Source organism: Semicossyphus pulcher, unplaced genomic scaffold (assembly GCF_022749685.1).
Source record: "Semicossyphus pulcher isolate SPU_LCO1_2020_fin unplaced genomic scaffold, fSemPul1.0.p SCAF_2, whole genome shotgun sequence".
Taxonomy (NCBI): domain Eukaryota; kingdom Metazoa; phylum Chordata; class Actinopteri; order Labriformes; family Labridae; genus Semicossyphus; species Semicossyphus pulcher.
In genome coordinates this window covers 12705265-12847810 of record NW_027211693.1, presented here as the reverse complement: position 1 = coordinate 12847810, position 142546 = coordinate 12705265, and the positions used below count along the sequence as shown (strand labels likewise).

The 142546-nt window shown below is 41.3% G+C and overlaps 11 protein-coding genes and 2 gene segments (V, D, J or C); all 13 read right to left on the bottom strand.

The window, feature by feature from the left end:
• Positions 1–6591: 6591 nt before the first annotated feature.
• Positions 6592–9869, bottom strand: LOC138598524 (uncharacterized). The gene is made up of 4 exons (XM_069670319.1): positions 9827–9869; positions 9416–9736; positions 8653–8753; positions 6592–6729 (listed from the first exon to the last, which is right to left on the bottom strand). The coding sequence occupies exons 1-4, from the start codon at positions 9867–9869 to the stop codon at positions 6592–6594; spliced, it is 603 nt and encodes a 200-aa protein (XP_069526420.1).
• Positions 9870–21186: 11317 nt separating this feature from the next.
• On the bottom strand, positions 21187–23136 carry LOC138597900 (uncharacterized). Its single transcript, XM_069669456.1, has 6 exons — positions 23094–23136; positions 22683–23003; positions 22044–22400; positions 21834–21959; positions 21418–21479; positions 21187–21315 (listed from the first exon to the last, which is right to left on the bottom strand). Exons 1-6 carry the CDS (start codon positions 23134–23136, stop codon positions 21187–21189), a joined length of 1038 nt encoding a protein of 345 aa, XP_069525557.1.
• A 10517-nt stretch (positions 23137–33653) lies between these two features.
• On the bottom strand, positions 33654–35603 carry LOC138597789 (uncharacterized). Its single transcript, XM_069669301.1, has 6 exons — positions 35561–35603; positions 35150–35470; positions 34511–34867; positions 34301–34426; positions 33885–33946; positions 33654–33782 (listed from the first exon to the last, which is right to left on the bottom strand). Exons 1-6 carry the CDS (start codon positions 35601–35603, stop codon positions 33654–33656), a joined length of 1038 nt encoding a protein of 345 aa, XP_069525402.1.
• A 4005-nt stretch (positions 35604–39608) lies between these two features.
• Positions 39609–41558, bottom strand: LOC138597781 (uncharacterized). The gene is made up of 6 exons (XM_069669293.1): positions 41516–41558; positions 41105–41425; positions 40466–40822; positions 40256–40381; positions 39840–39901; positions 39609–39737 (listed from the first exon to the last, which is right to left on the bottom strand). The coding sequence occupies exons 1-6, from the start codon at positions 41556–41558 to the stop codon at positions 39609–39611; spliced, it is 1038 nt and encodes a 345-aa protein (XP_069525394.1).
• Positions 41559–51629: 10071 nt separating this feature from the next.
• On the bottom strand, positions 51630–53579 carry LOC138597724 (uncharacterized). The gene is made up of 6 exons (XM_069669200.1): positions 53537–53579; positions 53126–53446; positions 52488–52844; positions 52278–52403; positions 51861–51922; positions 51630–51758 (listed from the first exon to the last, which is right to left on the bottom strand). Exons 1-6 carry the CDS (start codon positions 53577–53579, stop codon positions 51630–51632), a joined length of 1038 nt encoding a protein of 345 aa, XP_069525301.1.
• An 11286-nt stretch (positions 53580–64865) lies between these two features.
• On the bottom strand, positions 64866–68034 carry LOC138598522 (uncharacterized). The gene is made up of 5 exons (XM_069670317.1): positions 67992–68034; positions 67581–67901; positions 66867–66992; positions 65085–65128; positions 64866–65003 (listed from the first exon to the last, which is right to left on the bottom strand). The coding sequence occupies exons 1-5, from the start codon at positions 68032–68034 to the stop codon at positions 64866–64868; spliced, it is 672 nt and encodes a 223-aa protein (XP_069526418.1).
• A 12747-nt stretch (positions 68035–80781) lies between these two features.
• LOC138597901 (uncharacterized) lies at positions 80782–82618 on the bottom strand. The gene is made up of 6 exons (XM_069669457.1): positions 82576–82618; positions 82165–82485; positions 81660–82016; positions 81427–81552; positions 81013–81074; positions 80782–80910 (listed from the first exon to the last, which is right to left on the bottom strand). Exons 1-6 carry the CDS (start codon positions 82616–82618, stop codon positions 80782–80784), a joined length of 1038 nt encoding a protein of 345 aa, XP_069525558.1.
• Positions 82619–88163: 5545 nt separating this feature from the next.
• LOC138597902 (uncharacterized) lies at positions 88164–90114 on the bottom strand. Its single transcript, XM_069669459.1, has 6 exons — positions 90072–90114; positions 89661–89981; positions 89022–89378; positions 88812–88937; positions 88395–88456; positions 88164–88292 (listed from the first exon to the last, which is right to left on the bottom strand). The coding sequence occupies exons 1-6, from the start codon at positions 90112–90114 to the stop codon at positions 88164–88166; spliced, it is 1038 nt and encodes a 345-aa protein (XP_069525560.1).
• A 6192-nt stretch (positions 90115–96306) lies between these two features.
• LOC138597733 (uncharacterized) lies at positions 96307–98258 on the bottom strand. The gene is made up of 6 exons (XM_069669213.1): positions 98216–98258; positions 97805–98125; positions 97166–97522; positions 96955–97080; positions 96538–96599; positions 96307–96435 (listed from the first exon to the last, which is right to left on the bottom strand). Exons 1-6 carry the CDS (start codon positions 98256–98258, stop codon positions 96307–96309), a joined length of 1038 nt encoding a protein of 345 aa, XP_069525314.1.
• Positions 98259–107635: 9377 nt separating this feature from the next.
• On the bottom strand, positions 107636–110804 carry LOC138598521 (T cell receptor beta variable 7-2-like). The segment is given in 4 exon segments: positions 107636–107773; positions 109662–109762; positions 110351–110671; positions 110762–110804. Coding segments are annotated over 4 exon segments (603 nt in total).
• Positions 110805–115565: 4761 nt separating this feature from the next.
• Positions 115566–116847, bottom strand: LOC138597908 (immunoglobulin lambda variable 3-9-like; the record flags this gene model as incomplete). The annotated part of the segment is given in 3 exon segments: positions 115566–115666; positions 116394–116714; positions 116805–116847. Coding segments are annotated over 3 exon segments (465 nt in total), but the record flags the coding sequence as incomplete, so codon positions are not given.
• A 4425-nt stretch (positions 116848–121272) lies between these two features.
• Positions 121273–123161, bottom strand: LOC138597758 (uncharacterized). The gene is made up of 6 exons (XM_069669238.1): positions 123119–123161; positions 122708–123028; positions 122130–122486; positions 121920–122045; positions 121504–121565; positions 121273–121401 (listed from the first exon to the last, which is right to left on the bottom strand). Exons 1-6 carry the CDS (start codon positions 123159–123161, stop codon positions 121273–121275), a joined length of 1038 nt encoding a protein of 345 aa, XP_069525339.1.
• A 15186-nt stretch (positions 123162–138347) lies between these two features.
• LOC138597903 (uncharacterized) lies at positions 138348–140320 on the bottom strand. Its single transcript, XM_069669460.1, has 6 exons — positions 140278–140320; positions 139867–140187; positions 139228–139584; positions 138995–139120; positions 138579–138640; positions 138348–138476 (listed from the first exon to the last, which is right to left on the bottom strand). The coding sequence occupies exons 1-6, from the start codon at positions 140318–140320 to the stop codon at positions 138348–138350; spliced, it is 1038 nt and encodes a 345-aa protein (XP_069525561.1).
• Between the last annotated feature and the right edge of the window lie 2226 nt (positions 140321–142546).

Here is a 142546-nt window from a genome sequence, read left to right as displayed (position 1 = left end):
AGCGACAGATTAGCCAGAGAAAGCTAGCATCATGGCTAGCTTGGTTAGCAGTAAACTGATCACAGATAAGAAAAACTAAACAACAAATCAAAGATCACCTTAAGCTGTTAGCTGTTATTAGACCAAGCTGTAAAACAGTCTAATAAGGATATTTGGGGTTTCGGTAGATGAGGCCTGTCAATATTTTATTGCTATCATCAGTGAGCTAATTATCACTCAACACATTCACAGACGGTGGGTAAGGGTTACCCCCTACCCTAACCTTAACCCCCCCATCTTCCTTTCTCTCTCCTCTCTTCCGTCATGAAAATGAGAGAGTAGGCGGAGGTAGAGCGTACAGCCCGGTCTGGCAGGGGTGCTCGCCCTGGACAGGGCACCTCACCCTGGCTCTGCCTTCCCTGTCTTCTTTCTAACACACCTCCCTCCATAAAACCTTTCTCGCTATATTTTTCTCTTTTGTGTTTAATTCAAAAACGTTAGTTGCATCAGCGTTGTCAATACCTGGAGCCTGCATGGCGGAGCCTGGGTCTGTTGAAAATGGCAAGGCTGCTTGGGTTGCGGTGATCACCAAGGGTCATGTATTAGGATGAGGATGAGGTTTCTTCACTGAGTGCTTCTCCTTATCATCCCGGCACAAGTATCTTGTGTTTAATTTAATTTAGTAAAGTAACATTACAGCACCTGAGCAGTTATTACTCATGAAGTTGTTCTCTTCTGTGTAGCTGTCATTCATTCATTCACTGACACAGGAAAACTCAGGAAAGGTTGAAACGTTAATCTTTTTTTTTTCGATGCTGGTTTGGAATCTCTTCTCATAACATATTTATTCATTCAGCAGGGAAAAACATCTACACAGCCATCAACTGTATTTAGTACATACTTTTTAACAGCATTGACACATATAGGTAGACGTAAGCCGAGAAGGAAGTAACGACTTTGATTACAGCTCACAATGAAACCAACATTTACATACAATACATGTTACATACATATAATGTTTTTAAGTTAACAAAGAAAAATATTGACATATAAGACATTAAGCTACAGGGCTACTTAAGCCGAATATTCCTCGTACCAAGTGCGTACAAAAGTGACACCACCATTAAGTCCAGTGTTAAGACATTTCTTTCACCTGAACAGCCCTGACATGAGCGTAGATACTCTCTTCCTCCTGTGCTTTGACGTCCCTGGCCCCTGCTTTGCCAGATTTCCTACCAGTGAAGGTTGGTGCAGAATAAATCAATGAGTCCTCATCTGCCTGACAAAATACACAGAGGATTACAGAACAATTACAATGAAGCTGAGGAAAATGCTGATAACTTCATGTCACTTTACATTCCTCACCTGCTGACTTTGCGGATCACCACTGGCTGTTTCCTCATTTCTTTGCAGAAGAACATCAGCTGCATTATCATATAAAAACACAGAATCAATCTGCAGCGAGTTTTGCAAATTAATGTTTGACAGGGCGACATTTAGTCGACTTTTCTTACCGTTGCAACAGCCACAAGATCTTTTCTGGAGTTTCCTGACTGAATAAATAAGAGTGGCTATAACAATGAGGCTTACAGCCAGAGCAGCACATAACAGAGAGAGAAATGTGTTGTCCGTCTGCAAATCCATGTTGACTGCTGATTTAAAAGAAGCAAATAATGAAAGTTAACAAGTCAAAGTGTATTTGAGACTATACACTACTATTGTTCCTAATCAAAGATAAATATGTGACCTTTCTCATTGTGTACAAAGAGGATGAAGTTACCTTCTTTGTCTGTGTTTGATTCTCTTCCAGAAATGTTGTCCTCACATGTGGCCTCAGCACAGTGATAAGTCCCAGAATCCAAACAGCTGATGTTTTTGAAGAAACTGTCAATACATTTCTTTGCTGAGAGTCCCATAAGGCTCCTTTCTTCATCAACACTGATTCCTCGAGTGAAGTTAGGAAGAGATTGGTTTAATCCAGTTTTAAAACAGCACACGCTGTGTTCTCCTGGACAGGCTGTCTTCTCAGAGTCTCCTGGACGGACAGGAGCGGGTGGAGGGACAGAAGGGGAAAGAGGTGCTGGGGGATTGAAAACACATTTTTTATTCTATTTTATTAAATCTTGACTTAAGTTTGTCTTTTAGATGAATTATGTAAAAGTGCCAACTTCACATCTTTAAGTTCGGAAATAGAGGAAAAAAATGTGGCGCACTTACCTTCAACTGTCAGATTTATTCCTTTCAAAAACATCAAGTGTTGGTGAATTGTTTTCATACAGTAATAAAATCCTGGATCCTGTAAATTTGCTTTTTTAATTCCTAGAACAAATGTTCCATGCTCTTCTTTGGTTGTAATGCGACTACCTCGTCCATATAAGCTGTATGTTTTCCCAAAGAACTCAGGAAAGTTTCCAGAACCCATCCTGATCCAAAACAAGCTTCCTGTAGTTTCGCGTTTACATGACATTTTCACATCAGCTCCAACACGAACAGTCTTTTGCTCTAAGTTCTGATCATCTGAGCATCCTGAAAACACATTATATGACATTAGTAACAGGATAATATTACTGCATGCACTCTTCTAAACCAGTGTAACGAGGATGACAATAATTTAAATGTATATTTGAAGTAAAGCTGACATTTATGTACTTACGCCCTGCTCTGAGCATCAGCAGTAAATAAAAAACAAGCAGCATTTTCTGGTTATTCCACTTGAGACGGCTGTTATGTAGAGTGCATTATCAAATGATTCACTTCAATGTAATCATAGCAGGTGGGAGGGAACAGTTACAGAGCGATCTGATTGGCTTCTGGCTATGTCGGGGTTTAACACAACAGTGGAAATATCGACCATCTTTCCAACCCAAACACATGAAACAAAACCAGAGCAAGCTTTCGTTTCATGTGCCACGGTGGGTTTCTGACACTCACACATCTTGTCTGATCTTAATGTGAAGAGCAATGTTGTTCATCATGTTCCTTTGTGTTTTTATGATACTTGGAAAAAATGTTGAGCTCATACTCACCATGATACAACGACACAATGTTTCTTCTCATTGGGGTCATAAATCAAGATAATTTCCCTGAACACAAGAGGAAGGAGAAAGAGGCAACTTGGTACAACAGAGCACATGTCTGTGATGTTTTCATTCACTGTGTATTTACACAGCATGGTAGGCATGATGAATCGGATGGCTTGCGTGTGCTCATTAGTTTGAATGTTAGCTGTTAAACATAAAATGATAAAATTCAATGCTGTTGAGTTTCTGTCTAACTATCAAGTATGTACGCAGCGAGTGGAATCTGGTGCTGTGTCATCGTGGACCGTGCCTCCACACATGCGGCGCATGCCTCAACCGCTGAGGTGAACCTACACGCTATGCCCAAGGTTGACTACTTACTTACACATGTGCAGAGCAAGATCAGCAAAGTGATTAACGTAGAAGACTTACCGCGTTGTCCACAGGGGTCGTCGAGGTTGAAACAAAAAGAAACTTCCTCACAGCAGCTAAGCAACTCAAACCACTTGTTTTGGATTACAAGGTAATTGTAGAAACGGTAGAGAGATAGTAAAAAAAGAAAAAATGATTGCTTTAACCCGAACCAGACTCTGTATGGACATCTGTGTAAAGGCCAGATTTCTTGAGCCCATAAACAACAGAGCTCCCTGTCTGCTTTTGGGAGGTCACCATCATGTTTAGTACTGTGCATTAGGTGGGGGACAAAATATCGGTATGGCAATTTATCATCGTCCTGACTCATGCTTGCAATATATCAATTATCGCAGAATCGCTGTATCGTGATCTTGTCGTTAACGTGGGCCACATATCGCGTATCGAATCAAGAGTTACCCCGTGATTCCTATTCCTTGTGAGCATGTGTGGAAAATGTTTTTATCTGCAGACAGGTGAGTTTTAATTGTAAAGATGTGTCAGGTGTTGTTTCTCTGTGGATTGGATAAGCATCCCACTGCCTTGTTAGCAGGTAATAGTGAGATTGAGAGTTGTGAAAATATTGATCCTAACAGCTTTGAATTGGAATTTTTTGTTTGCCTGTATTTAAAATTGGATCCAGATATTTGTAATTCAGCAAGTAAGGAAAAAGCTTTTCACAGACACAAGTCACAACGGCCTTATATGAAGATAACGCAACATGAGACATGCACACAATAAATATTCACAGCTGCTTAACATGGCAGTCAAATGATAACAGTAATACAGGAAGCTAAATTAATAAAATTGGAGCCAGCCAAGAAATGTTACACATCATAAATAATGCCCTGCCCACTCTACCATCCACCTGTAGCAAAGCACATTAGAAGGAAGGAAGAACTCCAGGTACACTTCTTGTCGGGGGGGAAGAAGAAAAGAAAGAGCAGAACATCGCTATCATAGAAACACAATCACCTATGAGAAGCGTACACAATAGCTTCTGATTCCTCTGACCTGCAGCTTTAGATCTGAAGGAATAATTCATGTGAATCTGAGCACAAACCACAAAAAAATGATGATAGATAAGAACCCAAGATATAGCAGTGCAGTTTAACACCACAATCACCTCGGAGATAAGCTAGCTATATATAGGGTCAAATCTGCATGTAAAACATTCAGACCAATGCATTGTGGTTTGTGGCCTTAAGCTCCATCATGATATTGACGACTAGCAAAAAAGATCTGGTTTGACCATAAAGTCCTTGCAAATGCGACATATGCACTCTTGCATGCGCCTGGCACATACACAAGAAACAAACACGTATTCACAGCCAGCGCTGACAAACAAGTGATGCATGGAAACTGAAGCACTGCTGTGGTTTGGCTTCAAACTGAGGTGTGAACACCGAGGGGCTTTTCTTGCTTCCTCTCTCTCTGTTAGAGGTCCATGATGCTCGGCCTGCACTGCCGCTTATACTGATCTTAAATAGGCAGGTGGAGTGTCATAACAACTTACACGAGTAAATAAAGGGTACAGTTTCACTTTGTAATGACTGTTTTTATCGTACTTTTCTGTGGTTTGGTGCTTTTCACATCCAAGAGGGTGAAAGCGCTAGAAGTTCACTGGTCCCAGCTCGGTCTTTTTGACCAGAAGCTTGTTAGACTGATCTTGAGTTACTTTTCGCTCTTTATATGTTGTTTCATATCCTTCCTAAAGTCTCTTCTAATTTGAACTTGGAGCACTGTTTTAATGCCAGCCTGTCCATATTAACAGTGATCAATGAAGTTACATTTAAATGAAATAACATGCATCTGCAATAAATCACAAATGCGTGTCGGTGTAGCTGTCTTTGGTTGCAAGCACAGAAAAGCCACATTAACACAAAAGAAAATTAAAACAATCCTTTCGCTTTTATCAACTCAAACTAGCCTGCAGAAACCTCACGCAGCCCGTCCCTCATTACACATCCTGTTCAAGGTCACAGTCATATACGCTCTGAGTAAACAGCCTTGAAGGTTGGTCAAAGCGCACAGAGAAACAGTCAACCGCAGCCTGTGTGTCAGTGAAGCTGTTGCATGTGGCTTTGCTTGTTGTTCTCACGGCAGACATATAAAAGGCCTTTACAAAGCTCTGTGACACAAGCAGGCAGAGGAGTTAACTTATTTAAGGTAGTTTTCCTGCAACTTTTTTATGCTGCATGACTTATTTTTTAACACAGGACACAAGATAAGATCTCTGTATATCTTTGTTAGCTGTGCTTTGCTCTACAGTTGTGGAAACTTGTGGCAGACAGATACACAAAACCACTGATCATCTACTCTCTCTCTCTCTCTCTCTCTCGCACTCTTCTTTTGTTCTCTGTAAATTTGTGTCTCAATGCACACATGGCTGAAATTTAGAGTGTCACCAAAGATGATAAGATGTTTTGCAAAGAAAAGGCCTGTAACAAAACAAGCAGGCTCATGCTAGATTCATTTACACAGAAGAAACAAACATCAGGATGTCAGATGTGTCATATATCTTAGCGCTACTTCCTCTGAATGTCCCTGCAATTCTGCCATTAACAACACAAAACATGTAAGCCCCCCTGATAGCATCCTCTGGAAACACGTATTTACAATATTTCACAGTAATCCATCCAAGTTTGGTCTGATATTTCAGTCGTAATCAAAGTGGTGGTGGACTTACAGAGAGACAACATTAGAGTCCTGGTAACACATATTTTACAGTCCTTTAATTTGACAAGATTTGACAAAGTAAATGTATTGTGAATTAAAGAATATTGTTTGGTAATCAAAACTAGTAAATTAAAACTTAGATAAACACAGAGACAACAGCTGAACATTTTGATAAAAACACAATCAATCAAACTGATTTTAAACATGAATCTTAGATTGTTGCGGCCTAAGCTGCTTGATTCTGTGGTAGCTTATTAAAAAAACTGCAATGCAAGTTGTGCTGGTTTTTTTTCTGTTAAACGCATCACAAATCCGCTGTGAGCGACTGGGAAAAACACGCTGGGGGACCACGATGATTCGCCATGCAACACCACAACTTCCTGGAAAGACTGAAATGGTCTGCTGTACTACTTAACATCCACAAACTCACTAAACATTCTGTAGCTCTAAACCAACCAATGTCATCATCATCGAGCTCACACAGAACCTACTAATGATTCACTCACTGGTCCAACCTAAAGGCCTTCACAGCGGCGTAGATCCTCTCTCTCTCCACTGCTGTTGCATCCTTCACTGCCCCGCTGTCAGCTCTCATCATGGTGAAGATGACAGCGGAGTAAACCAGTGTGTCCTTATTGCTCTGACAAAATACAGACATGAGAAGATTAAAATAATTAAATGTTGGTTTTGTTTAAGTTAATCGTGCCTTTAAATACTTTACCTGTTGTATGCTTTGAAGGTTGCTGTTCTTTTGCAGAGCAACGGCTGCAGGATCACGAAACAGAAAAAACATCAATAGTTATAATTAAGGATGAAGTAGTTTGAATATATTTTGCATGTATGATGAAGTCCTATTACTTATGGCGACAACCACAACTGAGAAAGATTCGGACATTATTATTTAGTAGCAGCAGCAGTAGTGCACATGCCTGTGCAGAATATACAGCTCATTCTTAAACCAAATATATATTGTACATGTTTTTTATAATCCTCTTTAATATGTATATGTTATTCTTTTTAAAGGGGCCATATCTTTTAAATGCATATTCTCATATTGTGCATGGGTTTCACATGTTTGGGTGTTTATTGTTCATAGAGAAAAAGTGAATTCCGTGTTTTTCCAGAGTTACATGTTTACAAAGGTCGCATCTGAAACGGGCCGCTCAGAACAGCTGCAGGTTTCTAGGAGAACCTTGCTTTCGCTGAAATCGACCAATCGTCATTCACCTCAGGCTGCCTTCTTGCACTAGCTTGAAGTCAAGTCGTTGTCAAGATTTCAACTTACCATTCTGATACCTCCCGGCGATTCTGGCTCGTACATATAGGGCCGAATAACTGATCCCAGAGCAGCCATGTTTTCTACAACTTTGGAGTGAGAGTGCGGTGCAGCCGCTCTGGGGCTATCACTCCAAATACTCAGCCAATCGCGACTAAGGTCTGACCTTTGAATGGCAAAATGGCTTGTAAGTGCTTGTTTGTTTCAGGAGGAAGGCGAGGCTCCGAAACTTAATTAAATTAAAATATGTGTACAGTTTTTGAAATGAAACAAACTTTAACCAACGTGATTCAAAAACACATTTGAATAATAGAAAACAAAGTAAGATAGAACTTTATTAATCCCAAAGGAAATTATAGTGCCAAATTGATTGCATAGCTAAATTCTGTTATATATATATATATATTCTATTTTTATTTTTACCACAATCTCAAGACCCATCGACCATCATCTGAAGCCGATATAACCTCTTTTCGGGCATTCAGGCGTGACCCACAGTTAGTGATAAACAACTTCCACCCAGCACTTCATTTACCGTGCGTTGCATGGTTTACAGTCCAATTCGCAACTCGAGAAGCGACTGTGCGTTCAGATCAAACGTGAAGCAAAATTCGCCCCTTCAGATATGTCAACAAAATGCTGTCATTTCATGGTTCATTAAATCCCCTAGAAGAACGCCTGTTCATCTGTTTCTGGTGAGCCTCAGTTTACTATAGAGGCATGAACCCAAAAAATAAACCGATTTTCTTGTAATTTACTTTAATTAACGAGTTTGTGGACATAACAACATCATAGTGCAGATTTGTGAAAAGTAAAAATGATCATATCTGATGCATTCGTGGAAGTCGGGAAATCTAAATGCTGATCGGCTTTCGCAACACAGTGTCAAGCGAATTTGTCTCAAGTTGAATTTTTGATCAAGAGCAGATTGTTAGCTGTCTGTCTCTAGAGATTAATAGGAAGCTAACTTATTGTCAGATGACCACCGACGGGAGCTGGGATGTCATAACGAAACATTGTGTTCTGCCTGCTTTTGCTCTGCATACAGACGGTTTTTCGTGATAGGTGATTGGTCAGTATTATAAATGTAGTACAAACAGAAACCAGAACAATTCTCATACCAAAGTCCTGTGTGTTCAGATTCTACATTCTTATTAAGAATCTGTAAATAGAGTTACACTTACGCAAACTCCTTGTATGTGGAAACCTACTTGGCAATAAACCCCTGAAATGTCATTTTTAAACCAGTAAACAACTCTTACCTTTACATTGTCCACATGCTGCTCTCGGAGATCGGTGACAGATGAAAACTATATTTCCAATCACAGAAATGACCAGGCAGACTATCGCTATCACCAGAGCAACACATTCAGAGCTTGTTGTTTGCTCTAGAGAACAAAGAAGAAAGTTTCATTCATGATGTTAATGAAATATTATGAAGATCACCTCCAGTGCTGAACTTATAATCATACCAAGCTCTAGTTTTGTTCCGTCTCCAAACAGTATCTCTCCACATGTGGCCACAGCACAGTAGTAAGTCCCAGCATCAGAGGAGCTGACGTTCTTCGAGAAGCGATAAACACAGCTTCTCTGAGTGTCAGATCTCTCGTCACATCCACCACGTCTGTTTCCATCAGTGTAGATGATGTCTGGATGAGATTTATTTGATCCGGCTCTGAACCAGTACACACTGTGACCTCCTGGACACGTTTGACTCTCAGAGTCAGAGAGGACTGAACACTGCAGAGTCATCAAGTCTCCTGGACGGACTGGATCAGAAACTGTCGGCCGCTGAACAACAGTGTAGTTTGATGTCCTCTGAGTGTTTCCTGTGTATTTGAAGACGTTCAAAAGTAAAATAAACACAATATAAAATGCTTTGACATGATGAAATGTAGCAGTAAGAACCTATTGTTCAGATGTAAAATCAAATCATGGGTCAAATCTCAACATTGCCAACATGGAGTAATATTTCTAATTTGACATATTAGGATATAATGTATATGAATTGGAAATCCTTTCAACAACAACAAAAAAATCACATAATTACCTTTTATTGACAAATATGTCATGAACGAAGTTATCTTATTCCAGTCCAGGACTACACAGTGATACATTCCCTCGTCTTCTTGAACTGTCCTCAAAATGGTCAGATTGTTCATATTCTGATGAACTTTTAAATCAAATCTAGAAGCTGAAAACTCTGCTCCAAACACTTTGTGTGTATTTTTCCATCGTCTCACAATTAATTTCAGATCATCACCAGCACTCTGCTTGAACCAGAAGGCTTCATTGTTTAAAATATAAGGTGAATCACATGTGAAGGTTGCAGGTTCACCAAGTTGAACTTGGATCACTGGAGCCAGCGTATCTAGATACAAGTATAAAGGAAGAATAAATTAAACAGTAAATAATCATTCAGCCAGACATCTGGACACAGTCATTATTGCGTATCACTTACAGGCCTGATGAAGGAGAAGCAGTGTGAGCCATAACGCAATCATCTTTACACTGTCTCTACTCAGGAGACCTCTTAGTTACTTTGTAAGTGAAGATGGTGACGTGGTCATCAAAGCCACACCTTCAAATCTGATTGGATATCTAAATATACATCTAAGTTCACTTCCTCCCACAGTGGTTTTGTCCGTGTGATGTGAAGCATCTCACGTTTCTCACAAACTGTTTGTAAAGCTTATTAAATGTTTCATCAGCATTTAACTCTGAAGGGCTCATTTCTTTTTCTGGGTTTAGTGTTTAAATGTGGTGTTCTTTATGTGGCTCTCACTTACTACACAAACATGGTGGCTATCGCAAGTTAATTTTAATCATCACATCCTTTATCTCCAAACCCTTCCGTAAGTATGATCCAGGGATGCCCCGATCAGGATTTTACTCGATACCAATTACTGATTCTTTTAATCGTGAGATCTGCCGACCATCGATCTGATCACCGATTTAAATGCATTTTTCTAACCTTCCAAAGAATATAAAAATCATTACACAAAGAGAGGAATTAATACATTATGAGTTGGGAAGGTTGTGTGAGAGGAGATGGAGAGGAGAGTTTAGCGATCTTTTATTCTCTCTATTCTAATCTATGGTAAAGGTAAGCATGTTTCTGTCATGTTGGTCACAGTTTATGTGAAGGCAGAGTCAAAGGGGTAAGGAATGAATAAGGTGTGCTTAAACACAAACATGGCTGAAATGGGATGTGTTTGAGGTGTGGTCTTTGCTCCCGGACCTAGTTTAAAACTACACCTATGAGGTTATAACCTCTTTTCATTAAATGTTAGGAATGGAAAGCAGTCTCTCACATCACAAACAAGCACATGTTGTTGAAAGTGATGGTGCCAAGTACCAAGTGGCTACTGCTTGAGTTCTTGCCCAAGCAGATAATGGAGGCTGTTGACTAAGCTCTGGCTTTCTGTGGGGTTTTGGGGGATGGTGGAGATTGCAGATAGGCTGTGAATTGGGATCCAGTAACAGGTGTCAGACATTTTTTGTGCTAGTGCAACAACAAGCCAAAGCAGTACTTGATAGTTTGGAATGTCCCTGACCTTGAAACTCCCTTAGTCTGGCTGAAAAGTGTTTTGATGTCCAGTGCAGATGTTACAACCCAGTTTCTGAATGTTGCACTGTCTGGGCCTGGCACCAATCAGGCTTCTCAGGCCAGCAGCACAGGTGGGCAGGAATATTCAGGAAAAAATACACACTCAGCCGTACTCTTATACGTGCATATACACCATAGCATAACATTACATTATATTATCATTTAAGTCCTGTAAGTCGCGAGGTGGGGCCTCCATTCATTGGACTTGTTTGCCAGCACATCCCACAGATGCTCGACTGGATTGAGGTCTGGGGAATTTGGAGGCCAAGTCAACACCTTGAACTTGTTGTGTTCAAACCTCAAACCATTTCTTAAGGATTTTTGCAGTCTGCTGAAAGAGGCCACACCATTAGGAGATACTGCTTCTATGAAGGGGTGTACTTGGTCTGCAACAATCTTTAGGTAGTTGGTACGTGTCAAAGTAGCATCCACATGAATGGCAGGACCCAAGGTTTCCCAGCAGAACATTGCCCAAAGCATCACACTGCCTCCGCCGGCTCGCCTTCTTCTCATAGTGCATCCTGGTGCCATGTCTTCCCCAGGTAAACGACGCACATGGACCCAGCCATCCCCATGATGAAAACGAAAACGTGATTCCTGAGACCAGGCCATCTTCTTCCATTGCTCTGTGGTCCAGTTCTGATGCTCATGCGCCCATTGTTGGAACTTTTAGTGGTGGATGAGGATCAGGATGGGCACCCTGACTGGTCTGCAGCAAGGCAAGCCCATACGCATCAAACTGTGACGTACTGTGTGTTCTGACACCTTTCTATCAGAACCAGCATTAACCTTTTCAGCAATTTGAGCTTCAGTAGCTCTTCTGTTGGATTGGACCACACAGGCCAGCCTTCACTCCAAATAATCCGCATCAATAATCCTTGGCCACCCATGACCATGTCGTTGGTTTTCCTTCCAATGACTGCTTTTGGTAGATACTGACCATTGCAGACCAGGAACACCCCACAAGAGCTGCAGTTTTGGAGATGCTCTGACCCAGTTGTTTAGTTGTCAAAGTCACAAACCTCCTGAAACTTACGCATTTTTCCTGCTTCCAACACATCAACTTCAAGGACAAAACATTCACTTGCTGCCGAACGTATCCCACCCACTGACAGAGGCCATTGTAACAAGATAATCAATGTTATTCACTCGACTTGTCAGTGGTCATGATGTTATGGCTGATTGGTGCACAAGGAGGTGTAGGCGGTGGCTGTAACAGCAGAGTACATTGCAAACAAACGGGTGGGAGGCGTCTCAGACATTGTGGTGAGATCACACGTCTCAGAACCACATCTGTTTTTTTCTTTAGAGGTTGTATGTTTCACATAAACCAGGACAAGACCAGTGTAGCAGGAAATGCTCTTTCATTGTATATTGTGTGATAACCAATGAGATGCAACTGAAGGTTTGACCTATCATGACCATGTCACCATGTTCAGTCACATCATAACTAACAGTTCTCCTAACAAGACACAGTATCAAGATGATCGTGTTAGGTGTCACACTGCTTCTACTTCATTCAGCATGTAGGGGATGATATTGAATAAATACTTTCTCATTTATCCTCAGTCGACATGACCTCTGGGCCTGCAGGATCACCATCACCCCCGAGGAGTTTATAGCAGAAGGAACTCTCCACTAACTGGCCTCGTCCCTAAATCTCATACCAGGTGAGGAAGACCTGCAGAGACCCCACAGACCTTTGGGCAGACACAGTTATACTGAATACAGAGAACGTCAAGCACTTTAAACATGGGAGCAGTGAACAAGTAAGGACCTCTTTCAAATCCTTAGAAAGGACAATAAGTATATCTTAGATAAAAGAAGTGAAGATCACACCCAACATGCCCCCATGACCCCTGTTTCCTTCAGACAATACAGAAACAAATCAAAAAAGTCTCTTTTATTCTCATATGCCTTGGACTTTCTAACTGGAGATGCCCTGCACCCATAAAGTGAGCTGAAACTCAAGCAGCACCAGTTGTCCTGAAAGGTTGGCACTGTTTACAAGAAAAAACATCCGAGAGAAGCCTGCAACAGTTTGACTGCCAAAGATGAGACTTCAACCTGCGCATGGGATCGTGTGACGAGGTTTGTGCTGCACCAACAAATGCAGGATATAGGCAAGAGGCCTCGAAAGAATCTTTAAAAAAAGTATTTGCTGAAAGCCAAAACCTGTGGCTTTACTCACCCTAGAGAACTAACGTGCATTAAGCTGCTTCCTGGTGGTCCCTCGTGTTTCAAGCACCGTCAGATGTGACATTTATCAGTCACTAAAATTTGAGCTGTTTCAGTTTCTTTACAGTCCAAATCTTTAAATAAACTTTAACAAAGACAACAAACATTTAAAACTTATATGATGAAAAAGTGCATTTCTTTCCTTTTCCTTACTATGTGTTCTGTTGTCTGTTTAACCTCTTTGTTTAATTGTGTCTTAAATGCTGTAAGTGAATGCACCTAATATCACTGAGGAAAAGCAGAGACGCACGTGTAAGAAAGACAAAAAGATATTTATGCTTTAATAAGACATGACAAGGTTTTACTAAAGATTTCAGATTATTTAAAAAGACATTAAAACACAACAACAGGATGTGAAACATAAAAAGATGGAAGGATCAACTCACAGTAACATAAAGGGTCATTTTATGCATTCAGAAGTAGATGCAGAAACAGTAGTGTCTGCTTCCTCTCAACAATCATGTTAGACACTTTAAGGTCAGTCGTATAAAACCCCCCACATGTTTTCATAGACATTTACATCGAGCGTTTCACTTGAGAATAGACACCGTCTTCAGTCTTTAACTCTTTAGTCTTCCTCCCTCTTGTAGATTTCGGGCCGTGAAAATGCAACGCAGCATAGTTCAGATCATGTCCACCTTCAGTCTGTGCAGCAAATAAAGTTCTCATTACATGATGGTGTTCGTATACAGCAAGTTAGGAGTTATGTTAAAGTTATACAGTATGCAACTTTCTTTGATCACTTACAATATCATCTATTCTTGGGTTGGAGTTGTCACGTCTTGCTGGCAAAGAGGCGCTTTCTATTCCTTGAATTGAGTGAAGACAGAAACATTATGTACTTTTCTCACTTTTAAATCCAGATCCTCAGCTGTTTCAGCACATTTTACTTTAAAATATAACATTAAAAACATCATTTTTGGACAGTGTCCTTAATAACTTGTGCATCCTGTTCAGGTTTATTGAGGCACACATGGAATAAACAGCAATGTGGAGGCTCAAAATAGTGCGAAATATCAGTGACGTGCTGATATGGATATCTTCTATTTCATTTAAGAACAGGAGGTGAAGGTTTGTCCTCTCCTGTTTGATGTTACACTTCCTGTAGTCAATAAACGTTTCAAGTAAAACTACCAAATGTTTGAGTCAGTAAACAACTCTTACCTTTACATTGTCCACATGCTGCTCTCGGAGATCGGTGACAGATGAAAACAATATTTCCAATCACAGAAATGACCAGGCAGACTATCGCTATCACCAGAGCAACAAATTCAGAGCTTGTTGTTTGCTCTAGAGAACAAAGAAGAAAGTTTCATTCATGATGTTAATAAAATATTATGAAGATCACCTCCAGTGCTGAACTTATAATCATACCAAGCTCTAGTTTTGTTCCGTCTCCAAACAGTATCTCTCCACATGTGGCCACAGCACAGTAGTAAGTCCCAGCATCAGAGGAGCTGATGTTCTTAGAGAAGCGATAAACACAGCTTCTCTGAGTGTCAGATCTCTCGTCACATCCACCACGTCTGTTTCCATCAGTGTAGATGATGTGTGGATGAGATTTATCTGATCCGGCTCTGAACCAGTACACACTGTGACCTCCTGGACACGTTTGACTCTCAGAGTCAGAGAGGACTGAACACTGCAGAGTCATCAAGTCTCCTGGACGGACTGGATCAGAAACTGTCGGCCGCTGAACAACAGTGTAGTTTGATGTCCTCTGAGTGTTTCCTGTGTATTTGAAGACGTTCAAAAGTAAAATAAACACAATATAAAATGCTTTGACATGATGAAATGTAGCAGTAAGAACCTATTGTTCAGATGTAAAATTAAGTCATGGATCAAATCTCAACATTGCCAACATGGAGTAATATTTCTAATTTGACATATTAGGATATAATGTATATGAATTGGAAATCCTTTCAACAACAACAAAAAAATCACATAATTACCTTTTATTGACAAATATGTCATGAACGAAGTTATCTCATACCACTCCAGGACTACACAGTGATATATTCCCTCGTCTTCTTGAAGTGTCCTCAAAATGGTCAGATTGCTCATATTCTGATGAATTTTTAAATCAAATCTAGAAGCTGAAAACTCTGCTCCAAACACATTGTTCGTATTTTTCCATCGTCTCACAATTAATTTCAGATCATCACCAGCACTCTGCTTGAACCAGAAGGCTTCATTGTTTAAAATATCAGGTGAATCACATGTGAAGGTTGCAGGTTCACCAAGTTGAACTCGAATCACTGTAGCCAGCGTATCTAGATACAGGTATAAAGGAAGAATAAATTAAACATTAAATAATCATTCAGCCAGACATCTGGACACAGTCATTATTGCGTATTACTTACAGGCCTGATGAAGGAGAAGCAGTGTGAGCCATAACGCGATCATCTTGACACTGTCTCTTGTTCGGAGACCTCTTAGTTACTTTAAGTAGACAATGACGTGGTCATCAAAGCAACACCTTCAAATCTGATTGGTTGTCTAAATATAAAGCAAGATCATTTCCTGCCACAGTGGTTTTGTTTGTGTGATGTGAGGCATCTCAGTTTTTTTCACTCTAATTTTTAATTCAGACAAGATTCATGGTTCTCAGTGATTGAGGAACTCTGAAACATTTACTGTAAACATGGACAGGTTCTCTTTCTTGTCAGGCTTATTCAACGTTCCCACAACATTTGGGGAATTATGAGACGTGTTCATTGACCGGTATCATGTTGACCTGCATCATATTTTCCAAAATCAACACTGTTTGTCATAACACCTCAGTTAATATCATGTCAGGTAGCAAAGTTATTTGTCATGCTAGACTGACAACACTGACATTCACACTCGGATAATATTTTAGTTGTCATAACGTTAGTGAGCATGCTAAGGTTAGCCAACTAGCTCCAACATAACTACACTGAGTAATTTGCCATTTGGTTACAAAGCACAATGCCAGATCCATGCAATTACCAGCCAGATCAGCCCAGAGAGTCTGTGCGAGTTGGCTGATGTTATCTACTCAACGGTGTTTTGCTACGTTGCCGAACTGGCAAATCGTCTGCGATAGCAGACAAGCTTACAGCTGGCTGGCTAACCTTAGCCTGGGCAGGTAATGCAATGATATTGGCTAATAGAAAACAATCGGTAGTTATGCACATTTGCTTTGTTCTGCTACATAATTTACAAAATCAACACTGTTTGTCATGTTAGCTGGCGAAGTTATTTGTCAAGCTAGATAACTGACACATACACTCGGATAGTATTTTGTTAGTTATAACGTTAGCGAGCATGCTAAGGTTAGCCAACTAGCTCTAACATAAATACACTGCATGACTCTGGCATTGTGTTTCGTGACCAAACGTCAAATTACACCGGCGAACCAGCAAATCATCACAAGCATTAGCTCACATTACTCATGCAGGGCAGGGCGGCTGGAGAGAGCTGGGATGAAGCACTTCTGCTGTGAGAGAAAAAACACTGCACCCGGTGAGAGAACGCTGCACGTGGGTTTTGTTTCTATGACAACAATAAGTTGTGGGTCTGTTTTGATCCCCAAAAGCAATCGAAGGTCTCCATGATTCGCATGCCCTGCCGATGTTGACTCAAGTTTTCCCCCTGATGTCGATCACATTCCTGTTTGGCCATAGGGTTGCCACCTTCCATGCAGAAAAATAAAGGACGCCATCCACAGCGGGGGCCTGTTCCTCGGGGCCACGACCACCACAGGTCCAGTGATGCGCCAGTGGTGTTAAATCATAACTTAAAACATGGTTTGAAGAAAGTATTAAGATTCATACTTCACGTTTGATGTGCTTTATTACCAGTGGACATTAGAAATAAGCTGAACAGATAGGGGAGGAGTAGGATAAGAAATTGTTAATGAAATTGAATCATTGTATAGGGTGGTGTGAACACGGGTTTTGGCTCAAATATTTCATCGTTTGCAGTCACGCCACCCAAACAGTGAAACCACACAGAAATTTCTAGAAACATTTTTAAATCTTAGAAAACTATTTAAGTAAAACACAGTTTTCATTATTGGTAAATGAATCTATTTATTTATTCATTAAGTTTTTTTAATATAGCCTACTGTTAATCCATTAGCATTTAAGGATGCAATTTTCCAGATTGGGTAATCATAACATATCATAGTTTCTTTTCCACACATGGGCACTATATTTGGATTCATGTATTAAATAAATGCTTACGTATCCGACTGTAAACCTCAACCTTAAAGGACAAATTCACCCCTGGAAAAAGCCACTGTCAGTCAAAGCTGGTGTTCTCTGCAATCAATAGAAGCAATAATATTTTAAATTGGCCTTAGCTGTGGAGAAAGTTGTACAAACAGCTTGTGGTTTAAACCCATTCCACTTTCCTACAACACCCATCATGCATTGCGCCTCTGTCTCTGAAAGGAATGGCCCAGTGAGGGCCTGGTTATATAGAGAAGTTACAGGTCTGTGCGAGAAGTCTGCCTGTTTGTTATGTTCGTTCTTTCGACCAGAACAGCTGGTAAACATAGGGGGTAATTCACTCCACTCTCAGCTGCGCGCACACTGACAGACCTCAACTGCATGCAGAGATCGATGAGGAGACGGGAGAGGAGGGGGCAGCTCTTTGAACAGCTTACTGTAAAATCCAGACTTGACAGGTGTTTACTAGTATTACTCTCTTTAAGTGTTTAAATGTGGTGTTCTTTATGTGGCTCTCACTTACTACACAAACATGGTGGCTATTGCAAGTTCATTTTAATCATCACATCCTTTATCTCCAAACCCTTCCATAAGTATGATCCAGGGATGCCCAGATCAGGATTTTACTCGATACCGATTACTGATTTTTTTTTTAATAGTGAGATCTGCCGACCATCGATCTGATCACCGATTTAAATGCATTTTTCCAACCTTCCTAAGAATATAAAAATCATAACACAAAGAGAGGAATTAATACATTATGAGTTGTGAAGGTTGTGTGAGAGGAGAAGGAGAGGACCCCGACCCTTAGAGTTTGGCGATCTTTTATTAGATTGCTGTCTGAAGTGTCAAGAAGGAGCTCCTAATCTATGGTAAAGGTAAGTGTGTTTCTGTCATGTCGGTCACAGTTTATGTGAAGGCAGAGTCAAAGGGGTAAGGAATGAATAAGGTGTGCTTCAACACAAACATGGCTGAAATGGGATGTGTTTGAGGTGTGGTCTTTGCTCCCGGACCTAGTTTAAAACTACACCTATGAGGTTATAACCTCTTTTCATTAAATGTTAGGAATGGAAAGCAGTCTCTCACATCACAACTTGAACAAACAAGCACATGATGTTGAAAGTGATGGTGCCAAGTACCAAGTGGCTACTGCTTGAGTTCTTGCCCAAGCAGATAATGGAGGCTGTTGACTAAGCTCTGGCTTAGTGTGGGGTTTTGGGGGGTGGTGGAGATTGCAGATAGGCTGTGAATTGGGATCCAGTAACAGGTGTCAGACATTGTGCCAGTGCAACAACAAGCCAAAGCAGTACTTGATAGTTTGGTATGTCCCTGACCTTGAAACTCCCTTAGTCTGGCTGAAAAGTGTTTTGATGTCCAGTGCAGATGTTACAACCCAGTTTCTGATTGTTGCACTGTCTGGGCCTGGCACCAATCAGGCTTCTCAGGCCGGCAGCACAGGTGGGCAGGAATATTCAGGAAAAAATACATACTCAGCCGTACTCTTATACGTGCATATACACCATAGCATAACATTATACAGCCATAACATTATGACCACCTGCTGTATATTGTGTAGGATCCGCTGCCACCAAAACAGCACTGACCATCGAAGCATGGACTCCACTAGATCTCTGAAGGTGTGCTGAGGTATGTGGTACCAAGATGTTAGCAGCAGATCCTTTAAGTCCTGTAAGTCGTGAGGTGGGGCCTCCATGCATTGGACTGACAGAGGCCATTGTAACAAGATAATCAATGTTATTCACTCGACTTGTCAGTGGTCATGATGTTATGGCTGATGGGTGCACAAGGAGGTGTAGGCGGTGGCCGTAACAGCAGAGTACATTGCAAACAAACATGTTGGAGGTGTCTCAGACATTGTGGTGAGATCACATGTCTCAGAACCACATCTGTTTTTTTCTTTAGAGGTTGTATGTTTCACATAAACCAGGACAAGACCCGTGTAGCAGGAAATGCTCTTTCATTGTATATTGTGTGATAACTGTCACGGCCCCTCTACTCGGTAGGCTCTACTGCTGTTTTGCTCTTTGTCTCCAGGACTGCAGACCTGGTGGCAGGCTAATCAGGAGAATGGGACACACCTGGGCCCGGTGTGCCTCATGTATTTAAGCCAGAGCAGCAGCAGCAGCAGCCAGTCTCTGGGCAGACCTCCTATCACCACACACCTCTGCGTTGCTCTTTTGTTTGTTCTTCTTTGTTTTTACACCACAACATCCATGCAACACATTTACACCCATCCACACCCCACACGACTAACTTTACAGATTATTCATATCTACATGTTTTTCTTGGTTTTGACTATTTATGTTGTAAATAAATTAATTCTTTGATTAGTATACCCCATGTGTCTCCCGTTTTTGTCGCAATCTAAGAGCCGGGCTGTGACATAACCAATGAGATGCAACTGAAGGTTTGACCTATCATGACCATGTCACCATGTTCAGTCGCATCATAACTAACAGTTCTCCTAACAAGAGACAGTGTCAAGATGATCGTGTTAGGGGTCACACTGCTTCTACATCATTCAGCATGTAGGGGATGATATTGAATAAATACTTTCTCATTTATCCTCAGTCAACATGACCTCTGGGCCTGCAGGATCACCATCACCCCCGAGGAGTTTATAGCAGGAGGAACTCTCCACTAACCGGCCTCGTCCCTAAATCTCATACCAGGTGAGGAAGACCTGCAGAGACCACACAGACCTTTGGGCAGAAACAGTTATACTGAAAACAGAGAACGTCAAACACTTTAAACATGGGAGCAGTGAACAAGTAAGGACCTCTTTCAAATCCTCAGAAAGGACAATAGGTATATCTTAGATAAAGGAAGTGAAGATCACACCCAACATGCCCCCATGACCCCTGTTTCCTTCAGACAATACAGAAACAAATCAAAAAAGTCTCTTTTATTCTCATATGCCTTGGACTTTCTAACTGGAGATGCCCTGCACCCATAAAGTGAGCTGAAACTCAAGCAGCACCAGTTGTCCTGAAAGGTTGGCACTGTTTACAAGAAAAAACATCCGAGAGAAGCCTGCAACAGTTTGACTGCCAGAGATGAGACTTCAACCTGTGCATGGGATCGTGAGACGAGGTTTGTGCTGCACCAACAAATGCAGGATATAGGCAAGAGGCCTGAAAAGAATCTTTAAAAAAAGTATTTGCTGAAAGCCAAAAGCTGTGGCTTTACTCACCCTAGAGAACTAACGTGCATTAAGCTGCTTCCTGGTGGTCCCTCGTGTTTCAAGCACTGTCAGATGTGACATTTATCAGTCACTAAAATTTGAGCTGTTTCAGTTTCTTTACAGTCCAAATCTTTAAATAATCTTTAACAAAAACAAATATTTAAAACTTATATAATGAAAAAGATAATTTATTTCCTTTTCCTTACTATGTGTTCTGTTGTCTGTTTAACCTCCTTGTTTAATTGTGTCTTAAATGCTGTAAGTAAATGCACCTAATATCACTGAGGAAAAGCAGAGACGCACGTGAAAGAAAGACAAAAAGATATTTATGCTTTAATAAGACATGACAAGGTTTTACTAAAGATTTCAGATTATTTAAAAAGACATTAAAACACAACAACAGGATGTAAAACATAAAAAGATGGAAGGATCAACTCACAGTAACATAAAGGGTCATTTTATGCATTCAGAAGTAGATGCAGAAACAGTAGTGTCTGCTTCCTCTCAACAATCATGTTAGACACTTTAAGGTCAGTCGTATAAAACCCCCCACATGTTTTCATAGACATTTACATCGAGCATTTCACTTGAGAATAGACACCGTCTTCAGTCTTTAACTCTTTAGTCTTCCTCCCTCTTGTAGATTTCGGGCCGTGAAAATGCAACGCAGCATAGTTCAGATCATGTCCACCTTCAGTCTGTGCAGCAAATAAAGTTCTCATTACATGAACGTGTTCGTATACAGCAAGTTAGGAGTTATGTTAAATTTATACAGTATGCAACTTTCTTTGATCACTTACAATATCATCTATTCTTGGGTTGGAGTTGTCACGTCTTGCTGGCAAAGAGGCGCTTTCTATTCCTTGAATTGAGTGAAGACAGAAACATTATGTACTTTTCTCACTTTTAAACCAGATCCTCAGCTGTTTCAGCACATTTTAGTTTAAAATATAACATTAAAAACATCATTTTTGGACAGTGTCCTTAATAACTTGTGCATCCTGTTCAGGTTTATTGAGGCACACATGGAATAAACAGCAATGTGGAGGCTCAAAATAGTGCAAAATATCAGTGACGTGCTGATATGGATATCTTCTATTTCATTTAAGAATAGGAGGTGAAGGTTTGTCCTCTCCTGTTTGATGTTACACTTCCTGTAGTCAATAAACGTTTCAAGTAAAACTACCAAATGTTTGAATCAGTAAACAACTCTTACCTTTACATTGTCCACATGCTGCTCTCGGAGATCGGTGACAGATGAAAACTATATTTCCAATCACAGAAATGACCAGGCAGACTATCGCTATCACCAGAGCAACAAATTCAGAGCTTGTTGTTTGCTCTAGAGAACAAAGAAGAAAGTTTCATTCATGATGTTAATAAAATATTATGAAGATCACCTCCAGTGCTGAACTTATAATCATACCAAGCTCTAGTTTTGTTCCGTTTCCAAACAGTATCTCTCCACATGTGGCCACAGCACAGTAGTAAGTCCCAGCATCAGAGGAGCTGACGTTCTTAGAGAAGCGATAAACACAGCTTCTCTGAGTGTCAGATCTCTCGTCACATCCATCACGTCTGTTTCCATCAGTGTAGATGATGTCTGGATGAGATTTATCTGATCCGGCTCTGAACCAGTACACACTGTGACCTCCTGGACACGTTTGACTCTCAGAGTCAGAGAGGACTGAACACTGCAGAGTCATCAAGTCTCCTGGACGGACTGGATCAGAAACTGTCGGCCGCTGAACAACAGTGTAGTTTGATGTCCTCTGAGTGTTTCCTGTGTATTTGAAGACGTTCAAAAGTAAAATAAACACAATATAAAATGCTTTGACATGATGAAATGTAGCAGTAAGAACCTATTGTTCAGATGATTAAATCATGGGTCAAATCTCAACATTGCCAACATGGAGTAATATTTCTAATTTGACATATTAGGATATAATGTATATGAATTGGAAATCCTTTCAACAACTGCTACATGAAGCATTTTTTTCATAACATTGTTTAGTCATTAAAACAGTGTAGCTGATTCTAAGACATTGAAAAAACACATAATTACCTTTTATTGACAAATATGTAATGAATGAAGTTATCTTATTCCACTCCAGGACTACACAGTGATACATTCCCTCGTCTTCTTGAACTGTCCTCAAAATGGTCAGATTGTTCATATTCTGATGAACTTTTAAATCAAATCTAGAATCTGAAAACTCTGCTCCAAACACTTTGTTTGTATTTGTCCATCGTCTCACAATTAATTTCAGAGCATCACCAGCACTCTGCTTGAACCAGAAGGCTTCATTGTTTAAAATATAAGGTGAATCACATGTGAAGGTTGCAGGTTCACCAAGTTGAACTTGGGTCACTGGAGCCAGCGCATCTAGATACAAGTATAAAGGAAGAATAAATTAAACATTAAATAATCATTCAGCCAGACATCTGGACACAGTCATTATTGCGTATCACTTACAGGCCTGATGAAGGAGAAGCAGTGTGAGCCATAACGCGATCATCTTGACACTGTCTCTTGTTCGGAGACCTCTTAGTTACTTTGAATATACAATGACGTGGTCATAAAAGCAACACCTTCAAATGTGATTGGTTGTCTAAATATAAAACAAGATCATTTCCTGCCACAGTGGTTTTGTCTGTGTGATGTGAGGCATCTCAGTTTTTTTCACTCTAATTTAAATTCAGAAAAGATTCATGGTTCTCAGTGATTGAGGAACTCTGTAAACATTTACTGTAAACATGGACAGGTTCTCTTTCTTGTCAGGCTTATTCAACGTTCCCACAACATTTGGGGAATTATGAGACGTGTTCATTGACCGGTATCATGTTGACCTGCATCATATTTTCCAAAATCAACACTGTTTGTCATAACACCTCAGTTAATATCATGTCAGGTAGCAAAGTTATTTGTCATGCTAGACTGACAACACTGACATTCACACTCGGATAGTATTTTGATTGTCATAACGTTAGCGAGCATGCTAAGGTTAGCCAACTAGCTCCAACATAATTACACTGAGTAATTTGCCATTTGGTTACAAAGCACAATGCCAGATCCATGCAATTACCAGCCAGATCAGCCCAGAGAGTCTGTGCGAGTTGGCTGATGTTATCTACTCAACGGTGTTTTGCTACGTTGCCGAACTGGCAAATCGTCTGCGATAGCAGACAAGCTAACGGTAGCTGGCTAACCTTAGCCTGGGCAGGTAATGCAATGATATTGGCTATTAGAAAACAATCGGTAGTTATGCACATTTGCTTTGTTCTGCTACATAATTTACAAAATCAACACTGTTTGTCATGTTAGCTGGCGAAGTTATTTGTCAAGCTAGATAACTGACACACACACTCGGATAGTATTTTGTTAGTTATAACTTTAGCGAGCATGCTAAGGTTAGCCAACTAGCTCTAACATAAATACACTGCATGACTCTGGCATTGTGCTTCGTGACCAAACGTCAAATTACACCGGCGAACCAGCAAATCATCACAAGCATTAGCTCACATTAGTCATGCAGGGCAGGGCGGCTGGAGAGAGCTGGGATGAAGCACTTCTGCTGTGAGAGAAAAAACACTGCACCCGGTGAGAGAACGCTGCACGTGGGTTTTGTTTCTATGACAACAATAAGTTGTGGGTCTGTTTTGATCCCCAAAAGCAATCGAAGGTCTCCATGATTCGCATGCCCTGCCGATGTTGACTCAAGTTTTCCCCCTGATGTCGATCACATTCCTGTTTGGCCATAGGGTTGCCACCTTCCATGCAGAAAAATAAAGGACGCCATCCACAGCGGGGGCCTGTTCCTCGGGGCCACGACCACCACAGGTCCGGTGATGCGCCAGTGGTGTTAAATCATAACTTAAAACATGGTTTGAAGAAAGTATTAAGATTCATACTTCAAGTTTGATGTGCTTTATTACCAGTGGACATCAGAAATAAGCTGAACAGATAGGGGAGGAGTAGGATAAGAAGTTGTTAATGAAATTGAATCATTGTATAGGGTGGTGTGAACACGGGTTTTGGCTCAAATATTTCATCGTTTGCAGTCACGCAACCCAAACAGTGAAACCACACAGAAATATCTAGAAACATTTTTAAATTATTGGTAAGTGAATCTATTTATTTATTCATTAAGTTTTTTTTAATATAGCCTACTGTTAATCCATTAGCATTTAAGGATGCAATTTTCCAGACTGGGTAATCATAACATATCCTAGTTGTTTCTTTTCCACACATGGGCACTATATTTTGATTCATGTATTAAATAAATGCTTACGTATCCGACTGTAAACCTCAACCTTAAAGGACAAATTCACCCCTGGAAAAAGCCACTGTCAGTCAAAGCTGGTGTTCTCTGCAATCAATAGAAGCAATATTGTTTTAAATTGGCCTTAGCTGTGGAGAAAGTTGTACAAACAGCTTGTGGTTTAAACCCATTCTACATTCCTACAACACCCATCATGCATTGCGCCTCTCTCTCTGAAAGGAATGGCCCAGCGAGGGCCTGGTTATATAGAGAGGTTACAGGTCTGCGCGAGAAGTCTGCCTGTTTGTTATGTTCGTTCTTTCGACCAGGACTGCTGGTAAACATAGGGGGTAATTCACTCCACTCTCTGCTGCGCACACACTGACGGACCTCAACTGCATGCACAGATCGATGAGGAGACGGGAGAGGAGGGGGCAGATCTTTGAACAGCTTACTGTAAAATCCAGACTCGACAGGTGTTTACTAGTATTACTCTCTTTAACGCAGCTTTATGTTTTTAAAACAAGCGCGGAGATGCAGCACATACAGTCCATCCATATAATAATTACACTTCCTGCGTAACGGCTCCGGACATGTGGACAAAGTGTGTCTGTGTACCGCGGTTGAGCCTTGCACAGCCACGGACTGATTGGTCTCCCGATTATAATAATAATGACAAAACGTTATTAACAGATTGTTTTTACAGACAAATACATTTTGTTTTTCAACAACAAAAGGTTGAGTTGTTATCATGATCACTGGAAACTCTGAGCCTGACAGCCCTTATGATACTGCACCGCAGCTCCCACCACCTGCTGGCGTTTGTGAACTAGGTGCTTTTTGCCACGAGGCATAGAAAAAGGGACAAATTTGCCCCGAATGTTTGCACAACATGACTCATTGAAGTACGCGCAAACGGTTCCGGAGCACACAGACGCTGTTTGCTCTGCAGCGCACTTTGGGGTGTGTTTGAGTACGAGTCTTTATGTCATTTGCATAGGTTTAGAGGGCACAAAATTGTTTCCCACTGGCTCTCTGCTAAGAGACCCGCCTTCCTCTGCCGGTCTTTCCCTATCCCCAGCTCACATTTTCCCAGAATGCGGGTGGGATAATGCTGCGTTCATAACAACTCAGAAATACGGGACAAACCCCGTCCCGTATTGATTCACAACGGGACACGCCCTTTAATTGTCAAATACGGGACAATTCCGTATTTTTAGGGACGGGTGGCAACCCTATTTGGCCAGACGGGCTTCAGGAGATAAATCTTATTTTTGCTTTTTAATTCTTGTGTGTAACAAAGACAACAAATATTTAAAACTTATATGATGAAAAAGTGCATTTCTTTACTTTTCCTTACTATGTGTTCTGTTGTCTGTTTAACCTCTTTGTTTAATTGTGTCTTAAATGCTGTAAGTAAATGCACCTGATATCACTGAGGAAAAGCGGAGACGCACGTGTAAGAAAGACAAAAAGATATTTATGCTTTAATAAGACATGACAAGGTTTTACTAAAGATTTCAGATTATTTAAAAAGACATTAAAACACAACAACAGGATGTGAAACATAAAAAGATGGAAGGATCAACTCACAGTAACATAAAGGGTCATTTTATGCATTCAGAAGTAGATGCAGAAACAGTAGTGTCTGCTTCCTCTCAACAATCATGTTAGACACTTTAAGGTCAGTCGTATAAAACCCCCCACATGTTTTCATAGACGTTTACATCGAGCATTTCACTTGAGAATAGACACCGTCTTCAGTCTTTAACTCTTTAGTCTTCCTCCCTCTTGTAGATTTCCCGCCGTGAAAATGCAACGCAGCATAGTTCAGATCATGTCCACCTTCAGTCTGTGCAGCAAATAAAGTTCTCATTACATGATGGTGTTCGTATACAGCAAGTTAGGAGTTATGTTAAAGTTATACAGTATGCAACTTTCTTTGATCACTTACAATATCATCTATTCTTGGGTTGGAGTTGTCACGTCTTGCTGGCAAAGAGGCGCTTTCTATTCCTTGAATTGAGTGAAGACAGAAACATTATGTACTTTTCTCACTTTTAAATCAGATCCTCAGCTGTTTCAGCACATTTTAGTTTAAAATATAACATTAAAAACATCATTTTTGAACAGTGTCCTTAATAACTTGTGCATCCTGTTCAGGTTAATTGAGGCACACATGGAATAAACAGCAATGTGGAGGCTCAAAACAGTGCGAAATATCAGTGACGTGCTGATATGGATATCTTCTATTTCATTTAAGAATAGGAGGTGAAGGTTTGTCCTCTCCTGTTTGATGTTACACTTCCTGTAGTCAATAAATGTTTCAAGTAAAACTACCAAATGTTTGAATCAGTAAACAACTCTTACCTTTACATTGTCCACATGCTGCTCTCGGAGATCGGTGACAGATGAAAACAATATTTCCAATCACAGAAATGACCAGGCAGACTATCGCTATCACCAGAGCAACAAATTCAGAGCTTGTTGTTTGGTCTAGAGAACAAAGAAGAAAGTTTCATTCATGATGTTAATAAAATATTATGAAGATCGCCTCCAGTGCTGAACTTATAATCATACCAAGCTCTAGTTTTGTTCCGTCTCCAAACAGTATCTCTCCACATGTGGCCACAGCACAGTAGTAAGTCCCAGCATCAGAGGAGCTGACGTTCTTAGAGAAGCGATAAACGCAGCTTCTCTGAGTGTCAGATCTCTCGTCACATCCACCACGTCTGTTTCCATCAGTGTAGATGATGTCTGGATGAGATTTATCTGATCCGGCTCTGAACCAGTACACACTGTGACCTCCTGGACACGTTTGACTCTCAGAGTCAGAGAGGACTGAACACTGCAGAGTCATCAAGTCTCCTGGACGGACTGGATCAGAAACTGTCGGCCGCTGAACAACAGTGTAGTTTGATGTCCTCTGAGTGTTTCCTGTGTATTTGAAGACGTTCAAAAGTAAAATAAACACAATATAAAATGCTTTGACATGATGAAATGTAGCAGTAAGAACCTATTGTTCAGATGTCAAATTAAATCATGGGTCAAATCTCAACATTGCCAACATGGAGTAATATTTCTAATTTGACATATTAGGATATAATGTATATGAATTGGAAATCCTTTCAACAACAACAAAAAAATCACATAATTACCTTTTATTGACAAATATGTCATGAACGAAGTTATCTTATTCCACTCCAGGACTACACAGTGATACATTCCCTCGTCTTCTTGAACTGTCCTCAAAATGGTCAGATTGTTCATATTCTGATGAATTTTTACATCAAATCTACAAGCTGAAAACTCTGCTCCAAACACTTTGTTTGTATTTTTCCATCGTCTCACAATTAATTTCAGATCATCACCAGCACTCTGCTTGAACCAGAAGGCTTCATTGTTTAAAATATAAGGTGAATCACATGTGAAGGTTGCAGGTTCACCAAGTTGAACTTGGATCACTGGAGCCAGCGCATCTAGATACAAGTATAAAGGAAGAATAAATTAAACAGTAAATAATCATTCAGCCAGACATCTGGACACAGTCATTATTGCGTATCACTTACAGGCCTGATGAAGGAGAAGCAGTGTGAGCCATAACGCGATCATCTTGACACTGTCTCTTGTTCGGAGACCTCTTAGTTACTTTGAATATACAATGACGTGGTCATCAAAGCAACACCTTCAAATCTGATTGGTTGTCTAAATATAAAACAAGATCATTTCCTGCCACAGTGGTTTTGTCTGTGTGATGTGAGGCATCTCAGTTTTTTTCACTCTAATTTAATTTCAGAAAAGATTCATGGTTCTCAGTGATTGAGGAACTCTGAAACATTTACTGTAAATATGGACAGGTTCTCTTTGTTGTCAGGCTTATTCAACGTTCCCACAACATTTGGGGAATTATAAGACGTGTTCATTGACCGGTATCATGTTGACCTGCATCATATTTTACAAAATCAACACTGTTTGTCATAACACCTCAGTTAATATCATGTCAGGTAGCAAAGTTATTTGTCATGCTAGACTGACAACACTGACATTCACATCGGATAGTATTTTGGTTGTCATAACGTTAGCGAGCATGCTAAGGTTAGCATGGTTACCAACTAGCTCCAACATAACTACATTGAGTAATTTGCCATTTGGTTACAAAGCACAATGCCAGATCCATGCAATTACCAGCCAGATCAGCCCAGAGAGTCTGTGCGAGTTGGCTGATGTTATCTACTCAAGGGTGTTTTGCTACGTTGCCGAACTGACAAATCGTCTGCGATAGCAGACAAGCTAACGGTAGCTGGCTAACCTTAGCCTGGGCAGGTAATGCAATGATATTGGCTAATAGAAAACAATCGGTAGTTATGCACATTTGCTTTGTTCTGCTACATAATTTACAAAATCAACATTGTTTGTCATGTTAGCTGGCGAAGTTATTTGTCAAGCTAGATAACTGACACACACACTCGGATAGTATTTTGTTAGTTATAACTTTAGCGAGCATGCTAAGGTTAGCCAACTAGCTCTAACATAAATACACTGCATGACTCTGGCATTGTGCTTCGTGACCAAACGTCAAATTACACCGGCGAACCAGCAAATCATCACAAGCATTAGCTCACATTAGTCATGCAGGGCGGCTGGAGAGAGCTGGGATGAAGCACTTCTGCTGTGAGAGAAAAAACACTGCACCCGGTGAGAGAACGCTGCACGTGGGTTTTGTTTCTATGACAACAATAAGTTGTGGGTCTGTTTTGATCCCCAAAAGCAATCGAAGGTCTCCATGATTCGCATGCCCTGCCGATGAGGACTCAAGTTTTCCCCCTGATGTCGATCACATTCCTGTTTGGCCATGGGGTTGCCACCTTCCATGCAGAAAAATAAAGGACGCCATCCACAGCGGGGGCCTGTTCCTCGGGGCCACGGCCGCCACAGGTCCGGTGATGCGCCAGTGGTGTTAAATCATAACTTAAAACATGGTTTGAAGAAAGTATTAAGATTCATACTTCACGTTTGATGTGCTTTATTACCAGTGGACATTAGAAATAAGCTGAACAGATAGGGGAGGAGTAGGATAAGAAATTGTTAATGAAATTGAATCATTGTATAGGGTGGTGTGAACACGGGTTTTGGCTCAAATATTTCATTGTTTGCAGTCACGCCACCCAAACAGTGAAACCACATAGAAATATCTAGAAACATTTTTAAATCTTCGAAAACTATTTAAGTAAAACACAGTTTTCATTATTGGTAAGTGAATCTATTTATTGATTAATTAGGTTTTTTTAATATAGCCTACTGTTAATCCATTAGCATTTAAGGATGCAATTTTCCAGATTGGGTAATCATAACATATCATAGTTGTTTCTTTTCCTCACATGGGCACTATATTTGGATTCATGTATTAAATAAATGCTTACGTATCCGACTGTAAACCTCAACCTTAAAGGACAAATTCATCCCTGGAAAAAGCCACTGTCAGTCAAAGCTGGTGTTCTCCGCAATCAATAGAAGCAATATTATTTTAAATTGGCCTTAGCTGTGGAGAAAGTTGTACAAACAGCTTGTGGTTTAAACCCATTCTACTTTCCTACAACACCCATCGTGCATTGCGCCTCTCTCTCTGGAAGGAATGGCCCAGCGAGGGCCTGGTTATATAGAGAGGTTACAGGTCTGCGCGAGAAGTCTGCCTGTTTGTTATGTTCGTTCTTTCGACCAGAACAGCTGGTAAACATAGGGGGTAATTCACTCCACTCTCAGCTGCGCGCACACTGACGGACCTCAACTGCATGTACAGATCGATGAGGAGACGGGAGAGGAGGGGGCAGATCTTTGAACAGCTTCCTGTTAAGTCCAGACTCGACAGGTGTTTACTAGTATTACTCTCTTTAAGTGTTTTAATGTGGTATTCTTTATGTGGCTCTCACTTACTACACAAACATGGTGGCTATTGCAAGTTAATTTTAATCATCACATCCTTTATCTCCAAACCCTTCCATAAGTATGATCCAGGGATGCCCAGATCAGGATTTTACTCGATACCGATTACTGATTTTTTTTTTAATAGTGAGATCTGCCGACCATCGATCTGATCACCTATTTAAATGCATTTTTCCAACCTTCCTAAGAATATAAAAATCATTACACAAAGAGAGGAATTAATACATTATGAGTTGTGAAGGTTGTGTGAGAGGAGATGGAGAGGACCCCGACCCTTAGAGTTTGGCGATCTTTTATTAGATTGCTGTCTGAAGTGTCGAGAAGGAGCTCCTAATCTATGGTAAAGGTAAGCATGTTTCTGTCATGTCGGTCACAGTTTATGTGAAGGCAGAGTCAAAGGGGTAAGGAATGAATAAGGTGTGCTTAAACACAAACATGGCTGAAATGGGATGTGTTTGAGGTGTGGTCTTTGTTCCCGGACCTAGTTTAAAACTATACCTATGAGGTTATAACCTCTTTTCATTAAATGTTAGGAATGGAAAGCAGTCTCTCACATCACAACTTGAACAAACAAGCACATATGGGGTGTTTGGGGGGTGGTGGAGATTGCAGATAGGCTGCGAATTGGGATCCAGTAACAGGTGTCAGATATTGTGCCAGTGCAACAACAAGCCAAAGCAGTACTTGATAGTTTGGTATGTCCCTGACCTTGAAACTCCCTTAGTCTGGCTGAAAAGTGTTTTGATGTCCAGTGCAGATGTTACAACCCAGCTTCTGATTGTTGCACTGTCTGGGCCTGGCACCAATCAGGCTTCTCAGGCCAGCAGCACAGGTGGGCAGGAATATTCAGGAAAAAATACACACTCAGCCGTACTCTTATACGTGCATATACACCATAGCATAACATTACATTATATTATCATTTAAGTCCTGTAAGTCACGAGGTGGGGCCTCCATGCATTGGACTTGTTTGCCAGCACATCCCACCGATGCTCGACTGGATTGAGGTCTGGGGAATTTGGAGACCAAGTCAACACCTTGAACTTGTTGTGTTCAAACCTCAAACCATTTCTTAAGGATTTTTGCAGTCTGCTGAAAGAGGCCACACCATTAGGAGATACTGCTTCTATGAAGGGGTGTACTTGGTCTGCAACAATATTTAGGTAGTTGGTACTTGTCAAAGTAACATCCACATGAATGGCAGGACCCAAGGTTTCCCAGCAGAACATTGCCCAAAGCATCACACTGCCTCCGCCAGCTCGCCTTCTTCTCATAGTGCATCCTGGTGCCATGTCTTCCCCAGGTCATACTGTGGCTGATGGGTGCACAAGGAGGTGTAGGCGGTGGCCGTAACAGCAGAGCACATTGCAAACAAACGGGTGGGAGGCGTCTCAGACATTGTGGTGAGATCACACGTCTCAGAAGCACATCTGTTTTTTTCTTTAGAGGTTGTATGTTTCACATAAACCAGAACAAGACCCGTGTAGCAGGAAATGCTCTTTCATTGTATATTGTGTGATAACCAATGAGATGCAACTGAAGGTTTGACCTATCATGACCATGTCACCATGTTCAGTCGCATCATAACGAAGACTTCTCCTAACAAGAGACAGTGTCAAGATGATCGTGTTAGGAGTCACACTGCTTCTACTTCAATCAGCATGTAGGGGATGATATTGACTAAATACTTTCTCATTTATCCTCAGTCGACATGACCTCTGGGCCTGCAGGATCACCATCACCCCCGAGGAGTTTATAGCAGGAGGAACTCTCCACCAACTGGCCTCGTCCCTAAATCTCATACCATGTGAGGAAGACCTGCAGAGACCATGCAGACCTTTGGGCAGACACAGTTATACTGAATACAGAGAACATCAAGCACTTTAAACATGGGAGCAGTGAACGTAGTGAACAAGTAAGGACCTCTTTCAAATCCTTAGAAAGGACAATAAGTATATCTTAGATAAAGGAATTGAAGATCACACCCAACATGCCCCCATGACCCCTGTTTCCTTCAGACAATACAGAAAAGAATAAAAAAAAGTCTCTTTTATTCTCATATGCCTTGGACCTTCTAACTGGAGATGCCCTGCACCCATAAAGTGAGCTGAAACTCAAGCAGCACCAGTTGTCCTGAAAGGTTGGCACTGTTTACAAGAAAAAACATCCGAGAGAAGCCTGCAACAGTTTGACTGCCAGAGATAAGACTTCAACCTGCGCATGGGATCGTGTGACGAGGTTTGTGCTGCACCAACAAATGCAGGATATAGGCAAGAGGCCTCAAAAGAATCTTTAAAAAAAGTATTTGCTGAAAGCCAAAAGCTGTGGCTTTACTCACCCCAGAGAACTAACGTGCATTAAGCTGCTTCCTGGTGGTCCCTCGTGTTTCAAGCACCGTCAGATGTGACATTTATCAGTCACTAAAATTTGAGCTGTTAAAGTTTCTATACAGTCCAAATCTGTTATCTTACTATGTGTTCTGTTGTCTGTTTAATCTCTTTGTTTAATTGGGTCTTAAATGCTGTAAGTAAATGCACCTAATATCACTGAGGAAAAGCAGAGACGCACGTGTAAGAAAGACAAAAAGATATTTATGCTTTAATAAGACATGACAAGGTTTTACTAAAGATTTCAGATTATTTAAAAAGACATTAAAACACAACAACAGGATGTGAAACATAAAAAGATGGAAGGATCAACTCACAGCAACATAAAGGGTCATTTTATGCATTCAGAAGTAGATGCAGAAACAGTAGTGTCTGCTTCCTCTCAACAATCATGTTAGACACTTTAAGGTCAGTCGTATAAAACCCCCCACATGTTTTCATAGACGTTTACATCGAGCATTTCACTTGAGAATAGACACCGTCTTCAGTCTTTAACTCTTTAGTCTTCCTCCCTCTTGTAGATTTCGGGCCGTGACAATGCAACGCAGCATAGTTCAGATCATGTCCACCTTCAGTCTGTGCAGCAAATAAAGTTCTCATTACATGATGGTGTTCGTATACAGCAAGTTAGGAGTTATGTTAAAGTTATACAGTATGCAACTTTCTTTGATCACTTACAATATCATCTATTCTTGGGTTGGAGTTGTCACGTCTTGCTGGCAAAGAGGCGCTTTCTATTCCTTGAATTGAGTGAAGACAGAAACATTATGTACTTTTCTCACTTTTAAACCAGATCCTCAGCTGTTTCAGCACATTTTAGTTTAAAATATAACATTAAAAACATCATTTTTGGACAGTGTCCTTAATAACTTGTGCATCCTGTTCAGGTTTATTGAGGCACACATGGAATAAACAGCAATGTGGAGGCTCAAAATAGTGCGAAATATCAGTGACGTGCTGATATGGATATCTTCTATTTCATTTAAGAATAGGAGGTGAAGGTTTGTCCTCTCCTGTTTGATGTTACACTTCCTGGAGTCAATAAATGTTTCAAGTAAAACTACCAAATGTTCGAATCAGTAAACAACTCTTACCTTTACATTGTCCACATGCTGCTCTCGGAGATCGGTGACAGATGAAAACAATATTTCCAATCACAGAAATGACCAGGCAGACTATCGCTATCACCAGAGCAACAAATTCAGAGCTTGTTGTTTGCTCTAGAGAACAAAGAAGAAAGTTTCATTCATGATGTTAATAAAATATTATGAAGATGACCTCCAGTGCTGAACTTATAATCATACCAAGCTCTAGTTTTGTTCCGTCTCCAAACAGTATCTCTCCACATGTGGCCACAGCACAGTAGTAAGTCCCAGCATCAGAGGAGCTGACGTTCTTAGAGAAGCGATAAACACAGCTTCTCTGAGTGTCAGATCTCTCGTCACATCCACCACGTCTGTTTCCATCAGTGTAGATGATGTGTGGATGAGATTTATCTGATCCGGCTCTGAACCAGTACACACTGTGACCTCCTGGACACGTTTGACTCTCAGAGTCAGAGAGGACTGAACACTGCAGAGTCATCAAGTCTCCTGGACGGACTGGATCAGAAACTGTCGGCCGCTGAACAACAGTGTAGTTTGATGTCCTCTGAGTGTTTCCTGTGTATTTGAAGACGTTCAAAAGTAAAATAAACACAATATAAAATGCTTTGACATGATGAAATGTAGCAGTAAGAACCTATTGTTCAGATGATTAAATCATGGGTCAAATCTCCACTTTGCCAACATGGAGTAATATTTCTAATTTAAAATGTTAGAATATAATGTATATGAATTGGAAATCCTTTCAACAACTGCTACATGAAGCATTTTTTTCATAACATTGTTTAGTCATTAAAACAGTGTAGCTGATTCTTAGACATTGAAAAAACACATAATTACCTATTATTGACAAATATGTCGCACACAAAGTTATCTTATACCACTCCAAGACTACACAGTGATACATTCCCTCGTCTTCTTGAAGTGTCCTCAAAATGGTCAGATGGCTCATTTTCTCATTAACTTTTAAATCAAATCTAGAATCTGAAAACTCTGCTCCAAACACTTTGTTTGTATTTTTCCATCGTCTCACAATTAATTTCAGAGCATCACCAGCACTCTGCTTGAACCAGAAGGCTTCATTGTTTAAAATATCAGGCGAGCCACATGTGATGGTTGCAGGTTCACCAAGTTGAACTTGGGTCACTGGAGCCAGCGTATCTAGATACAAGTATAAAGGAAGAATAAATTAAACATTAAATAATCATTCAGCCAGACATCTGGACACAGTCATTATTGCGTATCACTTACAGGCCTGATGAAGGAGAAGCAGTGTGAGCCATAACGTGATCATCTTGACACTGTCTCTTGTTAGGAGACCTCTTAGTTACTTTATAAGTAAAGATGGTGACGTGGTCATCAAAGCCACACCTTCAGATCTGATTGGATATCTAAATATACATCTAAGTTCACTTCCTGCCACAGTGGTTTTGTCCGTGTGATGTGAAGCATCTCACGTTTCTCACAAGTGTGAGGATCACTTGAACATTTAGTCTCAACATGGACAGGTTCTGTTTGTAAAGCTTATTAAAAGTTTCATCAGCATTTAACTCTGAAGGGCTCATTTCTTTTTCTGGGTCTAGTGTTTAAATGTGGTATTCTTCATGTGGCTCTCACTTACTACACAAACATGGTGGCTATTGCAAGTTAATTTTAATCATCACATCCTTTATCTCCAAACCCTTCCGTAAGTATGATCCAGGGATGCCCCGATCAGGATTTTACTCGATACCGATTACTGATTCTTTTAATTGTGAGATCTGCCGACCATCGATCTGATCACAGATTTAAATGCATTTTTTTATTTAATACATTATGAGTTGTTAAGGTTGTGTGAGAGGAGATGGAGAGGACCCCGACCCTTAGAGTTTGGCGACCTTTTATTAGATTGCTGTCTGAAGTGTCGAGAAGGAGCTCCTAATCTATGGTAAAGGTAAGCGTGTTTCTGTCATGTCGGTCACAGTTTATGTGAAGGCAGAGTCAAAGGGGTAAGGAATGAATAAGGTGTGCTTAAACACAAACATGGCTGAAATGGGATGTGTTTGAGGTGTGGTCTTTGTTCCCGGACCTAGGTCACAACCTCTTTTCATTAAATGTTAGGAATGGAAAGCAGTCTCTCACATCACAACTTGAACAAACAAGCACATGATGTTGAAAGTGATGGTGCCAAGTACCAAGTGGCTTCTGCTTGAGTTCTTGCCCAAGCAGATGATGGAGGCTGTTGACTAAGCTCTGGCTTTCTATGGGGTTTTGGGGGATGGTGGAGATTGCAGATAGGCTGCGAATTGGGATCCAGTAACAGGTGTCAGACATTGGCCAGTGCAACAACAAGCCAAAGCAGTACTTGATAGTTTGGAATGTCCCTGACCTTGAAACTCCCTTAGTCTGGCTGAAAAGTGTTTTGATGTCCAGTGCAGATGTTACAACCCAGTTTCTGATTGTTGCACTGTCTGGGCCTGGCACCAATCAGGCTTCTCAGGCCTGCAGCACAGGTGGGCAGGAATATTCAGGAAAAAATACACACTCAGCCGTACTCTTATACGTGCATATACACCATAGCATAACACTATACAGCCATAACATTATGACCACCTGCCGTATATTGTGTAGGATCCCCTGCCACCAAAACAGCACTGACCATCGAAGCATGGACTCCACTAGATCTCTGAAGGTGTGCTGAGGTATGTGGTACCAAGATGTTAGCAGCAGATCCTTTAAGTCCTGTAAGTCGCGAGGTGGGGCCTCCATGAATTGGACTTGTTTGCCAGCACATCCCACAGATGCTCGACTGGATTGAGGTCTGGGGAATTTGGAGGCCAAGTCAACCCCTTGAACTTGTTGTGTTCAAACCTCAAACCATTTCTTAAGGATTTTTGCAGTCTGCTGAAAGAGGCCACACCATTAGGAGATACTGCTTCTATGAAGGGGTGTACTTGGTCTGCAACAATATTTAGTTAGTTGGTACGTGTCAAAGTAACATCCACATGAATGGCAGGACCCAAGGTTTCCCAGCAGAACATTGCCCAAAGCATCACACTGCCTCCGCCGGCTTGCCTTCTTCTCATAGTGCATCCTGGTGCCATGTCTTCCCCAGGTAAATGACACACATGGACCCAGCCATCCACATGATGAAAATGAAAAACATGATTCCTGAGACCAGGCCATCTTCTTCCATTGCTCTGTGGTCCAGTTCTGATGCTCATGCGCCCATTGTAGGCACTTTTAGTGGTGGATGAGGATCAGGATGGGCACCTGACTGGTCTGCAGCAAGGCAGGCTCATACGCATAAAACTGTAACGTACTGTGTGTTCTGACACCTTTCTATCAGAACTAGCATTAACCTTTTTAGCAATTTGAGCTTCAGTAGCTCTTCTGTTGGATTGGACCACACAGGCCAGCCTTCGCTCCAAATAATCCGCATCAATAATCCTTGGCCCTGTCGTTGGTTTTCCTTCCTATGACTGCTTTTGGTAGATACTGACCATTGCAGACCAGGAACACCCCACAAGAGCTGCAGTTTTGGAGATGCTCTGACCCAGTTCTTTAGTTGGCAAAGTCACAAACATCCTGACACTTACCCATTTTTCCTGCTTCCAACACATCAACTTCAAGGACAAAATGTTCACTTGCTGCCGAACGTATCCCACCCACTGAATGAGGCCATTGTAACGAGATAATCAATGTTATTCACTCGACTTGTCAGTGGTCATGATGTTATGGCTGATCGGTGCACAAGGAGGTGTAGGCGGTGGCTGTAACAGCAGAGTACATTGCAAACAAACAGGTGGGAGGCGTCTCAGACATTGTGGTGAGATCAGACGTCTCAGAACCACATCTGTTTTTTTCTTTAGAGGTTGTATGTTTCACATAAACCAGGACAAGACCAGTGTAGCAGGAAATGCTCTTTCATTGTATATTGTGTGATAACCAATGAGATGCAACTGAAGGTTTGACCTATCATGACCATGTCACCATGTTCAGTCACATCATAACTAAGAGTTGTCCTAACAAGAGACAGTGTCAAGATGATCGTGTTAGGGGTCACACTGCTTCTACTTCATTCAGCATGTAGGGGATGATATTGACTAAATACTTTCTCATTTATCCTCAGTCAACATGACCTCTGGGCCTGCAGGATCACCATCACCCCCGAGGAGTTTATAGCAGGAGGAAGTCTCCACTAACTGGCCTCGTCCCTAAATCTCATACCAGGTGAGGAAGACCTGCAGAGACCACACAGACCTTTGGGCAGACACAGTTATACTGAATACAGAGAACGTCAAGCACTTTCAACATGGGAGCAGTGAACAAGTAAGGACCTCTTTCAAATCCTTAGAAAGGACAATAAGTATATCTTAGATAAAAGAAGTGAAGATCACACCCAACATGCCCCCATGACCCCTGTTTCCTTCAGACAATACAGAAACAAATCAAAAAAGTAGTCTCTTTTATTCTCATATGCCCTGGACTTTCTAACTGGAGATGCCCTGCACCCATAAAGTGAGCTGAAACTCAAGCAGCACCAGTTGTCCTGAAAGGTTGGCACTGTTTAAAAGAAAAAACATCCGAGAGAAGCCTGCAACAGTTTGACTGCCAAAGATGAGACTTCAACCTGCGCATGGGATCGTGTGACGAGGTTTGTGCTGCACCAACAAAAGCAGGATATAGGCAAGAGGCCTCAAAAGAATCTTTAAAGTAAGTATTTGCTGAAAGCCAAAAGCTGTGGCTTTACTCACCCTAGAGAACTAACGTGCATTAAGCTGCTTCCTGGTGGTCCCTCGTGTTTCAAGCACCGTCAGATGTGACATTTATCAGTCACTAAAATTTGAGCTGTTTCAGTTTCTTTACAGTCCAAATCTTTAAATAAACTTCAACAAAGACAACAAATATTTAAAACTTATATAATGAAAAAGTGCATTTCTTTCCTTTTCCTTACTATGTGTTCTGTTGTCTGTTTAACCTCTTTGTTTAATTGTGTCTTAAATGCTGTAAGTAAATGCACCTAATATCACTGAGGAAAAGCAGAGACGCACGTGTAAGAAAGACAAAAAGATATTTATGCTTTAATAAGACATGACAATGTTTTACTGAAGATTTCAGATTATTTAAAAAGACATTAAAACACAACAACAGGATGTAAAACATAAAAAGATGGAAGGATCAACTCACAGTAACATAAAGGGTAATTTTATGCATTCAGAAGTAGATGCAGAAACAGTAGTGTCTGCTTCCTCTCAACAATCATGTTAGACACTATAAGGTCAGTCGTATAAAACCCCCCACATGTTTTCATAGACATTTACATCGAGCATTTCACTTGAGAATAGACACCGTCTTCAGTCTTTAACTCTTTAGTCTTCCTCCCTCTTGTAGATTTCCCGCCGTGAAAATGCAACACAGCATAGTTCAGATCATGTCCACCTTCAGTCTGTGCAGCAAATACAGTTCTCATTACATGATGGTGTTCGTATACAGCAAGTTAGGAGTTATGTTAAAGTTATACAGTATGCAACTTTCTTTGATCACTTACAATATCATCTATTCTTGGGTTGGAGTTGTCATGTCTTGCTGGCAAAGAGGCGCTTTCTATTCCTTGAATTGAGTGAAGACAGAAACATTATGTAATTTTCTCACTTTTAAATCAGATCCTCAGCTGTTTCAGTACATTTTAGTTTAAAATATAACATTAAAAACATCATTTTTGGACAGTGTCCTTAATAACTTGTGCATCCTGTTCAGGTTTATTGAGGCACACATGGAATAAACAGCAATGTGGAGGCTCAAAATAGTGCAAAATATCAGTGACGTGCTGATATGGATATCTTCTATTTCATTTAAGAACAGGAGGTGAAGGTTTGTCCTCTCCTGTTTGATGTTACACTTCCTGTAGTCAATAAACGTTTCAAGTAAAACTACCAAATGTTTGAATCAGTAAACAACTCTTACCTTTACATTGTCCACATGCTGCTCTCGGAGATCGGTGACAGATGAAAACAATATTTCCAATCACAGAAATGACCAGGCAGACTATCGCTATCACCAGAGCAACAAATTCAGAGCTTGTTGTTTGCTCTAGAGAACAAAGAAGAAAGTTTCATTCATGATGTTAATAAAATATTATGAAGATCACCTCCAGTGCTGAACTTATAATCATACCAAGCTCTAGTTTTGTTCCGTCTCCAAACAGTATCTCTCCACATGTGGCCACAGCACAGTAGTAAGTCCCAGCATCAGAGGAGCTGACGTTCTTAGAGAAGCGATAAACACAGCTTCTCTGAGTGTCAGATCTCTCGTCACATCCACCACGTCTGTTTCCATCAGTGTAGATGATGTGTGGATGAGATTTATCTGATCCGGCTCTGAACCAGTACACACTGTGACCTCCTGGACACGTTTGACTCTCAGAGTCAGAGAGGACTGAACACTGCAGAGTCATCAAGTCTCCTGGACGGACTGGATCAGAAACTGTCGGCCGCTGAACAACAGTGTAGTTTGATGTCCTCTGAGTGTTTCCTGTGTATTTGAAGACGTTCAAAAGTAAAATAAACACAATATAAAATGCTTTGACATGATGAAATGTAGCAGTAAGAGCCTATTGTTCAGATGATTAAATCATGGGTCAAATCTCCACATTGCCAACATGGAGTAATATTCCTAATTTAAAATGTTAGAATATAATGTATATGAATTGGAAATCCTTTCAACAACTGCTACATGAAGCATTTCTTTCTTAAAATTGTTTAGTCATTAAAACAGTGTAGCTGATTCTTAGACATTGAAAAAACACATAATTACCTTTTATGGACAAATATGTCGCACACAAAGTTATCTTATACCACTCCAGGACTACACAGTGATACATTCCCTCGTCTTCTTGAACTGTCCTCAAAATGGTCAGATTGCTCATTTTCTCATTAACTTTTAAATCAAATCTAGAAGCTGAAAACTCTGCTCCAAACACATTGTTTGTATTTGTCCATCGTCTCACAATCAATTTCAGAGCATCACCAGCACTCTGCTTGAACCAGAAGGCTTCATTGTTTAAAATATTAGGTGAATCACATGTGAAGGTTGCAGGTTCACCAAGTTGAACTTGGGTCACTGGAGCCAGCGCATCTAGATACAAGTATAAAGGAAGAATAAATTAAACATTAAATAATCATTCAGCCAGACATCTGGACACAGTCATTATTGCGTATCACTTACAGGCCTGATGAAGGAGAAGCAGTGTGAGCCATAACGCGATCATCTTGACACTGTCTCTGCTCAGGGGACCTCTAAGTTGCTTTATAAGTAAAGATAGTGACGTGGTCATCAAAGCCACATCTTCAAATCTGATTGGATATCTAAATATACATCTAAGTTCACTTCCTCCCACAGTGGTTTTGTCCGTGTGATGTGAAGCATCTCACGTTTCTCACAAGTGTGAGGATCACTTGAACATTTAGTCTCAACATGGACAGGTTCTGTTTGTAAAGCTAATTAAATGTTTCATCAGCATTTAACTCTGAAGGGCTCATTTCTTTTTCTGGGTTTAGTGTTTAAATGTGGTGTTCTTTATGTGGCCCTCACTTACTACACAAACATGGTGGCTATTGCAAGTTCATTTTAATCATCACATCCTTTATCTCCAAACCCTTCCGTAAGTATGATCCAGGGATGCCCCGATCAGGATTTTACTCGATACCGATTACTGATTCTTTTAATCATGAGATCTGCCGACCATCGATCTGATCACAGATTTAAATGCATTTTTCCAACCTTCCTAAGAATATAAAAATCATTACACAAAGAGAGGAATTAATACATTATGAGTTGTGAAGGTTGTGTGAGAGGAGATGGAGAGGACCCCGACCCTTAGAGTTTGGCGACCTTTTATTAGATTGCTGTCTGAAGTGTCGAGAAGGAGCTCCTAATCTATGGTAAAGGTAAGCGTGTTTCTGTCATGTCGGTCACAGTTTATGTGAAGGCAGAGTCAAAGGGGTAAGGAATGAATAAGGTGTGCTTAAACACAAACATGGCTGAAATGGGATGTGTTTGAGGTGTGGTCTTTGTTCCCGGACCTAGTTTAAAACTATACCTATGAGGTTATAACCTCTTTTCATTAAATGTTAGGAATGGAAAGCAGTCTCTCACATCACAACTTGAACAAACAAGCACATTATGTTGAAAGTGATGGTGCCAAGTACCAAGTGGCTACTGCTTGAGTTCTTGCCCCAGCAGATGATGGAGGCTGTTGACTAAGCTCTGGCTTGGCGTGGGGTTTTGGGGGTGGTGGAGATTGCAGATAGGCTGTGAATTGGGATCCAGTAACAGGTGTCAGACATTTTTTGTGCCAGTGCAACAACAAGCCAAAGCAGTACTTGATAGTTTGGTATGTCCCTGACCTTGAAACTCCCTTAGTCTGGCTGAAAAGTGTTTTGATGTCCAGTGCAGATGTTACAACCCAGTTTCTGATTGTTGCACTGTCTGGGCCTGGCACCAATCAGGCTTCTCCGGCCGGCAGCACAGGTGGGCAGGAATATTCAGGAAAAAATACACACTCAGCCGTACTCTTATACGTGCATATACACCATAGCATAACATTATACAGCCATAACATTATGACCACCTGCTGTATATTGTGTAGGATCTGCTGCCACCAAAACAGCACTGACCATCGAAGCATGGACTCCACTAGATCTCTGAAGGTGTGCTGAGGTATGTGGTACCAAGATGTTAGCAGCAGATCCTCTAAGTCCTGTAAGTCGCGAGGTGGGGCCTCCATGCTTTGGACTTGTTTGCCAGCACATCCCACAGATGCTCAACTGGATTGAGGTCTGGGGAATTTGGAGGCCAAGTCAACACCTTGAACTTGTTGTGTTCAAACCTCAAACCATTTCTTAAGGATTTTTGCAGTCTGCTGAAAGAGTCCACACCATTAGGAGATACTGCTTCTATGAAGGGGTGTACTTGGTCTGCAACAATCTTTAGGTAGTTGGTACGTGTCAAAGTAACATCCACATGAATGGCAGGACCCAAGGTTTCCCAGCAGAACATTGCCCAAAGCATCACACTGCCTCCGCCGGCTTGCCTTCTTCCCATAATGCATCCTGGTGCCATGTCTTCCCCAGGTAAATAACGCACATGGACCCAGCCATCTCCATGATGAAAACGAAAAACATGATTCCTGAGACCAGGCCACCTTCTTCCATTGCCCTGTGGTCCAGTTCTGATGCTCATGCGCCCATTGTAGGCACTTTTAGCGGTGGATGAGGATCAGGATGGGCACCTGACTGGTCTGCAGCAAGGCAGGCCCATACGCATCAAACTATGACGCACTGTGTGTTCTGACACCTTTCTATCAGAACCAGCATTAACCTTTTCAGCAATTTGAGCTTCAGTAGCTCTTCTGTTGGATCGGACCACGTGGGCCAGCCTTCGCTCCAAATAATCCGCATCAATAATCCCTGGCCACCCATGACCATGTCGTTGGTTTCCCTTCCTATGACTGCTTTTGGTAGATACTGACCATTGCAGACCAGGAACACCCCACAAGAGCTGCAGTTTTGGAGATGCTCTGACCCAGTTGTTTAGTTGTCAAAGTCGCGAACATCCTGAAACTTACCCATTTTTCCTGCTTCCAGCACATCAACTTCAAGGACAAAACATTCACTTGCTGCCGAACATATCCCACCCACTGACAGAGGCCATTGTAACAAGATAATCAATGTTATTCACTCGACTTGTCAGTGGTCATGATGTTATGGCTGATGGGTGCACAAGGAGGTGTAGGCGGTGGCCGTAACAGCAGAGTACATTGCAAACAAACATGTTGGAGGCGTCTCAGACATTGTGGTGAGATCAGACGTTTCAGAACCACATCTGTTTTTTTCTTTAGAGGTTGTATGTTTCACATAAACCAGGACAAGACCAGTGTAGCAGGAAATGCTCTTACATTGTATATTGTGTGATAACCAATGAGATGCAACTGAAGGTTTGACCTATCATGACCATGTCACCATGTTCAGTCGCATCATAACTAACAGTTCTCCTAACAAGAGACAGTGTCAAGATGATCGTGTTAGGAGTCACACTGCTTCTACTTCATTCAGCATGTAGGGGATGATATTGAATAAATACTTTCTCATTTATCCTCAGTCGACATGACCTCTGGGCCTGCAGGATCACCATCACCCCCGAGGAGTTTATAGCAGGAGGAACTCTCCACTAACGGGCCTCGTCCCTAAATCTCATACCAGGTGAGGAAGACCTTCAGAGACCACACAGACCTTTGGGCAGACACAGTTATACTGAAACAGAGAACGTCAAGCACTTTAAACATGGGAGCAGTGAAGAAGTAAGGACCTCTTTCAAATCCTTAGAAAGGACAATAAGTATATCTTAGATAAAAGAAGTGAAGATCACACCCAACATGCCCCCATGACCCCTGTTTCCTTCAGACAATACAGAAAAAAATCAAAAAAGTAGTCTTTTTTATTCTCATATACCTTGGACTTTCTAACTGGAGATGCCCTGCACCCATAAAGTTGGCACTGTTTACAAGGAAAAACATCCGAGAGAAGCCTGCAACAGTTTGACTGCCAAAGATGAGACTTCAACCTGCGCATGGGATCGTGTGACGAGGTTTGTGCTGCACCAACAAAAGCAGGATATAGGCAAGAGGCCTCAAAAGAATCTTTAAAAAAAGTATTTGCTGAAAGCCAAATGCTGTGGCTTCACTCACCCCAGAGAACTAACGTGCATTAAGCTGCTTCCTGGTGGTCCCTCGTGTTTCAAGCACTGTCAGATGTGACATTTATCAGTCGCTAAAATTTGAGCTGTTTCAGTTTCTTTACAGTCCAAATCTTTAAATAATCTTTAACAAAGACAACAAATATTTAAAACTTATATAATGAAAAAGTGCATTTCTTTTCTTTTCCTTACTATGTGTTCTGTTGTCTGTTTAACCTCTTTGTTTTATTGTGTCTTAAATGCTGTAAGTAAATGCACCTAATATCACTGAGGAAACGCAGAGACGCACGTGTAAGAAAGACAAAAAGATATTTATGCTTTAATAAGACATGACAAGGTTTTACTAAAGATTTCAGATTATTTAAAAAGACATTAAAACACAACAACAGGATGTAAAACATAAAAAGATGGAAGGATCAACTCACAGTAACATAAAGGGTAATTTTATGCATTCAGAAGTAGATGCAGAAACAGTAGTGTCTGCTTCCTCTCAACAATCATGTTAGACACTTTAAGGTCAGTCGTATAAAACCCCCCACATGTTTTCATAGACATTTACATCGAGCATTTCACTTGAGAATAGACACCGTCTTCAGTCTTTAACTCTTTAGTCTTCCTCCCTCTTGTAGATTTCCCGCCGTGAAAATGCAACGCAGCATAGTTCAGATCATGTCCACCTTCAGTCTGTGCAGCAAATACAGTTCTCATTACATGATGGTGTTCGTATACAGCAAGTTAGGAGTTATGTTAAAGTTATACAGTATGCAACTTTCTTTGATCACTTACAATATCATCTATTCTTGGGTTGGAGTTGTCATGTCTTGCTGGCAAAGAGGCGCTTTCTATTCCTTGAATTGAGTGAAGACAGAAACATTATGTACTTTTCTCACTTTTAAATCAGATCCTCAGCTGTTTCAGCACATTTTAGTTTAAAATATAACATTAAAAACATCATTTTTGGACAGTGTCCTTAATAACTTGTGCATCCTGTTCAGGTTTATTGAGGCACACATGGAATAAGCAGCAATGTGGAGGCTCAAAATAGTGCGAAATATCAGTGACGTGCTGATATGGATATCTTCTATTTCATTTAAGAACAGGAGGTGAAGGTTTGTCCTCTCCTGTTTGATGTTACACTTCCTGTAGTCAATAAATGTTTCAAGTAAAACTACCAAATGTTTGAATCAGTAAACAACTCTTACCTTTACATTGTCCACATGCTGCTCTCGGAGATCGGTGACAGATGAAAACAATATTTCCAATCACAGAAATGACCAGGCAGACTATCGCTATCACCAGAGCAACAAATTCAGAGCTTGTTGTTTGCTCTACAGAACAAAGAAGAAAGTTTCATTCATGATGTTAATAAAATATTATGAAGATCACCTCCAGTGCTGAACTTATAATCATACCAAGCTCTAGTTTTGTTCCGTCTCCAAACAGTATCTCTCCACATGTGGCCACAGCACAGTAGTAAGTCCCAGCATCAGAGGAGCTGACGTTCTTAGAGAAGCGATAAACACAGCTTCTCTGAGTGTCAGATCTCTCGTCACATCCACCACGTCTGTTTCCATCAGTGTAGATGATGTGTGGATGAGATTTATCTGATCCGGCTCTGAACCAGTACACACTGTGACCTCCTGGACACGTTTGACTCTCAGAGTCAGAGAGGACTGAACACTGCAGAGTCATCAAGTCTCCTGGACGGACTGGATCAGAAACTGTCGGCCGCTGAACAACAGTGTAGTTTGATGTCCTCTGAGTGTTTCCTGTGTATTTGAAGACGTTCAAAAGTAAAATAAACACAATATAAAATGCTTTGACATGATGAAATGTAGCAGTAAGAACCTATTGTTCAGATGATTAAATCATGGGTCAAATCTCCACATTGCCAACATGGAGTAATATTTCTAATTTAAAATGTTAGAATATAATGTATATGAATTGGAAATCCTTTCAACAACTGCTACATGAAGCATTTCTTTCTTAAAATTGTTTAGTCATTAAAACAGTGTAGCTGATTCTAAGACATTGAAAAAACACATAATTACCTTTTATTGACAAATATGTCGCACACAAAGTTCTCTTGTCCCACACCAGGACTACACAGTGATACATTCCCTCGTCTTCTTGAATTGTCCTCAAAATGGTCAGATTGCTCGTATTCTCATTAACTTTTACATCAAATCTAGAAGCTGAAAACTCTGCGTCAAACACAGGCTTTGTATTTCTCAGCCGTCTCGCAATTAATTTCAAAGCATCACCAGCACTCTGCTTGAACCAGAAGACGCTTTTGTAAAAAATATCAGGTGAATCACATGTGAAGGTTGCAGGTTCACCAAGTTGAACTTGGGTCACTGGAGCCAGCGCATCTAGATACAAGTATAAAGGAAGAATAAATTAAACAGTAAATAATCATTCAGCCAGACATCTGGACACAGTCATTATTGCGTATCACTTACAGGCCTGATGAAGGAGAAGCAGTGTGAGCCATAACGTGATCATCTTGACACTGTCTCTTGTTAGGAGACCTCTTAGTTACTTTTTAAGTAAAGATGGTCACGTGGTCATCAAAGCCACACCTTCAGATCTGATTGGATATCTAAATATACATCTAAGTTCACTTCCTCCCACAGTGGTTTTGTCCGTGTGATGTGAAGCATCTCACGTTTCTCACAAGTGTGAGGATCACTTGAACATTTAGTCTCAACATGGACAGGTTCTGTTTGTAAAGCTTATTAAATGTTTCATCAGCATTTAACTCTGAAGGGCTCATTTCTTTTTCTGGGTTTAGTGTTTAAATGTGGTGTTCTTTATGTGGCCCTCACTTACTACACAAACATGGTGGCTATTGCAAGTTCATTTTAATCATCACATCCTTTATCTCCAAACCCTTCCGTAAGTATGATCCAGGGATGCCCCGATCAGGATTTTACTCGATACCGATTACTGATTCTTTTAATCGTGAGATCTGCCGACCATCGATCTGATCACAGATTTAAATGCATTTTTCCAACCTTCCTAAGAATATAAAATCATTACACAAAGAGAGGAATTAATACATTATGAGTTGTGAAGGTTGTGTGAGAGGAGATGGAGAGGACCCCGACCCTTGGAGTTTGGCGACCTTTTATTAGATTGCTGTCTGAAGTGTCGAGAAGGAGCTCCTAATCTATGGTAAAGGTAAGCGTGTTTCTGTCATGTCGGTCACAGTTTATGTGAAGGCAGAGTCAAAGGGGTAAGGAATGAATAAGGTGTGCTTCAACACAAACATGGCTGAAATGGGATGTGTTTGAGGTGTGGTCTTTGTTCCCGGACCTAGTTTAAAACTATACCTATGAGGTTATAACCTCTTTTCATTAAATGTTAGGAATGGAAAGCACTCTCCCACATCACAACTTGAACAAACAAGCACATTATGTTGAAAGTGATGGTGCCAAGTACCAAGTGGCTTCTGCTTGAGTTCTTGCCCGAGCAGATGATGGAGGCTGTTGACTAAGCTCTGGCTTGGTATTGGGTGTTTGGGGGATGGTGGAGATTGCAGATAGGCTGTGAATTGGGATCCAGTAACAGGTGTCAGACATTTTTTGTGCCAGTGCAACAACAAGCCAAAGCAGTACTTGATAGTTTGGTATGTCCCTGACCTTGAAACTCCCTTAGTCTGGCTGAAAAGTGTTTTGATGTCCAGTGCAGATGTTACAACCCAGTTTCTGATTGTTGCACTGTCTGGGCCTGGCACCAATCAGGCTTCTCCGGCCGGCAGCACAGGTGGGCAGGAATATTCAGGAAAAAATACACACTCAGCCGTACTCTTATACGTGCATATACACCATAGCATAACATTATACAGCCATAACATTATGACCACCTGCTGTATATTGTGTAGGATCTGCTGCCACCAAAACAGCACTGACCATCGAAGCATGGACTCCACTAGATCTCTGAAGGTGTGCTGAGGTATGTGGTACCAAGATGTTAGCAGCAGATCCTCTAAGTCCTGTAAGTCGCGAGGTGGGGCCTCCATGCTTTGGACTTGTTTGCCAGCACATCCCACAGATGCTCAACTGGATTGAGGTCTGGGGAATTTGGAGGCCAAGTCAACACCTTGAACTTGTTGTGTTCAAACCTCAAACCATTTCTTAAGGATTTTTGCAGTCTGCTGAAAGAGTCCACACCATTAGGAGATACTGCTTCTATGAAGGGGTGTACTTGGTCTGCAACAATCTTTAGGTAGTTGGTACGTGTCAAAGTAACATCCACATGAATGGCAGGACCCAAGGTTTCCCAGCAGAACATTGCCCAAAGCATCACACTGCCTCCGCCGGCTTGCCTTCTTCCCATAATGCATCCTGGTGCCATGTCTTCCCCAGGTAAATAACGCACATGGACCCAGCCATCTCCATGATGAAAACGAAAAACATGATTCCTGAGACCAGGCCACCTTCTTCCATTGCCCTGTGGTCCAGTTCTGATGCTCATGCGCCCATTGTAGGCACTTTTAGCGGTGGATGAGGATCAGGATGGGCACCTGACTGGTCTGCAGCAAGGCAGGCCCATACGCATCAAACTATGACGCACTGTGTGTTCTGACACCTTTCTATCAGAACCAGCATTAACCTTTTCAGCAATTTGAGCTTCAGTAGCTCTTCTGTTGGATCGGACCACGTGGGCCAGCCTTCGCTCCAAATAATCCGCATCAATAATCCCTGGCCACCCATGACCATGTCGTTGGTTTCCCTTCCTATGACTGCTTTTGGTAGATACTGACCATTGCAGACCAGGAACACCCCACAAGAGCTGCAGTTTTGGAGATGCTCTGACCCAGTTGTTTAGTTGTCAAAGTCGCGAACATCCTGAAACTTACCCATTTTTCCTGCTTCCAGCACATCAACTTCAAGGACAAAACATTCACTTGCTGCCGAACATATCCCACCCACTGACAGAGGCCATTGTAACAAGATAATCAATGTTATTCACTCGACTTGTCAGTGGTCATGATGTTATGGCTGATGGGTGCACAAGGAGGTGTAGGCGGTGGCCGTAACAGCAGAGTACATTGCAAACAAACATGTTGGAGGCGTCTCAGACATTGTGGTGAGATCAGACGTTTCAGAACCACATCTGTTTTTTTCTTTAGAGGTTGTATGTTTCACATAAACCAGGACAAGACCAGTGTAGCAGGAAATGCTCTTACATTGTATATTGTGTGATAACCAATGAGATGCAACTGAAGGTTTGACCTATCATGACCATGTCACCATGTTCAGTCGCATCATAACTAACAGTTCTCCTAACAAGAGACAGTGTCAAGATGATCGTGTTAGGAGTCACACTGCTTCTACTTCATTCAGCATGTAGGGGATGATATTGACTAAATACTTTCTCATTTATCCTCAGTCGACATGACCTCTGGGCCTGCAGGATCACCATCACCCCCGAGGAGTTTATAGCAGGAGGAACTCTCCACTAACGGGCCTCGTCCCTAAATCTCATACCAGGTGAGGAAGACCTTCAGAGACCACACAGACCTTTGGGCAGACACAGTTATACTGAAACAGAGAACGTCAAGCACTTTAAACATGGGAGCAGTGAAGAAGTAAGGACCTCTTTCAAATCCTTAGAAAGGACAATAAGTATATCTTAGATAAAAGAAGTGAAGATCACACCCAACATGCCCCCATGACCCCTGTTTCCTTCAGACAATACAGAAAGAAATCTAAAAAGTAGTCTCTTTTATTCTCATATGCCTTGGACTTTCTAACTGGAGATGCCCTGCAACCATAAAGTGAGCTGAAACTCAAGCAGCACCAGTTGTCCTGAAAAGTTGGCACTGTTTAAAGGAAAAAACATCCGAGAGAAGCCTGCAACAGTTTGACTGCCAAAGATGAGACTTCAACCTGCGCATGGGATCGTGTGACGAGGTTTGTGCTGCACCAACAAATGCAGGATATAGGCAAGAGGCCTCAAAAGAATCTTTAAAAAAAGTATTTGCTGAAAGCCAAAAGCTGTGGCTTTACTCACCCTAGAGAACTAACGTACATTAAGCTGCTTCCTGGTGGTCCCTCGTGTTTCAAGCACCGTCAGATGTGACATTTATCAGTCACTAAAATTTGAGCTGTTTCAGTTTCTTTACAGTCCAAATCTTTAAATAATCTTTAACAAAAACAACAAAAATATTTCAAAGTTATATAATGAAAAAGTGCATTTCTTTCCTTTTCCTTACTATGTGTTCTGTTGTCTGTCTAACCTCTTTGTTTAATTGTGTCTTAAATGCTGTAAGTAAATGCACCTAATATCACTGAGGAAAAGCAGAGACGCACGTGTAAGAAAGACAAAAAGATATTTATGCTTTAATAAGACATGACAAGGTTTTACTAAAGATTTCAGATTATTTAAAAAGACATTAAAACACAACAACAGGATGTAAAACATAAAAAGATGGAAGGATCAACTCACAGTAACATAAAGGGTCATTTTATGCATTCAGAAGTAGATGCAGAAACAGTAGTGTCTGCTTCCTCTCAACAATCATGTTAGACACTTTAAGGTCAGTCGTATAAAACCCCCCACATGTTGTCATAGACATTTACATCGAGCATTTCACTTGAGAATAGACACCGTCTTCAGTCTTTAACTCTTTAGTCTTCCTCCCTCTTGTAGATTTCGGGCCGTGAAAATGCAACGCAGCATAGTTCAGATCATGTCCACCTTCAGTCTGTGCAGCAAATAAAGTTCTCATTACATGATCGTGTTCGTATACAGCAAGTTAGGAGTTATGTTAAAGTTATACAGTATGCAACTTTCTTTGATCACTTACAATATCATCTATTCTTGGGTTGGAGTTGTCATGTCTTGCTGGCAAAGAGGCGCTTTCTATTCCTTGAATTGAGTGAAGACAGAAACATTATGTACTTTTCTCACTTTTAAATCCAGATCCTCAGCTGTTTCAGCACATTTTAGTTTAAAATATAACATTACAAACATCATTTTTGGACAGTGTCCTTAATAACTTGTGCATCCTGTTCAGGTTTATTGAGGCACACATGGAATAAACAGCAATGTGGAGGCTCAAAATAGTGCGAAATATCAGTGACGTGCTGATATGGATATCTTCTATTTCATTTAAGAATAGGAGGTGAAGGTTTGTCCTCTCCTGTTTGATGTTACACTTCCTGTAGTCAATAAATGTTTCAAGTAAAACTAGCAAATGTTTGAATCAGTAAACAACTCTTACCTTTACATTGTCCACATGCTGCTCTCGGAGATCGGTGACAGATGAAAACAATATTTCCAATCACAGAAATGACCAGGCAGACTATCGCTATCACCAGAGCAACAAATTCAGAGCTTGTTGTTTGCTCTAGAGAACAAAGAAGAAAGTTTCATTCATGATGTTAATAAAATATTATGGAGATCACCTCCAGTGCTGAACTTATAATCATACCAAGCTCTAGTTTTGTTCCGTCTCCAAACAGTATCTCTCCACATGTGGCCACAGCACAGTAGTAAGTCCCAGCATCAGAGGAGCTGACGTTCTTAGAGAAGCGATAAACACAGCTTCTCTGAGTGTCAGATCTCTCGTCACATCCACCACGTCTGTTCCCATCAGTGTAGATGATGTGTGGATGAGATTTATCTGATCCGGCTCTGAACCAGTACACACTGTGACCTCCTGGACACGTTTGACTCTCAGAGTCAGAGAGGACTGAACACTGCAGAGTCATCAAGTCTCCTGGACGGACTGGATCAGAAACTGTCGGCCGCTGAACAACAGTGTAGTTTGATGTCCTCTGAGTGTTTCCTGTGTATTTGAAGACGTTCAAAAGTAAAATAAACACAATATAAAATGCTTTGACATGATGAAATGTAGCAGTAAGAACCTATTGTTCAGATGATTAAATCATGGGTCAAATCTCCACATTGCCAACATGGAGTAATATTTCTAATTTGATATATTAGGATATAATGTATATGAATTGGAAATCCTTTCAACAACTGCTAAATCAAACAGTTTTAATATAAATTGTTTAGTCATTAAAACAGTGTAGCTGATTTTTAGACATTGAACAAACACATTATTACCTATTATTGACAAATATGTCGCACACAAAGTTATCTTATACCACTCCAGGACTACACAGTGATACATTCCCTCGTCTTCTTGAAGTGTCCTCAAAATGGTCAGATGGCTCATTTTCTCATTAACTTTTAAATCAAATCTAGAAGCTGAAAACTCTGCTCCAAACACTTTGTTTTTATTTTTCCATCGTCTCACAATTAATTTCAGAGCATCACCAGCACTCTGCTTGAACCAGAAGGCTTCATTGTTTAAAATATTAGGTGAATCACATGTGATGGTTGCAGGTTCACCAAGTTGAACTTGGGTCACTGGAGCCAGCGTATCTAGATACAAGTATAAAGGAAGAATAAATTAAACAGTAAATAATCATTCAGCCAGACATCTGGACACAGTCATTATTGCATATCACTTACAGGCCTGATGAAGGAGAAGCAGTGTGAGCCATAACGCGATCATCTTGACACTGTCTCTGCTCAGGAGACCTCTAAGTTACTTTATAAATAAAGATGGTGACGTGGTCATCAAAGCCACACCTTCAAATCTGATTGGATATCTAAATATACATCTAAGTTCACTTCCTGCCACAGTGGTTTTCTCCTTGTGATGTGTAGCATCTCACTTTTTTCAAACTCACTCAGGCCACTTTCACACCTAAAGTCTGTTTGTGTGATCCGAATCAAAGACCAAGTTCTTACAATGCTGCATTTTGCCTCCAGTTTGGTTTTGTGTTCACACAGCAGCTTTTACCAGTCGACCAAGAGTGTTGATGCACAAGAAAACTGCTCTCTGATTGGTCAAATTTTCACATGGGAAAACTCCCTGAAGTAAACAAATAGAGCGAGCGGACTCCTCAATCACACTCACCACGATCACAGACATTAATGTTTTGTAGCGTGTGACCAGGAGACGCCTGACCAAGGCCTGACCTGGTCCTTTGACCTCAGCAGGAAGAGAGCTAAGCCATTAGCTCTGTTCTGGGGACCAATAAAGTAAAGATTGTGTCCACAGGGGAAACTTTATAACTCTTTATAACTCAGGACGTCACCTGATAAACCATGGGATTACAGTCGGTTAATGTTTGTCTTAGTTGATTAGCTGTGGGGAAATAAGGAACCACCGGCTTTGATCCAGGGACGGTGGATCAACAGACACAACTCACACCCCAGAGCCCTGGGGAGAAGAAAGAGTTTTGGAGCATCCATTTGTCCCCCCCCCCCCCCCCCCCCCTAACACCCCTCTCTCTGGCAGACCTGCAGACAGGCAGGGGAAGGGGGGGGTGAGACTGAGACAAAGGGATGTTGATTCAGTGAGGACATCTGTTAATGAATGTAACAAAGTTGTGTGTCTGTGAATACATATATGCCCTACAGGTATATATATATATATATATATATATATATATATATATATATATCTATATATATATCTATATAGATCCAGGTGTCACATTCACACGGAAATGCATAAAGACTGTGGAAGGTCGCTATGTGGTGATCTGGACATTCATCATTAACTTGTACCTTTATCCTCAGGAATCTGCCATGTAACCTCATTCTGTGTATTTTCATCCTGTGGTGTTTGGAGTCTATGTGCAGCTGAGAATCCAGAGGTATTACATGTTGGGAGGTTAGATGTATAAGGATAACTACTTTGGGGTAAAAATAAGTAGTTTAATAAGTAGAGAAAGTCTCGGATATGAGGATGGGTCAAACTCGCGCCATTGGCCGGACGCCCCCCCCCCAGGAGGGGAGACCCTTTAAATGAGAGGTGACAACTTCTCTCGTTCTCTTGTTTCTTCCCTCCTTGTGCTACACCCTGCGTCCCGGCCGCTGACGAGCGCCTCCGCCTCCCCCTTCCTCCGTAACTTCTTCCCTTTCCCCTTTTTAAGTTTTGCCCGCGAGTAGGCCCAGAACCTGCGTGCACTCTGCCGTGCTGAAGACCTCGCGTGTCCATATTGCTCCAGCATTAGATCTGACTGCTCAAAATACAGACTCTAGCTCTCCCGGTGCTCAAGCCCCGGTGCTCGGACAGAATCTCAGTCCCGAACCCAGAAGACGCATTCAGCCTCCATCCGGCTCAGGCCGCAACGTGGGACTGACCAGCACGTCATCATCCAGAGAGACCGAACCGGCCGTGCGGCGCCGCTCCGAGGGAACCCGGGTACAAGCGCCAAGAACCACTCCAACCTGACGCTCTCCACACGCCTCATCAGCAACGCGGTTGACCCTCCTCACCCTCCGAGTAGGTTTAACTTTGGTTTTACTGTATATTGGGGTTGATGCTTTAGTCACAGATTTGTTAGGAAGGTTAGGATAAGGTTTTGTGCGATATACCTCCTAATATCTCAGCTGCTACACTTCACTCCTTTGAACAGGTTTCAATCCATCTTTCATCCTATTCATCCTGTTATTAATCATTTCACGTTCATCACCATATTTAGTTATCTCATGTATGTTTAGTGGTATTAGTCAATAAATTCTTCATTTATAAAGTACTGATTCAAGTGTCTTTGTGTGTGTGAAGTACTAAGCCTCTGTACACCGCGAAACGAACTCAATTCTAAACTGTAGCAACCTTCAGATTATGAGACTGAATTAAACAATTAGGTAACTAATTATATGTTTTCCCTGTTTTGTCAAAATTGGGTGGTGCCCCGTTAAATACCTATGATAGGTTAAGTCTTTTAATTAACTTTAAAGTTAACTTCTCGTCAATATAGAGTGCAGGCATTCTATGACGAGTTTAATTAATTATTAAATAATTATTCGACCGATTTACGCTACAGTTTTGTTCTCTGAGTCTTTTTTTACTTTTTTGATTTTTCTTACAGTTTGAATATCTCCATATTTTTGTGCGTTTTCACAAGCATTTGTGAAATTGTTTGGTCAGCCAATATTTCTGTGAGAGCCCTCACCTCGTTTCTCCCCCACGTTTGGCCTCTACTCATCTTGCTGCCTGGCTGTGTGTCTGTCTCTGCAAGTGTCAACATCCATTAAAAACCCACAATGCAGTTTTTTGGTTTGCTTCCTCTATTGGATCCTACTTTAATTGCAAACGAACTGGTCTTTCAGAGTAAAATCCGAAAAGTCTGGACCAAAGATGTCAGGTCTGAATGCCCCTTTAAGTCTGATTACGTCATCACCTGAGGGTGCTTTAGGACCTGGGAGACTTTCAGACTTTACTTCAAAAGTCTGGTTTCTTTTGGACAGGTGAGAACACGCAGTCGAACTCTGGTGTGGACCAAACCACCGGACCATGGTCCACCAGAAAAGAAGGGACACCGGCCTTTTGGAATCGAACCACGGTCCGGTTTGATTCCGGTGAGAACATAATCAGACTCGATCTAATATAGGAAGCAAACCAAAAAAGTGTGCATTGTGGGTTGTTAACGGACGTTGACACTTGCAGAAACAACCACACAACCAGGCAGCAAGATGAGTGGACAAACGGCGAGGTGTGGGCTCTGACAGAAATATGGGCCATTTGAAATGTCTGAAGGTTTTTTTGTAGAAGATTAAATGTTCATGTGTTTTGTGTTCTCTTGCTTGATTCTGGCATGTGTTTCATGAAATGTAATAAACAACCGACCTTTACAGATCACTCCAGGAGCAAGTTTGGCTCAGACAGATATTTTATTCATTTACAAAGTTTGAACTCCACATCATCCTCAAAACAACAGTTACTTCTACGTGCAGACTCAACATTTTTCAGCAGGTGTAATGGTAATAATTGTCCGTCTTTACATGTTTTATTGTGTACGGCAAGCGGCCTATTTGCTGCTCAAAGCATGCTGGGAACCTGCAGACACAGATCAAGCTAGCACTGCTACGTCCGTAAACCTCCTGCAACCAAGCACAGGAAGAGTGGGTATGTATAACAGATGGGGAGGTTGAAGCACTTAGTGAATCCATCCTATCTATTTGGATCTATCGGGTTTCAAACAGACCTGTTAACTCACTGATCCAACCCAAAAGCCTTCACAGCAGCGTAGATCCTCTCTTTCTCCGCTGCTTTTGCGTCCTTCATTGCACCACTCTTTGTTTTCATCGCGGTGAAGACGACAGCAGAATAAACCTCCTCTCTCTGAGGAAACACAGTGACTGAGACGAGAACATCCAACATGTACATAAAGTGAAACAAGCTTTATTTTAGTTTGGAGACGTTTAATCCTACCTTTAAAATCCTCAGCTGTTGACTTCTCCAACCACCGCAGTTTTGGTGCTCAGCAACAGAGGCTGAAATGATGAGACAACATAAAGATGACAAAAAATAAAGCAGCAGTCATTTTAATTTAATGTTTTACACTGAACAAAAATATAAACGCAACACTTTTGTTTTTGCTCCCATTTTTCATGAGCTGAACTCAAAGATCTAAGACTTTTTCTATGTACACAAAAGGCCTATTTCTCTCAAATATTGTTCACCAATTTGTCTAAATCTGTGTCAGTGAGCACTTCTCCTTTGCCCAGATAATCCATCCACCTCACAGGTGTGGCATATCAAGATGCTGATTAGACAGCATGATTATAGCACAGGTGTGCCTTAGGCTGGTCACAATAAAAGGCCACTCTAGTGTTGTATGTAACATGCAGAAATTACATGTTGTGAACCTGCCCATGTTGGTGCATATTACTTCTGGAATACGCGCCCTTAAAAGACAGAATAAAACTACACCATTGATGAGGTTTCATTGGTTAATAGCACAGCTGCATTCTGCTGCCTCACGATAGCAACGAGCCAACAATGCGTCTGACCATCTAACTGTACAATCTACTTACACAACTTGGGTGCTGAGCGTGACAAATAACTACGTCACTTAATAATAAGCACTAACAAATGCACTGTGCTCTGGGCTGCTTTGCCTTGGATGTGATTTCGGGCCTGAGTGTCGAATAGGAAGTGCCTCACTGTAGGCCAGATGTATGTAGGCCTACTACTGTATATGCAATATAGTACATACAAGAGAAAAACATGAGTGAGTATGATAGTGCATTAATAGTAGTAAGTAGAATGTACGTTAGCAACACATTAGCTAGAAACAACTAGCATCAGTAAAGTAGAATGTTATGTTAGCGACAGATTAGCCAGAGAAAGCTAGCATCATGGCTAGCTTGGTTAGCAGTAAACTGATCACAGATAAGAAAAACTAAACAAGAAATCAAAGATCACCTTAAGCTGTTAGCTGTTATTAGACCAAGCTGTAAAACAGTCTAATAAGGATATTTGGGGTTTCGGTAGATGAGGCCTGTCAATATTTTATTGCTATCATCAGTGAACTAATTATCACTCAACACATTCACAGACGGTGGGTAAGGGTTACCCCCTACCCTAACCTTAACCCCCCCATCTTCCTTGCTCTCTCCTCTCTTCCGTCATGAAAATGAGGGAGTAGGCGGAGGTAGAGCGTACATCCCGGTCTGGCAGGGGTGCTCGCCCTGGACAGGGCACCTCACCCTGGCTCTGCCTTCCCTGTCTTCTTTCTAACACACCTCCCTCTATAAAACCTTTCTCGCTATATTTTTCTCTTTTGTGTTTAATTTAAAAACGTTAGTTGCATCAGCGTTGTCAATACCTGGAGCCTGCATGGCGGAGCCTGGGTCTGTTGAAAATGGCAAGGCTGCTTGGGTTGCGGTGATCACCAAGGGTCATGTATTAGGATGAGGATGAGGTTTCTTCACTGAGCGCTTCTCCTTATCATCCGGGCACAAGTATCTTGTGTTTAATTCAATTTAGCAAAGTAACATTACAGCACCTGAGCAGTTATTAATCATGAAGTTGTTCTCTTCTGTGTAGCTGTCATTCATTCATTCACTGACACAGGAAAACTCAGGAAAGGTTGAAACGTTTATCTTTTTTTTTCGATGCTGGTTTGGAATCTCTTCTCATAACATATTTATTCATTCAGCAGGGAAAAACATCTACACAGCCATCAACTGTATTTAGTAGATACTTTTTAACAGCATTGACACATATAGGTAGACGTAAGCCGAGAAGGAAGTAACGACTTTGATTACAGCTCACAATGAAACCAACATTTACATACAATACATGTTACATACATATAATGTTTTTAAGTTAACAGAGAAAAATATTGACATATAAGACATTAAGCTACAGGGCTACTTAAGCCGAATATTCCTTGTACCAAGTGCGTACAAAAGTGACACCACCATTAAGTCCAGTGTTAAGACATTTCTTTCACCTGAACAGCCCTGACATGAGCGTAGATACTCTCTTCCTCCTGTGCTTTGACGTCCCTGGCCTCTGCTTTGCCAGATTTCCTACCAGTGAAGGTTGGTGCAGAATAAATCAAGGAGTCCTCATCTGCCTGACAAAATACACAGAGGATTACAGAACAATTACAATGAAGCTGAGGAAAATGCTGATAACTTCATGTCACTTTACATTCCTCACCTGCTGACTTTGCGGATCACCACTGGCTGTTTCCTCATTTCTTTGCAGAAGAACATCAGCTGCATTATCATATAAAAACACAGAATCAATCTGCAGTGAGTTTTGCAAATTAATGTTTGACAGGGCGACATTTAGTCGACTTTTCTTACCGTTGCAACAGCCACAAGATCTTTTCTGGAGTTTCCTGACTGAATAAATAAGAGTGGCTATAACAATGAGGCTTACAGCCAGAGCAGCACACAACAGAGAAAGAAATGTGTTGTCCGTCTGCAAATCCATGTTGACTGCTGATTTAAAAAGAAGCAAATAATGAAAGTTAACAAGTCAAAAGTATTTGAGACTATACACTACTATTGTTCCTAATCAAAGATAAATATGTGACCTTTCTCATTGTATACAAAGAGGATGAAGTTACCTTCTTTGTCTGTGTTTGATTCTCTTCCAGAAATGTTGTCCTCACATGTGGCCTCAGCACAGTGATAAGTCCCAGAATCCAAACAGCTGATGTTTTTGAAGAAACTGTCAATACATTTCTTTGCTGAGAGTCCCATAGGGCTCCTTTCTTCATCAACACTGATTCCTCGAGTGAAGTTAGGAAGAGATTGGTTTAATCCAGTTTTAAAACAGCACACGCTGTGTTCTCCTGGACAGGCTGTCTTCTCAGAGTCTCCTGGACGGACAGGAGCGGGTGGAGGGACAGAAGGGGAAAGAGGTGCTGGGGGATTGAAAACACATTTTTTATTCTATTTTATTAAATCTTGACTTAAGTTTGTCTTTTAGATGAATTATGTAAAAGTGCCAACTTCACATCTTTAAGTTCGGAAATAGAGGAAAAAAATGTGGCGCACTTACCTTCAACTGTCAGATTTATTCCTTTCAAAAACATCAAGTTTTTTTCATTTGTTTTCATACAGTAATAAAGTCCTGGATCCTGTAAATTTGCTTTTTTAATTTCTAGAACAAATGTTCCAGGCTCTTCTTTGGTTGTAATGCGACTACCTCGTCCATATAAGCTGTATGTTTTCCCAAAGAACTCAGGAAAGTTTCCAGAACCCATCCTGATCCAAAACAAGCTTCCTGTAGTTTCGCGTTTACATGACATTTTCACATCAGCTCCAACACGAACAGTCTTTTGCTCTAAGTTCTGATCATCTGAGCATCCTGAAAAGACATTATATGACATTAGTAACAGGGTAATATTACTGCATGCACTCTTCTAAACCAGTGTAACGAGGATGACAATAATTTAAATGTATATTTGAAGTAAAGCTGACATTTATGTACTTACGCCCTGCTCTGAGCATCAGCAGTAAATAAAAAACAAGCAGCATTTTCTGGTTATTCCACTTGAGACGGCTGTTATGTAGAGTGCATTATCAAATGATTCACTTCAATGTAATCATAGCAGGTGGGAGGGAACAGTTACAGAGCGATCTGATTGGCTTCTGGCTATGTCGGGGTTTAACACAACAGTGGAAATATCGACCATCTTTCCAACCCAAACACATGAAACAAAACCAGAGCAAGCTTTCGTTTCATGTGCCACGGTGGGTTTCTGACACTCACACATCTTGTCTCATCTTAATGTGAAGAGCAATGTTGTTCATCATGTTCCTTTGTGTTTTTATGATACTTGGAAAAAATGTTGAGCTCATACTCACCATGATACAACGACACAATGTTTCTTCTCATTGGGGTCATAAATCAAGATAATTTCCCTGAACACAAGAGGAAGGAGAAAGAGGCAACTTGGTACAACAGAGCACATGTCTGTGATGTTTTCATTCACTGTGTATTTACACAGCATGGTAGGCATGATGAATCGGATGGCTTGCGTGTGCTCATTAGTTTGAATGTTAGCTGTTAAACATAAAATGATAAAATTCAATGCTGTTGAGTTTCTGTCTAACTATCAAGTATGTACGCAGCGAGTGGAATCTGGTGCTGTGTCATCGTGGACCGTGCCTCCACACATGCGGCGCATGCCTCAACCGCTGAGGTGAACCTACACACTATGCCCAAGGTTGACTACTTACTTACACATGTGCAGAGCAAGATCAGCAAAGTGATTAACGTAGAAGACTTACCGCGTTGTCCACAGGGGTCGTCGAGGTTGAAACAAAAAGAAACTTCCTCACAGCAGCTAAGCAACTCAAACCACTTGTTTTGGATTACAAGGTAATTGTAGAAACGGTAGAGAGATAGTAAAAAAAGAAAAAATGATTGCTTTAACCCGAACCAGACTCTGTATGGACATCTGTGTAAAGGCCAGATTTCTTGAGCCCATAAACAACAGAGCTCCCTTTCTGCTTTTGGGAGGTCACCATCATGTTTAGTACTGTGCATTAGGTGGGGGACAAAATATCGGTATGGCAATTTATCATCGTCCTGACTCATGCTTGCAATATATCAATTATCGCAGAATCGCTGTATCGTGATCTTGTCGTTAACGTGGGCCACATATCGCGTATCGAATCAAGAGTTACCCCGTGATTCCTATTCCTTGTGAGCATGTGTGGAAAATGTTTTTATCTGCAGACAGGTGAGTTTTAATTGTAAAGGTGTGTCAGGTGTTGTTTCTCTGTGGATTGGATAAGCATCCCACTGCCTTGTTAGCAGGTAATAGTGAGATTGAGAGTTGTGAAAATATTGATCCTAACAGCTTTGAATTGGAATTTTTTGTTTGCCTGTATTTAAAAATGGATCCAGATATTTGTAATTCAGCAAGTAAGGAAAAAGCTTTTCACAGACACAAGTCACAACGGCCTTATATGAAGATAACGCAACATGAGACATGCACACAACAAATATACACAGCTGCTTAACATGGCAGTCAATTGATAACAGTAATACAGGAAGCTAAATTAAAAAAATTGGAGCCAGCCAAGAAATGTTACACATCATAAATAATGCCCTGCCCACTCTACCATCCACCTGTAGCAAAGCACATTAGAAGGAAGGAAGAACTCCAGGTACACTTCTTGTCGGGGGGGAAGAAGAAAAGAAGGAGCAGAACATCGCTATCATAGAAACACAATCACCTATGAGAAGCGTGCACAATAGCTTCTGATTCCTCTGACCTGCAGCTTTAGATCTGAAGGAATAATTCATGTGAATCTGAGCACAAACCACAAAAAAATGATGATAGATAAGAACCCAAGATATAGCAGTGCAGTTTAACACCACAATCACCTCGTTACACGTTGTTCAGAGGCTGGAGATAAGCTAGCTATATCTAGGGTCAAATCTGCATGTAAAACATTCAGACCAATGCATTGTGGTTTGTGGCCTTAAGCTCCATCATGATATTGACGACTAGCAAAAAAGATCTGGTTTGACCATAAAGTCGTTGCAAGTGCGACATATGCACTCTTGCATGCGCCTGGCACATACACAAGAAACAAACACGTATTCACTGCCAGCGCTGACAAACAAGTGATGCATGGAAACTGAAGCACTGCTGTGGTTTGGCTTCAAACTGAGGTGTGAACACCGAGGGGCTTTTCTTGCTTCCTCTCTCTCTGTTAGAGGTCCATGATGCTCGGCCTGCACTGCCGCTTATACTGATCTTAAATAGGCAGGTGGAATGTCATAGCAACTTACACGAGTAAATAAAGGGTACAGTTTCACTTTGTAATGACTGTTTTTATCGTACTTTTCTGTGGTTTGGTGCTTTTCACACCCAAGAGGGTGAAGGCGCTAGAAGTTCACTGGTCCCAGCTCGGTCTTTTTGACCAGAAGCTTGTTAGACTGATCTTGAGTTACTTTTCGCTCTTTATATGTTGTCTCATATCCTTCCTAAAGTCTGTTCTAATGTGAACTTAGAGCACTGTTTTAATGCCAGCCTGTCCATATTAACAGTGATCAATGAAGTTACATTTAAATAGCCACAAAACATGAAATAATATGCATCTGCAATAAATCACAAATGCGTGTCGGTGTAGCTGTCTTTGGTTGCAAGCACAGAAAAGCCACATTAACACAAAAGAAAATTAAAACAATCCTTTCGCTTTTATCAACTCAAACTAGCCTGCAGAAACCTCACGCAGCCCCATCCCTCACTACACATCCTGTTGAAGGTCACAGTCATATACGCTCTGAGTAAACAGCCTTGAAGGTTGGTCAAAGCGCGCAGAGAAACAGCCAACCGCAGCCTGTGTGTCAGTGAAGCTGTTGCATGTGGCTTTGCTTGTTGTTCTCACGGCAGACATATAAAAGGCCTTTACAAAGCGCTGTGACACAAGCAGGCAGAGGAGTTAACTTATTTAAGGTAGTTTTCCTGCAACTTTTCTATGCTGTATGTCTTATTTTTTAACACAGGACACAAGATAAGATCTCTGTATATCTTTGTTAGCTGTGCTTTGCTCTACAGTTGTGGAAACTTGTGGCAGACAGATACACAAAACCACTGATCATCTACTCTCTCTCTCTCTCTCTCTCTCTCTCTCTCTCTCGCACTCTTCTTTTGTTCTCTGTAAATTTGTGTCTCAATGCACACATGGCTGAAATTTAGAGTGTCACCAAAGATGATAAGATGTTTTGCAAAGAAAAGGCCTGTAACAAAACAAGCAGGCTCATGCTAGATTCATTTACAAAGAAGAAACAAACATCAGGATGTCAGATGTGTCATATATCTTAGCGCTACTTCCTCTGAATGTCCCTGCCATTCTGCCATTAACAACACAAAACATGTAAGCCCCCCTGATAGCATCCTCTGGAAACACGTATTTACAATATTTCACAGTAATCCATCCAAGTTTGGTCTGATATTTCAGTCATAATCAAAGTGGTGGTGGACTTACAGAGAGACATTAGAGTCCTGGTAACACATATTTTACTGTCCTTTAATTTGACAAGATTTGACAAAGTAAATGTATTGTGAATTATAGAATATTGTTTGGAAATCAAAACTAGTAAATTAATACATTAGATAAACACAGAGACAACAGCTGAACATTTTGATAAAAACACAATCAATCAAACTGATTTTAAACATATGGATGAATCTTAGACATAATAAAATATTTCACAGGCATTCGATTATTGCGGCCTAAACTACTTGATTCTGTGGTAGCTTATTAAAAAAACTGCAATGCAAGTTGTGCTGTTTTTTTTCTTCTGTTTAACGCATTACACATCCGCTGTGAGCAGCTGGGAAAAACACGCTGGGGGACCACAATGATTCGCCATGCAACACCACAACTTCCTGGAAAGACTGAAATGGTCTGCTGTACTACTTAACATCCACAAACTCACTAAACATTCTGTAGCTCTAAACCAACCAATGTCATCATCATCGAGCTCACACAGAACCTACTAATGATTCACTCACTGGTCCAACCTAAAGGCCTTCACAGCGGCGTAGATCCTCTCTCTCTCCACTGCTGTTGCATCCTTCACTGCCCCGCTGTCAGCTCTCATCAGGGTGAAGATGACAGCGGAGTAAACGAGTGTGTCCTTATTGCTCTGACAAAATACAGACATGAGAAGATTAAAATAATTAAATGTTGGTTTTCTTTAAGTTAATCGTGCCTTTAAATACTTTACCTGTTGTATGCTTTGAAGGTTGCTGTTCTTTTGCAGAGCAACGGCTGCAGGATCACGAAACAGAAAAAACATCAATATTTATAATTAAGGATGAAGAAGTTTGAATATATTTTGCATGTATGATGAAGTCCTATTACTTATGGCAACAACCACAACTGAGGAAGATTCAAACATTATTTAGTAGCAGCAGCAGTAGTGCACATTCCTGTGCAGAATATACAGCTCATTCTTAAACCAAATATATATTGTACATGTTTTTTATAATCCTCTTTAATATGTATATGTTATTCTTTTTAAAGGGGCCATATCTTTTAAATGCATATTCTCATATTGTGCATGGGTTTCACATGTTTGGGTGTTTATTGTTCATAGAGAAAAAGTGAATTCCGTGTTTTTCCAGAGTTACATGTTTACAAAGGTCGCCTCTGAAACGGGCCGCTCAGAACAGCTGCAGGTTTCTAGGAGAACCTTGCTTTCGCTGAAATCGACCAATCGTCATTCACCTCAGGCTGCCTTCTTGCACTAGCTTGAAGTCAAGTCGTTGTCAAGATTTTAACTTACCATTCTGATACCTCCTGGTGATTCTGGCTCGTACATATAGGGCCGAATAACCGATCCCAGAGCAGTCATGTTTTCTACAACTTTGGAGTGACAGTGCGGTGCGGCCGCTCTGGGGCTATCACTCCAAATACAGTCAGCCAATCGCGACTAAGGTCTGACCTTTGAATGGCAAAATGGCTTGTAAGTGCTTGTTTGTTTCAGGAGGAAGGCGAGGCCATGAAACTTAATTAAATTAAAATATGTGTACAGTTTTTAAAATGAAACAAACTTTAACCAACGTGATTCAAAAACACATTTGAATAATAGAAAATAAAGTAAGATAGAACTTTATTAATCCCAAAGGAAATTATAGTGCCAAATTGATTGCATATGTAAAATATGTTATATATATATATATATATTCTATTTTTATTTTTACCACAATCTCAAGACCCATCGACCATCATCTGAAGCCGATATAACCTCTTTTTGGGCATTCAGGCGTGACCCACAGTTAGTGATAAACAACTTCCACCCAGCACTTCATTTACTGTGCGTTGCATGGTTTACAGTCCAATTCGCAACTTGAGAAGCGACTTCGCGTTCAGTTCAAAAGTGAAGCAAAAATCGCCCCTTCAGATATGTCAACAAAATGCTGTCATTTCTTGGTTCATTAAATCCCCTAGAAGAACGCCTGTTCATCTGTTTCTGGTGAGCCTCAGTTTACTATAGAGGCATGAACCCGAAAAATAAACCGATTTTCTTGTAATTTACTTTAATTAACGAGTTTGTGGACATAACAACATCATAGTGCAGATTTGTGAAAAGTAAAAATGATCATATCTGATGCATTCGTGGAAGTCGGGAAATCTAAATGCTGATTGGTTGAATTTTTAAACAAGAGCAGATTGTTAGCTGTCCGTCTGCAGAGATTAATAAGAAGCTAACATATTGTCAGATGACCACCGATGAAAGCCGGGATGTCATAACGAAACATTGTGTTCTGCCTGCTTTTGCTCTGCATACAGACGTTTTTTCCTGATAGGTGATTGGTCAGTATTATAAATGTAGTACAAACAGAAACCAGAACAATTCTCATACCAAAGTCCTGTGTGTTCAGATTCTACATTCTTATTAAGAATCTGTAAATAGAGTTACACTTACGCAAACTCCTTGTATGTGGAAACCTACTTGGCAATAAACCCCTGAAATGTCATTTTTAAACCAGTAAACAACTCTTACCTTTACATTGTCCACACGCTGCTCTCAGAGATCGGTGACAGATGAAAACAATATTTCCAATCACAGAAATGACCAGGCAGACTATCGCTATCACCAGAGCAACAAATTCAGAGCTTGTTGTTTGCTCTAGAGGACAAAGAAGAAAGTTTCATTCATGATGTTAATAAAATATTATGAAGATCACCTCCAGTGCTGAACTTATAATCATACCAAGCTCTAGTTTTGTTCCGTCTCCAAACAGTATCTCTCCACATGTGGCCACAGCACAGTAGTAAGTCCCAGCATCAGAGGAGCTGACGTTCTTAGAGAAGCGATAAACACAGCTTCTCTGAGTGCTAGATCTCTCGTCACATCCACCACGTCTGTTTCCATCAGTGTAGATGATGTGTGGATGAGATTGATCTGATCCGGCTCTGAACCAGTACACACTGTGACCTCCTGGACACGTTTGACTCTCAGAGTCAGAGAGGACTGAACACTGCAGAGTCATCAAGTCTCCTGGACGGACTGGATCAGAAACTGTCGGCCGCTGAACAACAGTGTAGTTTGATGTCCTCTGAGTGTTTCCTGCATGATACAAATGATACATGAATTTAAATTAAACAGTAAATGTCTAATGAATGAAAAAATCCTTTCAAATTTTACTAAAGAGATGGTTAGAAATAGAAACATAATGCAGCTTTAAATGGATAAAGCAACAAATCACATAATTACCTTTGATGGACAAATAGGTTGAACTCAGAGCTATCACAGTAAACTCCAGGACCCCACAGTGATACATTCCCTCGTCTTCTTCAATTGTCCTCAAAATGGTCAGATTGCTCGTATTCTCACTAACTTTCAAATCAAATCTAGAAGCTGAAAACTCTGCTTCAAACTCAGGCTTTGTATGTTTCTGCAGCATCACAATTAATTTCAAAGCATCACCAGCACTCTGCTTGTACCAGAAGACGCTTTTGTAAAAAAAATCAGGTGAATCACATGTGATGGTTGCAGGTTCACCAAGTTGAACTTGGGTCACTGGAGCCAGCGTATCTAGATACAGGTATAAAGGAAGAATAAATTAAACAGTAAATAATCATTCAACGAAACATCTAGACACAGTCATTACAACGTATCACTTACAGGCCTGATGAAGGAGAAGCAGTGTGAGCCATAACGTGATCATCTTGACACTGTCTCTTGTTGGAGACCTCTTACTTACTTTGTAAGTGAAGATAGTGACGTGGTCATCAAAGCCACACCTTCAAATCTGATTGGTTATCTAAATATACATCTAAGTTCATTTCCTGCCACAGTGGTTTTGTCTGTGTGATGTGAAGCATCTCACTTTTTTTCACTGAAATTTTTCATTCACAGAAGATTCCAGTTTCTCACAGATTTGACGAACTCAAACATTTAGTCTCAACATGGACAGGTTCTCTGTCTTGTAAGGCTCATTCCACAATCCCTCAGCATTTGAGGAATTATGGGGCTCTCACTAACTACACAAACACGGAGGGTATTGCAAGATATATTTCATCAATATCACATCCTTTATCTCAGTTCTTTCATAAGTATTCTCTGTTGCGTCTGCATTTAGCAGTGCCAAGACTAACTACAATATATAACTCTTACTGGCAATTGCCACTACTGTCTATACATGCTTTAGCTGTCTGCTGTTTGGCCCACTGTAAGGATTAATTCATGAATCCACCTCAGTGCCCCTGCTCTGTCTGATCAAACCTCTGACCTCTGTTGCTTATGAATCCATAAGCAACAAGGGAAGCAGAGGGGTCGAGACTCTGTGGGAGTCGTCTGCTTGTTGCTCACAGTGTGGAGCCACAAGACAAATGTCTGTCTACATCTGTCATTCAGATTGTTACGAATGTGGAGGACGTACGCTGGATAACACCAGCAAACAAGGATTTTAATGTTGTGAACACCCTAAGTATAGCTCATGGGATAATCAGGATCTGGTGAAGATTTGTCAAAAATGGTGGTGAAACCAGAATGCCAGAGGTCATCGGCAATACTGTGGATCTGACTCTGGGAACCCAGAAGTGCTTTGGACTTGTGGAGTGGAGATTGATGTTTTGCTGGGAAGCCAGAAACATTTAGAAAAGTTTTCTTTTGATGTCAGAACGGTGGAACCGGATGTTGAGCTTGTTTCAGGTGAGCTACTGTCCCCTCAGATGTGTTTAAGGTTTGGGACGGTCAGAGTGTTGACAAGGACAGGTTGCAGTCACTTTGCCTTTTGTTAGGGCGCCCCAGTCTTGAGCGGGTCAGAAAGAATGGCCGCTGTCCCGCAGATACCTGACTGGATATATCCCCTGGGACTGCTGGAGGGAGAAGGCCTTATCATATGGGTGGATGAGTGCTTGGCGCCGGAGAGTGTGGATGGCAGAGACCAACTAAGGTTGCTATGAAGGCTGTGTGAGAGGAGATGGAGAAGATGCCGACCCTTGGGGTTTGGTGATCTTTAACTAAATTGCTGTCTGACGCTTTGAGAAGGAGCTCCTGATCTATGTTAAAGGTAAGCATGTTTTCTCTCGTGAGTCAAAGGGGTAAGGAATGAATAAGGTCTGCTTAAACACAAACATGGCTGAAATGAGATGTGTTCCAGCCGTGGTCTTTGTCTTTGTCCCGGACCTAGTTTAAAACTACACCTATGAGGTTACACAATGTCAATGGTAAAGAACATTTTAAAACTCTTTTCAATAAATATTGTGAATGGGAAGGGCCTCTTCACATGACAACATGAGCCAACAAGCATATGATGATGGTACCAAGTGATGGTTGAAGGTGATGGTACCAAGTATAGCGTGGCTACAACAAGCCAAAGCAGTACTTGATAGTTTGGTATGTTCCTGACCTTGAAATTCTCTTAGCCTGGCTGAATAGTGTTTTGATGTCCAGTGTAGATTTTACAAGCCAGTTTGTGAAGAGACACAATATAAAAACTAACTCAGGACTCTAAACGAGGCGAGCTAATCTCAGTCAGAAGCTGCGCCATAACTGACGAGTCCTTGATCGGCCGTGTCTGACTGGTGCACTGGTCTGAGCCTGGCACCAATCAGGCTTCTCCAGCTGGCAGCACAGGTGGGCGGGAATATCCGGGAATATATACACACTCACCTGTACTCACATACATACACCAATCAGTCATAACATTATGATCACATTATGACTACCTAATATTGTGTAGGATCCCCTTTTGTGGCCCAGACAGCCCTGACCCGTCAAGGCATGGACTCCACCAGACCTCTAAAGGTGTGCTGAGGTATCTGGCACCAAGACATTAGCAGCAGATCCTGTAAGTCCTGTAAGTAGCTCCAACGATCAGATTTGGTTATCCAGCACATCCCACAGATGCTTGATTGAAATAAAATCTGGGAAATTTGGAGTCAACGCCTTGAACTTGTTGTCGTGTTCCTCAAACCAGTCCTGAAGCATATTTGCAGTGTGGCAGGGCGCATGATCCTGCTGAAAGAGGCCACACCATTAGGAAATACCACATCCATAAAGGGCTGCACTTGGTCTGCAGCAATGTTTAGGTAGTTGGTACGGGTCAAATTAACATCCACATGAATGGCAGGACCCGAGGTTTCCCAGCAGAACATTGCCGAAAGCATCACACTGCCTCCGCCGGCTTGCCTTCTTCTCATAGTGCATCCTGGTGCCATGTCTTCCCCACGTAAGCGACGCACACACACCTGGCCATCAACATGATGTAAGAGAAAACAAGATTCTTTTCACCAGGCCAACTTCTTCCATTGCTCCGTGATCCAGCTCTCTTGCCCAGGTTCCCATTGTAGGTGCTTTCGGCAGTGGACAGAGGTCAGCATGGGCACCTTGACCGGTCTGCGGCTATGCAGCCCCATGTGCCACAAACTGCGATGCACTATGTGTTCTGACTCATTTCTATCAGAACCAGCATTAACTTCTTCAGCAATTTGAGCTACAGTAGCTCTTCTGTTGGATCGGACCACACAGGCCAGCCTTTGCTCACATGAGCATCAATAATCCCTGGCCACCCATGTCCCTGTCACTTGTTCTCCTTCCAATGACTGCTTTTGGTAGACACTGACCTTTGCAGACCAGGAACACCCCACAAGAGCTGCAGTTTTGGAGATGCTCTGACCCAGTTGTTTAGTTGTCAAAGTCACAAACATCCTGACACTTGCCCATTTTTCCTGCTTCCAACACATCAACTTCAAGGACAAAACATTCACTTGCTTCCGAACATATCCCACCCACTGACAGAGGCCATTGTAACGAGATAATCAATGTTATTCACTCGACTTGTCAGTGGTCATGATGTTATGGCTGATTGGTGCACAAGGAGGTGTAGGCGGTGGCTGTAACAGCAGAGTACATTGCAAACAAACGGGTGGGAGGCGTCTCAGACATTGTGGTGAGATCAGACGTCTCAGAAGCACATCTGTTTTTTTCTTCAGAGGTTGTATGTTTCACATAAACCAGGACAAGACCCGTGTAGCAGGAAATGCTCTTACATTGTATATTGTGTGATAACCAATGAGATGCAACTGAAGGTTTGACCTATCATGACCATGTCACCATGTTCAGTCGCATCATAACTAACAGTTCTCCTGACAAGAGACAGTGTCAAGATGATCGTGTTAGGAGTCACACTGCTTCTACATCATTCAGTATGTAGGGGATGATATTGAATAAATACTTTCTCATTTATCCTCAGTTGACATGACCTCTGGGCCTGCAGGATCACCATCACCCCCGAGGAGTTTATAGCAGGAGGAACTCTCCACCAACTGGCCTCGTCCCTAAATCTAATACCAGGTGAGGAAGACCTGCAGAGACCACACAGACCTTTGGGCAGACACAGTTATACTGAATACAGAGAACGTCAAGCACTTTAAACATGGGAGCAGTGAACAAGTAAGGACCTCTTTCAAATCCTTAGAAAGGACAATAAGTATATCTTAGATAAAAGAAGTGAAGATCACACCCAACATGCCCCCATGACCCCTGTTTCCCTCAGACAATACAGAAAAAAATCAAAAAAGTAGTCCCATTCATTCTCATATGCCTTGGACTTTCTAACTGGAGATGCCCTGCACCCATAAAGTGAGCTGAAACTCAAGCAGCACCAGTTGTCCTGAAAGGTTGGCACTGTTTAAAAGAAAAAACATCCGAGAGAAGCCTGCAACAGTTTGACTGCCAGAGATGAGACTTCAACCTGCGCATGGGATCGTGTGACGAGGTTTGTGCTGCACCAACAAATGCAGGATATAGGCAAGAGGCCTCAAAAGAAGCTTTAAAAAAAGTATTTGCTGAAAGCCAAAAGCTGTGGCTTTACTCACCCTAGAGAACTAACGTGCATTAAGCTGCTTCCTGGTGGTCCCTCGTGTTTCAAGCACTGTCAGATGTGACATTTATCCGTCACTAAAATTTGAGCTGTTTCAGTTTCTTTACAGTCCAAATCTTTAAATAATCTTTAACAAAGACAACAAATATTTCAAACTTATACAATGAAAAAGTGCATTTCTTTCCTTTTCCTTACTATGTGTTCTGTTGTCTGTTTAACCTCTTTGTTTAATTGTGTCTTAAATGCTGTAAGTGAATGCACCTAATATCACTGAGGAAAAGCAGAGACGCACGTGTAAGAAAGACAAAAAGATATTTATGCTTTAATAAGACATGACAAGGTTTTACTAAAGATTTCAGATTATTTAAAAAGACATTAAAACACAACAACAGGATGTGAAACATAAAAAGATGGAAGGATCAACTCACAGTAACATAAAGGGTCATTTTATGCATTCAGAAGTAGATGCAGAAACAGTAGTGTCTGCTTCTTCTCAACAATCATGTTAGACACTTTAAGGTCAGTCGTATAAAACCCCCACGTTTTCATAGACATTTACATCGAGCATTTCACTTGAGAATAGACACCGTCTTCAGTCTTTAACTCTTTAGTCTTCCTCCCTCTTGTAGATTTCGGGCCGTGAAAATGCAACGCAGCATAGTTCAGATCATGTCCACCTTCAGTCTGTGCAGCAAATAAAGTTCTCATTACATGATCGTGTTCGTATACAGCAAGTTAGGAGTTATGTTAAAGTTATACAGTATGCAACTTTCTTTGATCACTTACAATATCATCTATTCTTGGGTTGGAGTTGTCACGTCTTGCTGGCAAAGAGGCGCTTTCTATTCCTTGAATTGAGTGAAGACAGAAACATTATGTACTTTTCTCACTTTTAAATCAGATCCTCAGCTGTTTCAGCACATTTTAGTTTAAAATATAACATTACAAACATCATTTTTGAACAGTGTCCTTAATAACTTGTGCATCCTGTTCAGGTTAATTGAGGCACACATGGAATAAACAGCAATGTGGAGGCTCAAAACAGTGCGAAATATCAGTGACGTGCTGATATGGATATCTTCTATTTCATTTAAGAATAGGAGGTGAAGGTTTGTCCTCTCCTGTTTGATGTTACACTTCCTGTAGTCAATAAATGTTTCAAGTAAAACTACCAAATGTTTGAATCAGTAAACAACTCTTACCTTTACATTGTCCACATGCTGCTCTCGGAGATCGGTGACAGATGAAAACAATATTTCCAATCACAGAAATGACCAGGCAGACTATCGCTATCACCAGAGCAACAAATTCAGAGCTTGTTGTTTGCTCTAGAGAACAAAGAAGAAAGTTTCATTCATGATGTTAATAAAATATTATGAAGATCGCCTCCAGTGCTGAACTTATAATCATACCAAGCTCTAGTTTTGTTCCGTCTCCAAACAGTATCTCTCCACATGTGGCCACAGCACAGTAGTAAGTCCCAGCATCAGAGGAGCTGACGTTCTTAGAGAAGCGATAAACGCAGCTTCTCTGAGTGTCAGATCTCTCGTCACATCCACCACGTCTGTTTCCATCAGTGTAGATGATGTCTGGATGAGATTTATCTGATCCGGCTCTGAACCAGTACACACTGTGACCTCCTGGACACGTTTGACTCTCAGAGTCAGAGAGGACTGAACACTGCAGAGTCATCAAGTCTCCTGGACGGACTGGATCAGAAACTGTCGGCCGCTGAACAACAGTGTAGTTTGATGTCCTCTGAGTGTTTCCTGTGTATTTGAAGACGTTCAAAAGTAAAATAAACACAATATAAAATGCTTTGACATGATGAAATGTAGCAGTAAGAACCTATTGTTCAGATGTCAAATTAAATCATGGGTCAAATCTCAACATTGCCAACATGGAGTAATATTTCTAATTTGACATATTAGGATATAATGTATATGAATTGGAAATCCTTTCAACAACAACAAAAAAATCACATAATTACCTTTTATTGACAAATATGTCATGAACGAAGTTATCTTATTCCACTCCAGGACTACACAGTGATACATTCCCTCGTCTTCTTGAACTGTCCTCAAAATGGTCAGATTGCTCATATTCTGATGAATTTTTACATCAAATCTACAAGCTGAAAACTCTGCTCCAAACACTTTGTTTGTATTTTTCCATCGTCTCACAATTAATTTCAGATCATCACCAGCACTCTACTTGAACCAGAAGGCTTCATTGTTTAAAATATAAGGTGAATCACATGTGAAGGTTGCAGGTTCACCAAGTTGAACTTGGATCACTGGAGCCAGCGCATCTAGATACAAGTATAAAGGAAGAATAAATTAAACAGTAAATAATCATTCAGCCAGACATCTGGACACAGTCATTATTGCGTATCACTTACAGGCCTGATGAAGGAGAAGCAGTGTGAGCCATAACGCGATCATCTTGACACTGTCTCTTGTTCGGAGACCTCTTAGTTACTTTGAATATACAATGACGTGGTCATCAAAGCAACACCTTCAAATCTGATTGGTTGTCTAAATATAAAACAAGATCATTTCCTGCCACAGTGGTTTTGTCTGTGTGATGTGAGGCATCTCAGTTTTTTTCACTCTAATTTAATTTCAGAAAAGATTCATGGTTCTCAGTGATTGAGGAACTCTGAAACATTTACTGTAAACATGGACAGGTTCTCTTTGTTGTCAGGCTTATTCAACGTTCCCACAACATTTGGGGAATTATAAGACGTGTTCATTGACCGGTATCATGTTGACCTGCATCATATTTTACAAAATCAACACTGTTTGTCATAACACCTCAGTTAATATCATGTCAGGTAGCAAAGTTATTTGTCATGCTAGACTGACAACACTGACATTCACATCGGATAGTATTTTGGTTGTCATAACGTTAGCGAGCATGCTAAGGTTAGCATGGTTACCAACTAGCTCCAACATAACTACATTGAGTAATTTGCCATTTGGTTACAAAGCACAATGCCAGATCCACGCAATTACCAGCCAGATCAGCCCAGAGAGTCTGTGCGAGTTGGCTGATGTTATCTACTCAAGGGTGTTTTGCTACGTTGCCGAACTGACAAATCGTCTGCGATAGCAGACAAGCTAACGGTAGCTGGCTAACCTTAGCCTGGGCAGGTAATGCAATGATATTGGCTAATAGAAAACAATCGGTAGTTATGCACATTTGCTTTGTTCTGCTACATAATTTACAAAATCAACATTGTTTGTCATGTTAGCTGGCGAAGTTATTTGTCAAGCTAGATAACTGACACACACACTCGGATAGTATTTTGTTAGTTATAACTTTAGCGAGCATGCTAAGGTTAGCCAACTAGCTCTAACATAAATACACTGCATGACTCTGGCATTGTGCTTCGTGACCAAACGTCAAATTACACCGGCGAACCAGCAAATCATCACAAGCATTAGCTCACATTAGTCATGCAGGGCGGCTGGAGAGAGCTGGGATGAAGCACTTCTGCTGTGAGAGAAAAAACACTGCACCCAGTGAGAGAACGCTGCACGTGGGTTTTGTTTCTATGACAACAATAAGTTGTGGGTCTGTTTTGATCCCCAAAAGCAATCGAAGGTCTCCATGATTCGCATGCCCTGCCGATGAGGACTCAAGTTTTCCCCCTGATGTCGATCACATTCCTGTTTGGCCATGGGGTTGCCACCTTCCATGCAGAAAAATAAAGGACGCCATCCACAGCGGGGGCCTGTTCCTCGGGGCCACGGCCGCCACAGGTCCGGTGATGCGCCAGTGGTGTTAAATCATAACTTAAAACATGGTTTGAAGAAAGTATTAAGATTCATACTTCACGTTTGATGTGCTTTATTACCAGTGGACATTAGAAATAAGCTGAACAGATAGGGGAGGAGTAGGATAAGAAATTGTTAATGAAATTGAATCATTGTATAGGGTGGTGTGAACACGGGTTTTGGCTCAAATATTTCATTGTTTGCAGTCACGCCACCCAAACAGTGAAACCACACAGAAATGTCTAGAAACATTTTTAAATCTTAGAAAACTATTTAAGTAAAACACAGTTTTCATTATTGGTAAGTGAATCTATTTATTGATTAATTAGGTTTTTTTAATATAGCCTACTGTTAATCCATTAGCATTTAAGGATGCAATTTTCCAGACTGGGTAATCATAACATATCATAGTTGTTTCTTTTCCTCACATGGGCACTATATTTGGATTCATGTATTAAATAAATGCTTACGTATCCGACTGTAAACCTCAACCTTAAAGGACAAATTCATCCCTGGAAAAAGCCACTGTCAGTCAAAGCTGGTGTTCTCCGCAATCAATAGAAGCAATATTATTTTAAATTGGCCTTAGCTGTGGAGAAAGTTGTACAAACAGCTTGTGGTTTAAACCCATTCTACTTTCCTACAACACCCATCGTGCATTGCGCCTCTCTCTCTGGAAGGAATGGCCCAGCGAGGGCCTGGTTATATAGAGAGGTTACAGGTCTGCGCGAGAAGTCTGCCTGTTTGTTATGTTCGTTCTTTCGACCAGAACAGCTGGTAAACATAGGGGGTAATTCACTCCACTCTCAGCTGCGCGCACACTGACGGACCTCAACTGCATGTACAGATCGATGAGGAGACGGGAGAGGAGGGGGCAGATCTTTGAACAGCTTACTGTAAAATCCAGACTCGACAGGTGTTTACTAGTATTACTCTCTTTAAGTGTTTTAATGTGGTATTCTTTATGTGGCTCTCACTTACTACACAAACATGGTGGCTATTGCAAGTTAATTTTAATCATCACATCCTTTATCTCCAAACCCTTCCATAAGTATGATCCAGGGATGCCCAGATCAGGATTTTACTCGATACCGATTACTGATTTTTTTTTTAATAGTGAGATCTGCCGACCATCGATCTGATCACAGATTTAAATGCATTTTTCCAACCTTCCTAAGAATATAAAAATCATTACACAAAGAGAGGAATTAATACATTATGAGTTGTGAAGGTTGTGTGAGAGGAGATGGAGAGGACCCCGACCCTTAGAGTTTGGCGATCTTTTATTAGATTGCTGTCTGAAGTGTCGAGAAGGAGCTCCTAATCTATGGTAAAGGTAAGCATGTTTCTGTCATGTCGGTCACAGTTTATGTGAAGGCAGAGTCAAAGGGGTAAGGACTGAATAAGGTGTGCTTAAACACAAACATGGCTGAAATGGGATGTGTTTGAGGTGTGGTCTTTGCTCCCGGACCTAGTTTAAAACTATACCTATGAGGTTATAACCTCTTTTCATTAAATGTTAGGAATGGAAAGCAGTCTCTCACATCACAACTTGAACAAACAAGCACATATGGGGTGTTTGGGGGGTGGTGGAGATTGCAGATAGGCTGCGAATTGGGATCCAGTAACAGGTGTCAGACATTTTTTGTGCCCGTTCAACAACAAGCCAAAGCAGTACTTGATAGTTTGGTATGTCCCTGACCTTGAAACTCCCTTAGTCTGGCTGAAAAGTGTTTTGATGTCCAGTGCAGATGTTACAACCCAGTTTCTGAATGTTGCACTGTCTGGGCCTGGCACCAATCAGGCTTCTCAGGCCAGCAGCACAGGTGGGCAGGAATATTCAGGAAAAAACTACACACTCAGCCGTACTCTTATACGTGCATATACACCATAGCATAACATTACATTATATTATCATTTAAGTCCTGTAAGTCGCGAGGTGGGGCCTACATGCATTGGACTTGTTTGCCAGCACATCCCACAGATGCTCGACTGGATTGAGGTCTGGGGAATTTGGAGGCCAAGTCAACACCTTGAACTTGTTGTGTTCAAACCTCAAACCATTTCTTAAGGATCTTTGCAGTCTGCTGAAGGAGGCCACACCATTAGGAGATACTGCTTCTATGAAGGGGTGTACTTGGTCTGCAACAATATTTAGGTAGTTGGTACTTGTCAAAGTAACATCCACATGAATGGCAGGACCCAAGGTTTCCCAGCAGAACATTGCCCAAAGCATCACACTGCCTCCGCCGGCTTGCGCTCTTCTCATAGTGCATCCTGGTGCCATGTCTTCCCCAGGTAAACGACGCACATGGACCCAGCCATCCACATGATGTAAACAAATACGTGATTCCTGAGACCAGGCCACCTTCTTCCATTGCTCTGTGGTCCAGTTCTGATGCTCATGCGCCCATTGTAGGAACTTTTAGTGGTGGATGAGGATCAGGATGGGCACCCTGACTGGTCTGCAGCAAGTCAGGCCCATACGCATCAAACTGTGATGCACTGTGTGTTGTGACACCTTTCTATCAGAACTAGCATTAACCTTTTCAGCAATTTGAGCTTTAGTAGCTCTTCTGTTGGATCGGACCACACAGGCCAGCCTTCGCTCCAAATGATCCACATCAATAATCCCTTGCCACCCATGGCCCTGTCGTTGGTTTTCCTTCCTATGACTGCTTTTGGTAGATACTGACCATTGCAGACCAGGAACACCCCACAAGAGCTGCAGTTTTGGAGATGCTCTGACCCAGTTGTTTAGTTGTCAAAGTCACAAACATCCTGACACTTACCCATTTTTCCTGCTTCCAACACATCAACTTCAAGGACAAAACATTAACTTGCTGCCGGACGTATCCCACCCACTGACAGAGGCCATTGTAACAAGATAATCAATGTTATTCACTCGACTTGTCAGTGGTCATGATGTTATGGCTGATCGGTGCACAAGGAGGTGTAGGCGGTGGCCGTAACAGCAGAGTACATTGCAAACAAACATGTTGGAGGCGTCTCAGACATTGTGGTGAGATCACACGTCTCAGAACCACATCTGTTTTTTTCTTTAGAGGTTGTATGTTTCACATAAACCAGGACAAGACCCGTGTAGCAGGAAATGCTCTTTCATTGTATATTGTGTGATAACTGTCACGGCCCCTCTACTTGGTAGGCTCTACTGCTGTTTTGCTCTTTGTCTCCAGGACTGCAGACCTGGTGGCAGGCTAATCAGGAGAATGGGACACACCTGGGCCCGGTGTGCCTCATATATTTAAGCCAGAGCAGCAGCAGCAGCCAGTCTCTGGGCAGACCTCCTATCACCACACACCTCTGCGTTGCTCTTTTGTTTGTTCTTCTTTGTTTTTACACCACAACATCCATGCAACACATTTACACCCATCCACACCCCACACGACTAACTTTACAGATTATTCATATCTACATGTTTTTGTTGGTTTTGACTATTTATGTTGTAAATAAATTAATTCTTTGATTAGTATACCCATGTGTCTCCCGTTTTTGTCGCAGTCTAAGAGCCGGGCTGTGACATAACCAATGAGATGCAACTGAAGGTTTGACCTATCATGACCATGTCACCATGTTCAGTCGCATCATAACTAACAGTTCTCCTAACAAGAGACAGTGTCAAGATGATCGTGTTAGGAGTCACACTGCTTCTACTTCATTCAGCATGTAGGGGATGATATTGAATAAATACTTTCTCATTTATCCTCAGTCGACAGAGACCACGCAGACCTTTGGGCAGACACAGTTATACTGAATACAGAGAACGTCAAGCACTTTAAACATGGGAGCAGTGAACAAGTAAGGACCTCTTTCAAATCCTTAGAAAGGACAATAAGTATATCTTAGATAAAAGAAGTGAAGATCACACCCAACATGCCCCCATGACCCCTGTTTCCTTCAGACAATACAGAAACAAATCAAAAAAGTCTCTTTTATTCTCATATGCCTTGGACTTTCTAACTGGAGATGCCCTGCACCCATAAAGTGAGCTGAAATTCAAGCAGCACCAGTTGTCCTGAAAGGTTGGCACTGTTTACAAGGAAAAACATCCGAGAGAAGCCTGCGACAGTTTGACTGCCAAAGATAAGACTTCAACCTGCGCCTGGGATCGTGTGACGAGGTTTGTGCTGCACCAACAAATGCAGGATATAGGCAAGAGGCCTCAAAAGAATCTTTAAAAAAAGTATTTGCTGAAAACCAAAACCTGTGGCTTTACTCACCCCAGAGAACTAACGTGCATTAAGCTGCTTCCTGGTGGTCCCTCGTGTTTCAAGCACCGTCAGATGTGACATTTATCAGTCACTAAAATTTGAGCTGTTTCAGTTTCTTTACAGTCCAAATCTTTAAATAATCTTTAACAAAGACAACAAATATTTAAAACTTATATAATGAAAAAGTGCATTTCTTTCCTTTTTCTTACTATGTGTTCTGTTGTCTGTTTAACCTGTTTGTTTAATTGTGTCTTAAATGCTGTAAGTAAATGCACCTAATATCACTGAGGAAAAGCAGAGACGCACGTGAAAGAAAGACAAAAAGATATTTATGCTTTAATAAGACATGACAAGGTTTTACTAAAGATTTCAGATTATTTAAAAAGACATTAAAACACAACAACAGGATGTGAAACATAAAAAGATGGAAGGATCAACTCACTGTAACATAAAGGGTCATTTTATGCATTCAGAAGTAGATGCAGAAACAGTAGTGTCTGCTTCCTCTCAACAATCATGTTAGACACTTTAAGGTCAGTCGTATAAAACCCCCCACATGTTTTCATAGACATTTACATCGAGCGTTTCACTTGAGAATAGACACCATCTTCAGTCTTTAACTCTTTAGTCTTCCTCCCTCTTGTAGATTTCCCGCCGTGAAAATGCAACGCAGCATAGTTCAGATCATGTCCACCTTCAGTCTGTGCAGCAAATAAAGTTCTCATTACATGATCGTGTTCGTATACAGCAAGTTAGGAGTTATGTTAAAGTTATACAGTATGCAACTTTCTTTGATCACTTACAATATCTTCTATTCTTGGGTTGGAGTTGTCACGTCTTGCTGGCAAAGAGGCGCTTTCTATTCCTTGAATTGAGTGAAGACAGAAACATTATGTACTTTTCTCACTTTTAAATCAGATCCTCAGCTGTTTCAGCACATTTTAGTTTAAAATATAACATTACAAACATCTTTTGGACAGTGTCCTTAATAACTTGTGCATCCTGTTCAGGTTTATTGAGGCACACATGGAATAAACAGCAATGTGGAGGCTCAAAATAGTGCAAAATATCAGTGACGTGCTGATATGGATATCTTCTATTTCATTTAAGAATAGGAGGTGAAGGTTTGTCCTCTCCTGTTTGATGTTACACTTCCTGTAGTCAATAAATGTTTCAAGTAAAACTACCAAATGTTTGAATCAGTAAACAACTCTTACCTTTACATTGTCCACATGCTGCTCTCGGAGATCGGTGACAGATGAAAACAATATTTCCAATCACAGAAATGAGCAGGCAGACTATCGCTATCACCAGAGCAACAAATTCAGAGCTTGTTGTTTGCTCTAGAGAACAAAGAAGAAAGTTTCATTCATGATGTTAATAAAATATTATGAAGATCACCTCCAGTGCTGAACTTAATAATCATCAATAATCATACCAAGCTCGAGACCAAGCTCTAGTTTTGTTCCGTTTCCAAACAGTATCTCTCCACATGTGGCCACAGCACAGTAGTAAGTCCCAGCATCAGAGGAGCTGACGTTCTTAGAGAAGCGATAAACACAGCTTCTCTGAGTGTCAGATCTCTCGTCACATCCACCACGTCTGTGTCCATCAGTGTAGATGATGTCTGGATGAGATTTATCTGATCCGGCTCTGAACCAGTACACACTGTGACCTCCTGGACACGTTTGACTCTCAGAGTCAGAGAGGACTGAACACTGCAGAGTCATCAAGTCTCCTGGACGGACTGGATCAGAAACTGTCGGCCGCTGAACAACAGTGTAGTTTGATGTCCTCTGAGTGTTTCCTGCATGATACAAATGATACATGAATTTATATTAAACTGTAAATGTCTAATGAATGAAAAAAATCCTTTCAAATTTTACTTAAGAGATGGTTAGAAATAGAAACATAATGCAGCTTTAAATGGATAAAGCAACAAATCACATAATTACCTTTGATGGACAAATAGGTTGAACTCAAAGCTATCACAGTAAACTCCAGGACCCCACAGTGATACATTCCCTCGTCTTCTTCAATTGTCCTCAAAATGGTCAGATTGCTTGTATTCTCACTAACTTTCAAATCAAATCTAGAAGCTGAAAACTCTGCTTCAAACTCAGGCTTTGTATGTTTCTGCAGTATCACAATTAATTTCAAAGCATCACCAGCACTCTGCTTGTACCAGAAGACTCGGGTGTTTAAAATTTCCGGCGAAAAACACATGATGGTTGCAGGTTCACCAAGTTGAACTTGGGTCACTGGAGCCAGCGTATCTAGATACAGGTATAAAGGAAGAATAAATTAAACAGTAAATAATCATTCAACCAAACAGCTACACACAGTCATTACAACGTATCACTTACAGGCCTGATGAAGGAGAAGCAGTGTGAGCCATAACGTGATCATCTTGACACTGTCTCTTGTTGGAGACCTCTTACTTACTTTGTAAGTGAAGATAATGACGTGGTCATCAAAGCCACACCTTCAAATCTGATTGGTTATCTAAATATACATCTAAGTTCATTTCCTGCCACAGTGGTTTTGTCTGTGTGATGTGAAGCATCTCACTTTTTTCCACTCAAATCTTTCATTCACAGAAGATTCCAGTTTCTCACAGATTTGACGAACTCAAACATTTAGTCTCAACATGGACAGGTTCTCTGTCTTGTAAGGCTCATTCCACAATCCCTCAGCATTTGAGGAATTATGGGGCTCTCACTAACTACACAAACACGGTGGGTATTGCAAGATATTATTTATCAATATCATATCCTTTTTCTCAGAGTTCTTTCGTAAGTATTCTCTGTTGCGTCTGCATTTAGCAGTGCCAAGACTAACTACAATATATAACTCTTACTGGCAATTGCCACTACTGTCTATCCATGCTTTAGCTGTCTGCTGTTTGGCCCACTGTAAGGATTAATTAATGAATCCACACCAGTGCCCCTGCTCTGTCTGATCAAACCTCTGACCTCTGTTGCTTATGATTCCATAAGCAACAAGGGAAGCAGAGGGGTCGAGACTCTGAGTGAGGGAGCCGTCTGCTTGTTGCTCACAGTGTGGAGCCACAAGACAAATGTCTGTCTACATCTGTCATTCAGATTGTTACGAATGTGGAGGACGTACGCTGGATAACACCAGCAAACAAGGATTTTAATGTTGTGAACACCCTAAGTATAGCTCATGGGATAATAATACATTTCATTTATAAGCGCCTTTCAAGACACTCAAGGTCGCTGTACAAAAAACACAAACAAGAGTAAAAACACCAACAAGGGTAAAACAGACCAGATAAAATACATTAGGAGTGGGTGAGGGACAGTGCTTAGAGTTGGGGAGAGTAGGTGAGGCGGAACAGATGGGTTTTGAGATTTGATTTAAAGATCGGGAGGGTGGTGCAGTTTCGGAGGTCGGGTGGGAGGGAATTCCAGAGCTGGGGAGCAGAGCGGCTGAAAGCTCTAGCCCCCGTGGTGCTGAGGCGGGCAGGGGGTACGGTGAGGTGGATGGAGGAGGAAGACCGGAGGGTGCGGGATGGAGTGGCAATGTGCAGGAGGTCGGAGAGGTAAGGAGGGGCGAGGTTGTGAATTGATTTGAAAGTATACAGAAGGATTTTGTAGGTGATCCATTGGTTGATTGGGAGCCAGTGGAGTTGCTGTAGGATGGGGGTGATGTGGTGGGAAGAAGGTGTTCTGGTGATGATCCGGGCGGCAGAGTTCTGGACAAGCTGAAGTTTATGGAGGGCTTTCTGGGGGAGGCCGAAGAGAAGGGAGTTGCAGTAGTCAAGGCGGGAGGTGACGAGGCTGTGGACAAGAATAGCAGAGGTGTGGGGAGTGAGGGAGGGGCGGAGACGGTTGATATTACGTAAGTGAAAGTAAGCGGACCGGGTGACGTTATTGATGTGTGACTGGAAAGATAGAGTACTGTCGAGGATGACACCCAGACTCTTAACCTGAGGGGAGGGGGAAACAGGGGTGTCGTCAATGGAGAGTGAGAAACTGTCAACTTTAGATAAGGTGGATTTGGTGCCGATAAGAAGGATTTCGGTTTTATTGATGTGTAATTTTAGAAAGTTTGAGGTGAACCAGGATTTTATTTCAGAAAGGCAGGAGGAGAGGGAGGGGGGTGGGAGTGTGGAGTTCGGTTTGCATGAGAGGTAAATGGTGGATAATCAGGATCTGGTGAAGATTTGTCAAAAATGGTGGTGAAACCAGAATGCCATAGGTTATCGGCAATACTGTGGATCTGACTCTGGGAACCCAGAAGTGCTTTGGACTTGCAGAGTGGAGATTGGTGTTTTGCTGGGAAGCCGGAAACATTTAGAAAAGTTTTGTTTTGATGTCAGAACGGTGGAACTGGATGTTGAGCTTGGTTCAGGTGAGCTACTGTCCCCTCAGATGTGTTTAAGGTTTGGGACGGTCAGAGTGTTGACAAGGACAGGTTCCAGTCACTTTGCCTTTTGTTAGGGCGCCCCAGTCTTGAGCGGGTCAGAAAGAATGGCCGCTGTCCCGCAGATACCTGACTGGATATATCCCCTGGGACTGCTAGAGGGAGAAGGCCTTATCATATGGGTGGATGAGTGCTTGGCGCCGGGGAGTGTGGATGGCAGAGACCAACTAAGGTTGCTATGAAGGCTGTGTGAGAGGAGATGGAGAATGGCTGAAATGGGATGTGTTCCAGCCGTGGTCTTTGTTCCCGGACCTAGTTTAAAACTACACCTATGAGGTTACACAATGTCAATGGTAAAGAACATTTTAAAACTCTTTTCAATAAATATTGTGAATGGGAAATGCCTCTTCACATGACAACTTGAGCCAACAAGCATATGATGATGGTACCAAGTGATGGTTGAAGGTGATGGTACCAAGTATAGCGTGGCTACAACAAGCCAAAGCAGTACTTGATAGTTTGGTATGTTCCTGACCTTGAAATTCTCTTAGCCTGGCTGAATAGTGTTTTGATGTCCAGTGTAGATTTTACAAGCCAGTTTGTGAAGAGACACAATATAAAAACTAACTCAGGACTCTAAACGAGGCGAGCTAATCTCAGTCAGAAGCTGCGCCATAACTGACGAGTCCTTGATCGGCCATGTCTGCCTGGTGCACTGGTCTGAGCCTGGCACCAATCAGGCTTCTCCAGCTGGCAGCACAGGTGGGCGGGAATATCCGGGAATGTATACACACTTAACTGTACTCTTATATAGACACCAATCAGTCATAACATTATGACCACATTATGACTACCTAATATTGTGTAGGATCCCCTTTTGTGGCCCAGACAGCCCTGACCCGTCAAGGCATGGACTCCACCAGACCTCTAAAGGTGTGCTGAGGTATCTGGCACCAAGACATTAGCAGCAGATCCTGTAAGTCCTGTAAGTAGCTCCAACGATCAGATTTGGTTATCCAGCACATCCCACAGATGCTTGATTGAAATAAAATCTGGGAAATTTGGAGTCAAGGCCTTGAACTTGTTGTCGTGTTCCTCAAACCATTCCTGAAGCATATTTGCAGTGTGGCAGGGCGCATGATCCTGCTGAAAGAGGCCACACCATTAGGAAATACCACGTCCATAAAGGGCTGCACTTGGTCTGCAGCAATGTTTAGGTAGTTGGTACGTGTCAAAGTAACATCCACATGAATGGCAGGACCCGAGGTTTCCCAGCAGAACATTGCCGAAAGCATCACACTGCCTCCGCCGGCTTGCCTTCTTCTCATAGTGCATCCTGGTGCCATGTCTTCCCCACGTAAGCGACGCACACACACCTGGCCATCAACATGATGTAAGAGAAAACAAGATTCTTTTCACCAGGCCAACTTCTTCCATTGCTCCGTGATCCAGCTCTCTTGCCCAGGTGCCCATTGTAGATGCTTTCGGCAGTGGACAGAGGTCAGCATGGGCACCTTGACCGGTCTGCGGCTATGCAGCCCCATGTGCCACAAACTGCGATGCACTATGTGTTCTGACTCATTTCTATCAGAACCAGCATTAACTTCTTCAGCAATTTGAGCTACAGTAGCTCTTCTGTTGGATCGGACCACACAGGCCAGCCTTTGCTCACATGAGCATCAATAATCCCTGGCCACCCATGTCCCTGTCACTTGTTCTCCTTCCAATGACTGCTTTTGGTAGACACTGACCTTTGCAGACCAGGAACACCCTACAAGAGCTGCAGTTTTGGAGATGCTCTGACCCAGTTGTTTAGTTGTCAAAGTCACAAACATCCTGACACTTGCCCATTTTTCCTGCTTCCAACACATCAACTTCAAGGACAAAATGTTCACTTGCTGCCTAACATATCCCACCCACTGACAGAGGCCATTGTAACGAGATAATCAATGTTATTCACTCGACTTGTCAGTGGTCATGATGTTATGGCTGATTGGTGCACAAGGAGGTGTAGGCGGTGGCTGTAACAGCAGAGTACATTGCAAACAAACGGGTGGGAGGCGTCTCAGACATTGTGGTGAGATCAGACGTCTCAGAAGCACATCTGTTTTTTTCTTTAGAGGTTGTATGTTTCACATAAACCAGGACAAGACCCGTGTAGCAGGAAATGCTCTTTCATTGTATATTGTGTGATAACCAATGAGATGCAACTGAAGGTTTGACCTATCATGACCATGTCACCATGTTCAGTCGCATCATAACTAAGAGATCTCCTAACAAGAGACAGTGTCAAGATGATCGTGTTAGGAGTCACACTGCTTCTACATCATTCAGCATGTAGGGGATGATATTGAATAAATATTTTCTCATTTATCCTCAGTTGACATGACCTCTGGGCCTGCAGGATCACCATCACCCCCGAGGAGTTTATAGCAGGAGGAACTCTCCACCAACTGGCCTCGTCCCTAAATCTAATACCAGGTGAGGAAGACCTGCAGAGACCACACAGACCTTTGGGCAGACACAGTTATACTGAATACAGAGAACGTCAAGCACTTTAAACATGGGAGCAGTGAACAAGTAAGGACCTCTTTCAAATCCTTAGAAAGGACAATAAGTATATCTTAGATAAAGGAAGTGAAGATCACACCCAACATGCCCCCATGACCCCTGTTTCCTTCAGACAATACAGAAAAGAATCAAAAAAGTCTCTTTTATTCTCATATGCCTTGGACCTTCTAACTGGAGATGCCCTGCATCCATAAAGTGAGCTGAAACTCAAGCAGCACCAGTTGTCCTGAAAGGTTGGCACTGTTTAAAAGAAAAAACATCCGAGAGAAGCCTGCAACAGTTTGACTGCCAGAGATGAGACTTCAACCTGCGCATGGGATCGTGTGACGAGGTTTGTGCTGCACCAACAAATGCAGGATATAGGCAAGAGGCCTCAAAAGAATCTTTAAAAAAAGTATTTCCTGAAAGCCAAAACCTGTGGCTTTACTCACCCTAGAGAACTAACACGCATTAAGCTGCTTCCTGGTGGTCCCTCGTGTTTCAAGCACTGTCAGATGTGACATTTATCAGTCACTAAAATTTGAGCTGTTTCAGTTTCTTTACAGTCCAAATCTTTAAATAATCTTTAACAAAAACAACAAATATTTCAAACTTATATAATGAAAAAGTGCACTTCTTTCCTTTTCCTTACTATGTGTTCTGTTGTCTGTTTAACCTCTTTGTTTAATTGTGTCTTAAATGCTGTAAGTGAATGCACCTAATATCACTGAGGAAAAGCAGAGACGCACGTGTAAGAAAGACAAAAAGATATTTATGCTTTAATAAGACATGACAAGGTTTTACTAAAGATTTCAGATTATTTAAAAAGACATTAAAACACAACAACAGGATGTGAAACATAAAAAGATGGAAGGATCAACTCACAGTAACATAAAGGGTCATTTTATGCATTCAGAAGTAGATGCAGAAACAGTAGTGTCTGCTTCTTCTCAACAATCATGTTAGACACTTTGAGGTCAGTCGTATAAAACCCCCCACATGTTTTCATAGACATTTACATCGAGCATTTCACTTGAGAATAGACACCGTCTTCAGTCTTCAACTCTTTAGTCTTCCTCCCTCTTGTAGATTTCCCGCCGTGAAAATGCAACGCAGCATAGTTCAGATCATGTCCACCTTCAGTCTGTGCAGCAAATAAAGTTCTCATTACATGATCGTGTTCGTATACAGCAAGTTAGGAGTTATGTTAAATTTATACAGTATGCAACTTTCTTTGATCACTTACAATATCATCTATTCTTGGGTTGGAGTTGTCATGTCTTGCTGGCAAAGAGGCGCTTTCTATTCCTTGAATTGAGTGAAGACAGAAACATTATGTACTTTTCTCACTTTTAAATCCAGATCCTCAGCTGTTTCAGCACATTTTAGTTTAAAATATAACATTAAAAACATCATTTTTGAACAGTGTCCTTAATAACTTGTGCATCCTGTTCAGGTTTATTGAGGCACACATGGAATAAACAGCAATGTGGAGGCTCAAAATAGTGCGAAATATCAGTGACGTGCTGATATGGATATCTTCTATTTCATTTAAGAATAGGAGGTGAAGGTTTGTCCTCTCCTGTTTGATGTTACACTTCCTGTAGTCAATAAATGTTTCAAGTAAAACTAGCAAATGTTTGAATCAGTAAACAACTCTTACCTTTACATTGTCCACATGCTGCTCTCGGAGATCGGTGACAGATGAAAACAATATTTCCAATCACAGAAATGACCAGGCAGACTATCGCTATCACCAGAGCAACAAATTCAGAGCTTGTTGTTTGCTCTAGAGAACAAAGAAGAAAGTTTCATTCATGATGTTAATAAAATATTATGAAGATCACCTCCAGTGCTGAACTTATAATCATACCAAGCTCTAGTTTTGTTCCGTCTCCAAACAGTATCTCTCCACATGTGGCCACAGCACAGTAGTAAGTCCCAGCATCAGAGGAGCTGACGTTCTTAGAGAAGCGATAAACACAGCTTCTCTGAGTGTCAGATCTCTCGTCACATCCATCACGTCTGTTTCCATCAGTGTAGATGATGTCTGGATGAGATTTATCTGATCCAGCTCTGAACCAGTACACACTGTGACCTCCTGGACACGTTTGACTCTCAGAGTCAGAGAGGACTGAACACTGCAGAGTCATCAAGTCTCCTGGACGGACTGGATCAGAAACTGTCGGCCGCTGAACAACAGTGTAGTTTGATGTCCTCTGAGTGTTTCCTGTGTATTTGAAGACGTTCAAAAGTAAAATAAACACAATATAAAATGCTTTGACATGATGAAATGTAGCAGTAAGAACCTATTGTTCAGATGATTAAATCATGGGTCAAATCTCCACATTGCCAACATGGAGTAATATTCCTAATTTAAAATGTTAGAATATAATGTATATGAATTGGAAATCTTTTCAACAACTGCTACATAAAGTATTTTTTTCTTAAAATTGTTTAGTCATTAAAACAGTGTAGCTGATTCTAAGACATTGAAAAAACACATAATTACCTTTTATGGACAAATATGTTGTACACAAAGTTACCTCATCCCACTCCAGGACTACACAGTGATACATTCCCTCGTCTTCTTGAAGTGTCCTCAAAATGGTCAGATTGCTCGTATTCTCATTAACTTTTAAATCAAATCTAGAAGCTGAAAACTCTGCTCCAAACACAGGCTTTGTATTTCTCAGCCGTTTCACAATTAACTTCAAAGCATCACCAGAACTCTGCTTGAACCAATTGACTCTTTTGTTTAAAAAATTAGGCGAATCACATGTGATCGTTGCAGGTTCACCAAGTTGAACTTGGGTCACTGGAGCCAGCGTATCTAGATACAGGTATAAAGGAAGAATAAATTAAACAGTAAATAATCATTCAGCCAGACATCTGGACACAGTCATTATTGCGTATCACTTACAGGCCTGATGAAGGAGAAGCAGTGTGAGCCATAACGTGATCATCTTGACACTGTCTCTTGTTAGGAGACCTCTAAGTTACTTTATAAGTGAAGATAGTGACGTGGTCATCAAAGCCACACCTTCAGATCTGATTGGACATCTAAATATACATCAAGTTCACTTCCTGCCACAGTGGTTTTGTCTGTATGATGTGAAGCATCTCACTTTTTCATTCAGAAACGGCTCACGTTTCTCACAAGTGTGAGGATCACTTGAACATTTAGTCTCAACATGGACAGGTTCTGTTTGTAAAGCTTATTAAATGTTTCATCAGCATTTAACTCTGAAGGGCTCATTTCTTTTTCTGGGTTCAGTGTTTAAATGTGGTGTTCTTTATGTGGCTCTCACTTACTACACAAACATGGTGGCTATTGCAAGTTCATTTTAATCATCACATCCTTTATCTCCAAACCCTTCCGTAAGTATGATCCAGGGATGCCCAGATCAGGATTTTACTCGATACCGATTACTGATTTTTTAATAGTGAGATCTGCCGACCATCGATCTGATCACCGATTTAAATGCATTTTTCCAACCTTCCTAAGAATATAAAAATCATTACACAAAGAGAGGAATTAATACATTATGATCTTAGTGTTTATCATTGCGCTTGATAACTTCACTGTTCAGCTGCACATATGTCGACCTTTAATGCAAATAAACAATCAAATTTTGCCTGAAACCTGTAGGCTCTGCAGTCACATTAAACAACAAGTAAATGTGGCTCTCTGTATCAACTGTGTCCACAAGGGACAGCTCTGAAACACTTAGCTTAACAATGTTAAGGATAACAATCGCAAAAAATAGAAATGAATAATGAAACCCAAACGCATAAAAACGTGAGAACGGAGAAGAATTCTGTTTATCCAGTTAAAAAAACGACTAGTTTTAAGAACAAATGAACCCGTTCTCTGTAACCAGTTAAACATAAAGCATTATTCAGTCAGGCCCAACACATGGTAGACTTTTAATACTAGGTAATAGAATATTGGCTGGAAATTGCAGGCTAAAATGTGGAACAATATCTCTCACTATCTCAACAAAGCCGCCTCGAGACAATTGCAAGCAAATGCACTTCAACAACTTTAACAACAGGCTCACGTGTGTATAATGCCTGCAGTAGGTGATTGTACTTCTAATTGTACTTCCATCAATGACAGATTTATTTTTAACAATGATGGAAAAATATTAAGTCGTCCTTTGGTTTGATAAATTAGAGTGCGATCTAGTAATTTTAAGTCATTCACCCCCCTTTCCGGTTGGTTGTGAGTGTGAATATTAGCTATTTAATTTTTACAGTGTGTTAAACGGACTGCCATCTTTGGAGCGCATCTGTGTCTGTGATCACTGCAGGTCACAGCGTGGTGATGCTGCACCACTGGAGTTGGAGAGCGGGATTTCCTCCTGGTAAAGCGTGTGCTTGCATCCGCAAAACTAAATGACAATCGCCTCTCCAGCAATCTCCCCTGATTACATACAAGTGGTTGTATTATTTGCCTTCGCTGTCACTGTGGAAAAAAAATCACTAATCTGCTTGGTGTGGTGCGTGAAAGTGGCGCACAATTGTTACGTCATGCGATCGGCTGGAGCGATTTGCACTTTGAAAGGTGATCGGCCGATCACCTGTCCCCTAATTAGAGCCTAAATCGGCTGATTCTGATTGCCGTCCGATCGATCGGTGCATCCTCGGTATTATCTTCTGTGTCTGTGTTTAGAAGTGCCAAGACTAACTAGCATACATGATTATTAATGGCAATTGCCACTACTGTTGATATATGCTTTAGCTGTCAGCCACTTGTCTTACTGTAATACTTAAACCATAAATCCATGCCACTGCCCTTCTCTGACAGTTAATCCTCTGCCACTATTGTTACAATGTTACAATTTCATTTAGCAGACGCTTTTGTCCAAAGCGACTTACATCTGAGAGTTAATACAACATAAGCAACGATCAAGACAGGAGGGAACGAAGTCAGTAAGTGCCAAAAAACAGCTTCAAGTACGATCGGACACTGGTGCCAACAGGCAGTGTATAGCCTATTTTTTCTTTAAAATGTATTCTACTCTATTGCTTATTATTCCATTTATGTTCAAACAAAGACCATCCCCTTACAGACATGGAGACTAATTGACTGTGTAAAATGTATGGTGACTATCAAAATGTTGAGGAGGGTTGGATGCAGGGATAAGGGTGAGTGTCGAGGGATAGAGAGACGAAGGGATGAAGGAAAAGGGAAGAAAGATGTTGAGCCGGTGTCACTTGGTGTCAGTATGACAGAGGGAACCAGAGGGGTCGAGACTCTGTGGGAGCCATCTGCTTGTTGCTCACAGTGTGGAGCCCCAAGAAGAATTTCTACAGATGTCGATGAAATTGTTACGAATGTTAAAGATGTTAAGGAAGTACGCTGAATAACACCAGCAAACAAGGATTTTAACAATGTGAACGCCCTAAGTATAGCTCATGGGATAATCAGGATCTGGTAAAGATTTGTCAAAAATGATGGTGAAACCAGAATGCCGTAGGTCATCAGCGATGCCATAGACCTGACTCTGGGAACCCAGAAGTGCTCTGGATTGATGGGAAGCCGGAAACAGTTGAAAAAGTTTTGCTTTGACGTCAGAATGGTGGAACGGGATGTTAAGCTTGCTTCAGGCGTGATTCAGACGAGATACTGTCCCCTCAGATGTGTTTAAGGTTTGGGAATGGTCAGTGTTGACAAGGACAGTTTGGGTTGCAGTGACTTTGCCTGTCGTTAGGGCGCCCCGGTCTTGAACGGGTCAGAGAGAACGGCCGCTTCCCCTCAGATACCTGACTGGATATATCTCCACAGGCTGTTGGAGGGAGAAGGCCCAACAATGTTGGAGGATGAGTGCCTGGAGTGCAGGGGAGTGTGGATGGCAGAGACCTACCAAGGTTGTTGTGAAGGTTGTGTGAGAGGAGATGGAGAGGACCCCGACCCTTAGAGTTTGGCAACCTTTGATTAGATTGCTGTCTGAAGTGTTGAGAAGGAGCTCCTAATCTATGGTAAAGGTAAGCATGTTTCTGTCATGTCGGTCACAGTTTATGTGAAGGCAGAGTCAAAGGGGTAAGGAACGAAGAAGGTGTGCTTAAACACAAACATGGCTGAAATGGGATGTGTTTGAGGTGTGGTCTTTGTTCCCGGACCTAGTTTAAAACTATACCTATGAGGTTATAACCTCTTTTCATTAAATGTTAGGAATGGAAAGCAGTCTCTCACATCACAACTTGAACAAACAAGCACATATGGGGTGTTTGGGGGATGGTAGAGATTGCAGATAGGCTGCGAATTGGGATCCAGTAACAGGTGTCAGACATTTTTTGTGCCGGTGCAACAACAAGCCAAAGCAGTACTTGATAGTTTGGTATGTCCCTGACCTTGAAACTCCCTTAGTCTGGCTGAAAAGTGTTTTGATGTCCAGTGCAGATGTTACAACCCAGTTTCTGATTGTTGCACTGTCTGGGCCTGGCACCAATCAGGCTTCTCAGGCCGGCAGCACAGGTTGGCAGGAATATTCAGGAATAAATACACACTCAGCCGTACTCTTATACGTGCATATACACCATAGCACAACATTACATTATATTATCATTTAAGTCCTGTAAGTCGCGAGGTGGGGCCTACATGCATTGGACTTGTTTGCCAGCACATCCCACCGATGCTCGACTGGATTGAGGTCTGGGGAATTTGGAGGCCAAGTCAACCCCTTGAACTTGTTGTGTTCAAACCTCAAACCATTTCTTAAGGATTTTTGCAGTCTGCTGAAAGAGGCCACACCATTAGGAGATACTGCTTCTATGAAGGGGTGTACTTGGTCTGCAACAATATTTAGGTAGTTGGTACGTGTCAAAGTAACATCCACATGAATGGCAGGACCCAAGGTTTCCCAGCAGAACATTGCCCAAAGCATCACACTGCCTCCGCCGGCTCGCCTTCTTCTCATAGTGCATCCTGGTGCCATGTCTTCCCCAGGTAAATAACGCACATGGACCCAGCCATCCCCATGATGTAAACGAAAATTTGATTCCTGAGACCAGGCCACCTTCTTCCATTGCTCTGTGGTCCAGTTCTGATGCTCATGTGCCCATTGTAGGAACTTTTAGTGGTGGATGAGGATCAGGATGGGCACCTGACTGGCCTGCAGCAAGGCAGGCCCATACGCATCAAACTGTGACGTACTGTGTGTTCTGACACCTTTCTATCAGAACTGGCATTAACCTTTTCAGCAATTTGAGCTTCAGTAGCTCTTCTGCTGGATCGGACCACGTGGGCCAGCCTTCACACCAAATAATCCGCATCAATAATCCTTGGCCACCCATGGCCCTGTCGTTGGTTTTCCTTCCAATGACTGCTTTTGGTAGATACTGACCATTGCAGACCAGGAACACCCCACAAGAGCTGCAGTTTTGGAGATGCTCTGACCCAGTTGTTTAGTTGTCAAAGTCACAAACATCCTGAAACTTACCCATTTTTCCTGCTTCCGACACATCAACTTCAAGGACAAAACATTCACTCGCTGCCGAACGTATCCCACCCACTGACAGAGGCCATTGTAACGAGATAATCAATGTTATTCACTCGACTTGTCAGTGGTCATGATGTTATGGCTGATCGGTGCACAAGGAGGTGTAGGCGGTGGCCGTAACAGCAGAGTACATTGCAAACAAACAGGTGGGAGGCGTCTCAGACATTGTGGTGAAATCAGACGTCTCAGAACCACATCTGTTTTTTTCTTTAGAGGTTGTATGTTTCACATAAACCAGGACAAGACCCGTGTAGCAGGAAATGCTCTTTCATTGTATATTGTGTGATAACCAATGAGATGCAACTGAAGGTTTGACCTATCATGACCATGTCACCATGTTCAGTCGCATCATAACTAACAGTTCTCCTAACAAGAGACAGTGTCAAGATGATCGTGTTAGGAGTCACACTGCTTCTACTTCATTCAGCATGTAGGGGATGATATTGAATAAATACTTTCTCATTTATCCTCAGTCGACATGACCTCTGGGCCTGCAGGATCACCATCACCCCCGAGGAGTTTATAGCAGGAGGAACTCTCCACTAACTGGCCTCATCCCTAAATCTCATACCAGGTGAGGAGACCACGCAGACCTTTGGGCAGACACAGTTATACTGAATACAGAGAACGTCAAGCACTTTAAACATGGGAGCAGTGAACAAGTAAGGACCTCTTTCAAATCCTTAGAAAGGACATTAAGTATATCTTAGATAAAAGAAGTGAAGATCACACCCAACATGCCCCCATGACCCCTGTTTCCTTCAAACAATACAGAAAAGAATCAAAAAAGTAGTCTCTTTTATTCTCATATGCCTTGGACTTTCTAACTGGAGATGCCCTGCACCCATAAAGTGAGCTGAAATTCAAGCAGCACCAGTTGTCCTGAAAGGTTGGCACTGTTTACAAGAAAAAACATCCGAGAGAAGCCTGCAACAGTTTGACTGCCAAAGATGAGACTTCAACCTGCGCCTGGGATCGTGTGACGAGGTTTGTGCTGCACCAACAAATGCAGGATATAGGCAAGATGCCTCAAAAGAATCTTTAAAAAAAGTATTTGCTGAAAGCCAAAAGCTGTGGCTTTACTCACCCTAGAGAACTAACGTGCATTAAGCTGCTTCCTGGTGGTCCCTCGTGTTTCAAGCACCGTCAGATGTGACATTTATCAGTCACTAAAATTTGAGCTGTTTCAGTTTCTTTACAGTCCAAATCTTTAAATAATCTTTAACAAAGACAACAAATATTTCAAACTTATATAATGAAAAAGTGCATTTCTTTCCTTTTCCTTACTATGTGTTCTGTTGTCTGTTTAACCTCTTTGTTTAATTGTGTCTTAAATGCTGTAAGTAAATGCCTCTAATATCACTGAGGAAAAGCAGAGACGCACGTGTAAGAAAGACAAAAAGATATTTATGCTTTAATAAGACATGACAAGGTTTTACTAAAGATTTTAGATTATTTAAAAAGACATTAAAACACAACAACAGGATGTGAAACATAAAAAGATGGAAGGATCAACTCACAGCAACATAAAGGGTCATTTTATGCATTCAGAAGTAGATGCAGAAACAGTAGTGTCTGCTTCTTCTCAACAATCATGTTAGACACTTTAAGGTCAGTCGTATAAAACCCCCCACATGTTTTCATAGACGTTTACATCGAGCATTTCACTTGAGAATAGACACCGTCTTCAGTCTTTAACTCTTTAGTCTTCCTCCCTCTTGTAGATTTCGGGCCGTGAAAATGCAACGCAGCATAGTTCAGATCATGTCCACCTTCAGTCTGTGCAGCAAATAAAGTTCTCATTACATGATCGTGTTCGTATACAGCAAGTTAGGAGTTATGTTAAAGTTATACAGTATGCAACTTTCTTTGATCACTTACAATATCATCTATTCTTGGGTTGGAGTTGTCATGTCTTGCTGGCAAAGAGGCGCTTTCTATTCCTTGAATTGAGTGAAGACAGAAACATTATGTACTTTTCTCACTTTTAAATCCAGATCCTCAGCTGTGTCAGCACATTTTAGTTTAAAATATAACATTACAAACATCATTTTTGGACAGTGTCCTTAATAACTTGTGCATCCTGTTCAGGTTTATTGAGGCACACATGGAATAAACAGCAATGTGGAGGCTCAAAATAGTGCAAAATATCAGTGACGTGCTGATATGGATATCTTCTATTTCATTTAAGAATAGGAGGTGAAGGTTTGTCCTCTCCTGTTTGATGTTACACTTCCTGTAGTCAATAAATGTTTCAAGTAAAACTAACAAATGTTTGAATCAGTAAACAACTCTCACCTTTACATTGTCCACATGCTGCTCTCGGAGATCGGTGACAGATGAAAACAATATTTCCAATCACAGAAATGACCAGGCAGACTATCGCTATCACCAGAGCAACAAATTCAGAGCTTGTTGTTTGCTCTAGAGAACAAAGAAGAAAGTTTCATTCATGATGTTAATAAAATATTATGAAAAATCACCTCCAGTGCTGAACTTATAATCATACCAAGCTCTAGTTTTGTTCCGTTTCCAAACAGTATCTCTCCACATGTGGCCACAGCACAGTAGTAAGTCCCAGCATCAGAGGAGCTGACGTTCTTAGAGAAGCGATAAACACAGCTTCTCTGAGTGTCAGATCTCTCGTCACATCCACCACGTCTGTTTCCATCAGTGTAGATGATGTCTGGATGAGATTTATTTGATCTGGCTCTGAACCAGTACACACTGTGACCTCCTGGACACGTTTGACTCTCAGAGTCAGAGAGGACTGAACACTGCAGAGTCATCAAGTCTCCTGGACGGACTGGATCAGAAACTGTCGGCCGCTGAACAACAGTGTAGTTTGATGTCCTCTGAGTGTTTCCTGTGTATTTGAAGACGTTCAAAAGTAAAATAAACACAATATAAAATGCTTTGACATGATGAAATGTAGCAGTAAGAACCTATTGTTCAGATGATTAAATCATGGGTCAAATCTCCACATTGCCAACATGGAGTAATATTTCTAATTTGACATATTAGAATATAATGTATATGAATTGGAAATCCTTTCAACAACTGCTAAATCAAACAGTTTTTTTTATAAATTGTTTAGTCATTAAAACAGTGTAGCTGATTCTAAGACATTGAAAAAACACATAATTACCTATTATTGACAAATATGTCGCACACAAAGTTATCTTGTCCCACTCCAGGACCTCACAGTGATACATTCCCTCGTCTTCTTGAACTGTCCTCAAAATGGTCAGATGGCTCATTTTCTCATTAACTTTTAAATCAAATCTAGAATCTGAAAACTCTGCTCCAAACACTTTGTGTGTATTTTTCCATCGTCTCACAATCAATTTCAAAGTATCACCAGCACTCTGCTTGAACCAGAAGGCTTCATTGTTTAAAATATAAGGTGAATCACATGTGATGGTTGCAGGTTCACCAAGTTGAACTTGGATCACTGGAGCCAGCGTATCTAGATACAAGTATAAAGGAAGAATAAATTAAACAGTAAATAATCATTTAGCCAGACATCTGGACACAGTCATTATTGCGTATCACTTACAGGCCTGATGAAGGAGAAGCAGTGTGAGCCATAACGCGATCATCTTGACACTGTCTCTTGTTGTAGACCTTTTAGTTACTTTATAAATAAAGATGGTGACGCGGTCATCAAAGCCACACCTTCAAATCTGATTGGATATCTAAATATACATCTAAGTTCACTTCCTCCCACAGTGGTTTTCTCCTTGTGATGTGTAGCATCTCACTTTTTTCAAACTCACTCAGGCCACTTTCACACCTAAAGTCTGTTTGTGTGATCCGAATCAAAGACCAAGTTCTTACAATGCTGCATTTTGCCTCCAGTTTGGTTTTGTGTTCACACAGCAGCTTTTACCAGTCGACCAAGAGTGTTGATGCACAAGAAAACTGCTCTCTGATTGGTCAAATTTTCACATGGGAAAACTCCCTGAAGTAAACAAATAGAGCGAGCGGACTCCTCAATCACACTCATCACGATCACAGACATTAATGTTTTGTTCTCTGAGTCTTTTTTTACTTTTTGAATTTTCTTACAGTTTGAATATCTCCGTATTTTTGTGCGTTTTCACAAGCATTTGTGAAATTGTTTGGTCAGCCAATATTTCTATGAGAGCCCTCACCTCGTTTCTCCCCCACGTTTGGCCTCTACTCATCTTGCTGCCTGGCTGTGTGTCTGTCTCTGCAAGTGTCAACATCCATTAAAAACCCACAATGCAGTTTTTTGGTTTGCTTCCTCTATTGGATCCTACTTTAATTGCAAACGAACTGGACTTTCAGAGTAAAATCCGAAAAGTCTGGAACAAAGATGTCAGGTCTGAATGCCCCTTTAAGTCTGATTACTTCGTCACCTGAGGGTGCTTTAGGACCTGGGAGACTTTCAGACTTTACTCCAAAAGTCTGGTTTCTTTTGGACAGGTGAGAACACGCAGTCGAACTCTGGTGTGGACCAAACCACCGGACCATGGTCCACCAGAAAAGAAGGGACACCGGCCTTTTGGAATCGAACCACGGTCCGGTTTGATTCCGGTGAGAACATAATCAGACTCGATCTAATATAGGAAGCAAACCAAAAAAGTGTGCATTGTGGGTTGTTAACGGACGTTGACACTTGCAGAAACAACCACACAACCAGGCAGCAAGATGAGTGGACAAACGGCGAGGTGAGTGCTCTGACAGAAATATGGGCCATTTGAAATGTCTGAAGGTGTTTTTGTAGAAGATTAAATGTTCATGTGTTTTGTGTTCTCTTGCTTGATTCTGGCATGTGTTTCATGAAATGTAATAAACAACCCACCCTTACAGATCACTCCAGGAGCAAGTTTGGCTCAGACAGATATTTTATTCATTAACAAAGTTTGAACTCCACATCATCCTCAAAACAACAGTTACTTCTATGTGCAGACTCAACATTTTCCAGCAGGTGTAATGGTAATAATTGTCCGTCTTTACATGTTTTATTGTGTACGGCAAGCGGCTGATGCGCTGCTCAAAGCATGCTGGGAACCTGCAGGCACAGACCAAGCTAGCACTGCCATGTCCGTAAACCTCCTGCAACCAAGCACAGGAAGAGTGGGTATGTATAACAGATGGGGAGGTTGAAGCACTTAGTGAATCCATGTATCTATTTTGATCTATCGGGTTTCAAACAGACCTGTTAACTCACTGATCCAACCCAAAAGCCTTCACAGCAGCGTAGATCCTCTCTTTCTCCGCTGCTTTTGCGTCCTTCACTGCACCACTCTTTGTTTTCATCGCGGTGAAGACGACAGCAGAATAAACCTCCTCTCTCTGAGGAAACACAGTGACTGAGACGAGAACATCCAACATGTACATAAAGTGAAACAAGCTTTATTTTAGTTTGGAGACGTTTAATCCTACCTTTAAAATCCTCAGCTGTTGACTTCTCCAACCACCGCAGTTTTGGTGCTCAGCAACAGAGGCTGAAATGATGAGACAACATAAAGATGACAAAAAATAAAGCAGCAGTCATTTTAATTTAATGTTTTACACTGAACAAAAATATAAAAGCAACACTTTTGTTTTTGCTCCCATTTTTCATGAGCTGAACTCAAAGATCTAAGACTTTTTCTATGTATACAAAAGGCCTCTCAAATATTGTTCACAAATTTGTCTAAATCTGTGTCAGTGAGCACTTCTCCTTTGCCGAGATAATCCATCCACCTCACAGGTGTGGCATATCAAGATGCTGATTAGACAGCATGATTTTTGCACAGGTGTGCCTTAGGCTGGTCACAATAAAAGGCCACTCTAGTGTTGTATGTAACATGCAGAAATTACATGTTGTGAACCTGCCCATGTTGGTGCATATTACTTCTGGAATACGCGCCCTTAAAAGACAGAATAAAACTACACCATTGATGAGGTTTCATTGGTTAATAGCACAGCTGCATTCTGCTGCCTCACGATAGCAATGAGCCAACAATGCGTCTGACCATCTAACTGTACAATCTACTTACACAACTTGGGTGCTGAGAGTGACAAATAACTACGTCACTTAATAATAAGCACTAACAAATGCACTGTGCTCTGGGCTGCTTTGCCTTGGATGTGATTTCGGGCCTGAGTGTCGAATAGGAAGTGCCTCACTGTAGGCCAGATGTATGTAGGCCTATTACTGTATATGCAATATAGTACATACAAGAGAAAAACATGAGTGAGTATGATAGTGCATTAATAGTAGTAAGTAGAATGTATGTTAGCAACACATTAGCTAGAAACAACTAGCATCAGTAAAGTAGAATGTTATGTTAGCGACAGATTAGCCAGAGAAAGCTAGCATCATGGCTAGCTTGGTTAGCAGTAAACTGATCACAGATAAGAAAAACTAAACAAGAAATCAAAGATCACCTTAAGCTGTTAGCTGTTATTAGACCAAGCTGTAAAACAGTCTAATAAGGATATTTGGGGTTTCGGTAGATGAGGCCTGTCAATATTTTATTGCTATCATCAGTGAGCTAATTATCACTCAACACATTCACAGACGGTGGGTAAGGGTTACCCCCTACCCTAACCTTAACCCCCCCATCTTCCTTTCTCTCTCCTCTCTTCCGTCATGAAAATGAGGGAGTAGGCGGAGGTAGAGCGTACAGCCCGGTCTGGCAGGGGTGCTCGCCCTGGACAGGGCACCTCACCCTGGCTCTGCCTTCCCTGTCCTCTTTCTAACACACCTCCCTCTATAAAACCTTTCTCGCTATATTTTTCTCTTTTGTGTTTAATTCAAAAACGTTAGTTGCATCAGCGTTGTCAATACCTGGAGCCTGCATGGCGGAGCCTGGGTCTGTTGAAAATGGCAAGGCTGCTTGGGTTGCGGTGATCACCAAGGGTCATGTATTAGGATGAGGATGAGGTTTCTTCACTGAGCGCTTCTCCTTATCATCCGGGCACAAGTATCTTGTGTTTAATTCAATTTAGCAAAGTAACATTACAGCACCTGAGCAGTTATTACTCATGAAGTTGTTCTCTTCTGTGTAGCTGTCATTCATTCATTCACTGACACAGGAAAACTCAGGAAAGGTTGAAACGTTTATCTTTTTTTTCCCGATGCTGGTTTGGAATCTCTTCTCATAACATATTTATTCATTCAGCAGGGAAAAACATCTACACAGCCATCAACTGTATTTAGTAGATTTTTTAACAGCATTGACACATATAGGTAGACGTAAGCCAAGAAGGAAGTAACGACTTTGATTACAGCTCACAATGAAACCAACATTTACATACAATACATGTTACATACATATAATGTTTTTAAGTTAACAGAGAAAAATATTGACATATAAGACATTAAGCTCCAGGGCTACTTAAGCCGAATATTCCTCGTACCAAGTGCGTACAAAAGTGACACCACCATTAAGTCCAGTGTTAAGACATTTCTTTCACCTGAACAGCCCTCACATGAGCGTAGATACTCTCTTCCTCCTGTGCTTTTACGTCCCTGGCCTCTGCTTTGCCAGATTTCCTACCAGTGAAGGTTGGTGCAGAATAAATCAAGGAGTCCTCATCTGCCTGACAAAATACACAGAGGATTACAGAACAATTACAATGAAGCTGAGGAAAATGCTGATAACTTCATGTCACTTTACATTCCTCACCTGCTGACTTTGCGGATCACCACTGGCTGTTTCCTCATTTCTTTGCAGAAGAACATCAGCTGCATTATCATATAAAAACACAGAATCAATCTGCAGTGAGTTTTGCAAATTAATGTTTGACAGGGCGACATATAGTCGACTTTTCTTACCGTTGCAACAGCCACAAGATCTTTTCTGGAGTTTCCTGACTGAATAAATAAGAGTGGCTATAACAATGAGGCTTACAGCCAGAGCAGCACATAACAGAGAGAGAAATGTGTTGTCCGTCTGCAAATCCATGTTGACTGCTGATTTAAAAAGAAGCAAATAATGAAAGTTAACAAGTCAAAGTGTATTTGAGACTAATTTAAAATGTAAGTTACTATTGTTCCTAATCAAAGATAAATATGTGACCTTTCTCATTGTATACAAAGAGGATGAAGTTACCTTCTTTGTCTGTGTTTGATTCTCTTCCAGAAATGTTGTCCTCACATGTGGCCTCAGCACAGTGATAAGTCCCAGAATCCAAACAGCTGATGTTTTTGAAGAAACTGTCAATACATTTCTTTGCTGAGAGTCCCATAAGGCTCCTTTCTTCATCAACACTGATTCCTCGAGTGAAGTTAGGAAGAGATTGGTTTAATCCAGTTTTAAAACAGCACACGCTGTGTTCTCCTGGACAGGCTGTCTTCTCAGAGTCTCCTGGACGGACAGGAGCGGGTGGAGGGACAGAAGGGGAAAGAGGTGCTGGGGGATTGAAAACACATTTTTTATTCTATTTTATTAAATCTTGACTTAAGTTTGTCTTTTAGATGAATTATGTAAAAGTGCCAACTTCACATCTTTAAGTTCGGAAATAGAGGAAAAAAATGTGGCGCACTTACCTTCAACTGTCAGATTTATTCCTTTCAAAAACATCAAGTTTTTTTCATTTGTTTTCATACAGTAATAAAATCCTGGATCCTGTAAATTTGCTTTTTTAATTCCTAGAACAAATGTTCCAGGCTCTTCTTTGGTTGTAATGCGACTACCTCGTCCATATAAGCTGTATGTTTTCCCAAAGAACTCAGGAAAGTTTCCAGAACCCATCCTGATCCAAAACAAGCTTCCTGTAGTTTCGCGTTTACATGACATTTTCACATCAGCTCCAACACGAACAGTCTTTTGCTCTAAGTTCTGATCATCTGAGCATCCTGAAAAGACATTATATGACATTAGTAACAGGATAATATTACTGCATGCACTCTTCTAAACCAGTGTAACGAGGATGACAATAATTTAAATGTATATTTGGAGTAAAGCTGACATTTATGTACTTACGCCCTGCTCTGAGCATCAGCAGTAAATAAAAAACAAGCAGCATTTTCTGGTTATCTCACTTGAGACGGCTGTTATGTAGAGTGCATTATCAAATGATTCACTTCAATGTAATCATAGCAGGTGGGAGGGAACAGTTACAGAGCGATCTGATTGGCTTCTGGCTATGTCGGGGTTTAACACAACAGTGGAAATATCGACCATCTTTCCAACTCAAACACATGAAACAAAACCAGAGCAAGCTTTCGTTTCATGTGCCACGGTGGGTTTCTGACACTCACACATCTTGTCTCATCTTAATGTGAAGAGCAATCTTGTTCATCATGTTCCTTTGTGTTTTTATGATACTTGGAAAAAATGTTGAGCTCATACTCACCATGATACAACGACACAATGTTTCTTCTCGTTGGGGTCATAAATCAAGATAATTTCCCTGAACACAAGAGGAAGGAGAAAGAGGCAACTTGGTACAACAGAGCACATGTCTGTGATGTTTTCATTCACTGTGTATTTACACAGCATGGTAGGCATGATGACTCGGATGGTTTGCGTGTGCTCATTAGTTTGAATGTTAGCTGTTAAATATAAAATGATAAAATTCAATGCTGTTGAGTTTCTGTCTAACTATCAAGTATGTACGCAGCGAGTGGAATCTGGTGCTGTGTCATCGTGGACTGTGCCTCCACACATGCGGCGCATGCCTCAAGCGCTGAGGTGAACCTACACGCTATGCCCAAGGTTGACTACTTACTTACACATGTGCAGAGCAAGATCAGCAAAGTGATTAACGTAGAAGACTTACCGCGTTGTCCACAGGGGTCGTCAAAGTTGAAACAAAAAGAAACTTCCTCACAGCAGCTAAGCAACTCAAACCACTTGTTTTGGATTACAAGGTAATTGTAGAAACGGTAGAGAGATAGTAAAAAAAGAAAAAATGATTGCTTTAACCCGAACCAGACTCTGTATGGACATCTGTGTAAAGGCCAGATTTCTTGAGCCCATAAACAACAGAGCTCCCTTTCTGCTTTTGGGAGGTCACCATCATGTTTGGTACTGTGCATTAGGTGGGGGACAAAATATCGGTATGGCAATTTATCATCGTCCTGACTCATGCTTGCAATATATCAATTATCGCAGAATCGCTGTATCGTGATCTTGTCGTTAACGTGGGCCACATATCGCGTATCGAATCAAGAGTTACCCCGTGATTCCTATTCCTTGTGAGCATGTGTGGAAAATGTTTTTATCTGCAGACAGGTGAGTTTTGATTGTAAAGATGTGTCAGGTGTTGTTTCTCTGTGGATTGGATAAGCATCCCACTGCCTTGTTAGCAGGTAATAGTGAGATTGAGAGTTGTGAAAATATTGATCCTAACAGCTTTGAATTGGAATTTTTTGTTTGCCTGTATTTAAAAATGGATCCAGATATTTGTAATTCAGCAAGTAAGGAATTTGCTTTTCACAGACACAAGTCACAACGGCCTTATATGAAGATAACGCAACATGAGACATGCACACAACAAATATTCACAGCTGCTTAACATGGCAGTCAAATGATAACAGTAATACAGGAAGCTAAATTAAAAAAATTGGAGCCAGCCAAGAAATGTTACACATCATAAATAATGCCCTGCCCACTCTACCATCCACCTGTAGCAAAGCACATTAGAAGGAAGGAAGAACTCCAGGTACACTTCTTGTCGGGGGGGAAGAAGAAAAGAAAGGGCAGAACATCGCTATCATAGAAACACAATCACCTATGAGAAGCGTGCACAATAGCTTCTGATTCCTCTGACCTGCAGCTTTAGATCTGAAGGAATAATTCATGTGAATCTGAGCACAAACCACAAAAAAATGATGATAGATAAGAACCCAAGATATAGCAGTGCAGTTTAACACCACAATCACCTCGTTACACGTTGTTCAGAGGCTGGAGATAAGCTAGCTATATATAGGGTCAAATCTGCATGTAAAACATTCAGACCAATGCATTGTGGTTTGTGTCCTTAAGCTCCATCATGATATTGACGACTAGCAAAAAAGATCTGGTTTGACCATAAAGTCCTTGCAAATGCGACATATGCACTCTTGCATGCGCCTGGCACATACACAAGAAACAAACACGTATTCACAGCCAGCGCTGACAAACAAGTGATGCATGGAAACTGAAGCACTGCTGTGGTTTGGCTTCAAACTGAGGTGTGAACACCGAGGGGCTTTTCTTGCTTCCTCTCTCTCTGTTAGAGGTCCATGATGCTCGGCCTGCACTGCCGCTTATACTGATCTTAAATAGGCAGGTGGAATGTCATAGCAACTTACACGAGTAAATAAAGGGTACAGTTTCACTTTGTAATGACTGTTTTTATCGTACTTTTCTGTGGTTTGGTGCTTTTCACATCCAAGAGGGTGAAGGCGCTAGAAGTTCACTGGTCCCAGCTCGGTCTTTTTGACCAGAAGCTTGTTAGACTGATCTTGAGTTACTTTTCGCTCTTTATATGTTGTCTCATATCCTTCCTAAAGTCTGTTCTAATGTGAACTTGGAGCACTGTTTTAATGCCAGCCAGTCCATATTAACAGTGATCAATAAAGTTACATTTAAATAGCTACGAAACATGAAATAATATGCATCTGCAATAAATCACAAATGCGTGTCGGTGTAGCTGTCTTTGGTTGCAAGCACAGAAAAGCCACATTAACACAAAAGAAAATTAAAACAATCCTTTCGCTTTTATCAACTCAAACTAGCCTGCAGAAACCTCACGCAGCCCCTTCCCTCACTACACATCCTGTTGAAGGTCACAGTCATATACGCTCTGAGTAAACAGCCTTGAAGGTTGGTCAAAGCGCACAGAGAAACAGCCAACCGCAGCCTGTGTGTCAGTGAAGCTGTTGCATGTGGCTTTGCTTGTTTTTCTCACGGCAGACATATAAAAGGCCTTCACAAAGCGCTGTGACACAAGCAGGCAGAGGAGTTAACTTATTTAAGGTAGTTTTCCTGCAACTTTTTTATGCTGTATGACTTATTTTTTAACACAGGACACAAGATAAGATCTCTGTATATCTTTGTTAGCTGTGCTTTGCTCTACAGTTGTGGAAACTTGTGGTAGACAGATACACAAAACCACTGATCATCTACTCTCTCTCTCTCTCTCTCTCTCTCTCTCTCTCTCTCTCTCTCTCTCTCTCTCGCACTTGTCTTTTGTTCTCTGTAAATTTGTGTCTCAATGCACACATGGCTGAAATTTAGAGTGTCACCAAAGATGATAAGATGTTTTGCAAAGAAAAGGCCTGTAACAAAACAAGCAGGCTCATGCTAGATTCATTTACAAAGAAGAAACAAACATCAGGATGTCAGATGTGTCATATATCTTAGCATTACTTCCTCTGAATGTCCCTGCAATTCTGCCATTAACAACACAAAACATGTAAGCCCCCCTGATAGCATCCTCTGGAAACACGTATTTACAATATTTCACAGTAATCCATCCAAGTTTGGTTCGATATTTCAGTCGTAATCAAAGTGGTGGTGGACTTACAGAGAGACAACATTAGAGTCCTGGTAACACATATTTTACAGTCCTTTAATTTGACAAGATTTGACAAAGTAAATGTATTGTGATTATAGAATATTGTTTGGAAATCAAAACTAGTAAATTAATACATTAGATAAACACAGAGACAACAGCTGAACATTTTGATAAAAACACAATCAATCAAACTGATTTTAAACATATGGATGAATCTTAGATTGTTGCGGCCTAAACTGCTTGATTCTGTGGTAGCTTATTAAAAAAACTGCAATGCAAGTTGTGCTGTTTTTTTTTTCTGTTTAACGCATTACACATCCGCTGTGAGCAGCTGGGAAAAACACGCTGGGGGACCACGATGATTCGCCATGCAACACCACAACTTCCTGGAAAGACTGAAATGGTCTGCTGTACTACTTAACATCCACAAACTCACAAAACATTCTTTAGCTCTAAACCAACCAATGTCATCATCATCGAGCTCACACAGAACCTACTAATGATTCACTCACTGGTCCAACCTAAAGGCCTTCACAGCGGCGTAGATCCTCTCTCTCTCCACTGCTGTTGCATCCTTCACTGCCCCGCTGTCAGCTCTCATCAGGGTGAAGATGACAGCGGAGTAAACGAGTGTGTCCTTATTGCTCTGACAAAATACAGACATGAGAAGATTAAAATAATTAAATGTTGGTTTTCTTTAAGTTAATCGTGCCTTTAAATACTTTACCTGTTGTATGCTTTGAAGGTTGCTGTTCTTTTGCAGAGCAACGGCTGCAGGATCACGAAACAGAAAAAACATCAATATTTATAATTAAGGATGAAGAAGTTTGAATATATTTTGCATGTATGATGAAGTCCTATTACTTATGGCAACAACCACAACTGAGGAAGATTCAAACATTATTTAGTAGCAGCAGCAGTAGTGCACATTCCTGTGCAGAATATACAGCTCATTCTTAAACCAAATATATATTGTACATGTTTTTTATAATCCTCTTTAATATGTATATTTTATTCTTTTTAAAGGGGCCATATCTTTTAAATGCATATTCTCATATTGTGCATGGGTTTCACATGTTTGGGTGTTTATTGTTCATAGAGAAAAAGTGAATTCCGTGTTTTTCCAGAGTTACATGTTTACAAAGGTCGCCTCTGAAACGGGCCGCTCAGAACAGCTGCAGGTTTCTAGGAGAACCTTGCTTTCGCTGAAATCGACCAATCGTCATTCACCTCAGGCTGCCTTCTTGCACTAGCTTGAAGTCAAGTCGTTGTCAAGATTTTAACTTACCATTCTGATACCTCCTGGTGATTCTGGCTCGTACATATAGGGCCGAATAACCGATCCCAGAGCAGTCATGTTTTCTACAACTTTGGAGTGACAGTGCGGTGCGGCCGCTCTGGGGCTATCACTCCAAATACAGTCAGCCAATCACGACTAAGGTCTGACCTTTGAATGGCAAAATGGCTTGTAAGTGCTTGTTTGTTTCAGGAGTAAGGCGAGGCCATGAAACTTAATTAAATTAAAATATGTGTAAAGTTTTTAAAATGAAACAAACTTTAACCAACGTGATTCAAAAACACATTTGAATAATAGAAAATAAAGTAAGATAGAACTTTATTAATCCCAAAGGAAATTATAGTGCCAAATTGATTGCATATGTAAAATATGTTATATATATATATATATATTCTATTTTTATTTTTACCACAATCTCAAGACCCATCGACCATCATCTGAAGACGATATAACCTCTTTTTGGGCATTCAGGCGTGACCCACAGTTTGTGATAAACAACTTCCACCCAGCACTTTACTTACCGTGCGTTGCATGGTTTACAGTCCAATTCGCAACTTGAGAAGCGACTGTGCGTTCAGATCAAACGTGAAGCAAAATTCGCCCCTTCAGATATGTCAACAAAATGCTGTCATTTCTTGGTTCATTAAATCCCCTAGAAGAACGCCTGTTCATCTGTTTCTGGTGAGCCTCAGTTTACTATAGAGGCATGAACCCGAAAAATAAACCGATTTTCTTGTAATTTACTTTAATTAACGAGTTTGTGGACATAACAACATCATAGTGCAGATTTGTGAAAAGTAAAAATGATCATATCTGATGCATTCGTGGAAGTCGGGAAATCTAAATGCTGATTGGTTGAATTTTTAAACAAGAGCAGATTGTTAGCTGTCTGTCTGCAGAGATTAATAAGAAGCTAACATATTGTCAGATGACCACCGATGAAAGCCGGGATGTCATAACGAAACATTGTGTTCTGCCTGCTTTTGCTCTGCATACAGACGGTTTTTCGTGATAGGTGATTGGTCAGTATTATAAATGTAGTACAAACAGAAACCAGAACAATTCTCATACCAAAGTCCTGTGTGTTCAGATTCTACATTCTTATTAAGAATCTGTAAATAGAGTTACACTTACGCAAACTCCTTGTATGTGGAAACCTACTTGGCAATAAACCCCTGAAATGTCATTTTTAAACCAGTAAACAACTCTTACCTTTACATTGTCCACATGCTGCTCTCGGAGATCGGTGACAGATGAAAACAATATTTCCAATCACAGAAATGACCAGGCAGACTATCGCTATCACCAGAGCAACAAATTCAGAGCTTGTTGTTTGCTCTAGAGGACAAAGAAGAAAGTTTCATTCATGATGTTAATAAAATATTATGAAGATCACCTCCAGTGCTGAACTTATAATCATACCAAGCTCTAGTTTTGTTCCGTCTCCAAACAGTATCTCTCCACATGTGGCCACAGCACAGTAGTAAGTCCCAGCATCAGAGGAGCTGACGTTCTTAGAGAAGCGATAAACACAGCTTCTCTGAGTGCTAGATCTCTCGTCACATCCACCACGTCTGTTTCCATCAGTGTAGATGATGTCTGGATGAGATTGATCTGATCCGGCTCTGAACCAGTACACACTGTGACCTCCTGGACACGTTTGACTCTCAGAGTCAGAGAGGACTGAACACTGCAGAGTCATCAAGTCTCCTGGACGGACTGGATCAGAAACTGTCGGCCGCTGAACAACAGTGTAGTTTGATGTCCTCTGAGTGTTTCCTGCATGATACAAATGATACATGAATTTAAATTAAACAGTAAATGTCTAATGAATGAAAAAATCCTTTCAAATTTTACTAAAGAGATGGTTAGAAATAGAAACATAATGCAGCTTTAAATGGATAAAGCAACAAATCACATAATTACCTTTGATGGACAAATAGGTTGAACTCAGAGCTATCACAGTAAACTCCATGACTACACAGTGATACATTCCCTCGTCTTCTTCAATTGTCCTCAAAATGGTCAGATTGCTCGTATTCTCACTAACTTTCAAATCAAATCTAGAAGCTGAAAACTCTGCTTCAAACTCAGGCTTTGTATGTTTCTGCAGTATCACAATTAATTTCAAAGCATCACCAGCACTCTGCTTGTACCAGAAGACTTGGGTGTTTAAAATTTCAGGCGAAAAACACATGATGGTTGCAGGTTCACCAATTTGAACTTGGGTCACTGGAGCCAGCGTATCTAGATACAGGTATAAAGGAAGAATAAATTAAACAGTAAATAATCATTCAACGAAACATCTAGACACAGTCATTACAACGTATCACTTACAGGCCTGATGAAGGAGAAGCAGTGTGAGCCATAACGTGATCATCTTGACACTGTCTCTTGTTGGAGACCTCTTACTTACTTTGTAAGTGAAGATAGTGACGTGGTCATCAAAGCCACACCTTCAAATCTGATTGGTTATCTAAATATACATCTAAGTTCATTTCCTGCCACAGTGGTTTTGTCTGTGTGATGTGAAGCATCTCACTTTTTTTCACTGAAATTTTTCATTCACAGAAGATTCCAGTTTCTCACAGATTTGACGAACTCAAACATTTAGTCTCAACATGGACAGGTTCTCTGTCTTGTAAGGCTCATTCCACAATCCCTCAGCATTTGAGGAATTATGGGGCTCTCACTAACTACACAAACACGGAGGGTATTGCAAGATATTATTTATCAATATCACATCCTTTTTCTCAGAGTTCTTTCGTAAGTATTCTCTGTTGCTTCTGCATTTAGCAGTGCCAAGACTAACTACAATATATAACTCTTACTGGCAATTGCCACTACTGTCTATACATGCTTTAGCTGTCTGCTGTTTGTCCCACTGTAAGGATTAATTCATGAATCCACATCAGTGCCCCTGCTCTGTCTGATCAAACCTCTGACCTCTGTTGCTTATGAATCCATAAGCAACAAGGGAAGCAGAGGGGTCGAGACTCTGTGGGAGTCGTCTGCTTGTTGCTCACAGTGTGGAGCCACAAGACAAATGTCTGTCTACATCTGTCATTCAGATTGTTACGAATGTGGAGGACGTACGCTGGATAACACCAGCAAACAAGGATTTTAATGTTGTGAACACCCTAAGTATAGCTCATGGGATAATCAGGATCTGGTGAAGATTTGTCAAAAATGGTGGTGAAACCAGAATGCCAGAGGTCATCGGCAATACTGTGGATCTGACTCTGGGAACCCAGAAGTGCTTTGGACTTGCAGAGTGGAGATTGATGTTTTGCTGGGAAGCCAGAAACATTTAGAAAAGTTTTGTTTTGATGTCAGAACGGTGGAACCGGATGTTGAGCTTGTTTCAGGTGAGCTACTGTCCCCTCAGATGTGTTTAAGGTTTGGGACGGTCAGAGTGTTGACAAGGACAGGTTGCAGTCACTTTGCCTTTTGTTAGGGCGCCCCAGTCTTGAGCGGGTCAGAAAGAATGGCCGCTGTCCCGCAGATACCTGACTGGATATATCCCCTGGGACTGCTGGAGGGAGAAGGCCTTATCATATGGGTGGATGAGTGCTTGGCGCCGGGGAGTGTGGATGGCAGAGACCAACTAAGGTTGCTATGAAGGCTGTGTGAGAGGAGATGGAGAAGATGCCGACCCTTGGGGTTTGGTGATCTTCAATTAAATTGCTGTCTGACGCTTTGAGAAGGAGCTCCTGATCTATGGTAAAGGTAAGCATGTTTTCTCTCGTGAGTCAAAGGGGTAAGGAATGAATAAGGTCTGCTTAAACACAAACATGGCTGAAATGAGATGTGTTCCAGCCGTGGTCTTTGTTCCCGGACCTAGTTTAAAACTACACCTATGAGGTTACACAATGTCAATGGTAAAGAACATTTTAAAACTCTTTTCAATAAATATTGTGAATGGGAAGTGCCTCTTCACATGACAACTTGAGCCAACAAGCATATGATGATGGTACCAAGTGATGGTTGAAGGTGATGGTACCAAGTATAGCGTGGCTACAACAAGCCAAAGCAGTACTTGATAGTTTGGTATGTTCCTGACCTTGAAATTCTCTTAGCCTGGCTGAATAGTGTTTTGATGTCCAGTGTAGATGTTACAAGCCAGTTTGTGAAGAGACACAATATAAAAACTAACTCAGGACTCTAAAGGAGGCGAGCTAATCTCAGTCAGAAGCTGCGCCATAACTGACGAGTCCTTGATCGGCCATGTCTGCCTGGTGCACTGGTCTGAGCCTGGCACCAATCAGGCTTCTCCAGCTGGTAGCACAGGTGGGCGGGAATATCCGGGAATATATACACACTCAACTGTACTCACATACATACACCAATCAGTCATAACATTATGATCACATTATGACTACCTAACATTGTGTAGGATCCCCTTTTGTGGCCCAGACAGCCCTGACCCGTCAAGGCATGGACTCCACCAGACCTCTAAAGGTGTGCTGAGGTATCTGGCACCAAGTCATTAGCAGCAGATCCTGTAAGTCCTGTAAGTAGCTCCAACGATCAGATTTGGTTATCCAGCACATCCCACAGATGCTTGATTGAAATAAAATCTGGGAAATTTGGAGTCAATGCCTTGAACTTGTTGTCGTGTTCCTCAAACCATTCCTGAAGCATATTTGCAGTGTGGCAGGGCGCATGATCCTGCTGAAAGAGGCCACACCATTAGGAAATACCACGTCCATAAAGGGCTGCACTTGGTCTGCAGCAATGTTTAGGTAGTTGGTACGTGTCAAAGTAACATCCACATGAATGGCAGGACCTGAGGTTTCCCAGCAGAACATTGCCGAAAGCATCACACTGCCTCCCCCGGCTTGCCTTCTTCCCATAATGCATCCTGGTGCCATGTCTTCCCCAGGTAAGCGACGCACACACACCTGGCCATCAACATGATGTAAGAGAAAACAAGATTCTTTTGACCAGGCCAACTTCTTCCATTGCTCCGTGATCCGGCTCTGATGCCCAGGTGCCCATTGTAGGTGCTTTCGGCAGTGGACAGAGGTCAGCATGGGCACCTTGACCGGTCTGCGGCTATGCAGCCCCATGTGTCACAAACTGCGATGCAATGTGTGTTCTGACTCATTTCTATCAGAACCAGCATTAACTTCTTCAGCAATTTGAGCTATAGTAGCTCTTCTGTTGGATCGGACCACACAGGCCAGCCTTCGCTCCCATGAGCATCAATAATCCCTGGCCACCCATGTCCCTGTCACTTGTTTTCCTTCCTATGACTGCTTTTGGTAGATACTGACCATTGCAGACCAGGAACACCCCACAAGAGCTGCAGTTTTACAGATGCTCTGACCCAGTTGTTTAGTTGTCAAAGTCGCTCACATCCTGAAACTTACCCATTTTTCCTGCTTCCGACACATCAACTTTAAGGACAAAACATTCACTTGCTGCCGAACGTATCCAACCCACTGACAGAGGCCATTGTAACGAGATAATCAATGTTATTCACTCGACTTGTCAGTGGTCATGATGTTATGGCTGATCGGTGCACAAGGAGGTGTAGGCGGTGGCCGTAACAGCAGAGTACAGTGCACAGGTGGATAGAGAGAGACACAAACATGTTGGAGGCGTCTCAGACATTGTGGTGAGATCAGACGTCTCAGAAACACATCTGTTCTTTTCTTTAGAGGGTGTATGTTTCACATAAACCAGGACAAGACCCGTGTAGCAGGAAATGCTCTTTCACTGTATATTGTGTGATAACCAATGAGATGCAACTGAAGGTTTGACCTATCATGACCATGTCACCATGTTCAGTCGCATCATAACTAACAGTTCTCCTAACAAGAGACAGTGTCAAGATGATCGTGTTAGGAGTCACACTGCTTCTACTTCATTCAGCATGTAGGGGATGATATTGAATAAATACTTTCTCATTTATCCTCAGTCGACATGGCCTCTGGGCCTGCAGGATCACCATCACCCCCGAGGAGTTTATAGCAGGAGGAACTCTCCACTAACTGGCCTCGTCCCTAAATCTCATACCAGGTGAGGCAGACCTGCAGAGACCACACAGACCTTTGGGCAGACACAGTTAGACTGAATACAGAGAACGTCAAGCACTTTAAACAAGGGAGCAGTGAACAAGTAAGGACCTCTTTCAAATCCTTAGAAAGGACAATAAGTATATCTTAGATAAAAGAAGTGAAGATCACACCCAACATGCCCCCATGACCCCTGTTTCCTTCAGACAATGCAGAAAAAAATCAAAAAAGTCTCTTTAATTCTCATATGCCTTGGACTTTCTAACTGGAGATGCCCTGCACCCATAAAGTGAGCTGAAACTCAAGCAGCACCAGTTGTCCTGAAAGGTTGGCACTGTTTACAAGAAAAAACATCCGAGAGAAGCCTGCAACAGTTTGACTGCCAAAGATGAGACTTCAACCTGCGCATGGGATCGTGTGACGAGGTTTGTGCTGCACCAACAAATGCAGGATATAGGCAAGAGGCCTGAAAAGAATCTTTAAAAAAAGTATTTGCTGAAAACCAAAACCTGTGGCTTCACTCACCCTAGAGAACTAACACGCATTAAGCTGCTTCCTGGTGGTCCCTCGTGTTTCAAGCACTGTCAGATGTGACATTTATCAGTCGCTAAAATTTGAGCTGTTTCAGTTTCTTTACAGTCCAAATCTTTAAATGATCTTTAACAAAGACAACAAATAATTAAAACTTATATAATGAAAAAGTGCATTTCTTTCCTTTTCCTTACTATGTGTTCTGTTGTCTGTTTAACCTCTTTGTTTAATTGTGTCTTAAATGCTGTAAGTAAATGCCTCTAATATCACTGAGGAAAAGCAGAGACGCACATGTAAGAAAGACAAAAAGATATTTATGCTTTAGTGTCCTTAATAACTTGTGCATCCTGTTCAGGTTTATTGAGGCACACATGGAATAAACAGCAATGTGGAGGCTCAAAATAGTGCAAAATATCAGTGACGTGCTGATATGGATATCTTCTATTTCATTTAAGAATAGGAGGTGAAGGTTTGTCCTCTCCTATTTGATGTTACACTTCCTGTAGTCAATAAATGTTTCAAGTAAAACTACCAAATGTTTGAATCAGTAAACAACTCTTACCTTTACATTGTCCACACGCTGCTCTCGGAGATCGGTGACAGATGAAAACAATATTTCCAATCACAGAAATGACCAGGCAGACTATCGCTATCACCAGAGCAACAAATTCAGAGCTTGTTGTTTGCTCTAGAGGACAAAGAAGAAATTTTCATTCATGATGTTAATAAAATATTATGAAGATCACCTCCAGTGCTGAACTTATAATCATACCAAGCTCTAGTTTTGTTCCGTCTCCAAACAGTATCTCTCCACATGTGGCCACAGCACAGTAGTAAGTCCCAGCATCAGAGGAGCTGACGTTCTTAGAGAAGCGATAAACACAGTTTCTCTGAGTGTCAGATCTCTCGTCACATCCACCACGTCTGTTCCCATCAGTGTAGATGATGTCTGGATGAGATTTATCTGATCCGGCTCTGAACCAGTACACACTGTGACCTCCTGGACACGTTTGACTCTCAGAGTCAGAGAGGACTGAACACTGCAGAGTCATCAAGTCTCCTGGACGGACTGGATCAGAAACTGTCGGCCGCTGAACAACAGTGTAGTTTGATGTCCTCTGAGTGTTTCCTGTGTATTTGAAGACGTTCAAAAGTAAAATAAACACAATATAAAATGCTTTGACATGATGAAATGTAGCAGTAAGAACCTATTGTTCAGATGTCAAATTAAATCATGGGTCAAATCTCCACATTGCCAACATGGAGTAATATTCCTAATTTAAAATGTTAGAATATAATGTATATGAATTGGAAATCCTTTCAACAACTGCTACATGAAGCATTTTTTTCATAACATTGTTTAGTCATTAAAACAGTGTAGCTGATTCTAAGACATTGAAAAAACACATAATTACCTTTTATTGACAAATATGTCGTACTCAAAGTTATCTCATCCCACTCAAGGACCCCACAGTGATACATTCCCTCGTCTTCTTGAAGTGTCCTCAAAATGGTCAGATTGCTCGTATTCTCATTAACTTTTACATCAAATCTAGAAGCTGAAAACTCTGCGTCAAGCACAGGGTTTGTATTTTTCTGCAGTATCACAATTAATTTCAAAGCATCACCAGCACTCTGCTTGAACCAATTGACTCTTTTGTTTAAAATATCCGGCGAGCCACATGTGAAAGTTGCAGGTTCACCAAGTTGAACTTGGGTCACTGGAGCCAGCGTATCTAGATACAAGTATAAAGGAAGAATAAATTAAACAGTAAATAATCATTCAGCCAGACATCTGGACACAGTCATTATTGCGTATCACTTACAGGCCTGATGAAGGAGAAGCAGTGTGAGCCATAACGCGATCATCTTGACACTGTCTCTTGTTCGGAGACCTCTTAGTTACTTTGAATATACAATGACGTGGTCATCAAAGCAACACCTTCAAATGTGATTGGTTGTCTAAATATAAAACAAGATCATTTCCTGCCACAGTGGTTTTGTCTGTGTGATGTGAGGCATCTCAGTTTTTTCACTCTAATTTTTAATTCAGAAAAGATTCATGGTTCTCAGTGATTGAGGAACTCTGAAACATTTACTGTAAACATGGACAGGTTCTCTTTCTTGTCAGGCTTATTCAACGTTCCCACAACATTTGGGGAATTATGAGACGTGTTCATTGACCGGTATCATGTTGACCTGCATCATATTGTCCAAAATCAACACAGTTTGTCATAACACCTCAGTTAATATCATGTCAGGTAGCAAAGTTATTTGTCATGCTGGACTGACAACACCGACATTCACACTCGCAGGGCTGCCAAGTTTCAGAAAATCACAAGAGTGAGACTTTAGTGTTATGATGTGTTTGGCCGTCGAAAAAATTTTGGCCTGTTTTAACGTCGATTTGGCCTGTTTTAACGTCGATTTATACCTTAAGACTGATGTCCTCACCTCCATGCCAGCTGCTCTCCCTGCACTGTGGCCTCCTAATGCTAGTCTTAATTAACCAGAAATTAGAAATGAAAATTGTAACAAGAATTTTGACAAAATACATTTATTTGCAATATTTCATTTCAACCAACTGTCCATCATTTAGCTGGGGACATGTCTCATGTTGTAGGCGTTTGTGGCAGATTTTGATGCCTTGATGACAGAGGCAGGGGGCTCCCACTTGAAACACTGTGGCTCAAGGCTCGCCATCTTCACAGTCATGATGGACGATAGAGTTCCCTCAAGAGCCAAACTGTTTCGGGTTTTGGTTTTGTTTGAGTAGGGGGTGATTTTGGACACAGCCAAAGTGGATTCCAGGGACTCTGTGGGTTCCTTTAGGGGGGTCTAATAATAATACAGATAAAAACTACGAGCAACATTTGTCCTACGTCGACATCAAACTAGTAAAAATATTTAAAAAGTGAACCCATTTTCAATAATTTTGTGTGATCAAAATTGGGTAGTTACCTACCGTCCGTCTTCTAGCAAGCAGAAAAACGTCGAGTGGGTTTTAGATGTCGGCGCGGTTGTGTGTGAAAGATCGTTAGAGACGCCAAGACCCGCCTTACGTTGCTTCTGATTGGTTTATATTGCGTGGTGCCTTCCGTGGTTGGTTAGATTTAGGCACAAAGGACTGGTGGATTGGTCTGGGATTGGTTATCTCGGTCAGTCAATCAGAGTTACTCGAACTACGGCATGCCGCGAGGACCAAAGTCTATTATCATGAAAAAAATAAATATAGTATTGAAGTGAGTAAGAGTATTGAATGGGGAAATATAAGCGTGAGAAATGTCAAGTGTGGCGTGTGGTGTGAGAATGGGTCAAATTGCGTGACTGTCACACTCAAAGCATGACGCTTGGCAGCTCTGACACTCGGATAGTATTTTAGTTGTCATAACGTTAGCGAGCATGCTAAGGTTAGCCAACTAGCTCCAACATAATTACACTGAGTAATTTGCCATTTGGTTACAAAGCACAATGCCAGATCCATGCAATTACCAGCCAGATCAGCCCAGAGAGTCTGTGCGAGTTGGCTGTTGTTATCTACTCAACGGTGTTTTGCTACATTGCCGAACTGGAAAATCGTCTGCGATAGCAGACAAGCTAACGGTAGCTTGTTGCCAGCTTACAGCTGGCTGGCTAACCTTAGCCTAGGCAGGTAATGCAATGATATTGGCTAATAGAAAACAATCGGTAGTTATGCACATTTGCTTTGTTCCGCTACATAATTTACAAAATCAACGCTGTTTGTCATGTTAGCTGGCGAAGTCATTTGTCAAGCTAGATAACTGACACACACACTCGGATAGTATTTTGTTCGTAATAACTTTAGCGAGCATGCTAAGGTTAGCCAACTAGCTCTAACATAAATACACTGCATGACTCTGGCATTGTGCTTCGTGACCAAACGGCAAATTACACCGGCGAACCAGCAAATCATCACAAGCATTAGCTCACATTAGTCATGCAGGGCAGGGCGGCTGGAGAGAGCTGGGATGAAGCACTTCTGCTGTGAGAGAAAAAACACTGCACCCAGTGAGAGAACGCTGCACGTGGGTTTTGTTTCTATGACAACAATAAGTTGTGGGTCTGTTTTGATCCCCAAAAGCAATCGAAGGTCTCCATGATTCGCATGCCCTGCCGATGTTGACTCAAGTTTTCCCCCTGATGTCGATCACATTCCTGTTTGGCCATAGGGTTGCCACCTTCCATGCAGAAAAATAAAGGATGCCATCCACAGCGGGGGCCTGTTCCTCGGGGCCACGGCCACCACAGGTCCGGTGATGCGCCAGTGGTGTTAAATCATAACTTAAAACATGGTTTGAAGAAAGTATTAAGATTCATACTTCACGTTTGATGTGCTTTATTACCAGTGGACATTAGAAATAAGCTGAACAGATAGGGGAGGAGTAGGATAAGAAATTGTTAATGAAATTGAGTCATTGTATAGGGTGGTGTGAACACGGGTTTTGGCTCAAATATTTCATCGTTTGCAGTCACGCCACCCAAACAGTGAAACCACAAAGAAATATCTAGAAACATTTTTAAATCTGAGAAAACTATTTAAGTAAAACACAGTTTTCATTATTGGTAAGTGAATCTATTTATTTATTCATTAAGTTTTTTTAATATAGCCTACTGTTAATCCATTAGCATTTAAGGATGCAATTTTCCAGATTGGGTAATCATAACATATCCTAGTTGTTTCTTTTCCTCACATGGGCACTATATTTTGATTCATGTATAAATGCTTACGTATCCGACTGTAAACCTCAACCTTAAAGGACAAATTCACCCCTGGAAAAAGCCACTGTCAGTCAAAGCTGGTGTTCTCTGCAATCAATAGAAGCAATAATATTTTAAATTGGCCTTAGCTGTGGAGAAAGTTGTACAAACAGCTTGTGGTTTAAACCCATTCTACATTCCTACAACACCCATCATGCATTGCGCCTCTCTCTCTGAAAGGAATGGCTCCTCGAGGGCCTGGTTATATAGAGAGGTTACAGGTCTGCGTGAGAAGTCTGCCTGTTTGTTATGTTCGTTCTTTCGACCAGAACAGCTGGTAAACATAGGGGGTAATTAACTCCACTCTCTGCTGCGCGCACACTGACAGACCTCAACTGCATGCACAGATCGATGAGGAGACAAGAGAGGAGGGGGCAGATCTTTGAACAGCTTCCTGTTTAGTCCAGACTCGACAGGTGTTTACTAGTATTACTCTCTTTAACCTTGCTTTATGTTTTTAAAACAAGCGCGTAGCAGCAGCGTGTACAGTCCATCCATATAATAATCCCCTTCCTGCGTAACGGCTCCGGACATGTGGACAAAGTGTGTCCGTGTACCGCGGTTGAGCCTCGCACAGCCACGGACTGATTGGTCTCCCGATTATAATAATAATGACAAAACGTTATTAACAGATTGTTTTTACAGACAAATACATTTGTTTTTCAACAACAAAAGGTTGAGTTGTTATCATGATCACTGGAAACTCTGAGCCTGACAGCCCTTATAATACTGCACCGCAGCTCCCACCACCTGCTGTTCGAGCTGGCGTTTGTGAACTAGGTGCTTTTTGTTTGCATAACATGACTCACTGAAGTACGCGCAAGCGGTTCCGGAGCACACAGACGCTGTTTGCTCTGCAGCGCACTTTGGGGTGCGTTTGAGTACGAGGCAGAGTCTTTATGTCATTTGCATAGGTTTAGAGGGCACAAAATTGTTTCCCACTATGTATTGTATTGATTCAAAACGGGACACGCCCTTTAATTGTCAAATACTGGACAATTCCGAATTTTAAGGGACGGGTGGCAACCCTATTTGGCCAGACGGGCTTCAGGAGATAAATCTTATTTTTGCTTTTTAATTCTTGTGTGTAACAAAGACAAAAAATATTTAAAACTTATATAATGAAAAAGAGCATTTTTTTCCTTTTTCTTACTATGTGTTCTGTTGTCTGTTTAACCTCTTTGTTTAATTGTGTCTTAAATGCTGTAAGTAAATGCACCTGATATCACTGAGGAAAAGCAGAGACGCACATGTAAGAAAGACAAAAAGATATTTATGCTTTAATAAGACATGACAAGGTTTTACTAAAGATTTCAGATTATTTAAAAAGACATTAAAACACAACAACAGGATGTGAAACAAAAAAGATGGAAGGATCAACTCACAGTAACATAAAGGGTCATTTTATGCATTCAGGAGTAGATGCAGAAACAGTAGTGTCTGCTTCCTCTCAACAATCATGTTAGACACTTTAAGGTCAGTCGTATAAAACCCCCCACATGTTTTCATAGACATTTACATCGAGCATTTCACTTGAGAATAGACACCGTCTTCAGTCTTTAACTCTTTAGTCTTCCTCCCTCTTGTAGATTTCCCGCCGTGAAAATGCAACGCAGCATAGTTCAGATCATGTCCACCTTCAGTCTGTGCAGCAAATAAAGTTCTCATTACATGATCGTGTTCGTATACAGCAAGTTAGGAGTTATGTGAAAGTTATACAGTATGCAACTTTCTTTGATCACTTACAATATCATCTATTCTTGGGTTGGAGTTGTCATGTCTTGCTGGCAAAGAGGCGCTTTCTATTCCTTGAATTGAGTGAAGACAGAAACATTATGTACTTTTCTCACTCTTAAATCAGATCCTCAGCTGTTTCAGCACATTTTAGTTTAAAATATAACATTAAAAACCACATTTCTGGACAGTGTCCTTAATAACTTGTGCATCCTGTTCAGGTTTATTGAGGCACACATGGAATAAACAGCAATGTGGAGGCTCAAAATAGTGCAAAATATCAGTGACGTGCTGATATGGATATCTTCTATTTCATTTAAGAATAGGAGGTGAAGGTTTGTCCTCTCCTGTTTGATGGTACACTTCCTGTAGTCAATAAATGTTTCAAGTAAAACTAGCAAATGTTTGAATCAGTAAACAACTCTTACCTTTACATTGTCCACATGCTGCTCTCGGAGATCGGTGACAGATGAAAACAATATTTCCAATCACAGAAATGACCAGGCAGACTATCGCTATCACCAGAGCAACAAATTCAGAGCTTGTTGTTTGCTCTAGAGAACAAAGAAGAAAGTTTCATTCATGATGTTAATGAAATATTATGAAGATCAACTCCAGTGCTGAACTTATAATCATACCAAGCTCTTGTTTTGTTCCGTCTCCAAACAGTATCTCTCCACATGTGGCCACAGCACAGTAGTAAGTCCCAGCATCAGAGGAGCTGACGTTCTTAGAGAAGCGATAAACACAGCTTCTCTGAGTGTCAGATCTCTCGTCACATCCACCACGTCTGTTTCCATCAGTGTAGATGATGTCTGGATGAGATTTATCTGATCCGGCTCTGAACCAGTACACACTGTGACCTCCTGGACACGTTTGACTCTCAGAGTCAGAGAGGACTGAACACTGCAGAGTCATCAAGTCTCCTGGACGGACTGGATCAGAAACTGTCGGCCGCTGAACAACAGTGTAGTTTGATGTCCTCTGAGTGTTTCCTGTGTATTTGAAGACGTTCAAAAGTAAAATAAACACAATATAAAATGCTTTGACATGATGAAATGTAGCAGTAAGAACCTATTGTTCAGATGTAAAATTAAATCATGGGTCAAATCTCAACATTGCCAACATGGAGTAATATTTCTAATTTGACATATTAGAATATAATGTATATGAATTGGAAATCCTTTCAACAACAACAAAAAAATCACATAATTACCTTTTATGGACAAATATGTCATGAACGAAGTTATCTTATTCCACTCCAGGACTACACAGTGATACATTCCCTCGTCTTCTTGAACTGTCCTCAAAATGGTCAGATTGTTCATATTCTGATGAATTTTTAAATGAAATCTAGAAGCTGAAAACTCTGCTCCAAACACTTTGTTTGTATTTTTCCATCGTCTCACAATTAATTTCAGATCATCACCAGCACTCTGCTTGAACCAGAAGGCTTCATTGTTTAAAATATAAGGTGAATCACATGTGAAGGTTGCAGGTTCACCAAGTTGAACTTGGATCACTGGAGCCAGCGTATCTAGATACAAGTATAAAGGAAGAATAAATTAAACATTAAATAATCATTCAGCCAGACATCTGGACACAGTCATTATTGCGTATCACTTACAGGCCTGATGAAGGAGAAGCAGTGTGAGCCATAACACGATCATCTTGACACTGTCTCTTGTTCGGAGACCTCTTAGTTACTTTGAATATACAATGACGTGGTCATCAAAGCAACACCTTCAAATCTGATTGGTTGTCTAAATATAAAACAAGATCATTTCCTGCCACAGTGGTTTTGTCTGTGTGATGTGAGGCATCTCAGTTTTTTTCACTCTAATTTAATTTCAGAAAAGATTCATGGTTCTCAGTGATTGAGGAACTCTGAAACATTTACTGTAAACATGGACAGGTTCTCTTTCTTGTCAGGCTTATTCAACGTTCCCACAACATTTGGGGAATTATAAGACGTGTTCATTGACCGGTATCATGTTGACCTGCATCATATTTTACAAAATCAACACTGTTTGTCATAACACCTCAGTTAATATCATGTCAGGTAGCAAAGTTATTTGTCATGCTAGACTGACAACACTGACATTCACATCGGATAGTATTTTGGTTGTCATAACGTTAGCGAGCATGCTAAGGTTAGCCAACTAGCTCCAACATAACTACATTGAGTAATTTGCCATTTGGTTACAAAGCACAATGCCAGATCCATGCAATTACCAGCCAGATCAGCCCAGAGAGTCTGTGCGAGTTGGCTGATGTTATCTACTCAAGGGTGTTTTGCTACGTTGCCGAACTGGCAAATCGTCTGCGATAGCAGACAAGCTAACGGTAGCTGGCTAACCTTAGCCTGGGCAGGTAATGCAATGATATTGGCTAATAGAAAACAATCGGTAGTTATGCACATTTGCTTTGTTCTGCTACATAATTTACAAAATCAACATTGTTTGTCATGTTAGCTGGCGAAGTTATTTGTCAAGCTAGATGACTAACACACACACTCGGATAGTATTTTGTTAGTTATAACTTTAGCGAGCATGCTAAGGTTAGCCAACTAGCTCTAACATAAATACACTGCATGACTCTGGCATTGTGCTTCGTGACCAAACGACAAATTACACCGGCGAACCAGCAAATCATCACAAGCATTAGCTCACATTAGTCATGCAGGGCGGCTGGAGAGAGCTGGGATGAAGCACTTCTGCTGTGAGAAAAAAAACACTGCACCCGGTGAGAGAACGCTGCACGTGGGTTTTGTTTCTATGACAACAATAAGTTGTGGGTCTGTTTTGATCCCCAAAAGCAATCGAAGGTCTCCATGATTCGCATGCCCTGCCGATGTTGACTCAAGTTTTCCCCCTGATGTCGATCACATTCCTGTTTGGCCATAGGGTTGCCACCTTCCATGCAGAAAAATAAAGGACGCCATCCACAGCGGGGGCCTGTTCCTCGGGGGCCACGGCCGCCACAGGTCCGGTGATGCGCCAGTGGTGTTAAATCATAACTTAAAACATGGTTTGAAGAAAGTATTAAGATTCATACTTCAAGTTTGATGTGCTTTATTACCAGTGGACATTAGAAATAAGCTGAACAGATAGGGGAGGAGTAGGATAAGAAATTGTTAATGAAATTGAGTCATTGTATAGGGTGGTGTGAACACGGGTTTTGGCTCAAATATTTCATCGTTTGCAGTCAGACCACCCAAACAGTGAAACCACAAAGAAATATCTAGAAACATTTTTAAATCTTAGAAAACTATTTAAGTAAAACACAGTTTTCATTATTGATAAGTGAATCTATTTATTTATTCGTTAAGTTTTTTTAATATAGCCTACTGTTAATCCATTAGCATTTAAGGATGCAATTTTCCAGATTGGGTAATCATAACATACCATAGTTGTTTCTTTTCCACACATGGGCACTATATTTGGATTCATGTATTAATAAATGCTTACGTATCCGACTGTAAACCTCAACCTTAAAGGACAAATTCACCCCTGGAAAAAGCCACTGTCAGTCAAAGCTGGTGTTCTCTGCAATCAATAGAAGCAATAATATTTTAAATTGGCCTTAGCTGTGGAGAAAGTTGTACAAACAGCTTGTGGTTTAAACCCATTCTACATTCCTACAACACCCATCATGCATTGCGCCTCTCTCTCTGAAAGGAATGGCCCAGCGAGGGCCTGGTTATATAGAGAGGTTACAGGTCTGCGCGAGAAGTCTGCCTGTTTGTTATGTTCGTTCTTTCGACCAGAACTGCTGGTAAACATAGGGGGTAATTAACTCCACTCTCAGCTGCGCGCACACTGACGGACCTCAACTGCATGCACAGATCGATGAGGAGACGGGAGAGGAGGGGGCAGATCTTTGAACAGCTTCCTGTTAAGTCCAGACTCGACAGGTGTTTACTAGTATTACTCTCTTTAACCTTGCTTTATGTTTTTAAAACAAGCGCGTAGCAGCAGCGTGTACAGTCCATCCATATATCAATCAATCAATCAATCAAATTTTATTTGTATAGCGCCAAATCATAACCAGGGTTATCTCGAGACACTTTACAGAAAGAGCAGGTCTAGACCGACTCTTTGTTAAGTTATTTAAAGAGAGGCCCAACATCAATCCACCATGAGTAGCACTTAGCAATTCGGCACATTGGCAAGGAAAAACTTCCTTTTAACAGGCAGAAACCTCGAGCAGAACCAGACTCATGTTGAACAGCCATCTGCCTCGACTGGATGGGCTGAAAATGGGATAGAAGGAGATGCAGGATAGAGACAGGCAAAGAGAGCAACAACAACATATGTTCTTGTTACCACAACAACATATGTCCTTGTTACATGAACAACAACAGACACATACTTATGGTTACAATGCCAATAATAGTGGTAGACTAGGGTGAAGATTGGCTAAATAAATAAATAAATAAATAAATTAGCAAGAGAAGCAGAGTAATGATAAAGGCTGAGGTAATCGTAATTGTAACAGTTGAAGTCAACAGGTCTACTATTAGCATTAGCAGCAACAATAATGATACTATGGGGAAGGCTGATGTTAGTAGGTGTTGCAGTCGAGCAGGTCCACAGCAGCAGGTGGTCTGCAGCAACGATCCTCAGGAACCTTCAAGACAAGGGAGCACAAGAACTCCCGGGAAGATATGTGGTTAGTAATGTTAATGGGACCAGAAAATACAGAGTTAATGAGCTGCATTAATATGACAGATAGAGAGAGAGAGAGAGAGAGAGTCAGAGAGAGAGGAAGAGAGAGAGAGAGAGAGAGAGAGTCAGAGAGTCAGAGAGAGAGAGAGAGAGAGAGAGAGAGAGAAGCTTGGTGTGTCAGATCCCCCCGGCAGTCTAAACCTATAGCAGCATAACTATGGGCTAGTCCAAGCCTGAGCCAGCCCTAACTATAAGCTTTATCAAAGAGGAAAGTTTTAAGTCTACTCTTAAAAGAAGAGAGGGTGTCTGCCTCCCGGACCTTGACTGGTAGATTGTTCCAGAGGAGGGGGGCCTGGTAACTGAAGGCTCTACCTCCAACACTACTCTTAGAGACTTTAGGTACCACAAGCAGGCCTGCATCCTGGGAGCGCAATGTTCTAGAGGGGTAATATGGCACTATGAGCTCTTTAAGATATGATGGTGCCTGACCATTAAGAGCTTTGTAAGTAAGAAGAAGGATTTTAAATTCTATTCTATATTTTACAGGAAGCCAGTGCAGAGAGGCTAATACAGGAGAGATGTGCTCTCTCTTCCTAGTTCTTGTCAGCACACGTGCTGCAGCATTTTGTACCAGCTGCAGAGTTTTTAGTGACTTATTAGGGCAGCCTGATAGTAACGAGTTACAATAATCCAACCTGGAAGTAACGAATGCATGGACTAGTTTTTCTGCATCGTTTTGAGACAAGATGTGTCTGATTTTTGCTATGTTGCGAAGATGAAAGAAGGCTGTCCTTGATATTTGTTTTATGTGGGAGATGAAGGACATATCCTGATCAAATAGAACTCCCAGATTCCTAACAGTAGTGCTGGATGCCAGGCTGATGCCATCTAGGGCAGCTATATCATTAGAGAAAGAGTCTCTAAGGTGTTTTGGGCCGAGCACAATAACTTCAGTTTTGTCTGAATTAAGTAGCAGAAAGTTTCTAGTCATCCAGATCTTTATGTCCTTAAGGCATGCTTCTAGTTTAGATAGCTGATTGGTTTCATCTGGCTTCATAGATAAGTATAATTGAGTATCATCTGCATAACAATGAAAATTAATGGAGTGTTTCCTCATGATATTACCCAGAGGAAGCATATATAAGGTAAAAAGAATCGGTCCGAGCACAGAACCTTGTGGAACTCCATGACTAACTTTGGTTTGCATAGAGGACACATCATGAACATTAACAAACTGAGATCGATCTGATAGATAAGATTTAAACCAACTTAATGCAGATCCTGTAATGCCAATTAAATGTTCTAATCTCTGTAACAGGATGTGATGGTCTATCGTGTCGAAAGCGGCACTAAGATCTAACAGGACGAGTACAGAGAGAAGTCCTCTGTCTGAAGCAGTAAGTAGATCATTTGAAACTCGCACAAGGGCTGTCTCAGTGCTATGGTGGACTCTAAATCCTGACTGAAAGTCCTCAAATAAACTGTTGTTATGAAGAAAGTCACATAATTGATTAGCGACTGCTTTCTCAAGGATCTTTGAGATAAAAGGAAGGTTAGATATAGGTCTATAGTTAGCTAAGGTGCCTGAATCTAGGGTAGGCTTTTTAAGAAGTGGCTTAATTACAGCTAGTTTAAAAGACTGGGGTACATAGCCCGTCGATAAAGACATATTGATCATATCTAGTAAAGAAGTGCTAATTGAGGGAAAGACTTCCTTAAGCAGCTTGGTTGGAATCGGGTCTAAAAGACAGGTTGATGGTTTAGATGAAGATATCAGAGAATTTAGCTCAGGAAGGTCAATTGGAGAAAAACAGTCAAGGTAAACATCAGGTTTTTGAGCAGTTTCCAAAGATACATCTGCACCAGTTAACGGCAGGAGGTTACAAATTTTGTCTCTTATCTTTAGGATTTTGTCATTAAAGAAGCTCATGAAATCATCACTGCTGAGGCCTATAGGAATACTTGGCTCAGTGGAGCTGTGACTCTCTGTCAGCCTGGCTACAGTGCTGAAAAGGTACCTGGGATTGTTTTTATGTTCTTCTATGAGGGAGGAGTAGTAGACACCTCGAGCATGCCGTAGGGCCTTCCTGTATTTATTAAGACTATTTTGCCAGAGTAAACGAGACTCTTCTGTTTTGGTGGATCGCCACATTCTTTCAAATTTACGCGACATTTGCTTCAAGTTACGAGTTTCTGAGTCATACCATGGAGCTAGCCTCTGTCGTTTAATAATCTTCTTTTTTAAGGGGGCAATCGAGTCTAGAGTACTTCTCAGCAAACCTGCAGTACTATCAACAAACTGATCAAGCTGAGAGGGACTAACATTAGCATAAGAGCTTTCTGTAGTAAACAGATGTGGTAAAGAATTAAAAGCAGCTGGAATTGTTTCCTTAAATTTAGCTACAGTCCTGTCAGACAAACATCTTGTGAGTACATTTTTGTTAACTGGAGAGTAGTCGGTTAATAGGACATCGAATGTTACTAAATAGTGATCTGATAAAAGAGGATTTTGTGGGAAGACAATTAAGTTTTCGGTTTCAAGGCCATAAGCTAGAACAAGGTCGAGGGTGTGGTTAAAGCAGTGAGTAGGCTGGTTTACACTTTGAGTGAAACCAATAGAGTCCAAAAGGGACATATAATAATCCCCTTCCTGCGTAACGGCTCCGGACATGTGGACAAAGTGTGTCCGTGTACCGCGGTTGAGCCTCGCACAGCCACGGACTGATTGGTCTCCCGATTATAATAATAATGACAAAACATTATTAACAGATTGTTTTTACAGACAAATACATTTGTTTTTCAACAACAAAAGGTTGAGTTGTTATCATGATCACTGGAAACTCTGAGCCTGACAGCCCTTATAATACTGCACCGCAGCTCCCACCACCTGCTGGCGTTTGTGAACTAGGTGCTTTTTGCCACGAGGCATAGAAAAAGGGACAAATTTGCCCCGAATGTTTGCACAACATGACTCATTGAAGTACGCGCAAACGGTTCCGGAGCACACAGACGCTGTTTGCTCTGCAGCGCACTTTGGGGTGCGTTTGAGTACGAGGCAGAGTCTTTATGTCATTTGCATAGGTTTAGAGGGCACAAAATTGTTTCCCACTGGCTCTCTGCTAAGAGACCCGCCTTCCTCTGCCTCTTATTGGCTCTGACCCTGACGGTCTTTCCCTATCCCCAGCGCACATATTTCACAGAATGCGGGTGGGATAATGCTGCGTTCATAACAACTCAGAAATATGGGACAAACCTCGTCCCGTATTGATTCAAAACGGGACACGCCCTTTAATTGTCAAATACGGGACAATTCCGTATTTTTAGGGACGGGTGGCAACCCTATTTGGCCAGACGGGCTTCAGGAGCTAAAACTTATTTTTGCTTTTTAATTCTTGTGTGTAACAAAGACAACAAATAATTAAAACTTATATAATGAAAAAGTGCAATTTTTTCCTTTTCCTTACTATGTGTTCTGTTGTCTGTTTACCCTCTTTGTTTAATTGGGTCTTAAATGCTGTAAGTGAATGCACCTGATATCACTGAGGAAAAGCAGAGACGCACGTGTAAGAAAGACAAAAAGATATTTATGCTTTAATAAGACATGACAAGGTTTTACTAAAGATTTCAGATTATTTAAAAAGACATTAAAACAACAGGATGTAAAACATAAAAAGATGGAAGGATCAACTCACAGTAACATAAAGGGTCATTTTATGCATTCAGAAGTAGGTGCAGAAACAGTAGTGTCTGCTTCCTCTCAACAATCATGTTAGACACTTTAAGGTCAGTCGTATAAAACCCCCCACATGTTTTCATAGACATTTACATCGAGCATTTCACTTGAGAATAGACGCCGTCTTCAGTCTTTAACTCTTTAGTCTTCCTCCCTCTTGTAGATTTCCCGCCGTGAAAATGCAACGCAGCATAGTTCAGATCATGTCCACCTTCAGTCTGTGCAGCAAATAAAGTTCTCATTACATGATCGTGTTCGTATACAGCAAGTTAGGAGTTATGTTAAAGTTATACAGTATGCAACTTTCTTTGATCACTTACAATATCATCTATTCTTGGGTTGGAGTCGTCATGTCTTGCTGGCAAAGAGGCGCTTTCTATTCCTTGAATTGAGTGAAGACAGAAACATTATGTACTTTTCTCACTTTTAAACCAGATCCTCAGCTGTTTCAGCACATTTTAGTTTAAAATATAACATTACAAACATCATTTTTGGACAGTGTCCTTAATAACTTGTGCATCCTGTTCAGGTTTATTGAGGCACACATGGAATAAACAGCAATGTGGAGGCTCAAAATAGTGCGAAATATCAGTGACGTGCTGATATGGATATCTTCTATTTCATTTAAGAACAGGAGGTGAAGGTTTGTCCTCTCCTGTTTGATGTTACACTTCCTGTAGTCAATAAATGTTTCAAGTAAAACTAGCAAATGTTTGAATCAGTAAACAACTCTTACCTTTACATTGTCCACATGCTGCTCTCGGAGATCGGTGACAGATGAAAACAATATTTCCAATCACAGAAATGACCAGGCAGACTATCGCTATCACCAGAGCAACAAATTCAGAGCTTGTTGTTTGCTCTAGAGAACAAAGAAGAAAGTTTCATTCATGATGTTAATAAAATATTATGAAGATCACCTCCAGTGCTGAACTTATAATCATACCAAGCTCTAGTTTTGTTCCGTTTCCAAACAGTATCTCTCCACATGTGGCCACAGCACAGTAGTAAGTCCCAGCATCAGAGGAGCTGACGTTCTTAGAGAAGCGATAAACACAGCTTCTCTGAGTGTCAGATCTCTCGTCACATCCACCACGTCTGTTTCCATCAGTGTAGATGATGTGTGGATGAGATTTATCTGATCCGGCTCTGAACCAGTACACACTGTGACCTCCTGGACACGTTTGACTCTCAGAGTCAGAGAGGACTGAACACTGCAGAGTCATCAAGTCTCCTGGACGGACTGGATCAGAAACTGTCGGCCGCTGAACAACAGTGTAGTTTGATGTCCTCTGAGTGTTTCCTGTGTATTTGAAGACGTTCAAAAGTAAAATAAACACAATATAAAATGCTTTGACATGATGAAATGTAGCAGTAAGAACCTATTGTTCAGATTATTAAATCATGGGTCAAATCTCCACATTGCCAACATGGAGTAATATTTCTAATTTGACATATTAGGATATAATGTATATGCATTGGAAATCCTTTCAACAACTGCTAAATCAAACAGTTTTATTTATAAATTGTTAAGTCATTAAAACAGTGTAGCTGATTCTAAGACATTAAAAATCACATAATTACCTTTTATTGACAAATATGTCGTACACAAAGTTATCTTGTCCAACACCAGGACCTCACAGTGATACATTCCCTCGTCTTCTTGAAGTGTCCTCAAAATGGTCAGATTGCTCATTTTCTCATTAACTTTTACATCAAATCTAGAAGCTGAAAACTCTACGTCAAACACAGGCTTTGTATTTCTCAGCCGTCTCGCAATTAATTTCAAAGCATCACCAGCACTCTGCTTGAACCAGAAGACGCTTTTGTAAAAAATATCAGGTGAATCACATGTGAAGGTTGCAGGTTCACCAAGTTGAACTTGGGTCACTGGAGCCAGCGTATCTAGATACAATTCAAATGTAGAATAAATTAAACAGTAAATAATCATTCAGCCAGACATCTGGACACAGTCATTATTGCGTATCACTTACAGGCCTGATGAAGGAGAAGCAGTGTGAGCCATAACGTGATCATCTTGACACTGTCTCTTGTTAGGAGACCTCTAAGTTACTTTATAAGTGAAGATAGTGACGTGGTCATCAAAGCCACACCTTCAGATCTGATTGGACATCTAAATATACATCAAGTTCACTTCCTGCCACAGTGGTTTTGTCTGCATGATGTGAAGCATCTCACTTTTTCATTCAGAAATGGCTCACGTTTCTCACAAATGTGAGGATCACTTGAACATTTAGTCTCAACATGGACAGGTTCTGTTTGTAAAGCTTATTAAATGTTTCATCAGCATTTAACTCTGAAGGGCTCATTTCTTTTTCTGGGTTTAGTGTTTAAATGTGGTGTTCTTTATGTGGCTCTCACTTACTACACAAACATGGTGGCTATTGCAAGTTAATTTTAATCATCACATCCTTTATCTCCAAACCCTTCCATAAGTATGATCCAGGGATGCCCCGATCAGGATTTTACTCGATACTGATTACTGATTTTTTAATAGTGAGATCTGCCGACCATCGATCTGATCACCGATTTAAATGCATTTTTCTAACCTTCCTAAGAATATAAAAATCATTACACAAAGAGAGGAATTAATACATTATGATCTTAGTGTTTATCATTGCGCTTGATAACTTCACTGTTCAGCTGCACATATGTCGACCTTTAATGCAAATAAACAATCACATTTTGCCTGAAACCTGTAGGCTCTGCAGTCACATTAAACAACAAGTAAATGTGGCTCTCTGTATCAACTGTGTCCACAAGGGACAGCTCTGAAACACTTAGCTTAACAATGTTAAGGATAACAATCGCAAAAAATAGAAATGAATAATGAAACCCAAACGCATAAAAACGTGAGAACGGAGAAGAATTCTGTTTATCCAGTTAAAAAAACGACTAGTTTTAAGAACAAATGAACCCGTTCTCTGTAACCAGTTAAACAAAAAGCATTATTCAGTCAGGCCCAACACATGGCAGACTTTTAATACTAGGTAATAGAATATTGGCTGGAAATTGCAGGCTAAAATGTGGAACAATATCTCTCACTATCTCAACAAAGCCGCCTCGAGACAAGTGCAAGCAAGGCACTTTAACAACTTGAACAACTTTAACAACAGGCTCACGTGTGTATAATGCCTGCAGCAGGTGATTGTACTTCTAATTGTACTTCCATCAATGACAGATTTATTTTTAGCAATGATGGAAAAATATTAAGTCGTCCTTTGGTTTGATAAATTAGAGTGCGATCTAGTAATTTTAAGTCATTCACCCCCCTTTCCTGTTGTTTGTGAGTGTGAATATTAGCTATTTAATTTTTACAGTGTGTTAAACGGACTGCCATCTTTGGAGTGCATCTGTGTCCGTGATCACTGCAGGTCACAGCGTGGTGATGCTGCACCACTGGAGTTGGAGAGCGGGATTTCCTCCTGGTAAAGTGTGTGCTTGCATCCGCAAAACTAAATGACAATCGCCTCTCCAGCAATCTCCCCTGATTACATACAAGTGAGTGTATTATTTGCCTTCGCTGTCACTGTGGAAAAAAATCACTAATCTGCTTGGTGTGGTGCGTGAAAGTGGCGCACAATTGTTACGTCATGCGATCGGCTGGAGCGATTTGCTCTTTGAAAGGTGATCGGCCGATCACCTGTCCCCTAATTTGAGCCTAAATCGGCTGATTCTGATTGCCGTCCGATCGATCGGTGCATCCTCGGTATTATCTTCTGTGTCTGTGTTTAGAAGTGCCAAGACTAACTAGCATACATGATCATTACTGGCAATTGCCACTACTGTTGATATATGCTGTAGCTGTCAGCCACTTGTCTTACTGTAATACTTAAACCATAAATCCATGCCACTGCCCTTCTCTGACAGTTAATCCTCTGCCTCTATTGTTACAATGTTACAATTTCATTTAGCAGACGCTTTTGTCCAAAGCGACTTACATCTGAGTTAATACAACACAAGCAACGATCGAGACAGGAGGGAACGAAGTCATTAAGTGCCAAAAAACAGCTTCAAGTGCGATCGGACACTGGTGCCAACAGGCAGTGTATAGGCCTTTTTTTTTCTTTAAAATGTATTCTACTCTATTGCTTATTATTCCATTTGTGTTCAAACAAAGACCATCCCCTTAAAGACATGGAGACTAATTGATGGTTTAAAATGTATGGTGTCTATCAAAATGTTGAGGAGGGTTGGATGCAGGGATAAGGGTGAGTGTCGAGGGATAGAGAGACGAAGGGATGAAGGGAAAGGGAAGAAATTGCAGTCGAGGAAGGACGGATAGAGAAGAAAGATGTTGAACCGGTGTCACTTGGTGTCAGTATGACAGAGGGAACCAGAGGGGTCGAGACTCTGTGGGAGCCATCTGCTTGTTGCTCACAGTGTGGAGCCCCAAGAAGAAATTCTACAGATGTCGATGAAATTGTTACGAATGTTAAGGATGTTAAGGAAGTACGCTGAATAACACCAGCAAACAAGGATTTTAACAATGTGAACGCCCTGAGTATAGCTCAAGGGATAATCAGGATCTGGTGAAGATTTGTCAAAAATGGTGGTGAAACCAGAATGCCGTAGGTCATCAGCGATGCCGTAGACCTGACTCTGGGAACCCAGAAGTGCTCTGGATTGATGGGAAGCCGGAAACAGTTGAAAAAGTTTTGCTTTGACGTCAGAATGGTGGAACGGGATGTTAAGCTTGCTTCAGGCGTGATTCAGACGAGCTACTGTCCCCTCAGATGTGTTTAAGGTTTAGGAATGGTCAGAGTGTTGACAAGGACAGTTTGGGTTGCAGTGACTTTGCCTGTCGTTAGGGCGCCCCGGTCTTGAACAGGTCAGAGAACGGCCGCTGTCCCTCAGATACCTGATTGGATATATCTCCACAGGCTGTTGGAGGGAGAAGGCCCAACAATGTTGGAGGATGAGTGCCTGGAGTGCAGGGGAGTGTGGATGGCAGAGACCTACCAAGGTTGTTGTGAAGGTTGTGTGAGAGGAGATCGAGAGGACCCCGACCTTTAGAGTTTGGTGATCTTTGATTATATTGGTGTCTGAAGTGTTGAGAAGGAGCTCCTAATCTATGGTAAAGGTAAGCATGTTTCTGTCATGTCGGTCACAGTTTATGTGAAGGCAGAGTCAAAGGGGTAAGGAATGAATAAGGTGTGCTTAAACACAAACATGGCTGAAATGGGATGTGTTTGAGGTGTGGTCTTTGTTCCCGGACCTAGGTCACAACCTCTTTTCATTAAATGTTAGGAATGGAAAGCAGTCTCTCACATCACAACTTGAACAAACAAGCACATGTTGTTGAAAGTGATGGTGCCAAGTACCAAGTGGCTACTGCTTGAGTTCTTGCCCAAGCAGATGATGGAGGCTGTTGACTAAGCTCTGGCTTGGCGTGGGGTTTTGGGGGATGGTGGAGATTGCAGATAGGCTGCGAATTGGGATCCAGTAACAGGTGTCAGACATTGTGCCAGTGCAACAACAAGCCAAAGCAGTACTTGATAGTTTGGTATGTCCCTGACCTTGAAACTCCCTTAGTCTGGCTGAAAAGTGTTTTGATGTCCAGTGCAGATGTTACAACCCAGTTTCTGATTGTTGCACTGTCTGGGCCTGGCACCAATCAGGCTTCTCAGGCCAGCAGCACAGGTGGGCAGGAATATTCAGGAAAAAATACACACTCAGCCGTACTCTTATACGTGCATATACACCATAGCATAACATTATACAGCCATAACATTATGACCACCTGCTGTATATTGTGTAGGATCCCCTGCCACCAAAACAGCACTGACCATCGAAGCATGGACTCCACTAGATCTCTGAAGGTGTGCTGAGGTATGTGCCACCAAGATGTTAGCAGCAGATCCTCTAAGTCCTGTAAGTCGCGAGGTGGGGCCTCCATGCATTGGACTTGTCTGCCAGCACATCCCACAGATGCTCGACTGGATTGAGGTCTGGGGAATTTGGAGGCCAAGTCAACACCTTGAACTTGTTGTGTTCAAACCTCAAACCATTTCTTAAGGATTTTTGCAGTCTGCTGAAAGAGACCACACCATAAGGAGATACTGCTTCTATGAAGGGGTGTACTTGGTCTGCAACAATCTTTAGGTAGTTGGTACGTGTCAAAGTAACATCCACATGAATGGCAGGACCCAAGGTTTCCCAGCAGAACATTGCCCAAAGCATCACACTGCCTCCGCCGGCTTGCCTTCTTCTCCTAGTGCATCCTGGTGCCATGTCTTCCCCAGGTAAATGACACACAGGGACCCAGCCATCCACATGATGTAAACGAAAAATGTGATTCCTGAGACCAGGCCACCTTCTTCCATTGCTCTGTGGTCCAGTTCTGATGCTCATGCGCCCATTGTTGGAACTTTTAGTGGTGGATGAGGATCAGGATGGGCACCTGACTGGTCTGCAGCAAGGCACGCTCATACGCATAAAACTGTAACGTACTGTGTGTTCTGACACCTTAACCTTTTTAGCAATTTGAGCTTCAGTAGCTCTTCTGTTGGATTGGACCACACAGACCAGCCTTCGCTCCAAATAATCCTCATCAATAATCCTTGGCCCTGTTGTTGGTTTTCCTTCCTATGACTGCTTTTGGTAGATACTGACCATTGCAGACCAGGAACACCCCACAAGAGCTGCAGTTTTGGAGATGCTCTGACCCAGTTGTTTAGTTGTCAAAGTTGCACACATCCTTACACTTACCCATTTTTCCTGCTTCCAACACATCAACTTCAAGGACAAAACATTCACTTGCTGCCGAACGTATCCCACCCACTGACAGAGGCCATTGTAACAAGATAATCAATGTTATTCACTCGACTTGTCAGTGGTCATGATGTTATGGCTGATCGGTGCACAAAGAGGTGTAGGCGGTGGCTGTAACAGCAGAGCACATTGCAAACAAACGGGTGGGAGGCGTCTCAGACATTGTGGTGAGATCACACGTCTCAGAAGCACATCTGTTTTTTTCTTTAGAGGTTGTATGTTTCACATAAACCAGAACAAGACCCGTGTAGCAGGAAATGCTCTTTCATTGTATATTGTGTGATAACCAATGAGATGCAACTGAAGGTTTGACCTATCATGACCATGTCACCATGTTCAGTCGCATCATAACTAAGAGATCTCCTAACAAGACACAGTATCAAGATGATCGTGTTAGGTGTCACACTGCTTCTACTTCATTCAGCATGTAGGGGATGATATTGAATAAATACTTTCTCATTTATCCTCAGTCGACATGACCTCTGGGCCTGCAGGATCACCATCACCCCCGACGAGTTTATAGCAGGAGGAACTCTCCACTAACTGGCCTCGTCCCTAAATCTCATACCAGGTGAGGAAGACCTGCAGAGACCACACAGACCTTTGGGCAGACACAGTTATACTGAATACAGAGAACGTCAAGCACTTTAAACATGGGAGCAGTGAACAAGTAAGGACCTCTTTCAAATCCTTAGAAAGGACAATAAGTATATCTTAGATAAAAGAAGTGAAGATCACACCCAACATGCCCCCATGACCCCTGTTTCCTTCAGACAATACAGAAAAGAATCAAAAAAGTAGTCCCATTCATTCTCATATGCCTTGGACCTTCTAACTGGAGATGCCCTGCACCCATAAAGTGAGCTGAAACTCAAGCAGCACCAGTTGTCCTGAAAGGTTGGCACTGTTTACAAGAAAAAACATCCGACAGAAGCCTGCAACAGTTTGACTGCCAAAGATGAGACTTCAACCTGCGCATGGGATCGTGTGACGAGGTTTGTGCTGCACCAACAAATGCAGGATATAGGCAAGAGGCCTGAAAAGAATCTTTAAAAAAAGTATTTGCTGAAAGCCAAAAGCTGTGGCTTTACTCACCCTAGAGAACTAACGTGCATTAAGCTGCTTCCTGGTGGTCCCTCGTGTTTCAAGCACCGTCAGATGTGACATTTATCAGTCGCTAAAATTTGAGCTGTTTCAGTTTCTTTACAGTCCAAATCTTTAAATAATCTTTAACAAAGACAACAAATATTTCAAACTTATATAATGAAAAAGTGCATTTCTTTTCTTTTCCTTACTATGTGTTCTGTTGTCTGTTTAACCTCTTTGTTTAATTGTGTCTCATATGCTGAAAGTAAATGCACCTAATATCACTGAGGAAAAGCAGAGACGCACGTGTAAGAAAGACAAAGAGATATTTATGCTTTAATAAGACATGACAAGGTTTTACTAAAGATTTCAGATTATTTAAAAAGACATTAAAACACAACAACAGGATGTAAAACATAAAAAGATGGAAGGATCAACTCACAGTAACATAAAGGGTCATTTTATGCATTCAGAAGTAGATGCAGAAACAGTAGTGTCTGCTTCCTCTCAACAATCATGTTAGACACTTTAAGGTAAGTCGTATAAAACCCCCCACATGTTTTCATAGACATTTACATCGAGCATTTCACTTGAGAATAGACGCCGTCTTCAGTATGTGACTCTTTAGTCTTCCTCCCTCTTGTAGATTTCCCGCCGTGAAAATGCAACGCAGCATAGTTCAGATCATGTCCACCTTCAGTCTGTGCAGCAAATACAGTTCTCATTACATGATCGTGTTCGTATACAGCAAGTTAGGAGTTATGTTAAAGTTATACAGTATGCAACTTTCTTTGATCACTTACAATATCTTCTATTCTTGGGTTGGAGTTGTCATGTCTTGCTGGCAAAGAGGCGCTTTCTATTCCTTGAATTGAGTGAAGACAGAAACATTATGTACTTTTCTCACTTTTAAATCAGATCCTCAGCTGTTTCAGCACATTTTAGTTTAAAATATAACATTACAAACATCATTTTTGGACAGTGTCCTTAATAACTTGTGCATCCTGTTCAGGTTTATTGAGGCACACATGGAATAAACAGCAATGTGGAGGCTCAAAATAGTGCAAAATATCAGTGACGTGCTGATATGGATATCTTCTATTTCATTTAAGAACAGGAGGTGAAGGTTTGTCCTCTCCTGTTTGATGTTACACTTCCTGTAGTCAATAAATGTTTCAAGTAAAACTAGCAAATGTTTGAATCAGTAAACAACTCTTACCTTTACATTGTCCACATGCTGCTCTCGGAGATCGGTGACAGATGAAAACAATATTTCCAATCACAGAAATGACCAGGCAGACTATCGCTATCACCAGAGCAACAAATTCAGAGCTTGTTGTTTGCTCTAGAGAACAAAGAAGAAAGTTTCATTCATGATGTTAATAAAATATTATGAAGATCACCTCCAGTGCTGAACTTAATAATCATCAATAATCATACCAAGCTCCAGACCAAGCTCTAGTTTTGTTCCATCTCCAAACAGTATCTCTCCACATGTGGCCACAGCACAGTAGTAAGTCCCAGCATCAGAGGAGCTGACGTTCTTAGAGAAGCGATAAACACAGCTTCTCTGAGTGTCAGATCTCTCGTCACATCCACCACGTCTGTTTCCATCAGTGTAGATGATGTCTGGATGAGATTTATCTGATCCGGCTCTGAACCAGTACACACTGTGACCTCCTGGACACGTTTGACTCTCAGAGTCAGAGAGGACTGAACACTGCAGAGTCATCAAGTCTCCTGGACGGACTGGATCAGAAACTGTCGGCCGCTGAACAACAGTGTAGTTTGATGTCCTCTGAGTGTTTCCTGTGTATTTGAAGACGTTCAAAAGTAAAATAAACACAATATAAAATGCTTTGACATGATGAAATGTAGCAGTAAGAACCTATTGTTCAGATGATTAAATCATGGGTCAAATCTCCACTTTGCCAACATGGAGTAATATTTCTAATTTAAAATGTTAGAATATAATGTATATGAATTGGAAATCCTTTCAACAACTGCTACATGAAGCATTTTTTTCATAACATTGTTTAGTCATTAAAACAGTGTAGCTGATTCTTAGACATTGAAAAAACACATAATTACCTATTATTGACAAATATGTCGCACACAAAGTTATCTTATACCACTCCAAGACTACACAGTGATACATTCCCTCGTCTTCTTGAAGTGTCCTCAAAATGGTCAGATGGCTCATTTTCTCATTAACTTTTAAATCAAATCTAGAATCTGAAAACTCTGCTCCAAACACTTTGTTCATATTTTTCCATCGTCTCACAATTAATTTCAGAGCATCACCAGCACTCTGCTTGAACCAGAAGGCTTCATTGTTTAAAATATCAGGCGAGCCACATGTGATGGTTGCAGGTTCACCAAGTTGAACTTGGGTCACTGGAGCCAGCGCATCTAGATACAAGTATAAAGGAAGAATAAATTAAACATTAAATAATCATTCAGCCAGACATCTGGACACAGTCATTATTGCGTATCACTTACAGGCCTGATGAAGGAGAAGCAGTGTGAGCCATAACGTGATCATCTTGACACTGTCTCTTGTTAGGAGACCTCTTAGTTACTTTATAAGTAAAGATGGTGACGTGGTCATCAAAGCCACACCTTCAGATCTGATTGGATATCTAAATATACATCTAAGTTCACTTCCTGCCACAGTGGTTTTGTCCGTGTGATGTGAAGCATCTCACGTTTCTCACAAGTGTGAGGATCACTTGAACATTTAGTCTCAACATGGACAGGTTCTGTTTGTAAAGCTTATTAAAAGTTTCATCAGCATTTAACTCTGAAGGGCTCATTTCTTTTTCTGGGTTTAGTGTTTAAATGTGGTATTCTTCATGTGGCTCTCACTTACTACACAAACATGGTGGCTATTGCAAGTTAATTTTAATCATCACATCCTTTATCTCCAAACCCTTCCGTAAGTATGATCCAGGGATGCCCCGATCAGGATTTTACTCGATACCGATTACTGATTTTTTTTAATAGTGAGATCTGCCGACCATCGATCTGATCACAGATTTAAATGCATTTTTTTATTTAATACATTATGAGTTGTTAAGGTTGTGTGAGAGGAGATGGAGAGGACCCCGACCCTTAGAGTTTGGCGACCTTTTATTAGATTGCTGTCTGAAGTGTCGAGAAGGAGCTCCTAATCTATGGTAAAGGTAAGCGTGTTTCTGTCATGTCGGTCACAGTTTATGTGAAGGCAGAGTCAAAGGGGTAAGGAATGAATAAGGTGTGCTTAAACACAAACATGGCTGAAATGGGATGTGTTTGAGGTGTGGTCTTTGTTCCTGGACCTAGTTTAGAACTACACCTATGAGGTCACAACCTCTTTTCATTAAATGTTAGGAATGGAAAGCAGTCTCTCACATTACAACTTGAATAAACAAGCACATGTTGTTGAAAGTGATGGTGCCAAGTATCAAGTGGCTACTGCTTGAGTTCTTGCCCAAGCAGATGATGGAGGCTGTTGACTAAGCTCTGGCTTGGCGTGGGGTTTTGGGGGATGGTGGAGATTGCAGATAGGCTGCGAATTGGGATCCAGTAACAGGTGTCAGACATTGTGCCAGTGCAACAACAAGCCAAAACAGTACTTGATAGTTTGGAATGTCCCTGACCTTGAAACTCCCTTAGTCTGGCTGAAAAGTGTTTTGATGTCCAGTGCAGATGTTACAACCCAGTTTCTGATTGTTGCACTGTCTGGGCCTGGCACCAATCAGGCTTCTCAGGCCTGCAGCACAGGTGGGCAGGAATATTCAGGAAAAAATACACACTCAGCCGTACTCTTATACGTGCATATACACCATAGCATAACACTATACAGCCATAACATTATGACCACCTGCCGTATATTGTGTAGGATCCCCTGCCACCAAAACAGCACTGACCATCGAAGCATGGACTCCACTAGATCTCTGAAGGTGTGCTGAGGTATGTGCCACCAAGATGTTAGCAGCAGATCCTTTAAGTCCTGTAAGTCGCGAGGTGGGGCCTCCATGCATTGGACTTGTTTGCCAGCACATCCCACAGATGCTCGACTGGATTGAGGTCTGGGGAATTTGGAGGCCAAGTCAACCCCTTGAACTTGTTGTGTTCAAACCTCAAACCATTTCTTAAGGATTTTTGCAGTCTGCTGAAAGAGGCCACACCATTAGGAGATACTGCTTCTATGAAGGGGTGTACTTGGTCTGCAACAATATTTAGTTAGTTGGTACGTGTCAAAGTAACATCCACATGAATGGCAGGACCCAAGGTTTCCCAGCAGAACATTGCCCAAAGCATCACACTGCCTCCGCCGGCTTGCCTTCTTCTCATAGTGCATCCTGGTGCCATGTCTTCCCCAGGTAAATAACGCACATGGACCCAGCCATCCACATGATGAAAATGAAAAACATGATTCCTGAGACCAGGCCATCTTCTTCCATTGCTCTGTGGTCCAGTTCTGATGCTCATGCGCCCATTGTTGGAACTTTTTGTGGTGGATGAGGATCAGGATGGGCACCTGACTGGTCTGCAGCAAGGCAGGCTCATACGCATAAAACTGTAACGTACTGTGTGTTCTGACACCTTTCTATCAGAACTAGCATTAACCTTTTTAGCAATTTGAGCTTCAGTAGCTCTTCTGTTGGATTGGACCACACAGGCCAGCCTTCGCTCCAAATAATCTGCATCAATAATCCTTGGCCCTGTCGTTGGTTTTCCTTCCTATGACTGCTTTTGGTAGATACTGACCATTGCAGACCAGGAA

Bases quoted from the DNA above. Each gene is read 5' to 3' on its own strand.
- LOC138597758 (XM_069669238.1), bottom strand. From the start codon at position 123,161: ATGATCGTGTTATGGCTCACACTGCTTCTCCTTCATCAGGCCT. The intron at 122,046-122,129 runs GTATGATTATAA...TTTGTTCTCTAG, and splicing joins CGGAACAAAACAAGAGCTTG to AGCAAACAACAAGCTCTGAA. The intron at 121,566-121,919 runs GTAAGAGTTGTT...ACTCAATTCAAG, and splicing joins AGCATGTGGACAATGTAAAG to GAATAGAAAGCGCCTCTTTG.
- LOC138598524 (XM_069670319.1), bottom strand. From the start codon at position 9,869: ATGATTGCGTTATGGCTCACACTGCTTCTCCTTCATCAGGCCT. The intron at 8,754-9,415 runs GTAATTATGTGA...TTTGTTCTCTAG, and splicing joins GACATATTTGTCAATAAAAG to AGCAAACAACAAGCTCTGAA. The intron at 6,730-8,652 runs AGAGCAGCATGT...GTATTTTGTCAG, and splicing joins TCATCTGTCACCGATCTCCG to AGCAATAAGGACACACTGGT.
- LOC138597733 (XM_069669213.1), bottom strand. From the start codon at position 98,258: ATGATCGCGTTATGGCTCACACTGCTTCTCCTTCATCAGGCCT. The intron at 98,126-98,215 runs GTAAGTGATACG...ACTTGTATCTAG, and splicing joins GCTTCTCCTTCATCAGGCCT to ATACGCTGGCTCCAGTGATC. The intron at 96,436-96,537 runs GTAAGTGATCAA...TTTGCTGCACAG, and splicing joins ACCCAAGAATAGATGATATT to ACTGAAGGTGGACATGATCT.
- LOC138597901 (XM_069669457.1), bottom strand. From the start codon at position 82,618: ATGATCACGTTATGGCTCACACTGCTTCTCCTTCATCAGGCCT. The intron at 81,553-81,659 runs GTCTCGAGCTTG...TTTGTTCTCTAG, and splicing joins CGGAACAAAACTAGAGCTTG to AGCAAACAACAAGCTCTGAA. The intron at 81,075-81,426 runs GTAAGAGTTGTT...ACTCAATTCAAG, and splicing joins AGCATGTGGACAATGTAAAG to GAATAGAAAGCGCCTCTTTG.
- LOC138597789 (XM_069669301.1), bottom strand. From the start codon at position 35,603: ATGATCACGTTATGGCTCACACTGCTTCTCCTTCATCAGGCCT. The intron at 34,427-34,510 runs GTATGATTATAA...TTTGTTCTCTAG, and splicing joins CGGAACAAAACTAGAGCTTG to AGCAAACAACAAGCTCTGAA. The intron at 33,947-34,300 runs GTAAGAGTTGTT...ACTCAATTCAAG, and splicing joins AGCATGTGGACAATGTAAAG to GAATAGAAAGCGCCTCTTTG.
- LOC138598522 (XM_069670317.1), bottom strand. From the start codon at position 68,034: ATGATCACGTTATGGCTCACACTGCTTCTCCTTCATCAGGCCT. The intron at 67,902-67,991 runs GTAAGTGATACG...ACCTGTATCTAG, and splicing joins GCTTCTCCTTCATCAGGCCT to ATACGCTGGCTCCAGTGACC. The intron at 65,129-66,866 runs GTAAGAGTTGTT...GTGATCCTGCAG, and splicing joins AGCGTGTGGACAATGTAAAG to CCGTTGCTCTGCAAAAGAAC.
- LOC138597781 (XM_069669293.1), bottom strand. From the start codon at position 41,558: ATGATCGCGTTATGGCTCACACTGCTTCTCCTTCATCAGGCCT. The intron at 40,823-41,104 runs GTAATTATGTGT...TCAAATACACAG, and splicing joins GACATATTTGTCCATAAAAG to GAAACACTCAGAGGACATCA. The intron at 39,738-39,839 runs GTAAGTGATCAA...TTTGCTGCACAG, and splicing joins ACCCAAGAATAGATGATATT to ACTGAAGGTGGACATGATCT.
- LOC138597724 (XM_069669200.1), bottom strand. From the start codon at position 53,579: ATGATCGCGTTATGGCTCACACTGCTTCTCCTTCATCAGGCCT. The intron at 52,845-53,125 runs GTAATAATGTGT...TCAAATACACAG, and splicing joins GACATATTTGTCAATAATAG to GAAACACTCAGAGGACATCA. The intron at 52,404-52,487 runs GTATGATTATAA...TTTGTTCTCTAG, and splicing joins CGGAACAAAACTAGAGCTTG to AGCAAACAACAAGCTCTGAA.
- LOC138597902 (XM_069669459.1), bottom strand. From the start codon at position 90,114: ATGATCACGTTATGGCTCACACTGCTTCTCCTTCATCAGGCCT. The intron at 89,379-89,660 runs GTAATTATGTGT...TCAAATACACAG, and splicing joins AACATATTTGTCCATAAAAG to GAAACACTCAGAGGACATCA. The intron at 88,457-88,811 runs GTAAGAGTTGTT...ACTCAATTCAAG, and splicing joins AGCATGTGGACAATGTAAAG to GAATAGAAAGCGCCTCTTTG.
- LOC138597900 (XM_069669456.1), bottom strand. From the start codon at position 23,136: ATGATCGCGTTATGGCTCACACTGCTTCTCCTTCATCAGGCCT. The intron at 21,480-21,833 runs GTAAGAGTTGTT...ACTCAATTCAAG, and splicing joins AGCATGTGGACAATGTAAAG to GAATAGAAAGCGCCTCTTTG. The intron at 21,316-21,417 runs GTAAGTGATCAA...TTTGCTGCACAG, and splicing joins ACCCAAGAATAGATGATATT to ACTGAAGGTGGACATGATCT.
- LOC138597903 (XM_069669460.1), bottom strand. From the start codon at position 140,320: ATGATCACGTTATGGCTCACACTGCTTCTCCTTCATCAGGCCT. The intron at 139,121-139,227 runs GTCTGGAGCTTG...TTTGTTCTCTAG, and splicing joins TGGAACAAAACTAGAGCTTG to AGCAAACAACAAGCTCTGAA. The intron at 138,477-138,578 runs GTAAGTGATCAA...TTTGCTGCACAG, and splicing joins ACCCAAGAATAGAAGATATT to ACTGAAGGTGGACATGATCT.